Source organism: Phoenix dactylifera, chromosome 12 (genome assembly GCF_051530095.1).
Source record: "Phoenix dactylifera cultivar Ajwa chromosome 12, Ajwa_hap1_PhDact_Kaust_v1.1, whole genome shotgun sequence".
Taxonomy (NCBI): domain Eukaryota; kingdom Viridiplantae; phylum Streptophyta; class Magnoliopsida; order Arecales; family Arecaceae; genus Phoenix; species Phoenix dactylifera.
Genome location: NC_143201.1, coordinates 28,206,867 through 28,320,498, shown reverse-complemented (window position 1 = coordinate 28,320,498; position 113,632 = coordinate 28,206,867). Strand labels below are relative to the sequence as shown.

The 113,632-nt window shown below is 41.9% G+C and overlaps 7 protein-coding genes and 1 long non-coding RNA gene across 19 annotated transcripts in view; 2 read left to right on the top strand and 6 right to left on the bottom strand.

Annotated features, from left to right (window-relative positions):
- LOC103709546 (homeobox protein ATH1-like) overlaps window positions 1-5,787 on the top strand; it is a 5,828-nt gene extending 41 nt beyond the window's left edge. Inside the window, exons 1-5 of one of the 3 annotated variants that reach the window (XM_017843431.5) lie at window positions 1-269; window positions 1,862-3,746; window positions 4,467-4,819; window positions 4,918-4,978; window positions 5,166-5,787. The exon at window positions 1-269 is cut by the window's left edge and continues 41 nt beyond it. In XM_017843431.5, coding sequence (XP_017698920.4) covers window positions 2,454-3,746; window positions 4,467-4,819; window positions 4,918-4,978; window positions 5,166-5,315 — 1,857 coding nt within the window. In that variant the 5' untranslated portion in view covers window positions 1-269; window positions 1,862-2,453 and the 3' untranslated portion in view covers window positions 5,316-5,787. Of the gene's footprint in view, window positions 270-1,861; window positions 3,747-4,466; window positions 4,820-4,917; window positions 4,979-5,165 lie in introns of those variants that run through there. The other 2 variants (XM_008794953.6, XM_088707946.2) reach the window with 2 other exon arrangements.
- Window positions 5,788-9,811: 4,024 nt separating this feature from the next.
- LOC103709545 (abscisic acid receptor PYL2) lies at window positions 9,812-10,623 on the bottom strand. The gene has a single exon (XM_008794952.5). It carries the CDS (start codon window positions 10,516-10,518, stop codon window positions 9,958-9,960), a length of 561 nt encoding a protein of 186 aa, XP_008793174.1. The 5' UTR covers window positions 10,519-10,623; the 3' UTR covers window positions 9,812-9,957.
- Window positions 10,624-18,329: 7,706 nt separating this feature from the next.
- On the bottom strand, window positions 18,330-28,287 carry LOC103709543 (RGG repeats nuclear RNA binding protein A-like). Its single transcript, XM_008794950.6, has 6 exons — window positions 27,861-28,287; window positions 27,256-27,658; window positions 27,001-27,148; window positions 18,939-19,094; window positions 18,753-18,815; window positions 18,330-18,660 (listed from the first exon to the last, which is right to left on the bottom strand). The coding sequence occupies exons 1-6, from the start codon at window positions 28,027-28,029 to the stop codon at window positions 18,463-18,465; spliced, it is 1,137 nt and encodes a 378-aa protein (XP_008793172.1). The 5' UTR covers window positions 28,030-28,287; the 3' UTR covers window positions 18,330-18,462.
- A 3,244-nt stretch (window positions 28,288-31,531) lies between these two features.
- LOC149751581 (uncharacterized) lies at window positions 31,532-32,195 on the bottom strand. Its single transcript, XR_016398016.1, has 2 exons — window positions 32,027-32,195; window positions 31,532-31,938 (listed from the first exon to the last, which is right to left on the bottom strand). It is a non-coding gene; the product is annotated as an uncharacterized LOC149751581 (long non-coding RNA).
- A 6,346-nt stretch (window positions 32,196-38,541) lies between these two features.
- On the bottom strand, window positions 38,542-71,638 carry LOC103710274 (K(+) efflux antiporter 6-like). Of its 9 annotated transcripts, none has more exons than XR_015971628.2 (21): window positions 70,817-71,217; window positions 69,885-69,928; window positions 68,629-68,687; window positions 68,410-68,488; window positions 68,188-68,249; window positions 68,034-68,109; window positions 67,774-67,848; window positions 67,145-67,216; window positions 66,964-67,047; window positions 52,745-52,813; window positions 50,971-51,048; window positions 50,698-50,786; window positions 48,005-48,107; window positions 47,821-47,874; window positions 46,272-46,367; window positions 41,416-41,579; window positions 40,292-40,497; window positions 40,128-40,205; window positions 39,496-39,540; window positions 39,134-39,231; window positions 38,542-38,950 (listed from the first exon to the last, which is right to left on the bottom strand). XR_015971628.2 is itself a non-coding variant. In XM_088707941.2 (20 exons), the coding sequence occupies exons 1-20, from the start codon at window positions 71,031-71,033 to the stop codon at window positions 38,845-38,847; spliced, it is 1,773 nt and encodes a 590-aa protein (XP_088564067.2). In that variant the 5' UTR covers window positions 71,034-71,638; the 3' UTR covers window positions 38,542-38,844. The 9 variants fall into 9 exon arrangements, 5 of the variants coding, with proteins under 5 accessions (XP_088564067.2, XP_088564069.2, XP_038986309.3 ...); XR_015971629.2 differs by lacking the exon at window positions 41,416-41,579 and adding an exon at window positions 39,037-39,049 and having other exon boundaries at window positions 38,811-38,950; window positions 39,139-39,231; XR_015971630.2 differs by lacking the exon at window positions 41,416-41,579 and having other exon boundaries at window positions 38,542-39,049; window positions 39,139-39,231; window positions 70,817-71,222.
- A 5,623-nt stretch (window positions 71,639-77,261) lies between these two features.
- Window positions 77,262-88,942, bottom strand: LOC103710212 (RNA-binding (RRM/RBD/RNP motifs) family protein). The gene is made up of 10 exons (XM_008795857.6): window positions 88,538-88,942; window positions 88,018-88,080; window positions 86,997-87,075; window positions 86,752-86,826; window positions 86,403-86,481; window positions 86,198-86,243; window positions 85,295-85,401; window positions 85,058-85,127; window positions 77,885-77,967; window positions 77,262-77,547 (listed from the first exon to the last, which is right to left on the bottom strand). Exons 1-10 carry the CDS (start codon window positions 88,901-88,903, stop codon window positions 77,517-77,519), a joined length of 999 nt encoding a protein of 332 aa, XP_008794079.1. The 5' UTR covers window positions 88,904-88,942; the 3' UTR covers window positions 77,262-77,516.
- Window positions 88,943-92,035: 3,093 nt separating this feature from the next.
- On the bottom strand, window positions 92,036-95,207 carry LOC103710276 (putative inositol oxygenase). 2 transcript variants are annotated; one of them, XM_088708457.1, is made up of 11 exons: window positions 94,941-95,207; window positions 94,762-94,840; window positions 94,471-94,552; window positions 94,179-94,383; window positions 93,817-93,876; window positions 93,684-93,736; window positions 93,451-93,582; window positions 93,295-93,364; window positions 93,106-93,184; window positions 92,873-92,954; window positions 92,036-92,062 (listed from the first exon to the last, which is right to left on the bottom strand). In XM_088708457.1, the coding sequence occupies exons 1-11, from the start codon at window positions 94,966-94,968 to the stop codon at window positions 92,036-92,038; spliced, it is 897 nt and encodes a 298-aa protein (XP_088564583.1). In that variant the 5' UTR covers window positions 94,969-95,207. The 2 variants fall into 2 exon arrangements, with proteins under 2 accessions (XP_088564583.1, XP_088564582.1); XM_088708456.1 differs by having other exon boundaries at window positions 93,451-93,579; window positions 94,762-95,207.
- An 8,239-nt stretch (window positions 95,208-103,446) lies between these two features.
- On the top strand, window positions 103,447-105,606 carry LOC103710213 (zinc finger CCCH domain-containing protein 2-like). The gene has a single exon (XM_008795858.6). The coding sequence runs from the start codon at window positions 103,890-103,892 to the stop codon at window positions 105,102-105,104; it is 1,215 nt and encodes a 404-aa protein (XP_008794080.1). The 5' UTR covers window positions 103,447-103,889; the 3' UTR covers window positions 105,105-105,606.
- Window positions 105,607-113,632: the final 8,026 nt, after the last annotated feature.

The following is a 113,632-nucleotide window of genomic DNA, read 5'->3' as shown; positions in this document are numbered from 1 at the left end:
TGTGCCCCGTTGTTTTCTTGCTTGCTCTGGGATGATGAGAAATCCTTCTCTTGTAGGCAGTTTATAAGGAAAGGAACCTCTTTCCCTTTTTGGCCGTAAAAGAGGAGACCTCTCTCTGAAATTTGGAGAAAGAAGTTGGGGAGATGTCGATCCTTTATTCTGGTTCTGAGCTCCATCGTTCTGGTTTTGCTTCAGCTTCTGTGGACGAGGCGACCTGTGCCTATTTATTTGGTGCCTAACGGTTTCAGCACTTCCATGCACACTTGGAGGTTGGTTTCTGGGAAGCTCTATCTGTTTACTTGTGAATGCATTCTTATCCCTTTTTGTAGTCTGTTAGTATTCTTGAGAAGAAGCTTTTACTCTAGTCTCTGATAGTTTACTGTAAATGAAGCTTTTCTTCTTCAATGTCACCTTCTTAACATCTGTAGGAAGTTCGAGCCAACCAGCTCAAAAGCTAGTGATTCTGTTTATAGATCTAGTTGTGGCCTTCCATTGCCCTTTGATTTCCTCCACCCTCTTCGAAATAAACTTGGAGTTGCATGACAAGGCTTTATTCATGATCAAATACTCAGCACTGCCAATCTGGGAATGTGATCAAATTGGGATGATTCTTTCACCCCCTTTGATCTCAGCTTTGATTCATAATTTGCTTATGAACATTGCGCTTCTTCATTCTTATTTCATGTTATCTCAAAAATGTCAAACTTAATGTCTGAAACTGATGCGAAGTCTTCTTTGTTTTCCTTCTTATGGAACTTTGATTGTATCTGTTTCATTGCGCTACCTTATGCACATAACATTTGATCTTAATAATGAAAACATTTCAGCATGACACTTTTTCCTGCATGTTTCAACTAGTTGACAGCATGTTCAACGCAGTTCAAAAGCTACTGTTGCTAAAGCAGATGGATCTTATGTTATTGTATATAAGTTCATGACCCTTAAATCACTACCAATTTGGTGCTCAAAAAAATCATGCCATAAATGGATTCTAGTGCATGTATGTCCCATGCTTTCAACTTGGACTGAATAAATGATATCCAGGATGTACATATTGGAAAATGTATTGTACAAGATAGTCGGCCTTGGTCCTAATGTAATTTATGGGCTTATTCCTGTGCTGAACCACAGGTCCCTGCATGAATGTGAAGGTGGTAAGTATAAGATTGGTAAAAAATAATTGGAGAAGAATGATTCCTAAAGGTGACTCTGGGCAGTTGGTATTCAGTTCGATTGCAATCATAATGTTGACAGTTCCCTTTTTGGCCAATCAATATAGGCTAATTTTCTTTTCCATGCATTTTCTCATCAAATAAGCTTATCTGAGTCCTATTTTGTTTTAAACAATCTCTGATCTTGACGCATTTTTTAGCACCCATGCCAGCTCAAATATTGCCACTGCAGCACTAAGTTAACCTTAATTAACCTGTTTTGCTGCTGTACATATGAGGTCAGCTTTATTGTTGGCGTAAGACCATCCTCTGCAAACTCTATATCTGCGAGAAAACAAAACATCGTGGAGGCCATTAGTTCTATTAATTTCTGGGAGTTGACAAACATCAATATATTGTGGAGAGACTCTCATTGCAATAGCATTGTACTAAACCACATCTGGGAAGCCAATTTAACAAATATTTTAACCATATAAATAACCTCCATCTAGAAAATTACATTTATTTTAAATTAGTTTTGCTTTGCTTAAAAAAATATGCGTTCTAGGTTATTTTACCTGTTCTGGAGCATTTGTCCTGAATTTTTTCATTATCGAGTTTGTTGATGATAACACATATTTATATTTCTTGTACTTCTAAATATTTCTTGGTATTATTGTTTTGAATGACTCTAGCCTTTGATATCTCAGGTCTGTCTGTCTACATGTTAATGGAATTTCGAAGGATAAGAATAAAGACTAAGTCAGAATTTTCATATTGTTGGTAAAATCCATAATGTTCTAGCAAACTCTCAATTACCTCCGAGTGCATATGCTGATACAACTCATTAGGACCAAGATGAGGATGTGAATGGAGATTGTGCATGCATCACATGACTTTCTTGAATCATTGCTCTTTAGCTTATTGAACAATATGATCAAACACATTGGAAAAGTTTATGGCTCCTACCAGTCTTTTATGTAAGAAGCAGATGCCATATCTTATCTCTTTTATTCGAAGTTAGGCTCCCTGCTTTCCTGCTTCTGGCTCCTTTTGGAAGACTGCAGGAAAGTAACATTACTCTGCTGCTAGTTTCTTTCAGATGCGTCTATAAATTGGATACTAGTAGTGAACGGCCTAAAATGGCCGATAGGTAATACTGTTAAAGTTGATTTGGATATTGGCAATTTTATGAACTATTAGAACTGGTTGTCGATTTGTTAAATCTTTGCCAGAGATGAAGAGATGTCTGAACAGTCTTCTAGTAGTTTTATGACTCACTCGAATTTTTGACACCCTGCTATGATGGAGAATGATGCATTTAATGCCTCGCTATCAATACCAAATCATAATGAAATGGTCATTGAATCAGCTTTCCTCCATATGTTTTCAGATCCGTTCATCCAGTCGAGCTTTCCAGGCCGCAACAACCATAGACAAATAATGGCTGGTGATCCACTGCTGTCCACATTTCAAGAAGCGCAAGAAGAAGCGCTGAGCATTCCCTATTTAGCAAATAATGTTGATATGGTCAATGGCAATGTGTCATATTCTAGACATATGCCTCATGTTGGAAATATTTCATATGATGGTTCCAGTGGAAATGCTGACTTGAGGGAACATTTCATGGGGACTTCCCTACCTGCCACTTCACTTGTCAACCTTTTTTCTGACACCAAATGTTTACAGGAAAATATTATCAGTGTTAATGCTGCTTCAACTTCCTCATTACCATCTAAAGAGATGAGAACCTCTATTTCTAGTGATTGCTGCAAGACTATAAATTCATCCGTGACGGTTTCAGTAAACTGTGAATTTGAGTCACAAGATGATGCAGGCCTTCTGACATCTGAAAAGGATGCTTGTTTGAATGGGCAACTAAATTGTTCATGGTGCTATGATGAAGTTCTAGGTCATGAGGTGCCTTCCGGTAGAACATTGACCTCAATTCGTCCATCTTATCATGAATTAGAAAGCTCAGAGCCTGGCTGGAAGTCTAGTTTAAATTTTCCCTATTTATTCGATAACCGTGTGCCAACTAATCAGCCGTCTCTGAGTCTTGGCTCCGACCAGCCCTCTATTATCAGCATGTCTAATGTCCCGGAGAAGTGCTTGGAAGCAAGCAGCCCTGGCATGACTCAAGTTACATCAAACAATAGTGGATGTCCAGTTTCTGCTGAATTGCCAGCCTGCTCTCATTCTTTGCGCAATTCTTCCCATGATGTCGGCTTGGGGCTGATGACCTTTCCTAACAATGAGAAGTTCTCTCTGTACCATAGATCTTCTAGGCCAGTTCATTTTTCCTATGTGCTTTTAGGATCAAGATATCTCCATATGACCCAACAAATACTTGCTGAAATTGCAACCTATGCAGTTGCAGATTCGAACGAGATGAACGGTGACTTCTCTCTTGGTGGAATTGAGGGTGAGCAAAAGCTGTCTTTTTCTTCAGGTTGCTCTAATTTACGAGAACTTTCAATGTCTGATGAATTTCCTTTTTCTTCTGGAGAAATTAAATCTCAAGGCCATGTTGATGGCCAACAATGTCAGGAAGTTTCTGCAAAGAAAACCGAGCTAGTAACAATGCTTCATCTGGTACGTGGAATTTCTTTACAATGCTTTCCATGGTCATACTCGATGTCGCTTGAGGTTTTTTACTTTGTAAGTTGTGCAAGGTCCTCAGCGACCACAGATATCTTGTGAGTATTTTGCGAACTCCATCAGTAGATTCTTGTTCCTATATATTTAGATCATGCGCTGAATTTGTTATCATGCTAACTCAATATCATAAAGTACGATTCATTTGTTTCTTATGTCGGTGAAATTCTTGCCTCGAAATTACTGTTGATTTATATCATAAAGTACATTTTGCATCTTATTTTCTTAGGTTCAATTTAGTCAAGTTTGGGGGTTTCTGATTCTGTAAAAATAGTGCAGTCGTGATTTTTCACTAGCCAAAATCAGTTTTTCTCTAGACTATCTGGAAAATTATCAAATAGAAAAACTTATAACCAGAAAAAGACTACATGGTTTGATGTGGGTAACTGCTTTCATCTTTGGGTCATGAAACGTCAAAAAGCCAAAGTAAGTACAATCCTGGCTTTCTAACATTGCATGTGCAACTGAGAAATAGCAAGAAGCAATGAAGAAACATTAAACTTGTAAAATTTTCATTTTCCAGTAGCACAGAATCATGTCATCTGTGTATTACTTATTCCACCGTGCAACTTATTTCTCACTATTTCAATGTAGTTCTCTTATTAAAATTTTCTTTCCCTTTATTAATTTTTTCATGATTTGCATCTTGAATTATAGGTTGACCAAAGATATAACCAATGCATAGACCAGATCCATAATGTCATATCCGCATTCTGTGCAACTGAGTCTGGCACTTCTCACATGCATGCGCAGTTTGCTCTTCATAAAATTTCTTCCGTTTATAAAAACTTGAGGGAGAGAATTACCAGTCAGATTCTTTTGATTGCCCAACAATGTAGCACCTTATGGTTGGGAGAGGAGAAAAGCTTTGAATCTTCTTTGATCCAGAAACAATGGGGATTGCAGCAGCTGAGTAGGAGCCATCAGCAATCTTGGAGGCCTCAAAGGGGCTTGCCAGAAAAATCTGTCTCGGTTCTACGGGCATGGATGTTTCAGAACTTCCTGCACCCGTGAGTTGCTTGTCACTTGGTAATCTTGAATAGAAGGCATTTCATGACAAAAGACAGTATATTTGATTACTGCATGTCTTTTACAATAATGATTTCAGGTACCCAAAAGACAATGAGAAGCATTTGCTCGCGATCAAAAGTGGTTTGACAAGAAGCCAGGTACTTGAAATCTTCTGTTTATATCTTCACTTTAGAGGTTTGATCATTTTGTTCCTATACTTGCATGGCACACTGGAAGATGGATTTCATCAACTCTGATGGGCAATCCAGCAGAGTGGGTGGCTAAGAATGTATCCTGTGATGTATTTTCCTTTGCTCATTATATTATTCCATGTTGCAATATCAGGTGTCCAACTGGTTTATAAATGCACGAGTTCGTCTGTGGAAGCCGATGATAGACGAAATGTACTCCGAACTTAAAAAGAAGAATCAAACTGAAGGATCAGATGGTGAAACCAGAGTCCATGGAAACATTGGCAGTCAATGGTTCAAATGAATCGAGGTGTCTAAATCTTGTTTGTAATTTAGTGTCAGCACGCTAATCAGGCAGATGTTCTATGGCAGTTCATCTGATCTCGAAGGTAAGTTTATCGTGAATTCATCTTTATTTTGCTTGTTTGATTGGATCAATGCGGTTGCTTGAGACCGGTGTGGATTACGGTCCTTGAAAATTAGGTGATTTAGTTGACCATCTGAATTTGGAACAATTCAGAACTTGTATAATGAGTTCAGGGCCGAACAAGTGTGTTCCTTGGTGCAGCCTGAATGTTATCCCAGGAAGGCAGCTGTAATTTGAAGAATCCCACTAAAAATGGGGTATTGATGATTCACAGGTTTATGCAATGTTTTCTCGAGAACTAAAGAAAAGCAAAAAGGCTCATTAAGCAATGCACAACCTTTGGTTTGGTATCAAGGCCAGACATCTTTAAAGTAGCTTTTGGTTTGGGCCGACTTGGGGCAGTTTTGTTAAGATTCATTGCCAATTCTAGTTCTATTAATATTTTTGTTTAGTTGGTCATGGTTTTATTTATAATTTTATTCTACTTAATTATTTTTTTTCAGAATATTTTAGTGGTTATCAAGTTTTATCTTTTAATTGGTGTTGATTTTTAAATTTAGGTGAAAATCAAACATTCTGTCTATACGATGCTCTAGGGAACTTGGCTGTCTTCTTTAACGCGGGGGGGGGGGGGGAAAGGAGAGAGTGAGAATTGTCTATTTCATTGTGTGGCTCAATTTTTTTTAATAAAATATTTTTTTAATTATTTTTTTTATTTTTTTATTTTTTGTTTGGTGTTTGTTTTAAATTTTGGGCCGGCACAGTTTGTACATGTATATTTTCATCATATATTTATTGTGTTTTTGGAAAAGAAAAGAAAAGAGATAAGTTAATGAAAGGTGTGGAGATAGTCTATTGTCATCAAACTTTGCCCTGTTTTGGCTGCCGAGATAGGATGGAGGAGAAAGAAGAGGAAGATGGAGGAGCCCTAGTAAATAAGATCACAACCTTTTGCTTTGTGGTGACTAAAAATAAAAACTTATGCCTGTGTTGAGGACACTTGGGCCCTTTATTTCTTTTCTTATCTTTCTCTTCGTAATATTTTTATTGCCAGGCTTTGGAAGAGAAGAATTTTCTTTCCACTTTAAGTTTCCGTCACCTTTAAAGCTGAACCATATGCGGTTGAGCCAATCTTCATTGGATGTTATTTCAAGGGAGCCTCGTTGAAGTCTTTTATCCTACTCTTTCCCTTGAAAACAATGATTTCAGTTGATATTTTGATTCGTGAGATAGCAGACCTCTAATTTAGGTGTCATGCGATTTTAGTAGCTATTGAATAATCATCATCATCCTAACTCCCTTCCCTCTTGTTAACCTACCTTGGCTTGGCTTTTGGTGTATTCTCGTGATAGGTGGCTTGTGAGTTGATTAAACTCGGTCTTAGCCGTTACCCAGCTGTGATGGTGCGTTTTGAACAGTGGTAGAAGTTTGGCAATTTGACTATTTATTTAATTAAAACAATAATTTTTAATTCAAATTACCATGTCTCTTAAATTCTTGTGATTCATATATGAGGTTACAGAATGGGAACTTGTGGATATTTGAGGCTTGTTTAAGTAATCTAGCAGATCTAATTACTAGATATTAGATTGGGCAGCCAATTTGGACTGGCTCATATCAATTCGACATTGGGCTAGCTCGAATCTTTTTCTTTTTTTTTCTCTTCATGCTGTCCTGAGATGCGGGCTTGTATTAGGATGCAGTTAGATGGAATTAATTATCGAATCAGAATAACAAAAATAGCGACATATATAAATTTTTTAAACTAAAAAAAGGGTAAAATGTGATGTGTTTATGCAACAATCGGTCAAAAAGCATCTTATATGGCTTAAATGGTGACTACTTTTCAAAACTAAGAGACGATGGAATACATCATAGTTGTAGCTGAATGGGATTCACTTACTTCATAATAATACTTACTTTAATAATTTATGATGATCTTTTTAAGTAGGCACAAAGTTATCGCCAAATATCTCGGACTTTGGTGGACTATAGGCTCGGGCTTGGATGGACTAACGTGCCTAATTTTTGTAGGAGTACCCCAGCGAGCCTTTAATGCTTTTGTGGATTTAAGATTTTTTTCCGACAAATACGGTATTGACCGAGAACTATTTGCGGTCCCTACATAGCTTACAACTTGTTGGGAGCCTTTGAATATTTTGTATATTGCTTAGAGATTTAAGTGTAATCTTCCCTCCAATGGATTATTAGATTCAATAAAAATATTGCATAATTGTGAGTTCAACGAGGGGTCTAGAGAAAAATATTCGCTAGGTGTCGTGCTCTTTGCATTCTTCTCTCATCTTTACCCTTGGAATTCTCGCCGCCCACGCGGCCTCAGTAGATGCTACACACTCCCACCACCTGTCCCTATCCACGAGCTTTCCGCCAATAACGCAAACCCTAACCAATGGATTCATCGGAGCACCTTAGAACCGACGACTGGGTGGTCATTGATTGTCCACCACCCGTCGCGCCGTCGGTCTAGGCGGTCGTTGTAAGCAAGCCAAGGTCAGAGAGGCCGCCGATTCTCCAACCTTCTCTCCGAAGGAAATCCAAGTATTTTTGGCGGCAAAATGGCTAAACGAAGAAGGTATCTATGATTTTAGTTCCAATAGACGGTGAGGTATTTGAGCCAATGAGAGAATGCAGGCTGTTATCCAATATCCTGAGAGAGCCGAGCCTGTCAAAGGATCCATGTATAAACCCATGAGGTCTTGTGGGCCTTTTGAAATTAATTATGAACCTTGCTATAAGGGAAAAAAATAGTATTGGAGTATTTAGATTTCTAATAAGAAAATACTATTTGGATTTCTATAAATATCACAGGTCTATCCAATATTGATATGTAACTAAATACATATTTGTACGGATGTTTCCCATACTATTTGCTTGACCTCGCGGGGTTTACTCACGGAAGGACGCTTTTCCCGGCATCGCCCAAGAGCGTCCACCTTCGTGGAGCTCTAGTGCCCGCGGGCATGGGAACCTTTGGGGTCCCATGCCGTCTTCATTGCAACTTCTTCTTTCCACGCACGGATGGGCTTTCGCCACGCAAATGAGATGAAAAGGAGGTCCTCCCTCTACCCGCCACAAGTCGCGGCTCTGCCTTCATCCTGGACTAGGACCGTGACCCTCCTTGCATCGCTCCAGCCTATTTTTTCAGTCTTTTAGCTAAAAACTAAACCTTCTTCCCTTAATACTTGGGGATTAATTTTTCTGACTAATATACTCAGCCATTTAATATACAGACAATTCAGTATCGTTTGTGGTACAGAGCTTGGTGGGTGAAGCATCGTGATCTGAACATGAACTTTCTACACTTCTAACTCTTTTACCTTCTATAACTTTTTGATCTTAAGTTTGAATAACACAACGATTTTACTTTTTGTTTTTTTTTGTTTTTAAGAAAAGGTGGCAGCCCGCCTTGTTTCTATTTACAAATTGTGCAAGGGAAACAGAAACAAGCGTTAGATCTTCTACAGGGAGCAAAAAAAAGGAGCTAATATGGCCAGCCACAAACCCATCCAAGGAAAACCAAAACAAGAGCACAAATGCATGCTACGAATCGAACCCCACGAAAAAAAAAGAAGAAAAAAAGAAAAAACCATGCAGACTGGGCATCATTCTAGGCTGTTCAGATGAAATTTTAGCCATCCTAAGAGGGGGCCCTTCCGTGGGTTATGATTCCAACGCTCTTTGTCGTGGAACAGCAATTCCGAGGCTGGAAGGAGGGCGAGTTCAGGAGAGAGTAGTAGGGTGGTCCCTTTCGAGTTTGTTAGCTGTTGCCAGGAGGAGAGCTTGGTAAGTGGAGGGGCACACAACCAAAGAAGGAGATTCTGGGGCTGGTGTCACATGTCTCCCAAGGTCCCTTCACATGTCTCCCAGGCCCAAGCCTCACCTTTGTGCCTGTCCGTCGATATCAGCGCTTTTTTTACGTCCAAAGAAGCCTCGTTCTTCTCTTACTGCAGGCTCCTCCACCCACGCCTCTCTCTAGCTTCCTTTCCAATTCGCCAACCAAACTTTTCTCGGCTTCCCTCACTCTGACCCCCTCATTCATCTCAAGCCTCTCAAAGGCCACCGTCCCTGTCTACCTAGCCCACCAACCGCTTCACCTCCAATATTGCATAGGCTCTTGACCGTCCAATAAATGGTTTACTCTCTCGTGGCCCAACCTAAGATATAACGGAGTAGGTTTCTAGGTGGAAAGCTGATGGTGCATCATGGAGGATCGACGGCCTTCAATTGGGCTTCATATCCTAAGAGCTTTCACGGTTTACACTCAATTTAGAAAGAGAGATGGAGAGAGTCTGAAGCAAAGATCCACTCTTCCCTTAACATTTTGCTACACCAAATTAAAACAAGAACCCACCAAACTAGGAATATACACAGCAAACCTGCATTGGAAGACCAACCCACTTGCTTCCCCCTCCTCAAACACTAGACATTCGAATTCAGAATAAAACTTTTAGGTTAAAAAAAAAAAAAATTATACAAGAAAAAGGGAAAAGAAGAAACCCATCATGACCTCTATCATGTTGCCATCATCATCAACATCACCACCGTCAAGTATTCCTTCTTACACGGAAGCCATCGCCACCGCTGAAAGCTTCTGCAAGTTGAGCCTCACGACAGTGTCGACAAACATCTTGGTATCCTCCTCCGTGTTTCCCTCCGGTATGTCGACGACGTACGACTCCAGAACGATCGTATATGGCTTCCCGTCGTCCCTTATGAACTCGGTCACCGACGTGACCGAGCGGTAGTTCTTGAGGCGGTGCTCTCCGCCCATGACGCTGAAGCTAAGTATATGCCGCTCATCGTCCAAAATCTCCAGCCTCTCGGTGCTCGTCGATGCAGGGAGGCCGGAGATCACAGTCACTTCCCGTACGCTCCCCACGCCACCATCCCCCGAGGTGAGGTTGCAGCTCTTGATGAAGTGCTTGTACCGCTGCGGGCGGTCGAATCTCCGGACGATGGGCCACACCGCCCGGAGCGGTGCATCGATGCGCTGCGTGATGAGAGACGTGCACGTCCCGGGAGCCCGAGGGAACGAGTGGTGCGCCCGGATGACCTCCTCCAGCCCGGCAAACTCCTCCCGTGTCAGCCCTTGTGGAGGAGTGATGTTGTGAGGCTCCATGGGCAAGCTCTTCTTCTTCTCTTGGGACTTTGAGAGGTGAGGGGGAAGAGATAGTTAACTTCTTTATGTAGAGGCTTGTTTGTTTTCCTTTCTTTTTCTTTTTTTCTGGAGAGACTGATATGCCCTTGCGTATGTACGAATATACGATGCAATAACTAGAATTTCTTTATTGTATGTAAGTTGCAAGACTCTTTTTTGGCTTGAAGTGGTAAGGTGGGGAATGCCCCTTACCAAAGTTTAAAAACTAGGGGCGGGCTGGGGGATTAGAAAAAGGCAAAGAAGTAGTACGTGGTTGGAAAGGAACGAGTCCTCAACTAAATTGAGATGAAGGCCTAGTGGCGAGTAGCAAAAGGGTTCGGGCCAATCGGGCTCTATCGGTCAAGAGGACGAGCATGCAAATCTGAGAGCAAATCTACGGTGATTTCGAGACAAAGGGGGCTAAATTGGGAGCATTGTCGCTTTCGCCGGAACCGGAAGGGCAGAGCTGTAGGTTCGTGGATCATGTGAGCGGAGGAGGGAGGGGGTGGAAGGTGGGGAGTAGAACCTTACGAGTACACGTGCATGGATAGGGTGTTGTGCCGCCGTCGATGGCTGCCATAAAAAAAGTACATTGTTTTATGACCGTCCATCTTCTGATGATAGCTGTCCAAGAATACATAATACTCTACTAGGATGTGCGGAGGAACTAGTTCAGAAGCCCAAATATTCTCTTGACCACACACGTACTCTCTCCCTCTCTTTCTGATGCTCAATCTTTATGTATTCTTATTTCTCTTCGCGCTGAGGATAGAACTCACACCAGAGTCAGCCTCCCCCAAAGTTCTGCGAATATCGTGGAGCAGTGACCGGTCCTCAACTGAGCACCTCTCTTTCCGGATCCACTTGATCACCATGGTCGAGTCTCCCTCGAGAAGGATGCGATCCGTACCTAGTACCCGCTTCATATAGGAGACACCCTCCTAAGCCGCCTGAAGCTCCGCGGTCACCATTGATGAATCAAAAATCCTTCGCCCACCTGCCGCCACAAGTCTGGCGTCATGATCCCTGATAATAAATCCCACACCTCCGCAACTTCCGTCCGTTGCTACGCTGCCATCGAAGTTCACCTTAAGAAAGTCAGGAGGTGGGGGCACCTAGGATATATACCAATATCGTCATGGACGCTGCAAGAGCAGAATGGGGGCCCCAGATGTCCCTGACCAACCCAGTAGATGAAGCCTCAATAGTACCGATGATCTCCGCCGCATGCCGTAGAGCTCGGTCCGCCACCACCCTCGAATGGAGGCTCTCGCCGTCGAAAACCCGTGCATCTCTCTCCAGCCCACAGTGATAGGCCAGATAGGCATCACGAGTCCCCCTCTCCTCTTGTACAGACCCCCAGATCGAGACCTCCAAATGTCGTAGGAACTCCTTAGTGGACGCCTACATCTGCCTCTGGTCAGGCTGAGCTGAAGCACATCTCCATATCTGACTGGCTCTCGGGCACCCAAAAAGAACATGGTAGATGGTCTTCTCCATCGCCTGACAAGCTCCATATCCGGCAGGAACCCTCACTCCCCGCCTGCCTTTGTTGTTCTAGTTTAAACTAAAAATTCCTTAGGCTCCACATTTCTTGTCACCTTGTAGTAAAAAAAAAAAAAGAAATTCAAAAAACATAGCAAATGAATGGATTAGCAGCAAGATTACACGAGTTGAAGCTTGCTAATTTGCAATAGGTTTTGAATTCAAGTATGACGATGGAAACATATGGAATGAAGTAGAAATTATAAGGGTTTGCATGGATATTCATAAGAAAAAGGCAAGCCCGTCATGCAGCCTTGCTGCCATAAAAATATCAAAAGAAAAAAAAAACAAACGCAATTATTTGATATTATATTCCAAGGCATCTATGTTATAAATTGGTCAAATTGAATCATAGAATAAGTTATCCTAGAGAGAGAGTCCATACGGATGTGGAGTAAGGGACAAGTGTGGTATAGTTGAATTGCAAGCAAGCATGAGAGTTTCTACCTGGCAAGCTGAGGCGAACTTGGGCGTCTTCTTCCTGGAAGGATAAGCGGGCCGCTGTGTTCTCCTGAATTTTGACTTACTTGTGCAGTGTTTCTGGGACTCTGCTCTTGGACTTTTTATACATCTCTCGTACAATAATTTACATAGGTCAATAGCTGGATGTATGTGTTCTTTGGCTGGATGTATGTGTCCAATAATTTATGCCCCAAAGTAAGTAAAAAGATCTAAAAAGTTAACGTAAAGGCTTCCGTACGTTTTGGTTCCTTGGATTCAGCTACAATCATGGGTAGAACTTTTTCTTTTTTTTATTTTATTTTTCTGTGGACGCTCCACCCATCCTTTGTGCCGCCGAGAGAAATCACGAGAGGGTAGCCTGGTCCTACTGCAGGTCACTGCATGCCCGGTCTTATTGTAGTTGGAACGGAGCTACAGGCAATCTTTTTTGCGAGACAGATACTTAGTACTAAGTGCATTTGCCTTGAGGAGAATTCTTCAGTTGTGATTGATTGGGTGCAGGGAGTGAACAGATATGGTCATGGTTATCCTCTTATTCGTGATATCCGTAAACTGATTCAGGAGCTGAGCTCTTTTCAGACAGTACATGTATTCCGAAAGGCGAACAGTGCCGCAGACTGGATCGCCTTCTTTGTTATCCGACACTTTCAGAAGATCATCTGAACATTCATGGGAATATTCCCCCTCGTTTGTAGTCTTTACTTGTTTTTGATTTGGCAGGATGTACTCAATACCATTTAAAAAAAAAAAAAAAAATCTCAGTATCCATCCGTGCATTGCCTTTCCTCTTTTTTTTTCTCCAAATTAAAAGAAAGACTGTTTTAATTCGCTGGTGTCCTCAAGAGGCGACGCAAGCGTCAGAACAAGGCACGAAAAATCAGAGTCAAGCATGTTAAAAAAACTAAATAAGGGTCAAATAGTTATCTTGGTTAAATTTGTCAGTGTTTAGAAACTCCTAATTTGCACATCGGCAAAGTTTCATGAACCTATCAGACACCGATGCAGTGGTGTAGCTTGAGTTGGACTCAACCCGGACCCATGTTTTTTAACCTGCTCATTAGATTAGATTAGATTATGATTTATAAATTTAAGTTGGCTCAGACTCGAAAATTCCAACTCCACCTCAATTATGGTTGGGATAGGATGGACCTTCAACCCAACCCAAACTTGACCTTATCCAAGCTAAATACAATCTAAACCAACATAACTTGTCTTAACTCGATTTGCCCCACTATGTAAATAAATAATTTATATCTATATTTTATATGGATTATTTATATTTATGTAATATATATTTAAATTTATTAAATTGTGTATAACTTTACCATTAAAATTCACGAATGATTGAGAATTCGAATTAACAATATTAAAGCAACAAAAAATCCAAAACTTTTTCTTATCTTAAAATTTCTATGAAAACCGGTTAACTCAAATTACATGGCACAATCTAACTCAACCTTACCTAGCTAACCCTATGCAACTGGAATTTAGCTTAAAATAGCTTTTGATTGAGTTGGGTTAAAAAAAAAATCTCAACTTGAGACTAGGTTGGGTTGGGTTGGGTTGTGTTAGAGCTGAGAGATTAGTGGGTGGGTTAGATCAGGTTTCGCCCCTGAGCAGACCCAGCCAACCTAAGTCGCAACCCTACTAATGTAGGGAAACAATTGTACTGATTGGCTTGCTATATATGCAGTAGATCATCTGACTGCTAGGATTTGGAATGATGCTTGGCCATGGAGTTTCGAGGACTGACTTATGCTTGCCGATAGGAGTGACTGTACTTACTTGAGAACTCTGTAATCCTATTTTCTACCAAAATAAAGAGTTCGAATAGTCCTAGAGTAAGACCCTCTTTTAATCCCACATCTTTTGTTTCTTCATAAACAAAAGCACTTTGATCAATCAAGAGTTATTTCGGAATATTTAGCCAAACAAAAATAACTAGTGGAATAAATATTTCAAAAGGAATAACTATTTTTATTCCAATTTTTGTTCCTGAATCAAAAGCAGCCAAAGATTTCTCTTCATAGCTGGACTTCATATCAAACATTGTTAAATTATCTTATTTAATTTGCAAACTGCTTGATGATTTTTTTTTTTTTTTTGAATAACGGTGATCAGTGAGAGAGCCGCCTCATTGAGTTGAACTCCTAAGTTTCTTCCTAATCCAAGCAGTGAGGGAAGGTATAGACCATTAGAACAAAATCACTTCTGATATCCTGCTCCAAGACAGCTCCTATCTTGTTTGTGATGGCTATCAAATTTCTTTATATATATATATATATATATATATATATAATGGATTGTGATGCTTTATAATTTATAGATAAATTTTGAAAGCTAGTCTCATGGTATATAAAAAAAGCTGGAATTAGGGATGTAAAGCGGTGCAGCAAAGAATGGAAAAGGTAGATGTCAAGCTTAAAAGTTGTATAATGTGACAGTTTAATGATTCTTGTTCTTCATTGTAATTGTTCCTGCTTTATTATTATGATTCCTATTTGAACTTTTGAGATTTTTCTTTCGTTTTTTTTTCTGACTAACTATAAATGCCGTGACAACCAATATAATGATTGTAAGTTATAGTTTCTAACCATGTGTGCTATGCCTCCTTCATTGGGTCAAAGATTTAAATCATGAGAAAATGTTGAATGAATGGAGGAACCAATCACAATTGGCTAAATTACTTCTAACAGATAGTGGTTTATTGGTACCACTTGCCATGATGGCGTAGAGAACTTGCAAGAAAGTGGCCAATTGATAACTTTAGAACACTTGCATAACAAATCTCAGCTTTTTCCAATGTATTATGAAGCGCGGAGCAAGCAACACTAATCATGTCCAAGAGAATCTCCAACCCTGCTCTGTGCGGCAAAATTTTTTTATTTACTAAAGTTTGGTATCTACGAGCACTCGATTGCATTTTCTTAATCTGATCATAGGTTCATGGATTAATCATTTCTCAAAAACTGAAAAAAAAAACATGAGCTAATCTAATAATGTTTAGATTATAAAGTTTTCATTATTAGTTGTTGTCTCACGATTCATACCGTTGCCTTCTTCTGTGACGGGCGGATCCTCGAAGAATTTTATATTGTTTGTTATACACATTATTAAGTTTGAAAAGAAAGGCAAATACTCAATATATAGATGGCCATTGAGGCCGACCTTCACCTTCCTCTACCTTCATTACAGAGCCTTAATATTTCAAGCTGCTTGTCATAGACCCATGTCGATGAGATAGGAGGTGCTGTATGAGTTCAAAGGTCTGAACAGTTCTATACCTAATAGCTTAAGCTTTTGGACTGCAAATTCATGCTCAGTGCGTGAGTCATATAAATCCCTTACTAGGGATTCCAGGGCCAAGAGAATCCGGTAGGGTGGAGTAGGACAATGAGCCATTGAAGGGTCCACCCAGCGATTTTTCTGTGTTTACTCCGAAACTTATAGCATTCAGCGTAGGAATAAGCTCCCAACAAAAAACCCCGCCCTATGCTTTAACACTAACAAGTTTGGAGCACGATTGGGAGGTCGGCGGTGCGTGCCCGGAGCATATCTGAGATAGTTGAGCGGCCTCTGACACGATAGATTGATGGAGGATGGATTTGAAGCATGCACGTTCACCCCTGCATTGCCTTGTTCCTCTGGAAGGTGACCTGGAGATGCTTGCTGACCAGAGAAGTGATGGTGCAGTGGAGGGTGAGGATTCGAACAGCTTGTGTGGTGTGCCTGGAGACAGAGGAGTCCATTTACTATGCTCTTATTGAGTGCTCGCGGGCCGGGCAAATTTGGGAGTGTACCACGGCCAACCAGTGGAGGGGGTGGACGACCATTGAGGAGTTCCTATGCTTCTTGGATGCGTCAGTGCGGAGACCCAAGCTTGAGGAGAGGGAGACATGTGCTGTCTACCTAGCTTACCATTGTTGGTTGGACTGGAATGCCTGGGTATTTGAGGATGGCCGCTCTTATCCGAGGGTGGCGGCGGCCAGAGCACTATTTCACGCGACAGAGGTCAATGACTACTGAGCCTTCACCTGTTGGATTGACCAGGGACATCTAGGGCTCCCATTCTACTCTTGCAGTGTTCAGGATTGTACGCGTTTTCTAAGTGCCCTTACCCTCTGGCTTCCTCAAGATGAACTTCGATGGCAATGTGGGCGAAGATGGGAGTTGCGGAGATGCGGGATTCATCATCAAAGACCACGCTGCTAGACTTGTGGTGACAGGAGGAAGGCAGATCTACGACACGTCTGTTGCGTGCGCAGAGCTTAGAGTTGCCTAGGAGGGGTTGTCCTATGCCCGACAGGTATTGGGGGCGGTTCGCATCCTACTTGAGAGAGACTTGGCTTCGGTGATCGCATGGATCCGGCGACGGAGACGTGCCACTGAGGAGAGACTGATGGTCCGTGATATCTGCAGACTTTTGGGAGAGTGCAGCTCCCACCAGGCCATACATGTATACAGAAAGGCGAACGGTGCTGCCGACTGGGTTGCCTTCTTTATGGCTCATCGGCTTTGTCTAAGTAGACCACGAATCGCTACCAGAAGTTTTATATAGTCTTATGTTTTTTTGATTTTGTTGACCGTATTCACGCTCGTCGAATATGTAAGCCGATTGTCCCCCCCCCCCCCCCCCCCCCCCCCCCCCAAAAAAAAAAAAAAAAACATAACTGAAAGGACTTCGGGCGCCATTCTCACTGGCCGTGCCATAACATGGATGCAAGGCTGCAATAACTGTGAAAGTAGGTACGAGCATTCAAAGGAGCGGTTTTGGAGGACATACAACACAAAGCAGTTCTGCATGACTTCTTAATCTAGGTTGCTGTCAACCAATTGAACTCCACATCCCTTGGTGACTCCATCATTTTCCTCAACTCCTCCCATGATTGCAATTTGTTCAAGACTTGGGATGTGGCTTCCAGTCCCACCTGAACTTTGTCTGCCAACCCTGCAACATCTTCTCAAAGGGGATTATTGAGGATAGCACAGATGGTTAGAGGAACTGGGCCTGGAAGAGGAGTGGCATTCTCCATATCATGCGAAAACATCAAGGAAAAATCCAAAAGCCTACATGCATCAACTGCAATTTAACAAACAATTTCCCCAGTAGGATGCTTTCTTCTTGCCAGGCTAGATAACCATTTCTAAAAGACAACTGCTGTAAGAGCTGGCTGCATCTTCATCCCAAATCTCGAACAAAAAAACCAATGCCTGTGACGGAAATACAAACTAGATGCCAATCAGCTCCCTCTCTGGATCCAATTCGGAAGAGGAAAAAAGTACCTTCTCCTTGCTTTATTCCAATCCCTTGAATAAAATACTAAATAATAAGACTAAAATCAGAGCTATAAAAATCCCTTGTTTTCATTAATTTTTTATGATACACAAACTGTGGTAGATGACTAAAGCTGAAACGGAAGATTTGCACCAACCCAGCAAACTGAATTTACTACAACATTGAAAATGGATGCTCAAGTAGCCCAATGTTGGCCCATAACCAAGAATTGAAGTCACAGTAAGATATCGAGACAAAGCACGATTCCACATATCAAGATGGGACCATCCCAGCATCCAGTATAACAGATACAAGGACATCACCCGTCTGCAAGTGCCAGGATACGGCAAGATAGCAGCACAAGGCATTTCGGAAAAAAAAAAAAAAAAACAACACACTTCAGTCCTATAGGTTTTGAATTATGGAACATAAGCACGAAAATTTCTAACCAAAGTTAAGCACTTGCTGCAGGAAACGTAATAATGCTAAGGAGTACATTAGGCAACTGAGATTTAAAAAAGCGTTCTTTTTGATACTCAAAAGATTATTCATACTGAATCCAGACATCAACTCTCTAAATTTGAAAAAAGATTAAATTAAAACAGTGGCAGATAAAAACCGAGTGCAAGTGGATTGCAAGCACACTATATCCCGCCAAGTGTGGGGAATTGTCCAGGATCCTCAATTGAAAGGGCAGCAGCAGTGACTGTGCCTCCCCTGCCAAAACCATCCCCAAATGTTCTGCGATCACCTCGTCCCCTGCCGCGACCGCGACCACGGCCAGCAGGACTGTAATATCTTTCTCCTTCAGCAGGCTTCAAAAACTCATTGATGCTGAAAAACTAACATAGACAAGGAACCCCGACAATCATAATTATACACAGTCAGGAAATTATTCCAAGCAAAGGACAACTACAATAGTCAAACATATTACCTTTCTGGCTCGTTCTCCTCGATCAGCATTCTCCCTCTTTTTACTTGAATCCTTGTCAGTACCCTATCTCGATCATATTTTATGTTAGAACACCTAGTTATAACTATGAGAAACTGGACACATCAATAGGATGGAATATGCAAGGGCAAAATGACTACAATTTAATAAAAGCATCAGCTTTCTTACCAATTTAATAAAGACATCCTCTCCTTTCTTCAAAGAAAGCTGCTGCATGGACTCAAAGGCCTTGTCAAGCTCAACCTTCCTCTCTTCAGGCTTCAATGCAAGCAGTGCTTTTCGTTTCTCCTCCTTTATCTTCTCATACTCCTCTAGGGTCATCTCCTATCCAACCAGTTCAGCCAGTGAATATAGCATGTGCAGACGAACCAATGTTGGAAACAAATGGGAAAAAAAAGTCCCCAAGAGAACTACATACGTGCAAAATGGTAAGATGTAAGTGAAATTGAATGAATTTAAACTAAACATATACAATAAGTGCAAAATGATTTCAATGAGCAACAATTGAATTCATTTGCTTCTCGTGGTTTTCTGAGGGGTATTTCAACAGTCTGTTCCAGTCATGCAATAAACATAAACGCAATGTTTCATGGAGACCAGAGTGCTACAAAAAAAAAAAGGGTGAAACCTGATTTCAATAATACTCATTTTTCAGATTTTAAGACCAATTAGATTTTCCAATACAAGAACTAGATAATTTCCTTCCATAATTCATTTATTTTAGGTCTTGAGTAAACCTATTAAGTAAGCCTGCCAAGCAAACAATTTCCAAGTGTCATAATTTCATTCTGGAATGTACATGTGATTTTCATATATGCAAAAGGTTCTATCAGTTTTCCTACCAACTTCTCTACACAGAATAAAAAATAAAGGATACCTTGTTTCTGGACTATGGTCGAGAAAGCATTGTGAATGAAAGAAGAGGTCAAGACTGGAACCTGCTGCCACTTTTCTAGCAGCACAAAGGAGCATCTACTTGTCGTAATAAAAGGTAGCGGAAGTAGGCCAAAAATCATTTTTGGTTCATCCCCATAAATGACTCCTAGCCACGGAAGTAAACTGTCTAGAGCACAACTTAAATGGACTGGACATAATTAATATCATAACATCATAATTCTGCAGTGGGGTCATATATATGAAACTTACGAATGCATGCACATATGATAAAAAATACACAAAAGCAGGGAAAAATGGAATTTACATGCGCTACCTAATTCAATTAAAGATAAGTTGAGAAAAAGAAATCTAAACTGTTGAATAGAATCTAGAAGAACTAAAATGCCTTAAAAATATATATACTTGAAAAAAAAATCTTGAATAGGATCTAGAAGTACAGAAATGTAACAACTAAGTCAAGAAATGAACAGAAAAATTCAATGACAAGGCTAAACAAGAGCTACCAATGCATGTTTGATCACCAGATCTGAAACTACATCAGCATATTATATACATAATATAAAATTGATAATGTATGGCAGCTTGTTGTATTGCACAAAACATGAAAAACATGCCAATTCTTTGATGCTACCACAAGTATATTTAGGCCGGGTGAAATGGAGCGCTTGCATATGCTGTTGGCTCATGCCATGCAAGCCCCTTTGGATCGGCCGCAAAGTAATAGAAGATATGGATTGCACCCAAGGCACAAAAATTCACTTATGCTTTCAGTAGGACCTGTTGATTCCATTTTCATGACTTCAGCATTTTCATGGTCTTGATTTGGTTTTTGCATACGCTAGAGGTTCCAATATGTGTTTGATCACCAGATCTGAAAGCTACATCATAAGATATTCTACATATGATACATGACACCGAGATGTATGGCAGTTTTCTGAATTGTGCGTGATATGAAGAGCGTGCCAATTCCTTGATGTTGCCACAACAAAAAGTATATGTAGGCCAGGTGAAATGGAGTGCCTGCAATTGCACTTGACTCAGCACTATGCAAGACCCTTTGGATTGGCCATAACATAGCTACTATTAAGTGTATGCCAACAGATAGAAACGTGATTCTATATCATCTGGGTCCATCCATTTTTGGTCTTGACAGTCGAGGCAGTATTGACAGTTTTACTTTGAGTTCTAAAGTTTTGAACAAAATATCAATGAATATTAGGACAATGATAGAAAAATTAAAGCATGCCACGAAACATACACTAAAACATTTTGCGTATGTTGTTTGGATTTACTGGATGTACCATTCAGTTTTTTCGGCTAAAAAGGCTGTACTTTTTAAAAATATATATTAAAAGCTAATGAATATGGTGAAGAATTGAAGTATGACTGCACTATCCAATCGCTTGATAGCTAACTAGTTATCTAACACACGTGTAACAATCCAGAGTAAAAAGATTTTTCTTTAAAAAAGGTTATGAACTTTTTATGATTACCATCAAATGAATTACATTCAAAGAAAGTCTAAATATGACTGCATTTATATATAGCTCATCTAACTCAATGATCCAAGCTTAAAACTTAATTCGAGCTCAATTTTTTTGACACACCCAATTTCTTTTAATGTTCCCAAAGTTTCCAAACGAGTCTATATGCTTAATCTTAAGAAAAAACTTCATGGGTACTAGAAAGCATAGGGGCCCTGTTAACAATAAAATGTCCAAATCTTGAATAGAAACAATTCATTTCCATTCCACACCATCTATTGTAGAAAAGCAATTATATGTAGAATCAAGGTTTACTTTTCTTCTATTTTGGATTTTTAATTTACTTGCAATTGCTATTAAAATAGGTTTCTTCCTCCATTAACTTGTATCTTTCTGAATTTAGGATGATAAATACAGGTTATTTAGATTACTCATAATAATTAGCAAATTATTGCCAAGACTTGGTGAGTCCAAAAATTTACTACGAATGTGTAGCTTGCATTGACGAGGAATGCCACTACATGCATCAAAATTCATAAAGAAACAAATATAACCCAAAATATACACTAATTTTTCACATGTACTTAGAAAATGACAAAATGATCCCAAGATGACACAAAAGCCATATATAGAATAGCAATGGCAAATATGATCAGTCTCAGTCAATTTTTGCTGAAACCACCACAACGGGATTAAAATGGCCAGTTACAATCCAATGAGAACCCAAAATAAGGGGTTAGCGGTTGCTCAATCAGGGCCCATTGGACTGTTTAAAATCAACTGCATGCATGCACCTCCGGTTTCACATCATAAAAGACTAGATTGGCTATATACGGTACAGATAAAAACCCAGCCCCTAAAGAAATAAAAAGTTATTTGGAAAAACAAAATGCTAGATGCAATATTCAAGGCCCTTCTCACCAGCAACAAGTATAGAGAGCTTTAGAAAGTTTTTAATATATGCTTGCAATGGAACCAAAGCAGCACGTCCAAGCTTATGAACCAGCTGGCCAATTGATTCTCTCAAAGGCAAGATGGCAAATCATGGTGGTACATTTACTTATAATGAAACAGTTAAGAATAGTTGTTGCTTATGGCAGAAGGACATAGTAAGTATAGCATTCACTCAACAAAAACTTAATCAATGATGATATATCAAATATTCAAAGAAGCACTATTTTGTTACAGTGTCGCATCCACTTCAGAAAACACTCACTCTCAACCCCACTTCCCAGGTGTTTGCTTACCCAAAAAAACTTTCAAGAGTTTCAGTTCTCCACTTTGAACCTAATGAATCTCCTCCCACGTGACCTCCCGATACAAGATACTAAGCATTGAATAAAGGGGAAAAGAAAAGGCATAATGTTTTCTCTCCTAAGACATAATGAGAAGTTATACCAAAAGAATAATTTAATACAATTCCTAAGGTCCTTCTTGCAAACAACAATAGTATAGAGGGAAATACTTTTGTTCAAGGTGACAAAGACAATAGTAAAAATTTTCTCACATTTGGTACAACATAAAACTAGTTTTCTGAAAACTAGAACAAGAGGACCTGACCAAAATCAAGGTGAGGGCAGGACTCAATGACTGGTCCCCAATCTCTGGTGATTTCACCAACTAAACTAGTTGGCACCCTCACAACATAAAGTTAGTTGATCTGCAAAAACCAACCCCCCATCCCAATAAACTACTGATTCTAAAAAGCCGGCTACATACCCATTCACTCATTTCAAGAGGAGTTTTTTTGCACAAAGTGATATTATAACAAGATGAAGGGATTCCCACATTGTTGATTTGTATATTGAAGCCATTAATTTACATGAGCGGACAAGGAGAAGAGGATATGAAGAGCATTCATTTCCTAAAGAATTGCATTGCACACTTGGAACCTTGGAAAGCTTGCTTAAAGAGTTGGGATTCCGTACACAAGTCCTAAAGAGAAATTTAAAATAATTATAAGAAAACTTAGACAAACCATTGCCTCAAGACAAGCTTAAAAAAAGTTTTAGATTAATGTAAAGTATTAAACTAGCACATCTCAAGTTACATGGAAGTAGTTTTTATATGAAGTAATGAGTATACATCAATGCACCAGGTAATCCCATTACCTATCAAACTTAACAACCATAAGCAAACATGGACTTTGTTCTATGAACAATAGGTGTGTAACAAGTGAAAAGTTGATATAAGCGCTGCTTAAGAAGTTGAAGCGTCAAGATAAATGAAGTATTCAATAAGACGAAGGCAATCTTATGAGACAAGAATGAAAAAGATACCTCAATCAAACTGCACAACCTTAAGCAAAATAAAGAGTATGGATTTAGTTCTATGAACAATGGGTGTGTAACAAGTGAAAAGTTGATATAACCCTTGCATAAGGATTTGAAGTAACAAGATAAATGAAGCATGAAATAGGATGAACGAAATCTCATGAGACAAGATCTAAAAAGATACCCATAAGCAAAATAAAGAGTATGGACTTAGTTCTATGAACAATGGGTGCGTGACAAGTGAAAAGTTGGTATGAGTCTTGCATAAGAAGTTGAAGTGCCAAAATAGATGAGGTACAAAATAAGATGAAAGCAATCTCATGAGATAAGCTCAAACAGATACTTCCCATAAGAACAATCCACACATGAGAAGTAGTTGTCCAGTTGATCCATTGACATGTTTCCAAATTTATTAAGAAGCAGCGATCCTCCGCGTGAAAGAGCCAGAAGAAAAATATGGGAGGCAGTGGCTTGCACTATGATCACTGGAAAAATTTAGAAACAGCTCAGATCCACAACCCCTTCGTATGCCATGAGTTTAATCTTTTGATTTATTCTATGTTCCAAACCTGATGGACAAATCTGGAGCCTCTCTAGGACAGGAGTTGAAAGTAGGCTTTGTAGTGAAAAACTAGGACATCATTTTAGAGGGATTTAGAGTAAACTAGTCAGGTTTTTTCAAAGAAAATGTACCGGAACTAAAGTGGCTATGAGGCACAAGTACTATAATAATTAGAACCAAATGATGCATTTCACTAGGAGTTCTTTTAGAAATGCAAAATTCAAAATTATGCAAGTAATAGAATTACCCAGTTAAAAATTGGTCTAGTAATGATGATGGCTAAAATCAAGGGAGCACATGAGCGTAACAATTAATAGAGAATATATGATCTTAGAAAAGAATAGGTCACCCTATTCTTGAAGGACTCAATGGACAAGAAAGTTTCATCAGAGATGAAATTTGGGTTGCTTTAAGTAACACTGTTTTCAGAGATTGTTCATCTGAGAGTTGATGGATGGGCAACAGTGGAAGCCAAAGGAGCAAGAAAAAGCAGGTAAAATGTAAAAGTAGAGCAATCAATAGGGTCAAATGCATGTTAGCATAGAGCTGCATAACAGAAATTAATCAAAGCACCCTCCATTATTGCAACAAAAGACTACCTTATGTCATATAAGTCTTGTTGCTATGCCACAATAAATATTCCTCAACCCTTTTTTTGTTGATGATACAAAACTGATATCTAATAAGGATCATGCTATTAGCCACCTATAAAAATTTTGGCAAATAACAAACAAGATAATTTAAATTTTCTTTTAAAAAGTACAAAAAATGGCTAAGTACAAAAGAAAACAAAGATCTTTCACCTCTAACCAATATAAACATCCGAATCATCTAAATGATTATCTAGTTACTCTTTATTAATATAATTCCATCTTACTAACTGCATTTCCAAGAACACTTGTTCTGTGGAACCCTCTCCAACATAGTGTAGGTGATGACTGACCCAAAGTTTTAATATACATTCCTTCCTATGTCATATCATATCCCTAACTACGAGAACCAACATTTCCAAAGCGATCCAAATCTAGGTAGTTTGTCTTGTACCACACCAAATCTACACGACATCAGGATAGTTCGGCTATTTGGGTTGGTTTAGCTTATAAAAACTTCTTCGTCCTTTCTTCGGCCGCTTTGACTGCACTTGCTCTCGTCCCCTTCTTCGATGCTAACACAATAGTCCTTCAGCAATGCTGAAGATGGCATCATCATTCTGAATTGATGCCATAGAAACCCTCACACAGGGTGCAATCAAGTCGAGTTAAGTAGCTAGAGGCTTGACTCAATTCAAAATATTCAGTCTCAAAACTCGACTTGAGATTGATCAAGTTTTAATATCCAAACTCGAACTCGATTCAGTCAAAAAAACGTAATACTCGAGATCGACTTGACTCGACTCGACTCGAATATCAACTGAGCTATACTCGAGCTTGAGTTCGAGCTCAAATTTGAGCCTTAATCATAATTACAAAATATGATTAAAATTTAGATATTCGGTCAAATTAAAAAAAACAAATATGGTATTTTTAAAATATTAAAATAATAATATATATTATAAATATAATATAATATTATTAAATATATATATATATACACTTGACTAGGTTTGCAAACCTTCAAGCCAAGTATTTTGCTACTCGAGCTCAACTTGAGCTCAGTAATAGCCGAGTCAAGTCAAGTTGAGCTTGGATAGCTCGCAAGCTACTTGGCTCATTTGAACCCCTAGCCCACACCATCATCTCCACCTCCAATCGATGGTTGGGGCTAGAAATTGAGACCTTTGATTGATACCACTGGCAAGGTAAGCCCCTCTTTAGCTCTCTTCCCCTCTTTATAGCCCTCCTCTTTTTTTTCTCTCTATCTCCCTCCCTCACCGCCCCTCTCTCTTGTCCTCCCACACCTCCTCTTCCCACTCGCCATAAGCCCCTCTCCCTCCCTCTCCTTCTCTCCCTCCCTCTCCTCCCCCCTCCCCCATGGTTCGGTGCACCTAGGATTGGTATGGTACGTATCGATACCGCATCGAACCGGTCGCTAGCTAATACGACCTCTAGTACTGCTTTGGTGAATCTTAATAAAAACTATCTAGTTACTATAGTTAGGAGAACATGTCAAAAAGCAAAAAATAGTCTTCTCTTATATATCTGAAATAAGAGAGGTAAAAAGAGGTGAAGTTTGCAGTGATGCACTTAGTCAATGGCATGCTGCCTGGGTAGAAATACAAGTGTAAATTACCTGAATTCTTTAATATATAAAATGATTCATGAGAAAACATAATCAAAGTTGCTATGGAGATTTATGTGCCAGCTCATTGTTTTCAATTTAATGCTATTGTATCTTCCTCCTATTTTCCTCTTTTCTTTACCTTCACTTTTAGCTTGTGAGGCTAGTTTTAGTTGGAAGGATGATCATAAATTATGTAGCGCATACTCAAATCCTACTTAAGTTATGATTGGACCAATGCATGATTCTTCAAGTATGATCTCCAAATAATACATAAAAATTGGAGACCATTGAGACCATTGAAACAAGATCAATTTCAACCATGGTACGCCAAACCAGCCCAAACAAGAAAGTACGGAGCATACCATACCGTATCGATTTGATACCGATACTCATATCGTACCGTACCGACACTATGCTAGTGTGGCACTGGTAGAGGATTCAGTTCCAAGACGGTGAACCTTGATTTCGACAATGCAAAATGCATTTTGTTGAACAACAAGAACACTAACTTCATTTTAACTTCTTTTTTTGTTGTTGTTACAACTTTGAGATGACTCTCAAAGTTGATGTTCTAGCATATTTGCAGCTAGGTACAAACTCGAGTCAGAAAAATACCATACACCGACAAAGAAACAAACTAGACTAATGACATTACTGGGCATGTGAATGCTTCCATAGGATGTAAAGAAAGAAATGCTTTGCTGCATTGCCAAAGGAGTTTTTGGGGCCCAATCATCCAACATATAATCCACTAGTAAATAAAGAAACGGATATAAAAGTGGTGACAGGCATACCTCCTCTTCTGGCTCTTTTTCATCTGCCTCGTTTACTTCACCCTCCTTGTTATCCTTATTTGCCTCAGAGGATGGTGCATCTTCCTGCTCTGGCTGCTTCTCAGGGCTTACAACCTTCTCATCAGTGTTCACACTACCCTCTGTCACCCTATTCCGTCAAACATTTATAGCAGTGAGTGTAACTCCATAAAGAAAAAGGCATATCTAAATAAAACCCATAAAAACAACATTATCCCATGAAAGATGCATCTTAACTGTGCAAGCGCATCATCAGTCGAAGTTCCCCAATTCGCACGCCCTGCACCTTCCCGTTTCATCTCATAACCGCGGCCAGTTCCGCTGCGTCGCTCATAAACCCTCCGTAGAGGTCGTCCAGAGTCAACCCCAGCCTCTTCGTTGCCATATCCGCCGCGCCGACCACCACGGTATGGCTGCCTTTGTGAGGCATGACCTCCACGCTCCCTCTCAAAAGCTTTGCCAGCATCCCCCCCCTCGCCAATGCTGCCGCTGCCATAAGTCCCAGTAAATCCATCGGCATTCCCATCACCAAATTCTCTATTTGGTCCAACCCTACCTCCACGCCCACCCCTACCACGCCCGGGTCCACCTCGACCGGCACCACCTCGTGCTGGTGGTGCATTGCTCCTCGCCTCCCTCACTGTAAATCCAAACACGCCAAAAGGAAAACAGAAAGTAACCGTGAATATAAAACTCGGCAAGGTTTAACAAAAAAATCCAGAATAAAAATCCCAGATTTAATTTAAAAAATAGCTCCGAGCGACAAAAACTAGGAAACTGTCACAGAAGAACCCATTGACAAAGAATGACACAGAAACGTTCGAACGACATATAGAACCCACCGGCTTGGACAGGAGGAATCGGCTTGGACGGAAGCTTGGCGGCCGCCGGAGGGGCAGCGGCGGGGGCGGGCTTCTTGGTGGCGATCTTCTGCAGCTGGACGGCGATCAGCTGAGAAGGATCGTCGTTGTCGTCGTCTCCTAGGAGATCGAAAGGGTTCGCGGAGGCCATGTCCGAAGGTTGGGAGGGGGGGGGGGGGTTACAGGCGGGATCGGAGGGGATCGCAGAAACCCAACGCAGGGATCAACGGAGGGAGAAGATGATGATTCTGGATGAATCGATCGCCATCAAATCCTAGGATCGACGCGAAGAAGCTCCCTTCGGATTGGATTGGACAGAGCTAGGGTTTTTGGGGCGGCGGGCAGGAGCGTGCGAGAGCACGAGAAGAAGTGAAGAACCCTAGCCGATACCGACGGCCTAATATCGGGCAGGCACCTGCCTCGAACTTATAGTTCTAAATACACCCCCCCGATTGCTCAGGACACCCCCCAAAAATTAAAAAAAAATTAAATACTCTCTACACCCCCCCATTTGCTAAGGACACCCCTAAAAAATTGAAAAATCCTAAATTACCCTTCACCCTCCCCACCCCCTCACCTAAATTGCTCTCTACACCCCCCAAACCCCCCCCAACCCCGCTCTTCCCCTCCAAAACTCCACTCCAGCCGGCTTCTCCCTTCCCCCCAAAAAACTTCGCCTCAAGAACCTCAAGCACCTCGCCGGCGGCCAAACCCCCTCCGTCTCCCCCTTCTCCCTCGCCCAAAACCCCCCCGTTCCCCCTTCTCCCTCTCGTCGCCGGCATTCTCCCCTTCTCCCTCTCGTCGCCGGCATTCTCCCGGAACCACCTCCCCAGCCATCTCCCGAGCAACGAGCACCTCGCCGGCGCCTCCACGACCACGTCGAGGTAGCTCCCCGCCCCCCCGCCTCCAGTGCTCCGTTCGGCACTGGATCGCCGAACAGAAGGGTTCTGTTCGGCTGAACAGTGCCGAACAGAAGCCCTCTGTTCGGCAACACTCAACCGAACAGAAGCCTTCTGTTCGGCTGCACGGTGCCGAACAGAAGCCTTCTGTTCGGCTGCACGGTGCCGAACAGAATGGTTCTGTCCGGCTCTGTGAAGCCGAACAGAAGCCTTCTGTTCGGCACTGTGCAGCCGAACAGAAGGGTTCTGGTGCGTGCCGTGCTGAATTTTGTGCCGAACATTTATGTATGCAATTGAATTATTTTCTTTGATATAGCCTAACATTGAATTTCTATATTTTCAGACATGGATCCCCGTCCCGCCGGAGTTAGACCTACGGCGTCAGCTAGGAGACGTCGTGCTAGGATTGCTTCTCCCGAGCCTGCTCATATGCCATCGGACTCTCCTGAGTCAGAGCATGATGATATGCCCGCTAGGGGCGAAGACGATGAGTCCGTTGGACCATGTCCAGGAGGTCCAGAGGATGAGTCCGTCCTGATCAGTTTCAGGACGCATATAGCAGCTTCCATCTGGAGGCAACAGGTATTGTTTATTTGTTATAGCATTATATTTTGTTTATTGATGTTTTATAAAGTAGTAGTAATTATACATTTATATTACAGGAACGAGCTCCACTAAAGTGCATGAACCATACTGCCAAGGTTGGTGAATGGAAGTGGTGGTCTTCAAACCAACCAAATACCAGGTTCAGAGCACTATTGAGGCAGTCGGGCCTCGTAGAGTTAGTACAGTGCTCTTATCGATTCATCGATAAGATTCTGATTTCGGGCTTCGTAGAGAGATGGCAGCCCGAGACGAACACCTTCCATATACCATTTGGCGAGATCACTATCACGTTGGATGATGTATCCGCCATTTTAGGGATTCCTGTCGCAGGTTCCTCAGTATCAGTTTCTCCTGAGAGGATGAGTGATCGGGATGCTGAGGAGCTACTTGTGGAGTTGTTGGGGGTGTCAGCTGGAGACGCGCGTCAGGAGGTACTGTCATCGCGCGGTCAGTCTGTGAGGATGGAGTGGCTGAGGACTCAGTTTCACTCTGTATCTGATAGAGACAGGCAGCAGAGGATAGAGTGTGCAGCACGAGCCTATTTGTTATTTTTGTTAGGCTGCACACTCTTTGCTGATAAGAGTGGGACCAGGGTGCCTATAGCGTATCTGTGTTTACTGCGGGATCTGGATAGGGTGAGCACATATGCCTGGGGTACAACTGCCTTAGCATATTTGTATCGGCAGTTGGGGATTGCGTCGAGGTCATCAGTGAGACAGATCAGTGGTTATATGACGCTTCTGCAGGCATGGATTTATGAGCATTTTCCAGCACTCAGTCCTCACCCGTCGCTCGAGTATACTGATGCCAGTCCCCGCGTGCACCGCTGGATGCCCGGTACTCCATCCCGTACCACGATGGACCATTTAGTGGTTCTACGTGAGTCATTGGACCTTTTGAGCATCGATGAGGTACGTATCATATTACCATTTGCTTGTGTTTGTCAGTACATTTAATATGCGATATAGTATAAAACTGAAATGGACCTTTTGTTTTACAGGTTATTTGGGATCCCCATCATCGGCTTCGGGGAGATCGCCCATATATACCCGTCGCATTTTTTAGTGGCTCCATCAAGTGCCTTGATATCGTAGAACCCTATCATCCAGAAAGGGTTCTTAGACAGTTTGGTCGTATTCAGACCATCCCTCGAGCGCCACTAGCCCCTACGCGAGCCAACAGAGGTTCCACAGCAGGCTCGTACCGGATACATTACTCCTATATGGATCAGCTTTGGGAGCGGTGGGAGGACCACGTGCTGAGCCAGGCGAGCAGGAGCCACCCAGTTACCCGGCCATCAGACAGCGTACCGGGATACATGGAGTGGTATCTCCGTATCACGCACGTTGCAGTTCAGCCTCCTCATCTGCGCTCGAGTACTCATTCTGGAGCTAGGGGAGGTCATGATGATGCTGACATGCACCGGCGGCGTAATGCAGCTGCACTCGGTATCAGTACCGACATTGTACGGATGGGTCCCTCAGAGGCTACGTCACTAGGTGCCGGGCACCTATATGATGCTATTTCTCAGATGCATCAGGTACTTCTGGGTGATGAGCCTGGCCCGAGTACAGCACCCTCTCATTTGGATCCAGGACCCTCTCATTCGGACGTACAGCAGTACACGCGTCGACGATGGCGTCATAGGGATTGATGATGGAGCCTTTGTAATCTTTGTAAAGCCTTTGATATTAATGAAAAATATATATTTTTGGTACATTTACGTGTAATCTTTGTAAAGCCTGGCCCGTTCTATTTTACATAAATATAACAGTGCACATAACAATCAATCTAACAATGCGAAGACAGATATTTTTTGATTTATATTGATGATGGAGTTTCAAAAATTGTACATATATAAACAATCAATCTAACTCTACTGTCTTGCCTCCACCTCCCCCTAAGGAGATGGAGTCCCGTGGGGGGTTTGACCCTGAATCTGATACGACTGATGTTCTGCCTCCACCTCCCCCTGAGGTACCTCCAAATGTTGTTCCAATCAAAGCTGACCCTGGACAAAGTTCCCCTCCAAAAAAGGCAGCAAAGCCTAAGAGGGTGCCAGTGGCAAGACCTGGCCTTGCAAGGAGAGGGCAGCCGATTAACCTCTTAACCAAGAACATCACAGAGCCCTCTTTTCCAACAAATGTGTTAATCATCTGCTCAAGCTTGTCACCGTTAAGTTCTTGTACATCAGAAAGGTCTATTAGTTCCCCTGTTTGATTTGTTTGCTCCCACCAGCTCTTAAGTATGTTTCTGTTTACATCTGAAATCTCAACGGAAACAACAGTCGTCATATGTATTCCCAGCTGATGATGGAGTTTCACAGTACATGACTCTAAGAGCCCCAAAAAATTTACAACTTTCAAAAATTGTACATATATAAATAATCAATCTAACTCTACTGTCTCGCTAATTATAACATTAGGTGAGATGCTCTCTTTGAACTGTTGAATCCGTGCTTCATATGAATTTTCCCATCCGGTAGCACAAGGAAGATGATATTTTCGCCAGTTGGTCGCTACTGGCGGAACGGGATGTCCCGGCAACAAGAACACCTTCAAAATTAGAAATAAGAAAATATTAATAGCTACAAAATTATAAATAAGCAAAATTAAATATTCGCAAGTGTTGTGAACGTAGTACCTCAACAAAATGATTTCCATTTACGAATCCGATAGCGATATCTTTGCGGGATAGAAGAGGTACTGGCACAGAACGGAGAGGTAGGAAGGTCAGACATTGTTGCAACGAGAGATGGTATAGGACAACATTATAGCAGGATGCTATAAGATGACCCATGTCCGGCATAGTCATCCATCTGTTATATGGTGGACAATCATCATAATATGATAATGCATGAGTGATCTCAGCAATCGTCCCTTCCACACCATATAATGTGCGATAGTGGTCCGAATGACATTGCAACTCTTGCAATAAATCCTTCCTAACACGCACCCAGTCATCTTCTCCAAATCCCAGTAAGTCAGCTATTGCCCTAAATCCGCAATTCCCATCAGCTTTTACATCCTTGATATGCTGGATGTATGGTCTCAAGGCAGAAGGAATAGCATCAATATAGATAATGGGCGTATGTGACTGGGCTCTAGTACGAAAAATCTGCAAATAATATCAAATGATAGAAAATATGTAACAATGGCAGAACATGTCCCGTATCGGCACATCTCGGCACGGCACATCCCGTGTCGGCACATCTCGGCACGGCACATCCCGTATCGGCACATCTCGGCACGGCACGTCCCGACATGTCCCGTATCGGCACATCTCGGCACGGCACGTCCCGACATGTCCCACAGGCAGTATCCAATTTCTTTCCTCTTAATGCAAAAGGGCATCCACACTTCTTTGTCCCACAGGCAGTCTTTATTCGCTTTTCTTTTGTGGTTCGGTACGTCCCACCCCTCTCACAACCTAACGTAATTCTGGGTTTCTTAGAAATGGTACCTGCATCGGATGATTTGATTACAACAACAAAACCATTTCGCCTCCCAGCTTCACGACACCAATTACACAAGTCCTCTCTACTCTTGAAGATCTATACATTAAACAATTTATGTAAGTACACAGTTGTAAAAATAGCTCGCTAAACTAATACAAAATTGCACAATATATTATAATACCTCGTAAGTTGTAAATTCGCTTGTGTAATCCAGTACAAATTCTGATCCAATTATACTAGATTCGGTTGTAGCATAGCCCTACATATAAAATAATTTATCATCAAGAATTAATGAATCAGAGGATCTGTTCGGCACAAAATTCAGCACGGCACGCGATTTGGCACGAGAAGGCTTCTGTTCGGCTGCAGAGTGCCGAACAGAAGCCTTCTGTTCGGCTGCAGTGTGCCGGACAGAAGCCTTATGTTCGGCACTGTGCAGCCGAACAGAAGCCTTCTGTTCGGTAGAGCGTTGCCGAACAGAAGGCTTCTGTTCGGCACTATGCAGCCGAACAGAAGCCTTTTGTTCGGCGATCCAGTGCCGAACGGAGCACGAACCGTGAAAAAAAAAAACTTTCGAAACAAGGTGGAACATGTACCTTTGCGGCCGATTCTTCGTCCCAAATCACTAGTTGCTTGTCCATGCTTCGAATGGGGCTTAAATCTCCTTCAAAGATCGCCTAAACGATGTAAATGGATCGAGGGGTTTAAGGGGGGTTTGAGGGGTGGTTTTTTTTTTCCTTTTCAAAACGAAACGGAGGAGGAGATGGAGGAGGAGGAAGGGGGGTGTACTGAGAAAATTTCAAGGGCAATATGGTAATTACACTAAAGGTTAGTTTGGGTATTTTTTTTTTGGTTTTTGGGGGGTGTCCTGAGCAATCGGGGGGGTGTATTTAGAACTACCCATTAGTTTAATATACTTTAATGTGAAATGACCTATTGTATGCTTTACAAGAGATAATTTACGAGAATGCCATGCCAAATTAGCCGTTTGATTGGTGATGAGGGGAGGCGGAAGGATGGGTTTCCTCGTCAATCGTCGGGCTTGTCCCTTACTGACCGCACGGTCGAAATCGTGCGGTTGAGATTCTTCCGAATTATTAGTTTTAGCTGACCTTTTAACATCAGAAGCTGGAATTTGGCATTGTTCGAAGACGAATCTGCAGCGGGAGGTCAAATTTGGGCCGAGTTGGTTCAACTCATGTGGGATCCGTAGAGATCCTTTTCCCAGCCCAATAACATGAATTTCTTTCTTTCTTTTTTTTTTTTTTTTTGGGATAAAAACGGCAATTCATATGGCTCTAACGTGAGTACATCCTGCCAAGTCAAAAGAAAACAAAAAATACAAATAGGAAGCGGAACTCCCTGGAATGTTGTGCAACATAAGAGGCGACCCAGTCTGCTGCTCTGTTCGCCTCTCGAAAAATGTGTAATGCATGAAACTTATCCATCTCCATAGCCAACCTGTGGGTCTCCCAAATAATTAGGTAACTATCTACGTACTTATCCGCACCCCGGATCCAAACTATAACAATAAAATAGTCCCCCTCAAGGTGCACCCGCTCGGCCCCGAGCACCTACCTCACATAGAATATGCCGGCCCAGGCTGCCCACAGCTCTGCTCCAGCAACAGTGAGACCTGTCGTGCCCCGGCCACCCGTTGTAATCAAACTCCCAAAATGGTCTCTGATAACAAATCCAACCCCTTCTGACTTCTCATCCTTCGCCACACTGCCATCAAAATTCATCTTGAGATAACCAAGGGGTGGGGGCACCCAAGAAACAATGGCAAATCTGGGCGCTGAAACAGCACTGCGGGTACCCCAGATATCCCTAGTCATCCCAGGTGAAGGCAAGAATACGGTTATTAGGAAAAACCTAGTTCTTATGGAGACAACCTGATCTAAAGGGATGATTTATCCGGTGATAGGCCTCAGATCGAAACCAGTTCCTCTCGGTACGTAACATCTCCTGGGCCCCTCCCTAAACCTAGGGAGGCGAGTGCTGATGCCGCAGAGAATGCAACTGACTCCACCTCTCCAACACCTCCTGCACCTATCTCTCTGCATCACCGGAGATCTTCAACTGTTTTTGTTGCTGTTTCAGGCTCGGCGGAGCTCACCACCTTCAGAGGGCTAGGGGATTGGCACTGGCTGTATCTGGCCCGTCGGATTCTATCGTCAGTAAGGAATGAGTGGAATCGTCACTTCTATCGGTGGCTCTCATGTCTCAGCAAGTTTAACACGGAGCTGGTGAACCCAAGCCAAACGCCATTAATGTCCTGCCCTGTCTCTGTACAATCGGAGGTGAGGGCCTCTTCGCTCGCAGTTCGACGGTTATCCCCCCTGATCGACCTCTTCAACAGTGATCTGATGTTTTTGACCTCAAATCACCATCGTGCCTTTCTCGCAATGATGGGTTCTTTTCAAACCCCTAGTGCTTCTCCTAGACCTATTCGCCCGAGCAAGAGGTCCTCCTCTCACGCCCGAGCAACAGTGATTTGTTGTGTGGCCCACTGCATTCCCCCTTGGTCCATCTGCCTGTAGATCTGCTGGACTCTTCTGCAAAGCTGGCCTGCAGGCCCAACCCCGAGGTCGTGGAGCATTATAGCGGAAGTGGGCCTTTGGATCCGCTGAGCCCTTCTATAGAGCTGGCCTGCAGGCCCAACCCCAAGGTCGTCAGCGCTTCCTGCAGCCTCGTGGAGCATTATAGCGGACGCGCTTGGAGGAGCTAAATGGCCCTGTTGTCTCCCCTGTGAGTTGTGAGAGTTAGGCTGACCCAGGATTATGTGAACTAGGGCTGGGCTGAAAAGATCCCTGATACTTCTTCTCGTGTTCAGCCTAAAAATATTGGTGACTTGATGCCAGATTGCACGAGACATGGACTCTTCTACGGCCTTACCGTCCCTCGGGTGATCATTGGGTTCTAGAAGGAAGCTGAGAGAGAAGGCTCTTCGCTCCGTCAAACTAGCAACTTCCAAATTAATGTCAGCTTAGGAGAAAGAATATGGTTTTGTCAGATTCTGATTGTGAGTGCCATTGCTGCTACCCCAGCTGAGTCTAATGTAGAAATAGAAAATGGATCAAAAGACCGAGGCTTGATTCTCCACTCTCTCCCTCTTGAATGCATTGTGGATTGGGCCCGCAAGTGTGGTGTGCTGATTTTTGAAAATGAGGTCAGATAGGTTTGCAAAACTCTTACTATCTCTGGAGAAAGAGAGTGCTTCTTCTGTAGCTTGATGAGTTTGATACAAGGCAGTCCCGGAGTAATTATGTTCTCCTCTCTTTTGATACAAGGCAATCCCGGAGTGATTTTGTTCTCTTCTATGCTTGTTAGGATCGCTTCTGTTGTGCTTCCCCTGTTGTTGTCCAATGTTCTATTACCTGGTTTTTATTTGTGCCTCTCCGTCTCCCTTGTATTCCGCGTATGCACCTACTGTTGAATGCACAAAAATTAGATTGGCTCTTCTTGTGCTTTGGCTTTTCCTGTGTTGATGCAGAACACCTTCCTGTGTCTCATCTGGTGTTCTTATATGTTGATGGCTGCTTAATTTTTCTTATGTCGCTGATATGCTGGAACATGCGTGGTCTTGGAGACCTTGCCAGGAGAATGTTGGTCAAGGATTTTGTTGGTCGTTATGCTGTAGGTTTGCAAGAATCCAAATCGAGTAGCACTACCCCTGCTATCTTGAGATCGCTCTCCAGGGGTAAAGAAATATGAAATGAATTTGGTTAAGTGACAAGCAGACCATCGCATCCTACTTATTTGAATGTTTTGACTTATCATCGGCAGAGAGGATAAAAGATATGAAGGAGAGAGTTCCGGGCCACTCATGTTTATCGAAAGATAAATAGTGCTGCCGACTGGGTTGCCTCTTTTGCTGCGCACTATTCAGAAGAGTTCTGTTGGAAAAGTTCTAAATTTGCTTTCCCCTAAGTCGAGTTGACTTCTTCTTTCTGATTCTTATGGATGTACTCATACATGGATGGTGTGAGCTACCATTGTATAAAATTAAATGTACTCATACGTGGATGATGTGAGCTATCATTGTATAAAATTTTAGAAAAATAATTAAAAAAAAAGATGAGGGCGGGGGAAATTTAAAAAAAAAAAGAAGATGAGGGCTTTTTTTTTTTTGGGGGGGGGGGGGGGCGATCAACACAGTTTTTAGCGTGGGCTCCCATGTCCACTGAATCGTTGGGCATGCGTAACCTTGGGACCACTAATTTTGATTGACCTCTAACGGACAAACCAAGACACTTCCGTGTTTCTTCCGTTATCTCATTTAAAACATAGATAATTCTATACCAAATTAATTTAATAAGATTTGAAGGATTCGGACATGCCAACCACTGTCCTTTATGAAATGTACCTGTCAACTGTCAAGATGAGGTGTCCGCGCACGGATCTAGCCATAATGGTCGATACTACCAACCTTGTGGATTCCAAATCCACGTCTCCAACGTCGCAAGGGACCACCTATAATTGCATGGAGAAATCAACATATTGATACGCCCATACCATTCTGGAAATATAATCATCAATCTCCGGCGCCCTCCCTGATGTTCTCTCTTCTTTCCGATGTGATGTTCGAGGATGGAGTCTGCAACGTAGCCGCTAGTTAGCGTTTGAACTACCCACACTAAGAGGCGATGAGAACATATTACCACGTTTGGTGGCAAAACAAGTACATTCTGAAAGAAAAGCTGACGTTAAAATTATCACAGGGATGATGTAACCATAAGCACGATAACAATAAGTCATTCAATGAGAATACAGAGGTAGCACTTTATCATTAGATAATCACGAGGTCTCCTTACCTAACAAAAAAATATCCGTGCAAACCACTTTCCTCCAAATAATCACGAGGTCTCCAAATGGATGTCTCTTTTATAGCATCTGGTTCAAGCATTAAGCAAAAAATCCTTGATGTAATACACCTACGCTACTACGCATTCAATTATTCAAAAACCATCTATCTGGATGTATTCAGCTATATTCTCTGGTAGAGAAGTAGATAATCCTCCCACCGAATCTTGTATAGAAGAAATAAGGATTCACAAATACACATGCCAGTGGCCGGAGGCAGGAGGCTGGCGGTGTTGAGTCACCTGCATCGCCATGATCTTTTTCCAGAGGGTGTCACAACGCTCAACTCCTAACCTCCCAGAGTCATGAATCTCCTGATTACAACTCATTGAAATTGAAAGGAGCTGGACTCGAAAGCAAGAAAAATATGAACAGCCTCGTCATCAACTAAATTCTGGTAGCTCCTCGGTTATGTTGATGTACCATACAAATTCCCAATAATACCTGTCCCACGACCATTCCAAGGTCGAGGCATCCCCGGGTTAAGTATCACTGTCAAAGGCTGAAGTTGTGGCCAAAATAGAAATGCCAAGAGGTGAACGAAAGCTGATAAAAACTTGCCTCACAAGCATTCCAAGGTCTCATCATTTTAAAACTTTCCCTGGATTTATTGTCACTGCCAAAGGCGAAGGAGGTGCCAAAAAAATATGCTAATAGTCGAAAGAAAAATTCGCAACTTCTTCAGGTGATTGCACCCGATCTGAAAGACTGGTTCACGGGGCTCTTCAAGGATGCTGTTTCACCAGCTGCTACCAATCAAGAGAACAGAGAGAACCTCCACAAGTTGCTGAAGTAACTGATTTTATGGAAAGCATGATCAGCAAAGCCAGATGAATGAGCCACCCACAAATAACCTTGATCAATTGACATTCTACAATTTGTTCAGAGACTACAATGGGAATTCCAAGTTCGAACAGTCAATCAATCAAGATACATCACAAAGTACTTCACACAAAATCTGCATGTGAGTTGAAGCAATGCAACGTGATCAAGGACCAAGCTTCAAAGAAATCATGTGCCAAAATTCCATGGAATCAATCTTTTCCTTGGCCTCTAATTCCCCCTTTCAGCAACTCCTGCTTGTCTGGATCATGGAACAAAGACAAAATGTAATTCTTTTTCCCTTTTAAAACTTTTTTTAACAAAACATGGTTTCAGTCAGATCTCCTTTGGTTGCCTGAATCGTGTAAGTAACAAGAAGCTTGTAGCTGTATCTGCTATTTCTAATTCGCATCATGTACTTCCTGAAATTTTCATTTTCATGAATCATGAGAGCCTTGGACCATCATGTTAACGCGTTTATTAGCACTCTCTGCACGAAGGAGCTCACCTTTATATGCCATCTGGAAATATAACTAATTAATACACTACGCACGATCAATTTGCATAAGCATGCACCACAACTAGTGATTTCAAGAACATGAAACATTACCTCCATTTGACTGCTGTCAGGTGAGAACCATCGCATCAGAACACCAAGATGGATGACTGCAGGGATTAATTTGAACAGCAATGGAGTGGTTACCTGCAAAATTATCTCATAGTGAAGAACACGAGGATCTGAAATATCCTGTGTCAAAAAAGAAGAAGATAGTTGTTCTACTTCAGACATATTCACCTCATACAAGATGAACAGTCTCAAGTGATGGTTAAAAAAAAAAGAAGAAGAAGAAGAAGAAAGCCTTCACTAGACCATCAAACATGCTACTAGCAGTAGTCACTACACCTACTCAAAGTTTAACCATGTAACATGTTTCAAATAGGTTAAATAAAGGGCAACAAGCGTTACCAAACTAAGAGCAGTTGTCCCCAGCAGTAACAGGTATAGTTTACCCTGTGAAAAGCAATCAAACTTCTGGTTAGATGGTCTAGTTGAACAAGACACTTGAGCCATGAGATTAGCAGCAGTTGCAGTTTACCCCGTAAAAATCAATCAATTTCATATATACATGGACCAGTTGAACAAGACACTAGAAACATAAGCACTAATTTTACCAGAAAACAAGCACTATTCTGTATCTGATCCATGAATATCATACAAGATTCAACAGAGAAATTATTGCAGAATATAAACAAGTTCATGAAGTTGAATGGACTCAATCGACCGGCATAACATATTGCAGCAACTAGCTCCATTATACTAATTTGCCACAACACGTGAATGCTTGAAGCTTGATCAGTGGGACCCATAAGAGAGTGCTGGGCTCTAAGCCCCATAGCAAAAGGGGGCCATAACTGATTAGGAAATGTGGGGACTGGGGAATGTGTTGATTCATTTATTCTGCATGGACTGTCCAGATAACATTCCTTGTAATGAGTGGCAGCATTGGTGAATCACAGTATAGTCTAGTCTCTTTTACAGTAATATAGGTACAGACACATTAGCTTTACTAAGAAAGAATTAAAAATTGATGTAATAACCTCAACTAGATGAAGATTTGAAGCACGACTTAGAAGAACAAAAGAAAATTCTCCTATCTGTGCCAGAGACATGCCAACCTACAAAAGTGACAGTGAGATAAGGTTAAAAATAAATATTGAACAAGTCATAGTGTAAATATAACAACCAGGACAGGCAGTCTTACAAGAACTGATATCTTGTTACTGTAGCCAAATCCCCTGACAACCGCTGTAACCACTATGGTCTTTATAATGATCACCAAAATTACAGCTGCCAATAAAATATCCACATGGTTCCAGAGGAAATGGACATGAATAAGCATTCCAATGCTAGCAAGAAAAAGAGCAGCAAAGAAGTTACGAATGGGTTCGATCTGCAGAAAGAACAAACCTGAAATAAGAGAACATATAATGAATTATTATATATGAAGGTCTTTTGCTTCATTAATATAAATAAGATATGTTAAGAAACAAATGTAATGAGAAAAAAGCAAATGAAAACATCATATAAAATGAGCTTTAGTAATGAACTATTCTTAATAGCCCTGAAAGAGTCAAATTGCAGCACATCATTTTTTTTTATTGCATTTGCTCTACAACATAAAAGAGGCTAATGTGTATACTTAACCAATAAAGTCCAGCAGTCATGAGAAGTCAAAATTGTGATCAAAGATGTCTGCTTTTTAACCAAACAAGGACAGCATCATAGGAACATGGAGCCAGTGGTGCATCACTTAAACCTATTTACAGTTGGCAAAGAAGTCGACAAGTAATCCACAAGTTCTCCCTTCTTACCATGCCATCAACATGTGGAGAGGTTCTTTAGCAGAAGATATTTGATCCTTTTATGCTTTATCAAGCTCAGGCAGATGTATGACAACTATGTTTTCACTATTATCTGAGAAATGTAGTCATGATACAACACTACCATGATAAAACCAGACGTGGCAGCCAAACTTCAGGGTGATGTGACCATTATTTGTCAGCACAGAACTGACACACAAAGTAAGGTGCAAAATAATGTGCCCCAGAAAATGCCTTTTATGCATGTGCTTGTGCATCGACATTCTATTTTATATTTCTTGGTCAAGCCATATCTAAATATTTCCAATTTTTATCCCTTTCTAGACTACCTAATACAACAACAAAAAAAAAAAGAAGCAAACCCACCCTTTTGAAAACTTCCTTCCAATGTCTAGCAGGCGTAGATATCAGCAACACATTGAAAACATGATACACCATGCTACAGGATTGATATGGTGCATGCAATATTTTTTTCTCAATTAACCTGCAAACATAGAAATATTACCTTTCACAGATAGTTGAATTTCACAAATGGGACAGATCTCTTAGTTCAAGTCCCGAGGATGCTAAGGCTGAACCTCCAATCCTATAGTCAGGCAGGTAGAGGCACTCAAGGTAGTGGTCCAGTTGAGCCACCCAACAAAGCCAAGTAGAGGCATCTAGTGTAAGCTGCTCCTCAAATCAGAGAAAGAAAGGGTATTACAATTCCACTGTAGGGAGGGCATGAGGAGTCTGCACATTTTGATTCCGAGACCAACAAGCTCTCAAATGATTGGTTGCCCAATGATGATGAAAATGATAGCTCGAGCGATGATGCATTTGATGGCCAGAAAGGTGGCAACAAACATGGCATGCATGAATATGACAACCTCGTGGTATTCAATTCACCAATAAGAAGTGGTTCAATCATGCCACACAGGCAAAGTGCATGATTTGGTAGAACTCGCAAGAATACAATTGCATATAGAAGATGTACTCCTCGAGATCATTCAAGACATGGCCCTACTACTGCAAATGACCTTACATGAAGTAGGGTCCCTAGATGTATCGATATCCAAATTGTGTTTCACATAGCCAGGCTATGACCTGCATGAATATTCTTCATTTGAGGCATCATATTTGAGTGGCTACTACCTTCCACAGCCCCAGACAGCTTATAGGACAGATTTTGCTCTATTGCGAAATTTGGATGGCCTATTCCATATCAGATAGAGGATCAATATCAAGGTGACTAACCAGCAAGCGCAGATTAGGGGGATGCAGGGATATGTGGTAGATTGCCTAAAAAGTTGGAGTAATATCCTAGGTCTGGACTCTGATCACGATCCCAGCATCTGCAATAGACAGACACTCCACAAAATCCTTGAAGCCTGTACATATTTTGTACTTTAAGTCCATTTGTTATATTGTAGGTATATTCAACTATATGCACTCATGCATTCAATTATATATAGGTCTGAAAGGCATATTTGTGAACACTGTGGATATCATTTGAAAATGAATAGTTCAGATAAAATCAAACTTTTGATTGATCCAAGAACTTGGGATCCTATGGATGAAGATATGGTCTCTATGGACCCATTAAATTTCATTTAGAGGAGTAACCCCATAGAGATCATACTAATTCTTATCAAAGAAAGACAAGCTTAACTGAAGCTATTCAAACAGGCATAGATCAATTAAATAGTGTTCCCATAGCAATTGGAGTTATGGATTTTCAGTTCTTAGGAGGCAGCATGGGATCCGTAATAGGTGAGAAAATCACCCATTTGATTGATTATACTACTAATCAATCTCTACCTATCATTATCGTGTGAGCTTCTAGAGGAGCGCACATGCAAAAAGTTTGAGTTTGATGCAAATGGCTAAAATATCTTCTGCTTCATATAATCAGCATTCAAATAAAAAGTTATTCTATGCATCAATCCTTACATCTCCTACAATTGATGGAGTAACAGCCAATTTTGGTATGTCGGGAGATGCCATTGTTGCCAAACCTAATGCCTAAATTGTATTTGCCGGTAAAAGAGTAATTAAACAAACACTAAATAAGATAGTAGCCAATGGTTCACAAGTGGCTGCATTAATTGTATTTCAATATCAAAATCTTGAGTTTAAACAACCACATTTATTAAAATAGTAACTAAAAACAAAAAAAATAAAAAAATAAAAAAGAAAATGGTGTGCCGGTTAGATGACCGGTTCACTATGTCGTATCGTATTGGTCACCGACGGGTATGGCCACATGCCCTTCTTGTTGCCTCCTTAATACCCCATTGTCCCGATAGCCAGTTCCCCACTTTAAACTTTTTAAGTGGCATTGCTATTTCACATTGCTCTCACTACATCCTAAACTTCCATACATGTACAGACACCTTAATTTATCCATCATGTCTTTCAATTCAGGTACCCATCTTTCTTCATTGCTTACTCTCCACCTACATCTTCCTACTCCCTGCTATTCACATTACCCTACCTGCATCCAATATACGTCTAAGAGGAAATTTTTTCTTGTTGCCAGCCTCATCCTTGGCTCCCTCCAATATCAGTATCTGACAGAACCATCTATTCCTACAGAATTCATCTCCTTCCCACATTCCAATTGGAACACCAACTTAAAGGTGCCATATGCCCTCCCCGTCGCCTCCATAACTTTGGCATCACAATCATCTCAACCTTCTACTCATCCACAACTTTTCCAATGATTGTTACCCATACATTTCTGACCACATTATTGTTGCAACCTAAACAACCATATCCATCGTAGGAGGTTGTCGCCAACTCTTCACTTCAATTTTCATCACTGTAGAAATTCTCACCTCCACACCAACACCCCTCCTCCCCCCTTCCCCCCCCCCCCCCCCCCCCCCCCCCCCAACCAAAAAAAAAAAAACCAAAAGACTCCACAAAACTCCCCAAAAAAAGAAAAAAAGAAGAAGAAGAAAAAAAATTTCCCAACCTACTCATCCAAATTCACCTCCCCTAATACTCCACCCCCTCCCCCAGTGCACACATAAGTGTTGTTGGAAAAAAGATTCTACACTCTCCTCCTCTGCCTCCTTTCCTGCCCTTTGTCCTTCCACGCCACACCTTTGCTCCTTCCACACCACACCTTTGCCAACAAAGCTTGCAGCCATCAAAATCTTCACCACTGTCACCTAAACTACAATTGACAATTGGGTCCAAACTCTTGCTTCTCTCTCTCTCTTTTCTACCCCAAGGTTCGCAATCTCGGTATTGTACCCCATACTAATAATATGCTGGTATAATGTCAATGCACCCAGTATGGGGGTCAGTCAGTTTGGCATATTGAGACTCAGTATGCTCCCCACACTGAGTTTTGGTTCAGTACCACTATGGTATGCTATGTACAGTATATACACCAATACAACAAACCTTGCTCCCCACCCCCTCTCCCTCCTAGATACATTCCTTTCTGAACAGGCAAAACCCTATGCTTTGTCTTTTTTTCCTTTTGCCTTCCAATTTCCTATCCTAGTTTTCCTAGCAAGATCGTTCTAACATTCACCTAATGTTGGGCCTTGAATAAAGGATAATGTTATTTCATAGATGTTTGCACAGAAACTTTTATGCAAGTGTAACATCAGTAATCCCAACTGTACATGTTCACTATTCACCTTTCCTTATGCATAATGTTATAGATAAGTAAATAAGGTGGCCTCGCAGGCTACGCTTATGAAATCTTAAGCCCCCAAATTTTTTCAATGCAAGCATTAAGAAGATACCATCTTATTTTCTTTGTTTTTGCTTGGATTCTTTTTTGACTTCTAAAAATCTCGTCTTTTTCTATTGGATTTTTTTTTTGTAAATGTTAACTTATGATGACTATAGCTTTTAACTGAAGAATCGATAGTTTGATAATATGTTACATTGTTGCCAATTTTTTTTTCTTTTATTTTTCTTCCCTTGAATAGTGAAAAGTAAGCAAAGCCATTTGCTTTTGCCCTGCTAATTTGCTAATTATGTTGCACAATAAGTTGGATGTGATAACACAAAATTGATGCATTTTGGAAGTACAAAAAAAACGAAAGTAACATTCTAGACAACGACACACGGACATCAAAATACAGTCTTTTCAAAGTAATATTGCCAAGTATCCTAGACAGAGAAGTTTACAATACAGTACTTCATACATTATAGATTTGTAGAAGCTGTATAAGATAATCAGAAATACTAGAATATATTAATCACTAGAATGAAGTTTGAAAACGAATTTTAAAGAATTATTAATTTTCATGAAGTCATTAATATTTTCTTTGAAACATGTATCTATTGGTTTCATTTTTGAAACAGGCGCTTCTACTTTATCACGTCTTCATCCTGCTCAAGTAAAAACTAGAGCCGTAAGATCATGAGATCTAGATTGGACAAATGGTTTTCACCAGAGAAAATGGATCCAAACAAAGTTTGAGCCCAATCATCATAAATAAAACCGAGGTATTAGATGACTTTTGAGATATTTGACCAATATAAGAGGCAATATCACTCTTTGTTTCCAAGATCCAGCTTATGTTCAAAACCAAATGTTTGCACTGATCAATGTTGAGAAACCATGGAGGAAAATCAACAGAAACTGACAGTGCTAACTGAAAGTGCTGGAGATGTGAGCGTTATTAAAGGATTCAGCTGACAAGCCAGAAGCTGAAGCTTCTAGAATAAATGGAAGTGGCTTTAGAACATCAGAGGGAAGAACATTCTGCACGCCCAACATCTAAGGAGCCTGTGCAGATAGATGCAGGTGCAAACAATTATATATCAAAAATATAAGACAGAAGATCAAGCAAGAACAATACAATATGTCGCTTGGTAGACATACTTAGTGGGCATTCGTTTCACTACTGCCTATAAAGCTTCCGTCTAATGTTTTATTTTCAAGTGGATCCTAGTTCAGATATATCAAGAGAAAGTATCAAGCAGTTAATGTTCCTGTTGATAAGTTGCCGTGACAAATTTCAAAGACAAGGTTTTAAAAACCAGTATCAGTCCTCGTATCGATTTTTTGTCAAAACAGTACAATACTGGGTACCGACACATGGTACTAGCCTGCATCTTGTACCGACACTGTATACTGGTGCCATTTTCTGCCAGAACAGTATGGTAACATTGGTACTGCTCGTACCATCCTACTCTGGCAGTTTGGTCAAAGATGTAACTAACAGCAAAACAAAGTCTCAGTTCAAGCATACCAATACCTAAATATCTTGTTTTTTCCTGGTAATTATGCCTATTAACAGCTAACCTACACAAGGTTCAGATGAACAAAATGTACAACAATATAAGAAATAAATCAGTATTATCATCAGGAATATCAACGATGTTTATAATAGAAAACAGTCTAACTTGTTCAAGGGTATGATGTGAAAGATCAGTTGTTGATATCATCACACCAGCAGCGAATGAACCCAATTCAAGACTCAGGCCCAACTTGTCACTACACTGAGAAGAAAGATTCCAGATAAAAGTTATTATGGTAAGAGCATTATGAATTTGTTTAGCTGGATGCTATACAGATTACATAAGAAATATTCCCAGTATGTAAAAAAATTGCCTAATCAAGTTCAAAAATCAAAAACTACAAGAGTTTAAAGTTCATATCTAATTTGATACCTGAGGGAAAAAAAAGAAAACAGATATCCTGATGAGTAAGGCTGAGAAATATATGCTCATATCATCAAAAAAAAAAAGAGAGAGACATACGGTCATAAATTCTAATCATATAATTTGTTTACCATACATAATATATCAATCCTTTGTCACCCTTGCAGATGGAGAGAAACTTTTCTATAAAATCATTTTAAGGTTCTTATTCAAACCACACTCTAGAGTGATAATCCATTTCGTTCTCAAGTATATAAGAGTTTTAAGGACATTTTGGTCCTGCTTCAAAAGTGCTTTTGTGCGAAAAAGTAGTTCCTTAAAAAAAAGTGTCTAGTAATATCATCTGAAAAGGGCTTATACAAGAAGAAAAACTCAAAAGGTGCTTTTAGGAGAAGTTAGAAAACCTAAATCAGCTAAATGTTTTATTGCGAGATCACCGTATATCCTAGTTCACAAACATGTTAGAATAGCCAAATCAGTTCTTTAAGTCTTTCACTCTAATGATATGACACAATAAAGATGTTGGCTCCCAATATATTTTAAAGTCCAAGTCCAGCCACATCATTTACTCAACCATAGATAGCATATTGCTCCAACTGCCACCCAGCAGGTAAAGAGAACTTTCAAGGCATTCAACAACTTTATTTCATATACAGACAAAACTATTTGCTCAAATTCAAGGTCTGTCCTCAAGAATCACAAATATTATGGACGATAAAAAAGATAAACGACTATTAGTGTAAGACCCCAGAAAATATTGGTTTAGAAGGGTGTATCAACATTTCCAGATAGAGCCAGTGCTTGAAGTTTTTGGCTCTGTATTCAAATTTTTTTAAAAAAATTACAGAAACAAGAAAAAAGAAAAAGCAAAGGAAAGAAATTTCGTTTTGAAGATTGTAGAACACAACAAGGCAGCAGGGAATATGTAGAAAGATATGATGGGTTACGGAACCTGAAAGTGCCATAACTGATTCTTGAAAAGCAAACTCTGGTATCATGTCCTGAGCCACACTACCTTTAAAGCAAAGTTGGGGAAAAACCAAAAAATAACACAACTAAATTCTAAATTACAAAAGCTACAATCAATTAATTAGGTTTTGGCACTATGAAATGTATTAGATTTTAGAAGAAAACTATAATTTTATTGAGAAACATCTTAATTTTAAGTACTAATTCTCTATAAAACTATTGACAATGTAACATGAAATGTATACAATACAACTTAAACTATTCAAGGTACAGGCAGAAAGGTATAGAGGAAGCCAAATACTGGAAGTCACCAGATACAAACCCATGCTACAAGTAAACAGAATGCAACAGATGCCAACTGATAGAGTTCCTTGGTCTGCACAAATAACATGCTAGTCAGAACATTAAATGCAACATGAAACTCGTGTGCAAAAGAAGACATATTTAACAAGATTACTGCACAGAAAAATTTGCGTATCATAAAAACTGCCCAGCAGTCAATATACCTGGGACTGAGATGAAAGACTAATCATCAGATTGAGAAACCAAGGCACACAAGTTCGTGATAGTATGGATAGAACAGCCAGGAACGTTAATAGCAAAATCAACCTGGGGAAAGGTTTCCACAGTTGTAGCTATCAACACAAATCTCTAGCTAAAGCACTTGCAGAATCTAGCGAAACAGAAAGAGATTGACCAATTAAATATCTATTTAGCTCCATAAAAAATTTGAAGATGCATTTCTAGTGAAACCATGTTGTGCATTTCTAACCTACAACACTGACTATAAATACTTTGAAGTTGTATTAGATACCTCGATTACTAAAAAAAAGTTCACCAGACATGCCCAATGGGCAGTGGCAGCTTTCAATTTACTTGTTCGAATCTACCATTTTAGAAGTTCTTGACATGCCATCCTTTCACATGAGTTGAAGTTCCTAATGGACCTACAAAGTGCAAAATCTTACTAGTTCTTGCATTTATTGTGGTAAAAAATATGTGCCACTAGTACAGACCATAACTATAACCCACTTCTATCAAGCACAATAGATATGTCCCTGAATCCGATTGGATAAATAAGAGTCCACACTTATCATTTAAGATACAGTTAAGAGTTCCTACAATTGTCAAATTTAACAGCAACAGCTCGAATTCACACAAGGGTTCCAACAGTAAAAAGGTTAGCGAGCAAAATTGAGTGAATAATATGGCATGAGCACCCCAAGAATACCTTTTCAAGGTTGCTAGGATATCGGTACTAAATTTCAGAAGCAATCTTCATCATCACTCAAATATGGAAAGATAGCAAAGAAGTAATTAGAACTGCAGGCAGAAGAGTTTTAGGAGGACTCTCTGCTCCAAGCCACATGTTATCCGAACAGGTTAGCGATTGCAGATGATTTTTAGGAAGAAATCTATTGAATATCCTTGCATTACTCCCAATTCCATGCCCTGATAAAAAGGGTGGAGGGGAGACATTAGGTTGACAACCAGTTATCAGAAAGAATGGCAAATTATGAACAAGAATCTGTATTTGATGTTGTCTAAGCTAGGGTTATTTAAGAGAGAACATCAATGGTAGCGTAAATAGTAATGCTTGCCAAATGAGGATTTATACGTCCCATAATAAACCACTTCTTTTGCGTGGAGAACAGGCATATCATCCTCGTTGTAGGATTTGGTACTTCGTTTTCAACCTCTTCTTTTGGCTGCTCGGTTTGCTGTAGATAAAGAATTGTTTTGTCTTGATTGGCCATAAACTAGGCATTTCAAGAAGTAAAGCAACTTTTTGCACTTAAACTGGAATGAGCCTACATGGTAGAGTAATTTATTCCAGAGTAAAGAAGGATCAGAGTAAATTAATCCATTTACACAATTACCTTATTCCAAAACCAAACACAGCTTTAGATACTAATTGTCGCTTGAGCATGTAATGTCCCTAAGAAGCTTTAAGTGCTTTAAATCACTTAGTAGAAAAATTAATAAGCAACACCGAGTACTTGAATCAAAGATTTCATCATTACACTGCTTAAATAGTTAGCAACTTTACTATATACTAATATGACATTCTTTGGTGTGCTTTTTAATAAGAATACATGACTACATATGCAAATGTACAATTTTGTTAATTTACAGGAATTCTAAAATTTAGTACTTACCTCTCTGCATAGGCACTTTGCCTAGGCCTTCAAAGAGGTGAATGCCCAGAACGACCAAGGAGATTTGATAACCATGTTTAATTCTATTGAAACTAGCGGTGGTGATGATACAAAAGAAATTATTTTCAAAGCTTCGTTACAAGCCTAGCAAGATGAGATCACCGGTTTCAAAGTATCCATATATATTTATGGGCACAAAAGGGGCAGAATACCAATAGGTTTGTAAGCAAGGTTTGAAAAACCAACTGTACTGCACTACGATACAACCCGCACCAAGTCGTATTAAGGGCATACCCTAGCATACCGCACCGTGATATTTCAAACCTTGGATAAACTGTACTGCAGTAACATACCAACATGGGACCAGCAGGATCCTATATTGCAGTACTTCAAACCTTGTTTGTAACTAAATGAGGATCCATGTCAACTCTGCGATATTTCTACAGCCAGCTGCAAGTATGACATTGGGGTTTCTTCTTCTATTAGAAACTGGGAATGGATACACATTCAAAATAATTCATGAAAAAGTAACAATGATGAATCATGCCATTGTTATTATAAACCTACTGAACTTTTGAATTCTTAAGAAATTGATAAGTTTTAATCTTAAACAAAATTATTTGTCTCGCAAGAAATAATAAGCTTTGGATAAAGAATCTCATCAAAGAAATTAACAAATAAACAAGTTTATCCCATGAAAGTACATAAAGCTCCCAACAACCACAAACCTATGTAATAAGGCTACCATTTCTGCTATAATTAAATGCGAAGTAATCATCATAACAAGGACAATGCAAAATAGATAGTAATGGCTGACTATACCACACACATTTTAAGATGAATTAAGATGAATCTCACCCAACCATTCAAGCTCTAAAAATCAATATAATAAGATTAAGAGATGTCAACTTCAGGATTCAGAAAGATGAATGTGCTGGTGAAGGTGCTCAGTATATTATAGACAATAGTATCATAAAGAATCTTCTAAAAGAATCACTTAAGCAATTAAAAAAAGATGTAAACAAGGATGCTTCACTCACAACTTGGTCATTGAAATAACTCCTTGAAGAACACCAGATGTGCCACCCAAAACTGGAAGTAGTGCAAAGAGCAAGCCAACAGCACAATCCTACAGTGTAGAAATTTCATTCAAAGACAAGATATATAGTTCTAATGTGTCAACAATTTCAAAGAGATATCTATCCCATGACCGTTTGAATTTAATTTGTAACAGTGTATCCATAACTTAAAATATCATGGGCCTTGCACCTAAGTGTGAAACACAAAGGACTCAGTTGTGGAAAACATATTACCTGGAGTATGAGGGTGCCAACTGTGACTTGACCATGAAGGGCAATAATACCATTTCTCTCCATTAAGAACTTCAAAACCTGTTCATCAATCACACATATACGTTCCATTAGAGTTTCTGAATGACGGGTGCTTCAGGACTGAGAGGTAGTCCCTAACAAATGATCAACCAAACAAAAATCCATGTTACACATATACGAGACAACTCTGTGGATTCAAGGTATGATCCATCATATTGAGTAAAATGTATGGTCAAAGCATGGTGTTAACCCTCTAAACAGGTGCGAGACTTTTTGAAAAGGCATCTCTAACAAGAAAGGAGCCTACAATCAAGCCTAGAAAGTTAATTGGAATGAAGGGAGCTTACCTCCTTAATTAGATAGCTTAGGCTCACGAAACAGGAAGCAACCCTCCAAGGTTCCGCGAAGAAGAGATATATTAGCGTAGAAGACTATCGAACATCTCCAAGTCCTATATCATAAGAAAGCCCACCCTAAACCAAGTAACCAAGCTGAAACAGGCTGAAGCCTACATAAAGGTAAAGCCCAGGCAAGAAATCAAGGGGCGTAGTCTCTAGAGCAAAGTACACCAAACTGGGCAGTCCAAAACCCAAAGACTTGGGGTGGTCAGGACAGTTCGATCCCTTAAAACTCTCTCAAGCTCTCCCCCCCCCCCTTCTCTTCTGCCATGATCGGAGCTTCGAAGCTCCACAGTGTGCATCGTCGCTACTCAGTCGCTCATCTCGCTCCTCTTCAATGTCGATCGATGCGTGATAAGCCCCTCCCCTCCCTCTCTCACCCTCTCTTCCCCTCCCTTTCTCCCCCTCCGTCTCTCTCTTCCTCCCTCTCCTTCTCCCTCTTCCCTCTCTCTCAATGTTTCAGTACGCCCTGCAGCATATTACAGGATAGACCCATACCGTACCAAACTAGTTGCCAGCCAAACAAACCTCAATATCGGTTTGACAGACTCTTTGAGATTTCCACATACATACTGTTGGATAAGATTCGGTTGCACAAAAGATTCATGTCGACAACTTTGTTTGTACCTGTGCACATAAGCCTGCAAGAAACTTTAGGACTTCCATACTCATATTTTGGAAATTGAGTAGGGCTACAGTTGCATTTTTTCATCATAACCTTCTCGTATTTAGAAGTTTCAAGGGCATGCAAAGCCCACCTACCACAAGGCACAAATCCGACCCTCAACAAAAGTGTAAGTGTGCCTCTACCATAAAAGCAACTAAAAAATTGGTTAACTCTTGTTGGCCATGATCATAGTTTCTTCAGGAATGTTGATCCAGCAAAGTATGGGAAGAATCATCATTATATACGCATATATATATATATATATATATATATATATATATATATATATATATATATATATATATATATATATATATAATTTACATAAATGTGCATATGCACAACCATCATACTACATTTATTCATCATAATGAGGGCTCCAACTAGTTCAGTTGATGAAGTCACTAGGGTTTGGGTACCATTGACCTAGGTTCGAGTCCCACCTTCACCTTGATTTAAGTCGAACTTCCCCCCATCTTACTTCTTAAAAAAGAAAATCCATATTATTATTTAAATATTGACTATGTTCATATATCAAAGAAAGAAATGTTTGATTCATCTTCATAATAGTGCACACGCACACAACCAAAATTCATGTTCTCTCTTAAATAATGATTATGGTGATAAATCAATGCAAATAAATGCCCAACTCATCTTTATCATGAAATTCTAACCAAATTTAGAAAAATACCACAGCTGTTGAAGACATAGACAAGAACACGCCAACAAACACCCCCTCAGAAGTCTTGCCCCCACATAACTGCAATAGAGGAAAACATGCTTAATTTGTCATTATTCGCACATTTTGAGTAATAGTGAATGCTCGTAAGAAAAATAAAGGGGATAACAATGGGTGAGCATGTTTTCAATGCATATATACACAACATGTATAACAAGATGCATGTGCAACGAGCTGGAATGCTGCATATTCCAAAGATTTGAAAAGATGCGCTAAATTTAACTCATAAAGCCTATGGTACTAATTTTTATATCCTAGGCAAGAGATGTCAACAATACTAAGCGGACAACGTGAACAAGCCCTTATTTCTATTGATAGTAATCATTGTTAGTTTACAAATAGATGTGTTAAATTTAACTCACAAAGCCTATGGTACTAATCTTTATATCCTAGGCATGAGATGTCAACAATACTAAGGCCCCATTTGGCAAAGCTGCTGGCAGTAGAGTTTTTGAAAATAGAGCTTTTTGAAGTAGAGCTTCTATAAAAAGCTATTTGCTATTTGGTAACTACATTTCTAAAGTGCTGTGGAACTTTAATATATGTTTGGTAAACAAACTGAGAAAGTACTTTTGGTATGACAAAATGACCATAAAGGACATTGTATAGTATTATACAACAGAGTATAATAAAATATAATATGTATTAATACATAAATATATGATATAGTATAAAATTACTGTAATGTAATATAATATTATTATAATATATTAATATAATATTGTATATTATAGTTGTTGGGGAATGCGGTTTTCCCCCCAGAACATAGTAACCTCGCCGCTAGAAGACCGCATGGCTGCCGACCTTGGACGACCAAGGTCGGCGCCCGACCTCGGAACGCCCGACCTCGGAACGTCCGACCTGGAGAGTTTCCGACCTCGGAGGTCCGTCCTTGTCGCCCACCTACCACAGCCGTACCCTTCCGAGGTCCGGCCGAGGGCCATATCCTGCCACTGCCCCAGCATTTATTACGCATGATCTCCGCAAACCCACGGTTCACTCAACAATTAATGCGCATCTCCGGCTCACTCAACAATTAATGCGCATGGCTCCTATTATCTACGGATCCTCAGCTCTCCACGACAAACCAGCTTAGCAGGGTCCTGTCGGCCGTGACAAGTCTCTGACCCCGGCCTCACCTCCGACATCAATGCAATGATTCACCCGATCGCGTGCCAGCTCAAGTCGTACGACGGCCTCACCTCCGACATCAATGCAATGATTTACCTGATCGTGTGCCAGTCCAAGCAACATGCCGAGTCGTACGACGGTCTCGTCCTATCACATCACAGGTAATCCGACCTCCCTATAAAAGAGGGCCCTCGCTTCTCAAGGGGGGAGGGGATAGACGAAACTCTGAAAAACTTCTCTCCTTTCTCTTTTAAACACAGTTTCTCCCTCTGACTTAAGCATCGGAGGGCCGGCGCCGGAAAACCCGGCCACCGGCTTTTCTGCAGGCATCCCGACGGAGGACGCCGCTCGCTGACGGACCGCCACTCTCCTATGTCCACCGACCGCTCCCCCTCCTCAATCGACGACCGCCCCCGGGTTCAATTTCCAGCAACAGTTGGCGCTAGAGGAAGGGCCCGAGTCGCGATCATGAAGTTGAGAAGTAAGGGAGCCTCTAACATTTTCCGGCGTCCCCCACAGAGTCCTGGACACTCCGTTCAGAATTCGCCTACTCCGGCTGACCCGGTTCCTCAAGTCCAGCCGGAGCAATTCAATGCCCTGGTGCAGCAAGTCCAGGCCCTGACCGCTGCCGTCCAAGGTCTGCGGCGCGAGGAGGCCTTACCAACGCTCCCCCCACAGGCCCAGATCTTGCCGGAGTTTCCTCCCAACGGCCCGATTCTCCAAAGCCAGAATCTTCATGGCTCCTCCAGGGCCAACAACGAAGGGCGGGCCTCCCCCCAGAGAGAGCTGCCGGGGGAAGGTCTCAACAGAAGACCCCAACCCTCTGAAGCCGAGTCAGCCCCAGACCGCCGTGAGCCGGAGCAAACCACGGTGACGATTCCTCGGGTTGGGGAGCTCGACAGAAAAGTCGAGCACTTGGAGCGCCAGATCGAAGCGCTCCACAGCAAGAAGGCAAGACAGGAGGGAGATTTTGAATTTACCACCAAGTCCCCCTTCTCCCGCCAGATCGAGGATGAGCCGGTCCCCACGAGGTTCAAGATGCCTCAAGTGGAGCCCTACAGCGGAGTCACCGACCCCCTCGACCATTTGGAGAGCTACCGAGCTCTCATGGCCCTGCAAGGATCCTCAGAGGCCGTACTTTGTAAGGCCTTCCCGGCGACTCTTCGAGGGACAGCTCGGCTTTGGTTTTCTGGGCTAAAGCCGAGCACGGTATCTTCCTTTGAGCAACTCGGCAGGCAGTTTGCTACCAATTTTGCTGCCAGCCGAAGCCAGCGACGGACGTCGGACTCCCTCCTGGATATCAAGCAGAAGGAGGGGGAATCCCTCAAGGAGTATCTGAACCGCTTTACCGCCGCCACGTGGGAAGTCCGCGAGCTGGACCAGTCAATAGCCATGTCGGCTCTAAAGACTGGGGCTCGCTCTTATCGATTCCTCTTCTCTATCGAAAAGAGCTTCCCGGCCAACTTCACCGAGATGCTGGCCCGAGCTCGGAAGTACGCTAAGGCCGAGGAGGCTATCGCCTCCAGGCGGGGTGTGATTGAACCAGCCTCAAGGAAGCAGAAGAAACGCCGCGAGGAGCGCGGCCGCCAAAGAAACCGATCCCCCGCCGAGAGAAGAACCTCCCCCGACTAAGAAGCCCGCCTCGACAGCGAGGACAGCCTCAACGGAGGACCCCGCCTCAGCCAAGGTCCCCACCGCGGCCTCGGACATACCCGGGGAGGTACGAGAATTACACCCCTATCAATGCTCCCCGGGCCGAAATTCTGATGGAAATCGAAGGTCGGGACTTCTTCCGACCTCCGCCTCCTATGCGGGATACAGGAGTTCCCCGCAATCCCAGGAAGTACTGCCGCTTCCACCGAGACCGCGGGCACGACACGGAGAATTGCTTTCAGCTCCGGGATGAGATAGAGGCGCTTATTCGCCGCGGAGTACTCAATCGGTTCGTAAGGAACCGACGTGAGGAAAGAAGGCCAGTAGAAAATGCCCCACCGTCCGAAAATCCGGATGACAACAGGCCTATCGCCGGCACCATCAATGTAATCGGAGGAGCCTCAGCAGGAAGATCAGCCCAAGAAGGAACCTCCCTGAAGCGCCCGCGTACCGCTGAAGTCATTTCGTTCTCGGACGTAGACTTGAAAGGGGTTGAGACCCCCCACGATGACGCTGTGGTCATCTCCATGATTGTAAATAAATTTGATGTAAAACGTGTCCTAGTTGACAATGAAAGTTCAGCCAACGTTTTGTACTACCATGCCTACCAAAAAATGGGGTTACCAGAAGGACAGCTCCGGAAAATTAATACCCCACTGGTCGGGTTTACCGGAGACTCGGTCCCAGTCGAGGGCGAGGTCAGCTTTCTTGTTACAGTCGGCCTCGCTCCCCAGGAAAGCACTGTGAGGACGGACTTTCTTGTGGTCCGTCTACCCTCAGCCTACAACGCTATCCTTGGGCGGCCAAGGCTAAATGCTTTCCGAGCCGTGGTCTCAACCCGCCACCTACTCATGCGATTCCCCACCGGCCAAGGAGTAGGCTAGGTCCGCGGGGATCAGCTGGTTGCCAAGCAATGCTACATGGCGACCCGCAGAGTGAAGCAACCAACTGAGGCGCCAACTCATGCAACGGGCCCCTCGCTACCCGTAGAAACCCTGGATGCAAGGGACGACCTCTGGAAGAAGCAAGTAGAGCCCGGTGAGCTTCTCGTTCAAGTTTCTTTACGAGAAAATTTTTCCGAGCTAACTGTGCAGGTCGGCTCCGGCCTTGGCATCCGCGAGAGGGATCACCTCATCAGCTTCCTGCGAGAAAATGCTGATGACTTTGCCTGGTCGCCCGCCGACGTACCAGGAATTGACCCTGAGGTCATGGTCCACCGACTCCAGGTGAAGCCGACCAGCAGACCTGTAAAACAGAAAAAGAGGGGCTCTGTCCCGGAACGACAACGAGCCGCAGCCGAGGAAGTGGATAAACTCCTTGAGGCTGGTTTCATTCGGGAGGTTTCCTACCCAGACTGGCTCGCCAACATAGTCCTCGTAAAGAAGGCCAACGGAAAATGGCGCATGTGCGTGGACTACACTGACCTGAACAAGGCCTGCCCGAAGGATAGTTTCCCCCTTCCAAGCATCGACCAGCTCGTCGATTCCACCTCAGGACATCAATTGCTGACCTTCATGGACGCCTTCTCGGGATACAATCAAATCCGAATGGCGCCAGAAGACGAGGAGAAGACGGCCTTCATCACCGACAAGGGCACCTATTGTTACAAGGTGATGCCTTTTGGGCTGAAGAACGCTGGAGCCACATATCAGAGGCTGGTCAGCCAAATTTTTGAGGACCAGATCGGCCGAAATATGGAAGTCTATGTGGATGACATGCTGGTGAAGAGCCGAGCGGCGGAGCACCATGTAGCTGACCTCAACGAAACATTCTCCAAGCTCAGGAGGTACCAAATGAAGCTCAACCCAGCAAAGTGCGCGTTCGGAGTTACCTCAGGCAAATTCCTGGGTTTCATAGTGACCCAGCGTGGACTTGAAGCCAACCCCGAGAAAATCCGAGCGCTGCAAGAGATGACGCCTCCAAGGACAGTCAAAGAAGTGCAGCGGCTTACCGGACGGGTTGCCGCCTTGGGGAGATTTGTCTCCCGATCGGCTGAGCGCTGCCTCCCATTCTTCAAGATCCTTAAGCGGCCAAAGGACTTCCTGTGGTCGGAAGAATGCCAGCAGGCCTTTGAAGAGCTCAGGCGCCTTCTGGCCTCTCCCCCGCTACTCACCAAGTCTCAGCGAGACGAAGTTCTTTACTTATACCTGGCCGTCTCCCCGATCGCAGTAAGCTCAGTCCTGGTCCGGGAAGAGGACAAGCTCCAAAAGCCGGTCTACTACATCAGCCGGGTCCTCAGAGATGCTGAGACCCGATATTCTAAACTTGAGAAGACAATTTTTGCCCTTATCATCTCTGCTCGGAGACTCCGGCCTTATTTTCAAGCACATACAATAGTCATACTGACCGACCAGCCTATGAAGCAGATATTGCAGAGGTCAGGTCGTGCGGGGAGGATTGCCAAGTGGGCGGTCGAACTCGGGGAGTTCGACCTCGAATATCGGCCCAGGCCGGCCATTAAAGCTCAAATACTCGCCGACTTCCTCGTGGAATGTACCTTGCCAGACGACCCCGAGCTACCGTCTGCATCTATGGAGGGAACCCCGAGGCTGCCATGGGTCCTATATTCAGACGGGTCCTCGACTTCAGGGGGTAGCGGAGCTGGACTCATCCTCACCAGCCCGGATGGAGTGGTGGCCGAGCAAGCCCTACGCCTCGAGTTCCCGGCCTCAAACAACGAGGCAGAGTATGAGGCGCTCATTGCTGGGCTCAAATTGGCGAAGGAACTGAAGGTGGAAGATCTGAAGGCCTTCAGTGACTCCCAGCTGATAGTAAGCCAGGTCCAGAGAGACTTTGAAGCAAAAGAGCCATCGATGCGGAAATATCTCCAAAAAGTGCGGGAACTCACGTCCGCCTTAGGCTCTTTCAGCATCCAGCACATTCCCAGAGTGGAGAATCTGAGGGTGGACCAATTGTCTAAACTGGCGACCTCCCGCATGAGCGAGCTTTCCAAGGAGACAACGCTCGAGTATCTTCGGACACCCAGCACGGAGGAACCTGAACCAACCATGTGCATCGACTTCGAGTTAAGCTGGATCGACGGGTTCGTCCGCTATCTCCAGGACGGAACCCTCCCTCGTGACGAGATAGAGGTCCGCCGGATCAGGCGTCAAGCTTCCCGGTATGTCCTATATGAAAACAGGCTCTATCGTCGATCGTTCACCTCCCCTCTCCTCAGATGTCTCCGCTCCTCGGAGGCGGACTATGCCCTCCAAGAGGTCCATGAAGGAATTTGCGGAAATCACCTGGGAGGTCGGGCGCTAGCCCATAAGATCCTGCGGCAAGGATATTTCTGGCCCACGCTCCAGAAGGATGCGACGGACTTTGTGCGGAAGTGTGACCGGTGCCAACGGAACGCCAACATCCAACGCCGACCTTCGGCCCCGCTAACTTTAATTATCGCCCCCTGGCCGTTTGCCCAGTGGGGGATCGATATTTTGGGGCCCTTTCCTCTGGCCACCGGGCAAAGAAAACTTTTGGTCGTTTCCATCGACTACTTCACCAAATGGGTTGAAGCTGAACCTGTGGCCCGGATTACCGAGCAAAAGATGCGGGACTTTATATGGAAGTCCATAATCTGCAGATTCGGACTTCCCCGTATATTTATATCCGACAATGGCTGGCAGTTCGACAACGTCCACTTCAGAGAATTTTGCTCCGAGCTCGGCATCGACCACCGCTTCACTTCGGTCGCCCATCCCCAGACAAACGGGAAAACTGAGGTAACTAACCGTACCATTTTGCAGGGACTCAAGGCTAGGCTTGATCGATCCAAAAGACAGTGGGTCGAGGACTTGTACAACGTCCTCTGGGCATACCGGACTACGTTCCGATTATCCACAGGAGAGACCCCCTTCAACCTGGCATATGGCACAGAGGCTGTCATCCCGCTGGAAATCGGACTCCCTTCTCCAAGGGTGGAGCATTACGACCCCGACTTTAACTCTTCTCGACTCAGGAATAATCTAGATCTCGTTGAAGAGATACGAGAGGTCGCCCGGGTCCGCATGGCAAGGTACCAGCAAAAAATGGCCCAATACTACAACTCCAGAGTCAAGCCCAAACTCTTCAAAGTGGGGGACCTCGTCCTCAGGAGAGCCGAGGCTTCTCAGCCAACCGAGCAGGAAAAGCTCGCCCCAAACTGGAAAGGGCCATATCAGATCGCCCGAGTACAACAACCCGGAGCATACAAGTTGAAATCTCTCGAAGGGACTCCGATTCCGCAAAGCTGAAACTCCGAGAATCTACGGATGTATTACCAATGAAACCCCAAGGGGTTCTAGGCAATCAGGAACATGGACTCAGTCTCCTCTTTATAATGATTCGTCTCTTTTCAATGATTATGATTATCTCTTCTAATGTCGGGTCGTTTGTGATCCTCAGATTCCTCGACTAAGGTCGGGATGCCCCGAGGTTCGACCGTAGAGTCCCAAACTCCCTCGACCTCGGAAAGCATCGCAGGTCGATAGAGCGTTTTCAGACCCATCGACCTGGCGCACGATTCCTCGACTAAGGTCGGGATGCCCCGAGGTTCGACCGTAGAGTCCCAAACTCCCTCGACCTCGGGAAGCGTCGCAGGTCGATAGAGCGTTCCCAGACCCATCGACCTGGCGCACGATTCCTCGACTAAGGTCGGGATGCCCCGAGGTTCGACCGTAGAGTCCCAAACTCCCTCGACCTCGAAAAGCGTCACAGGTCGATAGAGCGTTCCCAGACCCATCGACCTGGCGCAAGATTCCTCGACTAAGGTCGGAACGCCCCAAGGTTCGACCGTAGAGTCCCAAACTCCCTCGACCTCGGAAAGCGTTGCGGGTCGATAGAGCGTCCCCAGACACGTCGACCTGGCACACGATTCCTCGACTAAGGTCGGGATGCCCCGAGGGTCGACCGTAGAGTCCCAAACTCTCTCGACCTCGGGAAGTGTCGCAGATTGATGGAGCATCCCCAAACCCCCTCAACCTCGGCGGGCGCCATCGGGTTCATAAGAAGCCCAAGCTCTCCGAAAGTCAAAAAATGACTCCGAAAGTCGGCGAGGAAACAAGGCAACCCACTCCGCTACAAGGTGCGCAATTTCGGAAATGCAAAAGGTACATCCCACTTGATGCTCGCCTTGTTATATTTATCTACGTATTGCCAGCGAAATTCCGATCGAAATTGGGACCTTATTCCGGCCGAAGTCGGATTGCTCCTACAAGTCGGTCTAAGACTAATCTTCCACTGACCTCATGCATGCTCTGTCTACCAATAACCTCCACGACAACTCATGTAAACCCTCATGCATAAGGGCCTAATTCGGCCCCCATACACAGAGACTCCAACGTCGACCTATGAAGATGACCTCGACCGCGGGCGTACTGATCGAGCTCAAAAAGGCCGAGGTATTCTCTACAGGTTCCGACTCCGCTCGCCGAAACCTCGGCAGGGTCCGAGGGCGATAACTATGAAAGCCCTGGCGACGATTTGATTATTGGCTCATGCTCCCCTTCGGGGGACAGCACTAACCTCTTTATAGACCTACGCTCCAAAACCCGAGCTCGAAAGCTTGGCTAAATCCCCAGATAGTGGCCTATGCAAGTCTAACACGGCCCCGCTCGGAGGTCTGAGGCCTGAGCCCGGTGCCTCAAAAATCTAAGAACCAAACACGGCGACCTCTGCGATCTTCAAGTCCGAGCTACAGGACTTAGAAAAGTTTCCTAGAATCTAAGCTCGGAGCTCCCCCTAGTTAGCGTAATCAAAACTCAGAAAAGCAAAACATAGCCAAAAGACACGCCTCTATCAAGCAGCCCGAAAGCTAGGATACAAAGTTGAGGGTCGATAAAACAACAAGTACCGGCCTCGTTTACAACTAAAGAAGATAAAGAGAAAAGTAAACGCGGAATGGCGAAAAGAATCTTTTCATTAATGAAGTGCCAAGAGCCTAAGTACAGAGTTGGAGGTCGACCATTCAAAAATTTGAAGGCCGACCTCGATTACAATAAAAAGAAGAAATAAATCTAAGTCCTAAGGGGCGGCGGTCGCGTCGGCGTTACCCTCGAGGTCATCTATGGCGATGACCTGAGGGTCTTCGGCGGACGCGGGCTCGGGGTCTGCGGCAGGGGCCTCGGCAGGCACCACGGAAACGCCCTCGTTGATTTCATGAGGGAGGGGCTCCGCCACCGCCAGCCCGGCTGCATCTAGCTCGGCCGAATCCCCCTCGGACACCAGGGCGGCGGGAACGTCGTCGGAGTCGGAGTCATAGCCCAACCTCAACCTCGGACGAACCGTTGAAAGATCGAGCTGGGGGCAGAACCGGGCCATCTGCCTCCGGAAGTTCTCGAAGCCCCGGAGGAACCCATCAACGGTTTCCTCCTCCAGCATGTCGCGAAATTCCTCCGATTCCTTGAAGGAGTCCACGGCATGTTCGGCTCGCTCGAGCGCCCTCCTTTCCCGTGCCTCTAGTTGCTCGATCTTGAGGCGCAAGACCCCGCCCTCGTACTTGAGGCCCGCGACCTCGGACTGAGCCTCCCCCAGGCGCGCCTCCGAAGCGCGCAGGGCTGACTTGGCCAGGAAATGGGCAGCCCTTTCTTCCTCGACCATTGCCAGTCGCCCGGCCTCTGTCGCCTCCCTCCGCGCCTCGGCCTCGGCCAGCGCCGCCTCCAACTCGGCAATTCTCTTCTTAGCCGGCTCTAATTGCCGGCTGAGCTGCCGAGTCTCTTCTTGACACCCTTGGGCAATGAATACCAGGGTGTCGACTTCGTGGATGTGCTGCAAGAGAAAAAGGGTAAAACGATTACGAGTTGAAAAACATATAACATGTTCGCCAGTAGCCTAAGGAAAATTGGGAAAGTAGCTTACCCGAGCGGTATTGCGGTAGGTACCGTCGACAATTTCTTCCAGCAGCAAGTTCCGGAACTCGGCCCGGTCCGCTGGAAGCATCGCACGCCGAAACACGGCACGTGCGACATCGGCATCATGGATGGCCGAGCTCCCCTCGAGGAGTGGGGACCCCGGCTCGGCCGACTCCTCCCTCTGGACCCTTGAAGAGCTCGGCTCGTCCGAGCTAGGGACCTCGGGGCCTCTGACTTCGGGGCCTCTGCTCGGCTCAGGCCCCGAACGCCGCAAGCGGATCACAGTCGGCCCCCCCCGCTGGGCGACGGGGGCAGGACAGAGTGGGGCCGCCCAGCCTGCGTCACCGGCGGCCCGTGTCCGCCCCTGGTCAGCTGCGGAGGCCCCCGCCTCCGGGCCTCCCATCCTGGCCGACGTAGAAGCGCCGGCCGACTTCGACTTCTTCCGAGGCTGGGGAACAGCCCCCCCGGCCTCGGCCTCCCGCCTCTTCAACCGGGAGAAGAGGGATGTGTTGCTGGTCGGCATGTGAGGATTGTCTGAAACAAAAAATTTTCCAAAGTGTCAGACCAACATTGGAAAGAAAAGAAAACAGGTAAAGCAAAGACAAAACAATGCGACTACTCTTACCCTCGGGGCGCGCCGAACTCAAGCCAACGCTCGCCAAGGCGTCCTCTCTTAGGAACTCGGTCAGGTTGAACCCCTTCCCGAGGCCCCGCAGGGCGTCCAAGGCCCTCAGCTCTCTCTCCGAGGGCTCGGAGAGCCTGTTGAGAGCTTTCAGCCGAGGGTGCCCCCACCTCGGGTTAAACCCCCACGGCACCTCGGACGCAAGAAAGAAAAATTTCCCCTTCCACTCATGAATAGAGGAAGGGGCACCCTGGAAGAGTGACATACCGCCCCGAAAGGCGAAGTATAGCCACCCCGCATCCGCCGGATTTTTCTTTAACAGAAAACACCGGCGGAAAACACTCACCAACGTCGGAATCCCATGTGCGAGACACAGGGATAAGAATCCGACTATGGTCCTCCACGAGTTCGGAGCAAGCTGTGCTGGGACGAGTTGATACTCCACCAGCAAGTTGTTCACGAACTCGTGTAGGGGGAACCGCAGACCGGCCCAGAGCGTCTCGCGGTGAATCGCGATCCGACCTGGGGGCGGCCGCGTCGCCCTATCTTCCGGCCCCGCAGTTTCGAGACGAAACCCGGGCTGGAAGAAGAACCGGGAGCGGATTAACTCCAACTCCTCCCCCGACAAACTCGACCCCACTTCATCTGGACCGAGACCCATTTTGCAGAAAAATGAAGCAAACCAAAGATAAAAGAAGCAAGAAAAAGGAGGAAGAGGAACCCCCTAGCTAACACAGGGTGGAAACCTACGAAGGAGTCGCCGAAAATCGCTCCGGGTACCGTCGGCGAGGTTTTGTTGAGAAGTAGAATGAAGGTGGAAGCGGCGAAAATGAAAGGCAACCAAATAAGACTCCTCTTAGGGCGGATTTGTGGGGTTTATATAGACCCCCCTGACGGCCCAGATCGGCGGGTTCGGTTTCTACCCCCCGTTTAGATTGCGCCACGTGTCGGCCTCGGAAGCCGAAGCACCGCATTCATTCCAGATCAATATGTCGGGTACAAAATCGAAGCGCCGTCCCATCGGATCTCACGGCCTCATCATGGGTTCGCAAAACCGGACCGCCTCAAAAGACGAGCGAACGTCACCCCCGCTCCCTTCATTTAATAAGCCCCAGGGACGCGTGGAGCGCCGATATAACCACGGCCTCCCCAGATCGCTATTCCGCCAATACGAGATCAAAAGCGTCCGACCTCGGATCATACCACGTGTCCACTTCGAAGCGCGAAACGACGTACCTATTTAAGAAGGGGGCCTCAACCACGAGATCGAGACGCCGCCCCATCGGGCCCAGGGACCCCATCATGAGTTCGCCGTACGAAGTGATCTCGGAGATCCAAAGGGCGCAATCTCCGTCGTAGCTGCTTCGGGATGCGTAAGGACGCAGACCCCGTCATAAGTTCGCCATGTAAAGCGACCTCGAAGGGCCAAAGGGCGCAGTCTCTGTTATAAAAGCTTCAAGACACGTAAAGATGCAGACGTGATCCCCCTCGGCCTCAATAACCATAATAACAACTTCTATTTCCCGCGTCCGAGCTCGCAAGCAGCTCGAACTCGGAAGTCGAGGGGTAGTGTTGGAAAATGCGGTTTTCCCCCCAGAACATAGTAACCTCGCCGCTAGAAGACCGCATGGCTGCCGACCTTGGACGACCAAGGTCGGCGCCCGACCTCGGAACGTCCGACCTCAGAACGTCCGACCTGGAGAGTTCCCGACCTCGGAGGTCCGTCCTTGTCGCCCACCTACCACAGCCGTACCCTTCCGAGGTCCGGCCGAGGGCCATATCCTGCCACTGCCCCAGCATTTATTACGCATGATCTCCGCAAACCCACGGTTCACTCAACAATTAATGCGCATCTCCGGCTCACTCAACAATTAATGCGCATGGCTCCTATTATCTATGGATCCTCAGCTCTCCATGACAAACCAGCTTAGCAGGGTCCTGTCGGCCGTGACAAGTCTCTGACCCCGGCCTCACCTCCGACATCAATGCAATGATTCACCCGATCGCGCGCCAGCTCAAGTCGTACGACGGCCTCACCTCCGACATCAATGCAATGATTTACCTGATCGTGTGCCAGTCCAAGCAACGTGCCGAGTCGTACGACGGTCTCGTCCTATCACATCACAGGTAATCCGACCTCCCTATAAAAGGGGGCCCTCACTTCTCAAGGGGGGAGGGGACAGACGAAACTCTGAAAAACTTCTCTCCTTTCTCTTTTAAACACAGTTTCTCCCTCTGACTTAAGCATCGGAGGGCCGGCGCCGGAAAACCCGGCCACCGGCTTTTCTGCAGGCATCCCGACGGAGGACGCCGCTCGCCGACGGACCGCCACTCTCCTGTGTCCACCGACCGCTCCCCCTCCTCAATCGACGACCGCCCCCGGGTCCAATTTCCAGCAACAATAGTATAACAATACAACATAATTTGATATTATATAACATAACATATCAATGTATTATGATATAATGTAATATAATATTATATTTATAGAATAATACAATAATAAAGATATAAAATATTATCATTATTATCATTATATATTAATATTTTATTAATATAATATTTTTAGGAACTAATTTTTGGAAAAAGGAATACCTTGATCACAGAAAAGCCAAGGTCGTTCCTTGTTTTGTTTGTTGGAACTCCTGCAGATTTCTCTAATATATAGGAACATTTTCTGTAATTATAATATTTCATCATGGGTGTTTTGGTCCAAAGAGAAAAAATTATAAATCAATATAACTTTCCGACGAATGCTAAAAGTACTTTTCCGAAAAAGCTCTATTTTGGATCTTCTCCCAAGAAGCTGTTTTACCTTTCTGGCAAAGCTAAAATAGCTTTTCAATTTTTTTACCAAACACCCCTATTCCATCCAAAAGTACTTTTGAAGGGTCAAAAAATGCTTTCTGGCCCACCAAAAGCTATGCCAAATGGGGCCTAAACAGACAAAAGTGAACAAGCCCTCATTTCTATTGACAGAAATCATTATTAGTTTATGAATATATGGATCCACTATTGTAATGGAAATGATAAAACTGTGCTCAGCCACACATGGTTACATCGGTTCATCATGAGTGCTTCAAAGATGATCTGGGTCATGCAATAACCTAATAAGCTACTAGTACTTGACCAAGGCTCAAACTTATGGAACCATTAAAAGCTAAGCATGAAATATTCACATGTAGTGCACTAAATGGCAAGTTACTGAACTACAAGGTGGGACATCTGCATGAAACACTCGAAATGTGCTTAAAAGCTAAATAAATCAAATCTCTAAAAGAAGTGCAAATGTACATGCTAAATTTCAACCCAACTCCATTATAAACCAAGGACTAACAAAATAGTTGTCTGAGACAAGGTTCTGGAGATGCCAAAATGGACCCTTTTTTTCTGGAGAGATGATAGTCAAAATAATAGCGGATAGGTCGCAACTCATACTCCCTTAAGCACTACCCCAAGAACCCCAACCGCCTGCTGAGATTACAGACCTTTGCAATGCTGCCCAGCAGCCTTATCACAAATTCAAGCAATAATTCAATGGGTTACTTTTGGGGAGAACAAAAGTTGTCATTATGTCCTAATTCAATCTTAAAAATTGGTAAGGCCAATGGAGGAGCCAGCGTTACCCTAAAGCCTCCACTAAGGTCAACTTTGGTGGTGGTGCCATGAAAACTTGGGAGCAAGGGAGAAACTACTGGAGTAAATTGTCTTTTTGTAACAGCATAATGCCATTATGGATAACCATAAGGTTCACCCCTAAGCAAAACACACATGCATGTATCTGACTGTATAAGGTAACACAGACACATTATTTAAAAAAAAAAGAGAAAAAGAGCACAAATAACAAATTTACATGTTACCGCATGTGCCCAATGTTGAGTTTAGCAAATCATATCAAACATACACAAAAAACTATATATAAGACACCAGAAACATACTGATGCAGCTACACCGCACAAACACATAAACAGTACAATTTGAAGCAAGCCTCCAAGAACAGCAACAGCTCGAACAACCCGAAGCTGTAAATGCAATGACATCTACCATTAGAATCTAGTTGTGCAAACTGCCAAACTATCTGCATGGAGAAGGAGAATGAAGATCTTTCCTGCAGGATACCTTTGTTGTAGAGAACTCAAGCCCCAATGCAAAAAGAAGAAAAATAACACCGAACTGAGCTACTGTTTCAACCTACAAGCAAGAGTATCAGTGAAAGAAAAACAATGCAGTGAGTTGTAAATAGTGTGCACCTGGAAAAAAATAATAATACATCACATGCAACTCATTAATACAACAAAAATGAACAATTTACAGATAAATAAAAACATATAAAAAAAGCAGCTCTTCCACCATTTATATGAGACATTATAAACATCATCTACTACAGCAAGTTTTTTTCTCTCTTCACACTTAAAAACACATCTACCACTAGGAAATAACAATGTAACAGACCACTTGAGAGAGGTATACATGAAAATGCATAATCAAACTTGTTTTAATGCTTTTGTTGCCAGCAATCACCGCCAAGCTTACTTCAGCAAGACAATCACCAAGACATGTATTTCAAAAACTAAAACATTCTAGCTTGTTTTGTTGTTTCTATACATGCTTTAAGGTACTACTCAAGACAAGACTATAAAGGATAAAAACAGTAAACAAGAGGGCGCTTAAACAATTTGCATGAATAACAAAAATGACGCAAAGATAATAGCAACAGTTACAATTTCGTAAAAGCACAAGCACCTTACTTGCACCATTTCACTGATGAAGCTTAAACCTCCAGGTCCGATGACAGATCCTGCAAGTAAGTATCCAGTAATCACCTGCAATGATTCTTGAATTTGTTAATAATGACTTATCAACAGTAAGATTGATCTTATTGAACATATAAATTTTGAAGTACACAAACATAATGAAATGCCCAGGAAATATATGTACCATTTTTTGTTTCAAAAATCAATGTGTAAAGCTATTTAAAGAAAGATAAACTATCTTTTTCCAAACCTACCGGTTGTCCAGCACAGGCAAAGGCAATACCACCACAAGTAGCAGATACAATGACCACCACAAGATCAGATATCAACCTGCAAAAGTTTTCCATTAACATCAGAAAAACAAGTTGTAGTGATCTTGATTATTATCTCACGAGTTAGCAGGCATACCTCAGATCTAACTGTAGAACAGGATACTTTGACTTGGGGTTTGATATAATGAAAACATTATCCTGGAAAGACCAAAGTTAGTTTTTTGTGTGGCAAATAAGAGCATTCTACAAGACAGTAGTCAAAATAAACAAATTCGAATTGATAGTGCAGCGACACATATTCATTTTTAACATCTAAGACAAGCCTTATAAGTTCAACACAAAATTATAAAAACCATACCCTGCGATCTATTAAGGTAGGAATATCCTCTGCTCGGTTCTCATTATCCAGATTAAAAACATCATGAAACTGAAAAGATCTGGAAAGGAAATATAAAGAACTGAGAACTTGAGATTTTGTTGACTACCGTATCCCTAAGTATCCAACCAATAGATTACAACATATAAAAGAGTTCCACAAGAAGTATCAAAGTAAATTTCACATGATAGAAGCATATACTTTTCCTCTTTGGTTTCATTTTTCTTAGTTGTAACTCTAGCTACCGTTTCCAGAACTGCCTGGTAAATAAAAAGTAACAACAGAAAGAAAAATAAGCTCATTAATTTGTCATTAGAATACAATCATAATTTTAAATGATCAATACTCACAGAAATTGAGTTTACTTTCAAGGAAAATAATGAACAACCTAGGAAGACTAGCATGATTTATGATACATTAATGTTCTACAGCATTCTTCTTGGCAATATTAGTGACCAAAATAGGAAGACATGTGTACCAAAATAGGAAGACTAGTGCTTCAAATAAGCAGCATTATGCAGGAAAAGAAATTTACAAGGCATACAGTTTAAAGTTATTTCAGGAAAGACATCAGAAAAGGTAAGTTATAGGCCCTCAGAAGAAACAATTGACCCATTGGTATTAATGCAACTTACTTATGAATGAACATCACACGCAGCAACATGGAAAATTTAAAATTATAAGGACAGCAACAAGAACTAGGAATCGAATGAATAGGAACAAGTTTGATTAAATGGAAAATGGTACGCAAGCTAAGGTATAATCAATTTAAAGCTATAAAGCAGTTTATACAACAATGATTTATTAAAAAGATTTCAATGCTAAAAAGGCCATTATATAGAACATTTATAATGGCTGTAAAGCATATACAATACGAACAACTTACACATGGTTATATATACTTACAACATAAAAAAGGCTAACTATACTGCTTCAACAGCATCATTATTGTCTACTGTCCATTATTTAAAACCACAGTACAGATTGCTTTATTCCCTAACCAATCCTCTTCCAATATGAGCACATAATAGGTTCCATATCTGTTAAGTCATGTATTTAAATAAAGGCCAAAAGATATAAATTCCAATACCACCGTCATGAGAGATTATCAACAAACTACAATATCCTACTAGTAATTGCATGACCCAGCTAGATTCAGCACCTGCATCAACCCTCAAGTCATTTCTTAGACTGCCGTTCACAAATTAGTAACAAAGATTGGAAATAAAAAGACAGGTTCAATGGAAATGATGAAATGCAACATCTACAACGAGTGGAAGCGGACAAACAAATAAAAAACAAGTTAATCCGTGGATTTCATACCTGAGACATCTTCAGATAGAAGACTGGATACTAAACATTGCAGGAAACATCATCATTACATCCAACTAATATATGATAACTAAATATTTAAAGTTTTCCAAAAAAAAGAAAATCCATTGTGCATTAAAAGAAACCTGTTTCTCAGCAACACTGTTGTTAAAGCCACCCGCATCGGTTTCTGCAAAATAGAGCACAAACATAATATCGATCCAGCTTTATAAAGACTCAAAAAAATCTTTCTTGGATGTTTAATCAGAAGAAATTCCTGACTGTCCAGTGCATAAGAGAACATCCATGTAGAATGATCTGCTTATTTAAGAGCAGAAACAATTACGGGTAAGAAAGAGCGTTACTAAGCAAGATTAAAACGAGAACCATAAGACCAAGCAGCTAGACATACTCAAGTTGTATTTGACGATTTATGTGCCATCTGAATAACTCCCAAGACTAAGATGTCAATAACCATGTCGGCATCAAAAAAAAAGAAGCAAAACCAAAACCAAAAGCAAATTAACACAATTTCTTAAAAAAGATCTCCATATTTCTCCGGAAAAATTTCAAATGTTGATAATCAGTTCCAAGAAATCGTCGCAGGAAACAAGGAGGAGATACAGAAATACCGTAGTCCAAGATCGGTCACCGGATCAGTTCGCCAGTTCAACCCTAATTCAAGATCCAGAAACCTCAAAGCTAATTCAAGAAACAGCAACCTAGAACCTAATTCAAGAAACACCAACCTCGAGCCTAATTCAAGAAACAGCAACCTCGAATCTAATTCAAGAAACAGCAACCTAGAATCTAATTCAAGAAACAGAAACCTCGAATCTAATTAGAGAAACAGCAAGCTCATCTAATTCAAGAAACAGCGACCTCGACACTAATTCAAGAAGCAGCAACCTCGACACTCACTTAACAAACAAGAGCTCTCGCTTCTAAACCCTAATCCTCTTCCTCCCGCATCACATTTGAGTATTCAAGAAGTCGTAGAATGGGGAGCATAAGACCAGCGCGCGCGGGGGGGGGGGGCGGGGGGGAAGCAAGGGGAAGGAAGCCTGGATCTACGAACCTCCACCGCTCTGCTCGCTCTCCGAGAACTCCTTCTGGAGAGCCCGATCGATGATGTCCGCGAAGCTGCCATCGTTCCCCGATCCTCTACTCGAGACCTCCGTCGCATTGCTCGCCTCTGCGCCGCCCTCGAGGACCGGAGAGGAGAGGACAGCAAAGACGAAGACAGACACCAAGAAGAGAAGCCCGCTGGCGTGAGGAGAAGCGCCGCTCCTCATCGCCGGAAAGAGGCCGAGATCCGCGGACGCACGGGCGGTGGAGAACCAAGGGAAAAAGAAGTCTCAAGGAGCAGCGGGAGAGGGGAAGGAATTTATAATGCCGGGGAAGGGGAGTAGAGTCAGGCAGTCAGCGGGGTCTGGTAACCACCCCGGCTACTTGATGAGACCGTAGATGAGATCAAGCGAACTGCCACATAGGAGGGCCTTCTAATTTTGACGGAAGGTCCACGAGCCGAGACGGATGGGAGCCGAGGCGTGGGAAGGATCGGACGATCCCTATTTGCCGACGCTTGAGATCGGACAGTTGGACGACGTCGCCATCGGCGAGATGCCACCGGAGAGGTGACAGATGGGCGGCATTCGCCCGCGAGGGTGGTTTTTTTGGCAAGTGCCCGCGAGGGTGGGTTCGATTTAACCGGTTCCCAGAAAAATCAACCGTCCGATGAGAATCGGATGCCAGGGATTGCAGCAGTGAGATGGGATATTAAAAATTGCGCTCCCTGACGCGAGGGATACTAAAAGGAAGGGTATTTTTGTCCAAGATGAGATACTTCTTGTGGGTGGTTGGTACTCCCGGACGACGACAGAAACCGGCCCATCGTTTTGGGAGTTCGTGCGGCAGAGATGCCGTCTTGGAGTTGAGAATAGCTCAATACAAGTAAAGAGCACGCAGAAGCCATTCGATGTTATGCCCTTTTCTTCGTTTGCAGCTTTAAATTGTTTGAGGCTCAGTCTGTATTACTCGAAAATTAATTAACAAAAGATTTCTTATTGTTTACTTCCGAGAAAATGTTATCTAGAAGATTAATGCTATGCAGCACAAGTAAAGGTTTCTTGACCACTGAACCAAATGATTAAAAGGGACTGGTGTAACTTGAAAAATTAATTCATGTGCATAAATAGATATTTCAGAAGTATTTTTATCTACCATTACATATTTAATGAAGGACAAAGAATCGTGTTTCCATCCTTAGCTGAGAACAAGAGTAGAAGGATAATTTAGGATTCACGAAGAAGCTTGCTAAAATTCATGGAACTGATGGGGTTAAATGGAAAGGAGTTCCACTAAATTTGAAGTATAATTAATAATTAGCAGCAATCATTCTGCGAGCAATGCTTTGTACTGCTAAATTTTAAGATTAATTAATTCTAAGTAATCATTGTCCGTCTAAGTCTCCCTTTATCCTTCAAGGTACGGAGAAGTGTAGTTCCACAAGGTCGCCTCAAGAATAAAGAGAGAAGAAACTATATTGCTTCACTTGCGGATGAGAGCGTAGAGCTAACTTGTCAAAAGGATATTTTCAGCAAATTGCACGATTCTACGAGGACCTCTTTGGCTTCTCATCTTCTTCTTCCATTGCAGTGAATTGGAGGAAACCATATGGTACAAACTCACGTAATCTCAGCATGCTTGGAGAGGATTTCAGAGCGGTGTTCCCCTTAGGCGGCTCTAAGGCACCTGGACGGATGGTTTTGCCTTCTCTTTCTTTCAAAAATACTTGAATTTCCTTCATGATGATTTGCTGGCTCTTTTGGAAAAGTTCTACAGTGGGGATTTAGACATGGAGAGACTCAACTATGCCTTTATCACCCTTGTTCCAAAGGACGGCACACTCGCAGCTAGAGATTTGAGACCTGATAAGCCTTCTAAATAGCCTCCACAAAATCATCTCGAAAGTTCTGAAAAATAGACTGGCTTGTTTTCTTCCCCACTTAGTGGATGAGGCCCAATCGGCCTTCATCAAAGGTCGTTCTATCATCGAGAATTTCTTATTTGCTCATGAAATATTAGCTTATTGCAAGAGATCGAGGCATAAAGGGCATATTTTGTAAGCTTGATTTTGAGAAGACTTGTGACAAAGTCAACTGGGAGTTTTTTTTTTTTTTTTGAATTGTTGAAAGCAAGACACTTCCCGGCCAGATAGATCTCATAGATTTGCTCTCTTTTTTCTTTTGCCTCGGTTGCTATTTTGGTGAATGGACATACAAGAAAGTGGATCAAATGCAAACAAGGGCTACGACAAGGTGACCCACTTTCTCCTTCTCTTTTCATGCTGGTAGCTGATATGTTGTGCAGAATTTAAATTCAAGCATGCAAGTTTCTTAAGCCTTATTGAAGGTATTGGAAGCAATCCTATTTTCAACGGTATCAAGAGCCTTTACTTTGCAGATGATACATTACTCTTTTGTGGTGGGATGCGAGACAGCTTATTGACTGCAAAGGCGATTCTTCTGGCTTTTGAGAAAGCATCGATCGGGGCTTAAAATTAATTTCCACAAGATCATGATTCTTTGTATTAACATGACAAATGATGAAATATCTTTCTCTGCCGCCATGTTGAATTGTAAGTCTGGCTCTCTGCCATGATCACTTATCTTGGCCTACCACTCCATGATAGAAAACTGTTGAAGCATTGTTGGTTACCACTGCTTGTAAAGATGAGAGCTAGACTTGCTACTTGGAAAGGAAAGCTCCTCTCATGGGGTGGTAGAGTTACTATTATCAATGTCGTCCTCACAGCCCTACCATCTTTATCTCATGTCCATCTACAAGCTACCAATGGGTTGCCAATAGAATTGACTAGATGAGGAGAGCATTTCTTTGGAAAGGGAAAGGAAAGTGTGAATGGATTTAACTGCCTTATGAGCTGGGATAGAGTCTACAGATCCAAACAGGAGGGGGGACTTGGCATAAAGAACATCAGAAACACGAACCAAGCTTTGTTAGCTAAATGGGCATGAAAATTAATGGCAGGTACAGGAACTACTTGGAGGAACCAGATCAGTAGTTGTTATTATTCTAGAAGAAAGTTTGGCGTGAGGGTCCGTAAAAGTCTCGTTAATCTATCTCCTATTTGGAAGGATATCTGCAAGGATCTCTCAACCTTCTGGAATTGCACGTCCTTCAGATTGGGAGATGACAGCCATATATCAGATTTCTGGGTTGGTACCACTTCTCTTACCTATCTTTTTGATGATCTATATTCCTGTGCAGTGAAAGAGAACATGTCCGTTACTTCACAGTGGTGTTGGAGAATGCTTCGGTAGAAAATCTCTTCTCGTGGCCCATTGTCCCAGGTTCAAATATCTCAATTGCAGACTATATTAGATCTCCTTTCCACAATCAAACCATCAAGAATTGCTGATGCTCCTGTCTGGAAGCTCACACAACATGGCTCTTTCATGGTTGACTCTTGCTATAGATTTCTCAACAACGGTGGGCTTGTTTGCCCTTATTATAAGGTCATTTGGAAGGCAGTATGCCATAGAAGGTAAAGGTATTTCTTTGGCTTACTTGGAAGAGCAAACTTCATACAGGCTGTGAGTATAGGTTGTCCTCTTTGTGGTTGCAATATAGAATCTATTTCTCATCTTTTCATTAGTTGCCTATTCACCAGGATTATCTGGACTACTTTGAATTCTTGTCTAAATGTTAGAGGATGGCCACCTAATCGTCGCTCTTTATGGACATCTTGGAGAAAAAGGTATATTCAACCAACCTTAAAAAGAGCATGGGATTAGTTGCTAATATCTATGTTTTGGCATGTTTGGCCCGAGCGGAACAAAAGAATCTTCCTTCACCAACAGGCATCTATTTTTTCTGTCCTCCAAAAGATACTCCGCTCTTTTCATCTTTGGGAACACTTGGGCCGGAGCAAATAATTGAAGGACACCGTCAAATTTGGAGTTGCATCTCCTCTAAAGCTTCACCTTAATTTCCTTTTTTTCTTCCCTTGTATCTCTTCAAATCTTCTTTCCTTTTGTACATATACTTACTTCAAATTAATTAAATTGAGCTGGGGAAATACCTTACTTCCTCCACATTCCATCAAAAAATTAGATGCCTGACTTAATGTGAAGCATGAGCAAATGTTAACTCATATAATTGGTAAAGCCATTGTACTATAGTGTCTAACTAGCATGTAAGCCAAGCAATGTGCATGGTATAGTTTTTTCTCCTTTTTTTCCAACTATTCTTAAAATATAATGTAGCAATATAATAAATTATAAGAAATAAAATGTTTCAATAGCTAAATTTTTAATGCATAGCAACCAATGAACTATAATGATGGTCAAGCAAAACTACCTACCAAGATTGGTATCATAAATAAAGGACCCTAAATAAAGTAGAACCTTCCATTATTAATATTAGTGTCGTTAATATGACCCCACGTGGAGCATCGAATGATATTACGAAGAAATGAAGTACTTACAATAAATAAGGACCACCTCTAGTCAATGAGCACGAATCATAAGAGATAAAAATGTGAATCGCTAAGAACCATTTTATGGCCACCAAGGTGGTAGCCTAGTGGTACTGGGCAGCAATTCAAGTTCGAATCGCTGCGGCGATGATTAAATTGTGGACCGGAGCTTACTACTTTGGCCACTGCTTGGACTTGGGGTGTAGGACCGCTCTTGAACCGCTAGTAGCCGGGGTGGTGCCGGGTGTGACGTACTCACACGTGGGGCTCGAGCCAGAGCTCAGAGGAGTAGCTGAGCCGGGCCCACGGGTGGGGAGGGTATGAATAAAACCAGTCGGGGTGCCCAACACACGGCCATTTCTGCCCGCATCGAACATTCTCCTGGCGGGGCGGGGGCCCAGTTGGGGGCTGCTACGCGGGGGTGGGCTTGTCCCTTCCTCCCCCCTACCCCTTTTCTTTAGCAAAAAAAAAAGAAAAAAAGAACCATTTTATGTGATCAATGGCTGGCATGTGGGTTTCACAATTCGCAAAACATGGGACACATGTACTGTCTATTTCATATATTGTACGAGTGAATCTTGTGTTAACGTGCTGATCCCTAGATTAACGCTTGACCAATGCCAAGTCGGTCCAATAAATAAACTCCAGTGATAATAAAAATTCATATTAATGAATAAACTCCAATGTAATGGGTGACCTATGTTCCAATCCCACTTACATTGAATGGGTTAACCCCCTTACCTTTTCTTTAAAAAAATCAAATACTAATTAGAATCCCAATTGATAACTATTTGTGCTATTGATAACGCACATCCCCACTCTGATACTCATCCACAAGATACAAAAGTAAGATGTTTTAATAAACCTAACCTGTTTGATATTTACAGGCCACCGGTCATTTTTCTAGTGTTCTTTCTCCCACTGTTCTCTATTTGGTAAACCTACGCTTTCTCACGTCGGTGGCATCGACATAACTAGTAAATCTAAGAAGCAATAAGGAGCGGAAGCATTTCGGCAAAGGACAAAAAAACACTAGAATAAGCATATTCCTAAGGGATATCCCCATGGTTCTCAAGTACACATTGAACAGGAACGAGTAACTGGTCCATGGTGGCATGACCTTACAGATAAAGCATATATGTAGGGAGGTTAATGGGGCCGCAGAGAGATCGGCCTGATGAATTTTGAGACTTGTTATCTTTTAATATTTTTTGACTGTATTTATATTTATAATGTATGATACATTTGTCTTAACAAAAAAAAAAAAAAAAAACCAAAAATGAGTAACTAAAGGATATTCCCCATGGTTGTCAAGTACACATTTCTCTTAGCACATCAAAGATAAAAAAAGTGCCCTGACAAGCAGTCTAATACTAACTAAAACTGAAGTGTTGATGGTAAGTTCGCCGAACATCATCCTGATGATGACGACCAAGAAGATGCCTGAACACCGAGTGATAAATAGTGTGAATTTTGCGAGAACATGGCCGGCATTTCACCAAAAGTCCTGCGCAGTCCCTGGCAAGGCACTGATTTGTACACTGGTGGCTGCAACGGAGTAGGTAAGCTGGACCATTGACAGCCAGCACATCCTCATTTTGGGGTGCAAGTGGATAATTGAGATGATGACAGATTGCCACCGCTTGAAAAAGAGCATTAAAAAATGTTATAAACCAATCAAACCTTTTTTTTTTTAAGTTGGATACATCGTACCGGCTTAAAATACATCCACAAAAAAGTCTAAAAAGTTACAAAGAGGATAGGACTCATAGCTATATTACAAATTCAAGCACTAAAATATTGTACAATACATGAGACAACCCAATCAAGAGCCTCATTTGCCTTTGGGTAAACATAGATAACCTCAAAAGCTACACAGTCCCCCAACAGGTTGCCAATATAAGCAATAAGCCAATTCCAAGAAACCTAGTTCCGCCCATACCACTTAAAATCTATAAAATAATAAATTTGGAAACGTAGGCGGACGTTCAAAAGTTGATACCTGACAAGCGGACAATCACAGTTGAATAATAAACCATAATGACCGTTGAATAATTACTGAAAACTGCTTATTTTACACAAAGAAGCGTAGCAAAGTATTGAATGGTTACGACAGATAAGCAAAATCAGACAGGATGATCTCTCAATGTAGCAAGCCAATGTTAAGCATAAAATATATCCATGAGAATAATCCACGTCCACACTTTAAGGATCACTTGATCTAAACTAATGTCCAAATTTGGGAATGCAGGATTTGTAGCATGGCCCTTTGGCAAAGCTAGCTTTTCCTCATTTTGGACCTCGCGTATCTGATAAAAATGGAGTCAAGAAAAATGTTTGACAAATTAAAAAAATAGAAATAACGTGCTCTAATATGCAAAATTATTCAACTGATCAGGAAACGAGCAGCTACTGAAAGCCAATGCTCGTTCAGATGCCATCCAATGGGTTCACACAAAACTGTTGGATGACTGAAGAAGGCTCAACTGGTGCATGCAACCACATGGATTGCAGTGAATATTATTCCAGCCACTCACTAATCTAAAGATATGCAAATAAAGGAGATCAGCAAGCCTGTAGGCCAATATGATTTTTTTTTCCTTTTGAACAACAAAAAGAACTTGTTTTGCATATATGGTAGGATACTCCACATGCGTGCCACCACGATCAGAAGATGCCAGCAAAGAGTCTTGAAGACTATTCATGGCTGCAGTTGAGGATTCCACATCCTGCACAAACTCAGGTTCTCACTCAGTCAAAAGAGTATCATGAAGTGGAAATGCTGACACAAGTAGCAAGCAGCAAGAGTAGCAAATATTACAAAATCAGTTTCTCAAGGGCCCAAAGCTTCAAGTAATTCATACATCATACTTGACTTTCTATACCCTGGTGTGAACTTGTCTTGCAAAGCAATACTAATATTATTATACTCAAAGGTGATAGACTTCATCCATGAAAGTTATCTGACATTTAACAGGTATTTCTGCATTACTGAACACCCAATAGTGCAGGGTTATTAGCTATCCAGCAGAAAAGAATTATGCTGGTGAATAGCATAATTATCCATATGTAAGTGGTCAAATGTACATGATAATCGTTCTTTATTGGTTGGTTGTCTAAAAGGAAGTCTAAAAGTTGTCTCCAAGCCGTAAAGAAGCTAATCACCATGGAAGCAAGCATGTCCAAGTACGTGTAATATGACATGATAAATGCATTCAAAACTTCATGATTTTTCAGAAAAAAAAATAATAGCATGAAGGAACATTTTCCATGATAAAAAGTAATATGCTGCATACAAGGTCAATGTAAGGCTTTGGAGGAGCAATTTCTAAGATCAGCATAGACCAACATTTCTCCCAGAATCTTACTTCCAGATGAGTTTTTCCTAAAAAAGGAACAACCCAGATATAAGCTACACGAGGACAAGACTATTAAGTACCAAAAAATGCAGGCAAGTTTCCATGCACACCCAAATGCCAATCAAGATATTATAAAAGACTTATAAGGACTGGCAGCTGATCAGAAGATCATCTAGAATCCCACATGCACAGCAGTTGCTCACATAGAAGGAAATATCACAAAGTGCAACAGGCTAGGAGAAGGAATATATGAGGAGAAAACAGGATTGCCGCTCAAGTGATGGGTCATTTGTAAGTTGATGTACTCAACTGATAGGGATGGACTGACACTCAGATAACCTCTATCTCCCAAAACCTTTGGTGTCATAAATTACATAATAGTGATGCTTATCCAAAGAGCAGCAACAAAAAAGGTTCTAAATATGAGGCCCTAAAGTACACTGACATTAAGGACTTACTATGTTTACATCTCTATGAAATCAACCATCTCACCAGAAATGTGATAACTTTTTTAATCATTCCTAATGCCAATAATGGTATAGACTCCTGATTGCATAGTCATTATTTGACCTTTTAGTGTCATTACCAGACACTTCCTTTTATTTCCTTAAGTGTAAACAGTTAACTTGCATAATTTTGTTATAATTTGTAAAGTTCTGGGTTAAGAGGAGTTCCGACTCACATAGAAGCATTTTTCATTTATGTGAAGTACTCAAGTAATTTTAACCTTCCAAATTTTGCCAATTATCTACCATGTGATACCGATTAGCGTATCTACATAAGCATTCCTAACTATCTAAATGTATAAGCAGATTAGGAAAAGATCCCTAAGAAAAGAGAGAAACTTAGAAAAAAAGCAAAAAGAGTGATCATAATTTGTACATACATTTGGTTGTTATTCGGAAGTATATGATTAAAAAATCAGTTTTTTTGTAATTAATTGGTGATTATTGCTACTATACCTAATCGCGAGTGATAAATCAAACCTTCAAGAAGCATTTTCTTAAGATCAAACACAGTTATTTTACTATTTATGGGGAACATCAGAAGCAATCAGCAGAACAGTTGCAGGATTCCTTTTCAAGCAGCAAGAAAGCTGCAGACCTTTTTGAAAGATTTTTTTGAGGGGAAAGAAGAAACCCAAGAGTATATTCATAATATTTAGGACAAAGTTGTGCTATTTGAACTCAAATCTCATTAATAGTTAGACAAGAGATAAATTATGATCTTATTTTTTAAATTTTATATTACTATAAATTATGATTAGGACTTAGTGCTTGATATGATCACAATTATCATGCCATCCTCATATTTGTATCTAGAGTTATATTTGCACATTTTACTGTCATATAATTATATAATTATGTATTATAACTAGCTTGAACAGTATATCACACTCTAAATTGATGTGCAAAATGATTTTTTTTTTCTTTTTTCATGGTTTTTTAGTTGGGAGGGGGGTGTCCCAGTGCATGAGACTCCTGCCACTAGGAGGTCTGGGGAGGATTTGATGTATGCAGATTTACTCCGATGTGTGGAGAAGCCATTTCTATTATTCAAACCTATGACATCCAGGTCATAATGGAGCAACCTTAGCATTGTGGACCTTCTCTTGGTATTTTTAGTTCTTTTTAATAATTTTAAACTTTAGAAAATACTAAGACATCGAGCAAATGTCCCCCAATCTACCTTTTCCTCTTATGGGATTTCATGAGAGGTACGTTAAATTTGTTGTGGAGTTCTATTTTATTGAAACTTTCTCTAATCACCCCACTTCTCTTTCCTCATGTGCCATCACATGAGACCATTAAAACACACGACTAACTAACAGTGGATGCACAAAGAGTTTCCATTATATATAGTAAGAGAATTTTACAAATCTTTTGTTTTTGTGTGTTTTTATCTTCATAATCCCTTCTTGTTTTTGTTAGCATTCCCGCTATACCTTCTCTATATATAAATGCTTTACATTTGAAACTTTCTTCTTCTGATCTTGTTCGTCATTGTGAAGTTGACAATTAATACCCAAGAAGTAATGCAACTGAACCTATAGATGTTGTGTTAGTCAATCTATGTTTAAAAATTTTGATGTATAGTTTTTGCTGAAAAAAATGATATTTATTATACATATATGACTAAGTACTAATAAAAAAAACCTATTTATAGAAATAGAATATATATCCATATATATGCATACATATACATATATAGATACACACACACACACACACACACACCCATATATGGTTCCCTCCTCAAGCCAAACCCTCTCTCTGCCATTGCCCAAAGATATTAAAATACTTCAAAAATTTGTAACATGTTCTTGGCTTCCTTTATTTTTTTTATTATTTCTTTACTTTAATTTTTCATTCTTCCTGATTTTGACCGAATTCAAGGACTCATACCGAAACCATCAACATTGTCGTAATTGAAACTTGATTTGGGTTTACCTGAAAACAAGTTTTCAAATAGGATTTTTTGCATGAATACCCTTCTAAAAATTCAAATTTGCATGAATACACTCTTAAAATTTATATTTATTTCTATACCCTCATAAAACACTATTTTTGCACAAATGCCCCTAATATATCGGTTCTCCTAACACCGTTAATAAAAACCATATTTATTTTAATTAAAAATAAAATAAAATTTTGAAATTACTTTTTTATCCCCCATCGCAATCGTCTTATATTTCATTTCTTTTTGCACATCTACCCATTAAGGGTATTTTAGTCATTTTAATTTGAAACCGTTAATTTTTTAATGGCGTGGGTACATATGCAAAAACAAGGATAAAAAGGATAAAATAGCAAAACAAGTGTTTTACGAGAGTATACATATAAATATCAATTTTGGAAGGGTATTCATGCAAAATTCGATATTTAGGAGGGTGTTTATGCAAAAAAAAATCCAACAAATAATGCAATCACTCACATTCAAGGAAAAAAAACATCTCTTTTTTTTTTAATTTCTTTGAGAGTACATACTACCTATAGCAATGAACATGGCCTCTTTTACATAAGTCCACATGACTAAAAAAAAAATCAACATAGTCCTTGAATATTCAAATTAGATTCTTAAACTTCACAATTTACCATAGAAAAATAACTTAAAACAAAAAACTATAATAACTGGAGTTCACAAGCATATCAAGGAGGCTAGATAAACTGTCTGCAATACACCAACACCATTCTCCTCTACAAGACTGAGCACTCATAAAAGCTGGCTCCCAAGATCATCTTTAATGTTTTCTTTCTCTGTTCCGACCTTAAACTAAAATTCTACGAGTCTGAGCTAATACCTCTGGACATCAGACTGGAAAAAGCCTTTGAATTGGCAGACAGGTTGTAAGATCAGCCAATTCCCCATTCATTACCTTGAAATCTCTATCAGCTTTTGCCCCCTCAAGGAATGATTGGCATCCAATTATAAAGAGATGTAAGTTATCAAGGTGTAAAGGTAAGTTTTTGTCACTGGGAGGAAAACTAACTCTTCTCAAAATGCAATCCTCCCTTCCTAATTATTGGATGAACTTCTGTTGGTTGCCATGGTGGGTGGCGGACAAGATGGAATACATTCAGAGGCCTTCTTCTCAAGGGGTGGAATTGCAAAAGAGGCCCTACTTAATCAACTAGAAGACGATATCTAAAAGCAGGGTTTTAACATGTTATGCCATTATAATGGACCCCCACCGAATCGTTCTAACAGTAATAACAGCTGTTATCCTCCCCCAACCCCCCACCCCGCACTCCTTTTTCTTTTTATTGTAATGTAACGGGGCCACCGAAACTGTTATAATGGCTTATAATAGCTGATGGTTATAAAATCATTTTTTAAAACCTTGTCTAGAAAGTAGAGAAGATGGTAACCTTGGAGTTATTGATATTAGAAACCTAAACCACGCTTTCCTTTCTAAATGGTAGTGGAAGATCGGGTCCAATCAAGGTGGTTTGTGGAAGGAGCTTCTTATTTCCATGTACATGCAAGATCAGACGGATTTGAATCTTCTATTTGTACATGTTACAAGAGGGTATCAGTTCTGGATAAGCATAAGCAAAGTCAGGAATATCTTCTTCTTTAGCTGAAGTTTCAAAATTGGAAGAGGAAAGGATATTCAGATCTTGGCCTGATATAAGGGCCAGTGAGTGCACTCTTGCTTCCCTTTTCCCCCTCCCTCCAGTACTCTTATCAAGAAGCCTGGGTGAATGAATGTCACAGGTTTGATTGCAATGCCCTCCTTTGGGGAATACGGTTGCCAATGCTTGTCAATTATGTGGCCTTGTAGGAGATGCTTAGGTAGGAGGACAAACTGACCAACTTACTTGGAGATGGAGTAGAGACGTCCTCTTCTCCTCCAAGTCTTCCTATGTCATAATCAGGCATGGTGGTGTATCATGACGCACAGAGGTTCCCCGAATGAACAGAAATTTCTTGTGCACATCTCGGACGAGCAGGGATATGGTCCTTAGGAGGAACATCCCCATTGATCGCTTATATATTCTTTGTGGCATCTGGGATGAGTGGATCATCTATCTTCCAAATACCATTTCACCAACCATATCTGGAAAGACCTGTTCGGGTAATGGGACATCCAGAAGTGGGACCTTGAGAATCACGGCTGCTGGAATATTTGGAGAGAACAAATTGTCAAACAAAAAGATAGGTTGGTCCAGGATATTGTCGGGGCTGCTCTGCTATGGAATGTATGGATGGAAAGTAACTCAAGAATATTCAATGCCAACGAGAGAACAGTATTGGTGGTATGACGCTCAACCTGGTCATTTGTCTTGATGTGGATCTATGTTCTCAAGCATAAGGGCAGGGAGAATGCCAATCATTTCCTTGCCCCCCTCCCCCCCTCCCCCCTCTCTTCTCTTCTCCCTAATCTGTTATCTCTCTCTACCCATTGACTTAGGTCAGTCTTGTCCTGACCTGTTGTTGGTTCAATCATATATCTTTTTCTGATTCATTTACATAAATGAATTCTGAAGGCTCTTTCCCTTTCCAAAAAGGAGGCTAGCAAAGTAATCTTTAAATTAGAACAAATTTCAGCTGTTGCAACATTGGGATGATGGGAAACATGACTTCCAACCTTTCTGATAAGATCTTCATTGTAGACAGTGTCACCATATTACTGAGTTGATCCAACATTGCCTGTCATTTTTGCAGCCTACCATTTGAGATGATCTACCTACTGTGATTAGATTAATCAAATAGTTACATCAAGCTATTTAAGTGCTTTAATATTACAGAAGATTTTTGAGGGTGCCAACTAGCGTAGTAAAGTGACCAGGTTGGGATTTGGGTTCAAGTCCTGCCCTCACCCCAGTTTCGACCGGGTTTCCTCTGATCTCAGTTCTAAAAAAGAAGAAAGGGGAGTCCTTATCTCCGCTTTTTAGCAAGTTATGAGGTTAATAACCTAGAAGTTAATCGAGTGGACTGCTGAATAATTTGGTATGTGTTAGACGAATAAAAAAACATTCACACACATAATCAAAGTTAAATAGGATGGGGACCGATTACATAAATAAATAAGTCAAAGGGAAAAATTATTCAAGCTAGTTAAAGAGATACCTAGCATGCTTATAATGAAATAATGAAAGCGGGCTAAGGATTTGGTGATTAAGGAACTTGATGGCATAAAGCATCTTGTTGGTGAACTTCTCCACTGCAATGAAGAGAGCATATAAAATGCTCCTTACATGTTTTCCCCATTAAGTTTGGATACTATATCATGCTTTCAATTAAGGTACAGAACAGGGTCTACATCAGGAATACTAAATTCAGATTTCACAACTCCACAAAATGCAAAGGAAAAGCAAGACCATTATAGTTCTCTCTCTAGGAATACGAAGTTCTTGAATTCAGAATGTGCTCCCTCGAACCCAAAAGAGGAACAACTATCAATAAGAGAATAAGATCTTCAATGATATTTAAGCCTCTATAGCATGCCATATTATAATGTTGGAGCTTTCATCAATCAAAAAGCTAGTCCTAATTAAACAATTAATTTTCCTTCCTTATGTCTCCCATTATGATTAGAACAGAATTTACCAAACTTGGACACAATCACCTATGCTAAGTTTGAAACCACCTCTCCCTCCCTCCAAAAAAAAGAGGAAAAAAAGAGTAAATAAAACCTAGTAAGAAGAATAGGCAAATCTAACCTATTGCTTAGCATCATGCGATTCCACGTCATCTGTGATCTTGCTCAGCAATTCTTATGTATACAAGATGGAGACAATGTACTTGCTTCTCTACAGTGTAACTGCAATACTTGTCCACTTGCAACCCAGTGTCCTATTCTAGCCTTAATTTTTAGCTGTCCTAAATTTTAGAAGAAAAGCTTGTAGATATGTAAACCGCAAGACATAGCTCATTCTGACAAAAAATCACTGAGTTTCAAAAGAACAGTACATTTCACAAGTTAAAGAAAGTGATTAGCATGAACAGTGCATACCGCAAAATCAGCAAAAGCAACAGGCATTCCACCTCTCCCTCGCATCTTAAGTGTAAGAAAGCCAGGGTATCTAGATACAATAACCAAAATTTGTTAAGTTCCAATCCAAATGGCCAATGAAGATTGTGTCCGCAAAGCAAACTAAAACTTTGGCCAATGAAGCAAAATTAAGTCATAATCAGGGAACCAAACTTTGGCCAGCATTTATCAAAGTCAAGAGAAAAATGCCAATCTTACTCAGACAGAACTTGCTTTAGTTCTTCTTCAGTGCAAGTAGGACCCAAATTTGCAATAAATAATGTAGAACAAGGTGGAATATCCCCTGGTGTTTGCTTTTCTGGCTCCTGTAACAGAGTGGGATACATAAATATCAAGTTATACATGCAGAATTAGATACATACATATCATCAAGTGACAGGAAAGAAGCATTGATAGGATGGCCAGAACAACACAAAAAATTACTTCCACACTTATATACTGAAAGGGTCATACCAAATGTGTTTTTAGCTTCATATTCCAATTTTCAGTGTTTAAAATCGGAAATTCAGAAATGGAACTGATACCAAACAGCACCTTAAGTTGGTTTGAGTCAAGAAGAACTCACATTAACTTAACAAACCAATCAATATTAAAGGTCATAATATTTTATAAAGCTCAATTTAAAAATGATAATTGCCATGAGAATTTTTTAGCTCTTGTTCTAGTTAAAATAGCATTCATAAAACTATTCTAAGACACTACTGGTAAAGCAATCAAAAAATTAGTGCACTCCTTCCGGGGCTTGATATCGGAATAAAGACTTTAAAAACAAGAGAGATATAGAGGACAGAAAAAACAAAATAGAAATATGTACGGACTATTAACACAAAGATGAATGGATATTAGCACAAAAATTACTAAAAGACACTTTCTTAACTCTTAAGGACTAGATAGTTAAGCAGTCTACTAGGAATCAAACCCAATAACCTTCAACTAAAGGCCTTATCCTCTCATTATTATCTTTCAGATTCACACTCCGAATGAAATTTGAAAAGAAGATCATTAATGAATAATGAATTATGTATATCCTACAATATTCATGCCAGTTCCAATTTACAAGGTTCCTAGAGAAAGATTAAAAATCACTTGATCACAACTTACATTTGAAGCAGCTTGATCATTATCCGGCTTGCCCGCGATCCCACCACTGATTACAACAAGACACATAAGAAATTGAACTAATAAGAGAAAATAAACATCTAAAACACAAGCTTCTGATATTTGACATGATATTATTAGAAAACCAGGATGTCAAGTAACAGTATTCTAATTAAATAATTCTGTGCATGATGAAGTGCATTTGAACCTCTGTGCAGCAGTTAAAGCACCCTTGTTGCTGGAATTATCATTTTCTGTGCCCAATGGTTCATCAGATCCACCGTCACCTGAGTGTGCAAATGTACCAAGAAAATGTGCAGGTGAGCTGTAGAAGCAAATCCTGGTGATGGTGCCCTTTTAGTGAAATCCAGACTGCAATTCTCAGTTAAAGTCATGCGAGTGCAGCCGAATGGATATGAACTAAGTTAACAATCATAGGCGGGAAAGGACAGAGAATTATTCATATGAAAGAGAGTTTTCCCCGGAAAAATTAAATATAACCATTAAATCAAAGTAATTATTTTCTGCATGATGCCTTATGCTGGATGCTTTATTACCATCGTTACTCCATAAATCTTGGTCATCATCTGTTACTTTAACTCGTTTATCGATCACTGCATAGGCTCCACCCCCTGTATGGACAAAAGAACACATTATCTGACTCACATTCATGATATCGTATTTTCCAAAAGCTATCTTATCTAGCTGAATAAAGAGGTATGCATATATTATAGAAATCAAAAACCAAAAACAAGAATTAAATTTCAAGTTCAACCATTATGCATAAAATATGCTACCATACCCCGTGGACGCTTCCGAGAATTTGATCTTGCCAGCTCTATATGCAGAGTAGCTCCCGTCTCAGGATCAAAAACCACTCCCTGATTGGGAATAACATAAAGAATCAACATGTGGAACTGGGAAGATGCAGTTATGTAAAAGGTAAATTTGAAGTTTATTCACAGGCGTGAAGATATTACAATTTTATATTTTTAAACATTGTGATGAACAACTTTTCAGTAAATGCCTTCAGTTTGGTAGTATTAGCAAGCATACACCACTAATATTGCTTCAATATAATTGATTATGCAACAGCAGTATAATGAAAGAGGAAGATGTACAGTATACAAACTAAATGCTAGAGGCCACATGTTCTGATAACTTCCAGTAAGGGTAACAATCAAATAGAATTTTAGCTCAGAATAAGAAATGCAGTTCAACCACCCAGAATCCCTGTCATTAAAGCTCAGTTTATCTACAATTTTACTTTTGTACTGAGTACATGCAATGTTTCTTTTGAGAACTAGGCCAGGAAGAAGCCTGGCCTAGGTTACCCAACCCCAATGACTTTACCAACTGCACTAGTTGGCACTCTCCTGGATACATGCAATATACATCAAAGAAAATAGTAAATAGGGGAAAAAAACTTTTATCTACACCATGTCATGCATTTATAGTATCAATGATAACAACAAATCACAAAATATTTATAGAACAGAACTTCATAAAACAGCGGTTAGGGATAAAACTTATTAACAATTAATAATAGCTGGGCTTCCTTTTTGCCGAAACTGATAATTATGGCATGTTATCTATGATAAATAAAACCAAACAAATTGTGCCGAACAATTCATATGTTACTCATATGGTGATAATTATAATGAGACAACATGATTAACAAAATCCTCACTGCCAATGCTACCAATATCACAAAACAGGTGTAGCAGTCGAAATAAAATGAACGCATATAACAAAGAAAGTTTCAAAAGAACTATAAATCATAGACGATAAAAAGCAAACATCATCGTCGTGCTGTGTCTCACGTTTAATGCGCCCATTGCTGACATTGCTGATTGATGATTAAAAAACGTGGCGAAGGCAACAACCTGCAATGAAGGAACGATCAAAAAATGGTAACAGATCATATGATAACATAAACACGTGCATGAGATGTCTTCTGTTTCCTTTATCAACAACATCAAGCGATTTTTCACCAAATCCCAAAAACGCAAGGCAGTCCCGACCATCAACAGCCAACCAGCTATCAAATGGATCTAGTCGAAACAATAAAATGGACAGCTAAGAAACACAAGACCAAGAAATCAAACAAAAGTTCAAGCATAACAACTCCCACAATTCCCATCAACATCAACTCCATGAAAGAATCAAATTTTCAGTCTCCCACAACTATCCGAACCATTCAACTGATAGACCATTCAGAGCGATTTATCCCTAACCCTAAAATAACGTCCAACTGATAATGGCAGGCAAAGAAAATTACGATCAAGAAATCAAGAACCCTAGAAACACCAAAACAAGAACCCTAGCAGGAAGAGAGGAAACCTGGTCACCGCGGCCGGTGTACTTGAGCTGGCAAGAATCGAAGCCGTGGCGGCGGCGGAAGAGGTTGTGGATCTCTCGAGGCTTGACATCGTCGGGGAGACCGGAGACGAAGAGAGTGTTGATCTTCTGCTGCTCGGGGTTGGGGTGGATCACAGGCACGGCCGGCGGCGGGGCAGGGGGGTGGTGGGGGTGGAGGTAGTAGGGCTGGGGGAAGGCGGTGGACTCGATGACGACGGTGGCCGGAGGTGGGTGCATCGCAGCGGCCGCCGGCGAGGGGGAGAAGGGATTGGGCTGGGGCGGCGGGAGGGAGGGCTTGGTGTCGTAGTAGGGCCGCGGGGGGTAGGGCTGGGCTGCCGCGTGGATCATGGACTTCGCGTGGCCGCTTTCTTTGCCGACAAAGAACGCACGGGCACTCCTTTCCGAGCCGTTTGAATTTATAGTGGAATTTGTGGAGAAAATATTACCTACGCGTCCCTCATGGGATAAACAAATTATCCGCGAATCGGGCGGGCTTCACTGTATATTGAAAATTATATATGAGTCCTTAATTCAATCGTAATTCCAGGTTGGGAGCTCTCTATAAAGAAGGTTTTAATTTTTCGTCTGTGATAAAATAGATAGTTTTGGGTGGAGGAACGGCCTCGTAGCTATTTCAGAGAAAGCCGTTGGAATGCCGCGCAATAAAAGATGCAACCCAATCAGGTGCTCTATTTATCTTTCTTTACATATGAGCTGCTCGGAATGTTGTGCAATCTCTCATCAATCTGAGTATGTTCTGCAGCAATGGATGCCCACATCCTTCTCAAGCTTGACCCAGGATTTATCCAATAACTATAGTAGAGTCTCCTTCTAAGGGCTCGTTTGGTTCGCGGGAAAAGAAGGGGGAAAAGTGTGGTTAACGGAAAAGTAATGAGATGCCTCTTGTTTGGTTGGAGTTTTCAAAAGAGAGAGAAGGAAAAGTTGAATTTTCATGAGAATATGATTCCCACATTTCATGGGAAAGTCTTTCCCATGAAAAACATGGGAAGGTTACTTTCCCATGAGGCAGAAATTACTCCATTTTTACTTTTTCCCAAAAAGTCCCTTCAGCATTAAAGAAGCATTAAAGAGACATTAAAAACCTAATTTTTATTAAGGGTATAATAGGAATTATACATAACTTTCCTAGAAAAGTGGATGGCCAACCAAACATAAGCACTTTGGAAATTTGCCATTTTCCCATAGTCAACCAAACATGCCAAAAGTACTTTCCTAGGCATTCTTTTCCTAAGAATTTGTTTCTCAGGAATCATATTCCTAGGAGGAAAAATTCTTCCCGCGAACCAAACGAGCCCTAAATGAATATGCTCCACTCCCAAGGTAAGTTTTGCATAAGTAATGTCTTCCCATGCAGCCCTCAGCTCTGCATCGGGCGCAAAAAATATCAAAAATGCAAGAATCCCCAGCCATCACCAGTTTAGAGTTAAGGCCTTTGATCACAAAGTCGATTCCACTCCACTTCCGCCATATGGACCAGTATGGAGCTCAAGACAACTCTTACCAAAGTAACTGCCCATCATAAATTATTAACTATAACATGTTTCACATGCATTAAAAGAAGTTTTTTTCCTCACAATAAAATAATTGATCTTTCCTTTGAGTTAGAAACGAATACAGCCAAACGGGAAGCTTTGAAGGACCAGACTCCTACCTAAACCTGAAAGCAGGACTGGTAAGGTAATATACATGCCTTTATCCATCTGATGACCGTGATGCCTGACTTCTGTCTCCGAGCTACTTCCTTGCTCTAGCACGAATCTAATCTGTTCTTCGTCCGACTTGGCTTTGTAGTTTGCATTTCAGGCTAATGACTATTTCTATGTAAGAAGAATAAAGAAGCTCGCTCTCTGCTAACTTCATTGTACAATTTTAATACATCAAATAAATTTGTAACTCAATACTACCCGTTGACGAAGCAAAACAAGTTTGTACCATTTGAAATGGACTGCCCATAATGGTTGATACCTCAAATCAACTTCTTGATCTATTTATTCATATTCCGATAGGTTTACACTGAACTTGGATGTATGGGAAGGAGCTGCTCAAAGTTTCTTAGTTTTATCTGGTAGTGAATGGTTTCTGGTAGTGGATGCCACGTCATGTTTTTTTTTTGACTCGGTTGCACTCATGTTGATGTAAGAAAAAAAAAAAGGGGGCTCCTTGGAAGTTTACTCGAAAGCGAAGTCAATAGGTTAGGATATGCTTTCCGGGGGTTTGTTGCAAGAAAGATCTCCTCTGACTTGGTATTTGGATCAAAGGAGAGTACGGCTGTCAAGCTGTCACAAATATGTCATTATTTTTGACCTCGAGGAAAAAAGAAATGTCATCATTCATCAACGCTGGTTGAGTTCTCTTAAATGTTCAAGCTCCATGGTCATTATCATCTAATGTTATTGTTGCTGGAAATTGGACCCAGGGGCGGCCGTCGGCTGAGGAGGAGGAGCTCTGGCGAACACTGGCGAGTGGCGATCCGTCGGCGAGCGGCGTCCTCCGTGGAGGGCCTGCAAAAAAAAACCGGTGGTCGGAGTTTCCGGCGCCGGCCCTCCGATACTTAAGTCAGAGAGGGGCTTAATTTTGGAGAAGGGGAGAGGAGGAAGATATATTATGCTGGGCCTTTTTCTGAGTCCCACCCCCTCTGAAAAGGAGGGGTCCCATTCTTATAGGGGGGTTGGATTACCTGTGATGTGATGGGGCGAGGTCGCTGTACGACTTAGCACGTTGCTTGAGTTGGTGCGCGATCAGGTGAATTAATGCCTTGATGTCGGAGGTAAGGCCACGTGCATTAATTGCCGAGCTGATTTGCCGTGGAGGGCTAACGATCCGTAGATAACCGGAGCCACGTGCATTAATTGTCATCTAATGTTATGATGCCAACAAAAATCTCCCTTATTGATGCTGATTGGTAGAGTTGCAGAATTTTGAATGATGATTTGAAGCTGACTTCAAATGATCCCCTTCAATACTCCTAGAACTACAATTCTAATATTATTTCAACACCCAGCTGCCTTCTTCCATGCTACTTATCATATCCTTCAATCTCGAGCTCAACATGTTTCATATGTGCTCTGCTATGACAGTATGTTTCTACATATGCCTCGATTAAATTTGGTTCGTTGTGTTGAGACCAATGATGATCTGAGCATGATATAAAATCTTCCATAATTTTTCACTCAGTGCTATCAAAAGAATGTGAATTTAGTGGAAGCAATCGAGCATGAGGCAAACTCAATGATAAACTCTTTTTTGTTATAACATAAATGGATTGCATCGATTCATTTTGGAAGGAACAAATGGGTTGCATTATTGAACAAGATAACTTTACAATATAGATGAAAGCAATACAATATTAGATTTGATAGTCAACATGGCCACTTCTCACATCAGCTGCTTGAAGATTGACCATGTAATGAATCCTTCGCCTGAGAGAGGACCATTGGAATAAATCATCGTTCAAATACCTCACCATCTCAACTTCGCAGGGAAGTACTGCAGCAAACATCCAATCGCTTTATTAGAGGAGAGAAAATAGGACTTGAAAGAAAGCATCCACCTTTTTTTGATAAAAGAGGGAAATAAGAGCCTCGGTCAAGGCTTCTGCTCCGAATTTTTATCTTGGTTGATGTATCCTTTATTTTTTACCGTCTTGGAGTGGCTATGTAGATGAACATGGGAGGTGTTCGACTCGCCATGAGACCTACAAATCCTCTCCCCTTCTCTCTTTCATTCTTTCTTTTTTTTCCTGTTATTTGTCCTCTAATTTAATGGATCAATGAAATTTGAGGCAGTAATCCCCTCAAAAAAATAAAAAAGGCCTCAGCCGAGGTTGAGTGCAACAACCTAGGACATCACCTAAAATGACTAGTCGGAAGCTATTATTTGGATTGCTTGATCCTTTATAAGTACCCAAGATCTATCCAGCGAATAACTGATATGGGACTAAATATACGTCCGCACGAGTCCTCATATACTTTCTCCATTCAAGCCCTGATGTGCTCGTCAGGCTAAGGGTTCAAATCTATTCAAATCTAATTATAAACACTACGATCAGCTCGTGGTCTGCTCCAATGGATCCGTGCTGCAGTGTTTCCTAGTCCACATAGGCTATGGGTCTGATTCGCTCCGATACCATTTGTAACAATATAGGATCTTATCCAAAATGGCCAGATGGAAGGTATTATTTGGGTTCTTTAATTATGTATAAGTACCCAAGATCTATCCAGCGAATAATTGATGTGGAACTAAATACATGCCTGCAAGGGTCCTCATATTGAGGGAGTCTAGGATGGAGATGCCAACCTTTTTAATGAGTGATAAGTAGTAGGGCTTCACTTTCTCTGCATCTACTCTAACTCTACTCTTGCTGTAAAGGTCATATTTGCTGCACATAGTGGGAAAGAACAGGTTGTCAGTGCTCTACTCGCATCTGAATTTTCACGGACATGGTTATTATCTGAAACTTAATGCAGCATCATTCCAGCAGTAGATTTTTCGCCTTAAAAATAAAAAAGATGGATCTTAGGAGATCTTACTTAAATATATGTAGCCACTTCAGATTTTCTTTGTCCTCATCGTTCATGAGGTACTGATAGGCTCCATGCGTGTGCAACGCTGAAACAAACATGAAGCATGGCGTTTTGAGTTCGAATAGTAGGAGAGACATACTCCAAGTATAATAAGAGGAAATTTGATGCAAAGAAGTCATCAGTTCATGAACTCACGATAGAAGGAATGGTAGCGGATGATGAACAAGGCAGCTGAAGGCAAAGTGGTTTTATTCTCTTTGGCCACCTGAGTTCAAAAGAGAATCAAACTAACATCCCTTGATAAACAGAGCATTTTGAATCATTCGATGATTTTTACAATGACATATATACCAAGTACATATAGTCATCATGTCCCCAAGACATCAATACGTTGTCAAGTCCGCAACATTCAGTGTAAACTCCAACTCCAAGTTTGGTGTTGTATTTAGGATTGTTGCAGTCTGGGTTTTCTTTGAAAAACTGCTACGATTAATCATGGCAGACTTTTAGAATGACATAAGCTAGATAATATCTTCGAATCACATCTGAGAATCATGGTGTAATTAGTTTACTATGAACGATACCTTGTGGTGAACATTACATTCATCAAAAGCGCAGCCCACAGGGAACGTGTCACCTAAAAGACGCATCTTCGTAATTAGAAGCGAGAAAGCATGCAACTGAGAAACAGAACGGAGACGGGAAGGTGATGCTTACCCACAACAGCCCACTGGGGAAGTTGTCCAAAGCTAGGATGGAGAAGAACCTTTCCGAGATCTGCAATCCGGCAAGAGAAGCATTTAATCAGATGTAATTCCCGTTATAAACTTCAGAAGCCAAGGTGCACTAAATAAATCAAAGGCATCCATTCATCCTCTGATTTCAGGAGGACATTCTGAAATTGTCTACCAACTAGTATAATGATGTTGTGAATGGATGAAACTTGCTAACAAGAACGAACTGCTTTGGATAAAAATACTTTGGATGGTCAAGCGAGCAACAATTCATCGAACCCAAAAGTTTTAGCTGGTTTTTTAAAATTTTGTTACAGGCTTGGGCATATGTTTTTGTGATCATACCATGAATTAAGCCAGTTAAGTGCAGCCAATCCTCATCAGGATAGTCCTTCCTGATTGCTTCTGCAGTCTGCAGCAAGTGTTCGATCTGGGGCTCACCGAGGTCAGGATCACTGTCATCAATAAACTCATCGAGCAGTTCTATGCATTCCCAGATGCTCATCTCCACCCTATTCACCTTGTCGTACTCTTCCCTCATCCTCTTCACCTGCACCGCAACGTCACGCTTTCATTAGCTCTCAAGCCAAACCACACTCCCCGGTCTTCGCTGAACAAATTACAACGGTGCACGTACGAAATCGTAGGTTTGATGAATGTGGTTCGTGCGATAGAACTCCTGGACAGTCTTCTTCCTCTCAGATTCCACATCATAGTCCCTGCATTATTTTTTATTCATTTTAGATATGTTCGAAAGGGCTCCGAGACTTCAAGTCCTAGACGCATGGAGGCAAAAATTTGGCCCTTTCAGGTTGGCGAGTGTTCGAAAAAAAATGTCTAATAAAAGCCAAGTAATCACAGCCGTGTCGAGCAGTGGGCCAGGCAAATCTTCAACCAGAAGTCCTTACGGAATGCATGCAGGATGTACCTGAAAGTGTGGCCAAAGGAATTGGTCTCGGGCACCATGAAACTATCAGCAGCAACCTTCTTCTCTTCCACTTCCACCTCTGAGCCAAAGAGTATGAACACCAAAAGCATCAAACTATGCGGACTTTACATGCAATAAAGAACATATCAATAACCAAATTTATCAAAAATGGAGCTTACTAATCTGAGGCTGCTCAATGGAAATCATCTTCTCCTGTTGGAACTTTTGAAGACTAGGGAAAAGAACGGGGAACAAGAAACGCGGAGAAAATCCAACAACAAAGAGGTGGTCTTGGCCTGTGTTTTGGGAGTGCACGAGAAGAGGGTATTTATAGCGGAATAGATGGTTATTTACAGTAATTTAATCGGCGCACAAATTAGGGGCCAGCTAGAATAGAAAACAGAGGAATAGATGGAGTTGGTGTAGGGATGTTAACGAATTGAAACGAGCAGAGAATGGGCTAAATTTTGGAGTCGCTGGCGCAAGTGGGGGATTGATTAGGATTAAGAAATCTCAGGATGATTGGTCGGGCGTGGATATTCCATCGGGTTCGAGGTGGGCCCCGCGTGATGCGGTTCGAGTCAAGTAGGGCGGTTCGAGTCACTGGTTAGCCCATAGTAATATATTTCGATGATTGATGGTGCACACTAGAATGGCCACAGCATGCGGTGCATACAATAATTTTTCCGAAAAAAGACGTAAAATTTTGAAAGGAGGCTGCATGGAGAAAATATCTCTAATTTAAGTGGAGGTTAAAGCAAGCCAGGTTGATTGGTCAGGCTTGATCATTGCGGAACCATCCAACCTTCTAGGAGCACTATTTTATTTATTTATTTATGATTGGGAGGGGCCATTTCACTTTCCTATTTTATATCCATCTCATTTTTTTGAAGCCGGCTCCAACCATAATCTAATCTCCATCCCTTTTATTCAAGTAGTAGTGATTGAAACTATACAAATGCTTGTGGACAAAAAAATTTAGGGCATATTCTATTGAAAGAAGTTGGGCTTTGGAATGAAAATGAAAATAAATGACTCATAATGCAACCATTTAGCTAGGAGAAGTTTCATTTTCATTTCGATTTCGAAGAGAATGAAAATGCCTCGATTCCCCAAAATCCAATCCTGACTCTCTTTGGAATCTTCTTTGGTTGGAAACGTTCTTGGTTTTTAGGGGAAAAAAATTATATGAGTATTGCTACTAAGCACTCGCTGTATCGCAGCATAGCAGCTAATGGTGTGTTAGATTTTACAAGGGAAAAGGATGGAAAGAGATGAGGAGATACAGAGGCATCCAATTTAGGTCTCTATAAAGTAGAAACTTAGTTCGTATCCTGCCTCCTTGCAGGATACATGGTGGGCTTTGAAATTCTAAATTTCGGAAGGAAGATACCATCATCCAATTAGATTTTAATAGAAAGGTCTATACTCTCCTAGTGACAACTCCATATTTTAGAATTTTCTTCCATATTCTAGTAAATTATTAAATTAGATTTTGAGATGATGACAGAGAGTATGATCAAAGAAAGAAAGAAATTTGAGATATCATTATATCAACCAAATATTTATTAGAAAGATTGCAATTATTTAACAACCATATAGTAAATTATAATAAAACGCAAGATTTTTTAGATATTAGACGTCCAAATTGATGACTGCGGTATGATTTTTCCAAAATAAAAATATATATTAAACGAATTAAAAAGCAATATTTATCTGGTTCGATGTTGAACCTACCTTCAAGTGGGGAGATTTAGGAGTAAATAAAATTTCATGTGACACAGACCTAAAAGCATCCCCAGATGAAGATCTTCAAAAGCCCATGTCCAAGAATTCGGGTTTGCCGTTATATTCGTTAGCGATGATCGAGAATATTCTGATCAATGAGCCACTAAAATCACGTCTACAAGCTTATTATAAATCGTGAGTGCATCCTGCTAACTAAAGTTGGTGACCTCAAAGTTCATGCATCTAATCCTCTTGAATCCCAAAGATACTAGAAACCTACCACTGACCTGGTCATTAGAGAGATTCACAGAATTTGCCAAAGATAATTCCAAAATCAGGACCTCATCAAAAAAGTTCGCTGAAAGATAATTTTTTAATTTCTTAGTTTTTTAATCTTACATAAGTATCCAAATATTTTTCAATAAATAATTGATATAGAACTAAATACACGCCTGTATACCGTTCGGATCCTCACAGCCGAAGATAAATTCCAAAACCAGTGAGGCAGGGTATACGCGTTGGATGGATCCAAATAGGAGAAGTTTCCCTGCCCTAGAAACTATGCCGGAAATAGAGGTACTCATCGTCTGTTCGAGGGAGCTTCGAATTAATGTGCCACCCTCTAAGCAATTAGAAGGAAGATCCAAATAAGTCAAGCTCGAAAGCTTTCCATGTCCTGTTGTTATGACTTATGACACCCTTGAAGGAAAACTTCCAAATTCTTGCTGGTAGGAGACCACTGAGTGAGTTCTCATGAACATCAAGAGTAGTTAGACTCATCACCTTATCAAGCAAGCTGGACAAATTTCCTCTAAACTCCTCACCCAACTTTTTTTGATAAAAAAAAGAATGAGAAGGGGTCAAGCAAGACCTAAGCTTTTGGTATTAGTGAATCAAACGTTGTTCACCTTAAGCTTCTTTGGCCGTTGCTGGTAAACCGTGTTAATTAAGGATTTAATGGAAACGTTGCTCTTGCTTGGATCATCCTTCTAATTCCCTAGCGCATGTCATATTCGAAACTCGCTTTGCACATCTAACCACACTGGAAGACTTATCCCTATCATCCAACTCCTTGAACATGTCCACGGACAACGTATCCGTGGACATACTAGCTCAAAAATTTAGGCTTTCCCAACCAAAAACATACATGAAGTTTCACACAAAATTTCCTTCATGTGAATTTAGAAAAGATCAATTCTTTGAAAAAAGTAATTTTGCTAATGCCAATGATATCATTAGATGGCCAATGAAATCAACATTTCCATCATATCTTAAAAATTTAGATAATTTGTCTAGTAACAGACATCACATATGAAAATTATTCCCCTGGCTATGCTTGTTTTTCTATGCAATATTTGCTTGAAAAATACAAAGGTTCAGAATGATAGACTAATTGAACAAGCTCTCCTGATGGTGGTCTATAGCCTGGAGAATCGCGGCGAGGATTTGAAGAGGGAAAGACCCGGCCATTCTTTTCCTTTCTCCCTGTCTATGTTTTATTTTTCTTCTTTTCTTTCCTTTTTTTTTAAAAAAAAAACCTTGTTTGCTTTGGGTATGCATGAGAAATGGAACGAGGCAAACGTTGGAAAACTCTCGAGGCGCTCTCGTACGGCTAGCTCACTACAGGATTTTGTCGGCATTGTGGAAATTTCTCAAAGATAAGACTTTCAATTGATTATGAACTAATTTAAGTTGATTTATTAGGTAATGCTGACTAAATTAACATCTAAACTAAAATTTAAAAAGCCTATAATTAATTTATGATCGTATAATTATTTTGGGCTCTATTGTTTTAACCATTTATTATAGCGAGTATTTGTGTAGTTAGGGAGCTCTATAATGAGTTGACCCATTAATATTATTAACTCGAGCATACTAGCATCAGGAAGAGAAAAAAGAAGAAAAAAAAAACCTATTTCATTTATATATATATATATTTTTGTAGGATATTGCTGCAGCGACCATCAATACCATCGATAGCTGCCCAGAGCTTTTTAAAGTATGTTTTATTTTTTTTATATTTTAATTTTAGGCTCGTAGTTTATAAAATCTGACTGATTTTGGTGATACTACATGACTCATACATGGATAGCTCCGAGGTCACCATCCTCAAAACAGATCAAGAACTATCTGCTCCTATTTCCAAGTCGGATCGGCACATTTTGATCACGATGGCTGGAAATCGACAAACCGAGAGAAGGACCGTTCCATTATTGCTCTTTCGCCTCCTGTTCTGGTTTACGGAGACGTAGTCCATACCACATTGTAGTCGATCCAATCACCTTTGAGCCTACCGTACCACCCAAACAGCGTAGGGCGGAGACGGCGCTGCTTTTAATGTGAAGCCAAGCCCTTCCGGCTTTGCTTCCCACGCTAAAGTGGTTTGCCGGGGGATGGCAATACTTTAACACGTTCAACCGCTGTAGATCGAGTTAAATTATATATTTAATAAAATGATCCGAATCATATTTGAATTTAAATTTTTGATTCATTTAATAGAAAATTAAGTTTAGATTTACTAAATTTTTTGATCTATTGTGTTTTCTTTAAAAATAGATAAGGGGCTAGGAATTATGGCAGTATTCGTACCCGCCAAAAACTATTATATCGACGAGATTTTTTTTCAAGATATTTTATACATCAGAATACATTTAATAAAACTAAAAAATAATAAATTTTGAAGTAGTCTGGGCAATTCTGCTCTCTAGCCCATAAGGTGCCTCCAGAGTAGCAGGCCACATAAGAAGCCACCTAATTCGTGATCTCATTAGCCTCTCTAGACATATGCTTAACTTGAAAGATCACTCTATTTCTTATCATTACTCAAATATTCTAAAGCAGAAGATGTCCCTTTCTCACATTGCTGGAGCCACCTTGAATTCAGTTGATCACGGTGGCCTAATCACCTTCGAGTATAATCGAGCTACCATGTAGCCCTCGTCGCACATGGCTCAGGCCGACCTAAGTCACTTGCAGCTCTACTTTAGAACTGAGATATCGAAGCTCTGGCAACCACTACCAGCAAACCTGTTTAAGCAAAATTGGTTTCAATTATTTCGAATGGGAGATACCTAATTAATAAACTAATTCGATAAAAATCCTTAACCAATTTGTTCGATAGGGTCGCTATTTAGTTTGCCGGATACTTAGGTGGTGCTGATGTGACGTACTCACACGTAGGATACTTCCACGGATGAAGAAGATATGAATAAAATTTATCTGTCCGTATCAAATATTCTCCAACAGAGAGGCCAGTGGATGTTGCTATGCGGATGGGGTTTTTCTCACCTTCTTTTTTTTTTTTCTTTTTCACATTAAAAAAATAAACTATTTCAAGAACTATAGCGGTGGAAAGTAACGCATTCGGTAGCAGAAGACTCTAGAAGGCATTTATTGAAGCCAGCAGCTGCTACACTATGCTCGAAAGTAACACTGCTCATGCCTCCCCGGCAAGCAGCTAAGCCGACGGGGTCCTCCGGATGACGTGCCGTTCGGGTGCGGTCACCCCTGTCATCCTAACCAGCCTCTCACCCCTTCTTTTGAGTTTTCGCCGGGCCCAACCCACGGACCCCCATCTCTGTAACCCCATTTATTTCTAACCAGCCGATCGGATGGACCGTCGGATTTGACCGGTTCCTACGGATGGGAACAAGCTGACAGCATTTGGCCTCAGCTTAGGCGAAACAATGGAAACAATTCACGGTATTTACTTCTTTGATTTATATATTTTTTTATGTATGCGTATATGAATTGTCCGTTGCAGCAGAAAAAAAAAAAGAAAAAAAGCAAGGAAAACAGCAAAGAAGACTTACTTTGACTAGCTAAAATGTTCCTCCCATAGCCTATTTTTTGTCTCTTGGAGCTCTAATCTGTAGTTTTTTTTCAGATTAACTTTGATGGCAGCATTGATGAGAGAGAGAACAGTAGTAGTATACGGTTTGTCATTAGAAACTAGAAGACCAGAGGCTGCTGAAAGTCAGCAAATTTTTGATTCGTCTGTCGTTAGTGCCAAACTTAAAGCTACATAAAAGAGTATTAACTATGCGAGATATATTTTGGGTGCAGATCGTATTTTTTTTTTGAGAAAGATTCAGTTATGGTAATTGGTTGAATTAAAAATCAGATGTGCATATTTTTTGGATGAGTATATTTTTTATTAGATTATATATATCTATAGAAAGAACTGAATGGCATTCTATTTAGCTCGCTGCTTCCAAGAATTTATTTGGAGGAGCCGTGTCATTTTTATATTTTTACAGGCGATTCGCACGGTCACCGGTGTAAAAACAAAAAAAAAAACAACAGCTGCCTCCTGAAAGCGAGAAATATTTATAGTAATATATAATATAATGGGTATAATAAAACCTGCGTCAGGTTCACGGGAATCCAGAGGTACGAGCGCATGGCTTTCAAACACGTGGTGGCATCTGCGGGCCTGAGGTGTCACGTATCTGCGGGCGTGTCATTGAGAGGCGACAAGATTGCGGGCCACGTGTACCGCCAGAACTGAGCCCGCTGCGGATCTCGTGATACGAGCGCCACGTGTAATTAGTCCGTACGTCCTGCATTCATAGCTTGGGGCCGGGGACGGCGAACAAAAGTCATATCGGCCGAGCACAAGATAACAAAACGACAACAAAAAATAAAAAACAAAAGATGATTTTTTTTTCCGTGTCTTCTTTTGCGCCCATTTTAAATAAAATAAAAACAAAAAATTTCTTCATCATCAGGAGTCTTATAATTAAAAAAAATCATATATAGTATTTTTTTAATTTTTAAATTATATATTTTGTCATCACAATAATAAATGGCAAGCATATTAATTGTTTAATAAATTAATATATATCTAAATAAATTGATACATAATTTTTAAAATATAAAATTTATACAAACGATAAGATATATTTAATAAATTAGTAATCTAATAATTCAATATATATTTCTAAATAAATTAATATACAATTTTTAACACCTCATATTTACTAATACACACTGTATGTCCGATCAGCTTTCTGATACATGTTGAAAGCTTATTTGATATAGACCAATAAATATCTAATACACATTTTTAGACAAATTAATACATAATTTTCAGAACATATTTTCTATCATTACACAGTAAATTACCAAATGATATACACTAGACAAATTAATTATCTAGCAAGTTAATATATATTTTTAGATAAATCAATATATAATTTTTAGAATATAATATTTATCAGTATGGATAATTTTTTTTAACTTCGTAAAATATAAAAAGTTATACAAATATCATTTTTTAAATTTTATTAACTCTTAGGAGGAAGATCGTTAAAAAAGAGAGGAATTTTGACCCTACATAAAGGAATTTTGATAAAAAAATATTAACAATTTTTTTTGGTATTTATAATTTTGTTATAATTTTGTTTATTTTTTTGTACGACGTAGGAGCCACACCCCACCCACATGATATTCTAGGTGCCCATCCCATTAGATTTTTGTTGGCGGGCAGGATTGATGATTTTTATTCTCTTTTATATAATATATATATATATATATATATATTTTGTTTTCTCGTTATATGTGCGGAAGCGGTTGGGCAAGGGGTATGGCACCCCATGTGCTATGGGGATGCTCCTGTGCTCCCTTCACGTGGTCCTCGTTTGCTCTCGCTACGGCTTGGCTACTACCGGGGGCATGGCCTCGCGTCCTTTTGTCCCTGACGAGTTTATCAAATTGTCCTTCATCTCACCATGCTGGATGATCGCCGTTTGATCGACTAATTTCGTTGTCCCCTTGATTCGAGCCGTTGGAACGAGAGGTAAGCCACACATTTACTGGTCTTTGGGCGCCTCTACCGGCTCGACTTTTAACGACAGATCTCGAAAGTTCTTCCAAACCAAGTCCCGGGACCAACAGGAAAAGTTAGTCACGCATGTCGTTCAGTCTAACAAAGAAAAAGTCGATGAGGAAGATATTAGACATGCAAGTCTTTGTATCGATTTGTTTACTTATCGATTAACATCTCATATGAAGAACGAACACTAGGATGGAGTCGGAGGCAATTGAATCCTGATTTGATGGCACCATCGATACCCCCCACAGTACTGATGAAACAGCCGGTCCAGAGTGGAGGTCGTTTATCACCGTAATTTGGCAGGGTGGATTCCGGGTTCCAAATTTCCATCAATCGTCACCCAAATTCGTGGCGTGATCCGCCAAAAGCTGCCGCGTCTTACCTTAAATTGAATGGCACTCAATGTCGTGGGACTCACCACTGACTACGACGTGGCATCCTCCGAAAGGAACGGCCACCGATGTGTCTCCCCGCCACTTGAAAGTCTGTGGGACTTCAACGCGACGGTCCAGATGGAGCAATATCTGGCCTCAAATCCCTTTACGTCCCATTGAGTTCGCGTCACTCGTCGCATTTTTATGTGCCTACTCATTGCTTTTCATAAGCATCATCGTGAAATAAGATTAATAGATAAGTCAAGCTTCGAGCCAATAACAAATGTTCCAGCGGTCATCCTCGGTTTTGTTACTTATTAAGCTACGGGCCTAGGCGAAGTGGCGTCAGTGTGTAGGGCCACCAAAAGCTTCGACGGGTCAGTCCACAGTCCGTATCACATCAGTAATTATCGAATTCCAGATCTCCTAACCTGCCGGATCAGGTTAAATAAAGGGGCAAGTCACGTGTGATTGGCTAGAGTTCATCATAACTGCTCCAAAAATCCTTTAAGCCGGCAAACCAAATGCCACCACATAGACATATTTGGTCCCTCTTCGCACTGCGGCGTGCCGCGACACCGCCGACAAGCGCACTAAAATCGAACATGTCCATCCCTGGACGGGGCATAATGGTCAAATCCTACAGGCCAGTGGCCAACCAGGACGAACCCAAGCGTACCGCCGACTCGGTTCGGGTTCGAGCCCGTTTAGATATAAATGGGTTTATAGTTTTAGCAGACCCGGGCTCCCACCCGCCAAAGCTGGCGGCCAAAGGGAGAACGTGTCCTCGAACTGGCGCTCCCACGGACCACCTCGCCATGCGGATATCTGACACCGCGCTCTGCGTCTTCCACGTGTCCCACCACCTCATGCCCCTTCAAAACTGCCTCCGTCCGTTATCTCGTGCCGTCCCGCCTCCCTTCCTCCCACCCGATGCCCCCGGAACGGTACGCCTCCACTTCTCCACCGCCTTGCCAATCCAAACGCCGCCACTTTTTTTTATCCGCATATCTACTAACCCCAGTTAATCTAACCCTTCATCCTAACCTAACCATGGTTATTCCACTAGCTTATATTCTCCCTTCCATCCCCTGCCCCTCCAATGTCCGAACCAGAGTGTAGAACTGAAGAGAGAGAGAGAAAGAGAGGGAGAGAGAGGGAAAGAAAGAGGGAAGGGACGGGGAAGGGGAATGATGATGATGATGATGGGAGAAAGGAGCCATCACAATCCCACGGTCCACGTCCCGCCGTGGACCCCTTTCGACGATCCGGCAGCGGGTGTGGCGTACAACCTGCCGATGAGCGGCGTCGCCGGGGCCGGCGGCGGGGACTGCTCCCCGTACACGCTGGCTGAACCATCGCTGGCCGCGCTGCAGCGATTCCTTCCCTGCAATGAGATCTATGCGGCAGGGGAGGATACCGACGAGTCGGAGCCAGCGGACGCGCCGGTGGATGCCTACTCGTGCGACGAGTTCCGGATGTACGAGTTCAAGGTACGGCGGTGCGCTCGGGGGCGGTCCCACGACTGGACGGAGTGCCCCTATGCCCACCCGGGCGAGAAGGCTCGCCGGAGAGACCCCCGGAAGTTTCATTACTCCGGCACCGCCTGTCCAGACTTCCGGAAGGGCAACTGCAAGCGTGGCGACGCCTGCGAGTACGCCCACGGGGTGTTCGAGTGCTGGCTCCACCCTGCCAGGTATCGCACCCAGCCTTGCAAGGATGGCACCGCCTGCCGTCGTCGCGTCTGCTTTTTCGCCCACACGCCGGAGCAGCTCCGTGTGCTTCCCCAGCAGCAGCAGCAGCACCAGCAGCTGCAGCAAACTCCGAGGACTCTGTCGGCCACGGACTCCTACGATGGGTCCCCGCTCCGCCAGCAGCATACCGTGGAGTGTTACTTCTCAAAAAATCTGGTATCGTCCTCGCCTTCCTCGACGCTGGTCTCGTCCTCGCCGTCCTCAACGCTGATCTCTCCGCCGATGTCCCCGCCGTCGGAGTCGCCCCCGATGTCTCCAAGAGGTGTGCAGGCGGTGCGGCGGGCGTCCTGGCCTATGAACGAGCTGCTGGCGTCGCTGAGGCAGTTCCAGCTGAGCAAGGTGAAGTCCGCTCCGAGTTCTTGGGGTTATGGAATGGGTGGCGGCGCGGGGTTCGGGTCGCCGAGGGGCGGGGCGGGGTTCGGCGCGGGGTTCTGTAGCTTACCTTCGACGCCGACGAGGACGGCGGCTGTGGGCGGGGGGTCTGGGTGGCTGGAGGAAGAGGAGCCGGTTGAGAGGGTGGAGTCTGGGAGGGCGCTGAGGGCCCGGATGTTCGAGAGGCTTAGTAAGGATAGCATTCTGGTGCAGGGGGAATCCACCCCTATGGCCGCGCCGGCGCCGGATGTCGGTTGGGTGTCTGAGTTGGTGAAGTAACGGGAAGTTCATGATGGGCGATGAAAAAAAAAACGGGGAAAAAAAATCGTGAAGGAAAGAACAAGGAGTTTTTTTGGATTCGGTTGCTCTTATTTCTTTATGGATCATTGTCAGTATTTAAGTAAAAAAAAAAAGTAGTACATATTAAGTAACGATTCTGTAAATATATGTGGGGTTGGAAGCGGGAAGAGAGGGTGGTTCTGTTTTGGGGCTCATGGGTGGTGAAGCAAGGGGGTTGGCAAAGATTGAAGTTTCGGATCAAGATGGCTTTCTTTTGTACAGAGAAGCTGCCGAAGATGGATACGGCAACGCCGTTTTTCCGATTTATTCCAACAATATCCGTGTTATTGTCTCCTTAAATCGCCATTTTGGTTGTGTTGTGCATCTATTAGATGTGTCTGATTCTACTTTGAATTTGTAATTATGTTCATATCCTATGTCAATCTGGGTATCATTGTAATATATATCTTTGTGCTATCTATTCGAACTTCAGTAGTCTTCACTTGGATGCTTGTTGGTAGTATGGTAGCACTAATTTAGCTGTAATATGCTTTGCTTGCGAGTTTAATGCGGTTGGTTTGTCACTGAAGTGAAATGATGCATCCATGGCCAAGTGGGCTATCTCAAACGTCATGATCAGGACGTCGGATGATAGCTACTGCTTTTAAATGGATATATATCGTTCGAAGATCTTGCCCGTGGTTGATGGGGAGAGGTCGGCCTGCAACTCGGATGCATCGCACCCAAACGCCGGTCTATTTTGGGTAGAAGGGCAGGACCATGTCCTTTTCCTTATGCTGATGCATGACGATTAAACTACTATATTAGTCGTAAGATATGGTTCGGATAATTAATCAAATATACAGTCTGGAATGGGCTGAGACTGAGGTAGGCTTGCGAAAGGGAAACTCGCGACCTTTTCTTGGGAGAGACGAGGTGCCATTGTTTGTGTTAAGCAACGTTAGAACTTGCACCCAAGCTTTATAATATATCGAGACATGTTTGGGTTCCGTGGGACAGCGTGCCTTCATCGGGAACGGGTCGGGTCTTTCGCGTGGAGGGAGGTGATCTTTCACTGGTCGTTCTGAGATGCGTGCTGATGGTGGAGGAAGGTGAATGCTTTTTTTCGCGCGAAAGATACGACCCGTATCCGTCTTTATCTACTTTATCCGTGATATGAGACCTATCTTTGTTCGAGCGTCCAGATCCCCTGTGCCTATTGTAACGTGCCCATCACGCGTGATGTTAACCCAATGTGGGCCTCAAGAACGCTAACCCAATTGGTCAACGTCAGTTGTAAAAGATTTAAAATAGAAAAATCCACATCTCTCTTTCTCTCTCTCTTCAATGTGGGCCCACCCACTTCCTCACGGTGCCTCCATCTGTCCTTCGGTTTTTATCTTTTCCGGTGCCGGTCTCTGCCTTCCTCATCTCCGGCCGGACCCTTTCCGCCCTTGTCTTCGTTCAAAATTGACATTTTTTCTGGTGCTAGGGATGCCTTGACATCTCCCACGGCTGCGCCGTGTAAGATTTTCTTTTTTGATTTTTTTCTTCTAAGCCATTATACTGATTGGGGTCCACGGGATTCTGTGGACCAATGAACTCGAGGGCAGATGGAAGCACACATTTCAATGGGCGCAGAAGTTGCGGACTCTAAATTGGAATTAAGAGGAAAACGACAGCTCCGGGAGGCCCAATTTAACCAGACACAGAAGAAGACCTTGACATGCCGAGCTCTCTCCCCCGCTTCGCTGCTTTTCTGACATATTTCAGATAAATAATGAGATGAAGCGACGCTTCCGTACGAGTACAGTTCCGGAAGAGAGAGAAGAGGAGGAGGAGGAGGAGGAGGAGGAGGGGGAGGTGCTTTGGTCGCGTCTTTTCTTGTGGTTGGAGCGCAGGGCACCGTTCCAGCTTTTGGGAAGGGGAAGGCTTTTCAGGCTTTTCTAAAAGGCGCAGGAGACGATGGTTTTAATTAACGATATCATCACTATTATAGTAACTATCATTATAACAATTCCAACCCTCTATTGAAGTAAATAATATAAAAAATATAACATTATTATTATTATTATTATTATTATTCTTACTTGTAAATAAAATAATCTGTAACTTTCATTTTCTTTAAATTCTCATGGTGTGAAAATATATTATTTTACTTAATAAAAATAAAAAGAGATAATATTTTAGTAATTATTTTAAAATTAAAAATTTGAAAACAAAAACTTTTTGAGATAAATAACGGTCGTTATAACTGCTGTAACGATTTTTGTGGGCATTGTGACGACGGACGACGAGTTATTTAGATGTCGCATAGAAGAAGAAGAAGAGCGAACGAGATCTCCCCGGGAATTAAAAAAAAAGCGATGGGGATATCTTTGTTTTATGTTGAATTATTATGTGCAATATTGTCGTCCATGATGTTGGTGTTATCCACTCCACACAAGGAAGTCGCCGGCACGTGATTAGAAAAATACGACTCTTATAAAATGGCCAAAAAGAATAAAGAAATCATACGTGCGACCAGCCGCAGTAGGCGGTGTCATCATACCAACAGGCCATATATATATATATAGAGAGAGAGAGAGAGAGCTTCTTTCTTGGTCTCCCAAATCTAGTCCATGAAGCTTAGACTAGAAAAATAAAAATGATTTCGGGACACAGGGAGCTTCCTAAGTTCATGCATTGCAGCCATGGCGAATTAGAATTTATGCTGAGAACTTTTCTGGTGCATCATAAAATAGGAAACCTCATAGCATTTCTTATCCCTAAATAGTATAACCAGAACATGGGTTGTGGATTACCACTGCAACAAACAATAAAAATTAAATGCAAAGCCTAGGATGCTGTTGAAAGGCGTGTCATGTAGTGTGGTCTCCCGGCATTCGTAGGGACACCGCCAAGAATGGAAGATATTATTAACAGCCTACGACCTTGGGTTTTGTATTGTCTTATGTCCCTATTACCCTCGTAAGTTGACCTTAATGAAATCAAAGAAAGACCTAAGCTAAATAATAAAAGCGGCCTGGGTTCTGAGGTTCTGTTCTGTTCCTTCTTAGGTACTTACCCGCCCTTTAATATCTCCCGGACCGTAGGTGTTCATGGAAAGGCTACAGCCCAAAATCCAATGTATGATAACTTAGTTAGGTGCATGCAATCATATCACCAAACTTCCGTAGCACAAACTATTTCACAAAGCTCCTCTCTCTCTCTCTCTCTCTCTCTCTCTCTCTCTCCCTCTCTCATCTTCGAAAGATACTTTATTTCGGTCCTTCGGTCCTCTCGGAAATGGAGGTGCAAGAGTGGCAAGAACAAGGAGGGGGCTATCAAGACTTCTATTTCCCAGTCATCACCACATCGCTAATCCTGTCGCCGTGCATGTGCCTTGAGTCCTTTCTTTTTCTGCAACAATGGCGACGAACAGTGCTGACCAAAATGGTTGTTGGATGCGAACTGTACACCCATGAGAGGTCCCCCTCAACAACCGTGAATTCATGAACCCGGACGACCTTCTGGAGCCGTCCATTAGATCGACGACATGACGAGTGCAGCAATCTTGGCACAGCCCATGATCTTAAGTTGCTTGACGTCAGCTAACCGATATAATACTTCGATACAGCCATCAATTCAGCCGACCGGAAGGAGAGGGCAGGCACATGAACCTGAAAAAGAAATAGACCAGATACAGCACCTGGTTGGTGACCAAATCTATGATGAACACAAACGAATACGACTTGAAAGACGCAACGCTTTTCGGATTAGCACTGTACTGGTTTGCACAGCTGTGCAAGCTATGCTTTGCTAGTTATGTACAAGATCGCATGGGAAGTCACACAGAGAGAGATGTTTAGTCCTCATCCTGGAACTGCCAAAGGAGTAGAGAGGATTGTTTCCTAATTTTCTTGGTTCATTAATTCTAGAATTTTTTGTATGGATACCTTTCTAAATATCGAATTTTGCATAAATATTCTTTCAAAATTGATATTTATATGTATACTATCATAAAATTCTATTATTGGACAAATGTCCGTAATACAACGATTATTCTAACGGTATTAAGAAAAATCATATTATATTAATTAAAAATAAAATAAAAGTTTAAAATTGCGCTATTATTTATGTCTTCTTCTCCAGCTATTGGAATCACGATCTATTTGCATGTCTGCCCATTAAGAATATTTTAGTCATTTTAATTTGAAACCTTTATTTTTTTAGCGTTGTTAAATAGTATAGGTACATATGCAAAAATAAAAAGAAAAAAAAAGGTGGAATGACAAAACAAGTGTTTTACAAGGGTATACATGTAAATATAAATTTTGAAAGGATATTCATGCAAAATTCAATATTTAGGAGGATATTTATGAAAAAAATCTTTAATTTTATGACTTTCTCTCTCCTTGGGGGTTAAACAGATGTCGAGATTTCCTTCTGGAACTCCAGATTCAGAATAATTCAGCAAAATAAAAAACAAACTCCATATCCAGCGTTCTCTATTAATTGACAATTAGCTGTTCTTGACCTTGCACTTCAGCATTGCAAGGATTATACAGTAAAAGAGATGGCTTGGTATAATCGTTTAAGCCACCCGCTTGCAATAGTCTTCTGTCTATTAGTGCAGAACTAGCGTTGATGAGAGAATAATCTAATGATTTAAGAATGTTATCATCCTACATTAAATATATATATATACTTCATGTCCCGATCACTATTAGAATAATCAAACGATTCAAAAAACATTATCATCCCTAAGTAAGTACTTACATGGACCAAATCAATGTTATAATAATATTATTTCCTAGGAAAAAAATATATATATTACAATCGCAGTGTAAGGGCTTCCCCATGTCCGTAGCAATCGCTTTCCAACCGACTAAACAACATATAAATAAATACAATTCGTGCAATCAGAAATACAGTTAGGCCTGGATCATCCTAAAATTGAAACATCACCATCATGTCAATATCGCCACTACCAAAATATGCACGGCCACCACCGCCACCGCCATCATCCTCTTCCCACCTAACATCAGGCCTAATGCATCAGTTAGGATTTTTTTGTTTTGATAAGCCGGATGAGTCACATTAGTCCAATACAAATACATCCAATAAAATTAAAAAATAAGATGCTCCAAAAAGATGGCAACATATTTGTAGCCCATATCACATCACTAGAATACTCCACTATAAAAGAAGAAATCTAGTTCGCAGCCTTGTTACCGTCATAATAGACATGACTAGCCCGAAAGATGGTATGCTCCCTCGCAATTCGCCAAATTTTTTAAAGTATAGGGTGTCCGTCTCTTACCCCAACTTGCCTCTAAATCCAACCAACTGCAGTAGCTGAGTTACCCTCCAGGCGGATAGAGTCAACCTGCAAAATGAGTCTTGCATAGCTAATGCATCAGGTAGGATTGTTCAAAAGACCTTAAGGTTTTGTATTCGCAGGCATCTGCTACTAGCACAAAGCAACGGAAAGGACCCAATGATCAAAGTTAGAACTTTTAAAAGACCAGCAGATAATATCGCCTACCACCCAATAATGTTAATGACAAGAAAACATGCGTGATGGGGGGAATATAGAACACTTCGACCTCTGGCCAGACCGAGCCTCTGACCTCGAACATGAACCGAGGTGAACAACTTTAGCTCCAACTGAGGAGTTGCCAGCAGAGGAAAACTATTAGCACGCGTTGACCAGGGCTGACAGCCAAAACAACCAACAACCCTGGTAGTCCATAGTCGTGACAACCCCACATTCCACGTCAGGTCTACGTCGCACTCTGCCCACAAGGATTGACACTATGCCATAGCTGTACCACTGATTATTGTCTGGCATTATTGCACGTCACAACAGCCCAAGTAACGATAAGACGGGCTATCCTATATAAAGGGGCAACCCGGGGGACTTAAGGTATATGCATAATAAGCACTCACTATCACTCATAGAGACCATCCTCTACCGAGATCTCTTTCTTCCACACTGTTGTCTCGTTATTCTGACTTAGGCATCAGAGGATCCTCCACCGGAAACTTACTGGCAAATGGACTTCTTGCAGGCCATCCAGCGGAGGAGACAAGTGCTTGATGCCTCAACCAGCTTGCTTAGCTCACCTCCAGCCGACCTTAGGATCTTCCGAGCCGCACTCGCACCTCGGTCTGGATTCGACAGCAACAGATTGGCGCTAGAGGAAGGGTCTAGCCTCTAGCTACATCAACTTCAATCGGAGGGAGGGACAACAACATGAGGTCGCGTACTCTTCGAAGCCCTTCCCAAAGGCGTCAACACAGTTTCCAAGTTTTCTTAAAACTCCTCCAAAGCGCAGTACTCTTCGACCGCTTCCGTACAAAGGCCAGCTCGCTGGCCTCGGAAACTCGCCGGTCCAACTGCTAGAGCAAATCGAGCCACGTGTCACCAATGTGTGACGGGGGCGATTCGACAGATCACCGCATTCATGACGTCTCGAGATGGCATGGATCCGAGGATACATCGAGAAAATCGATCCGCGCACTTAACGCCCCTGACGAAGGTCTTTCCGCAATCGAGGTAACTGCTTGACTTCTATCATCTGAACCGAAATATAGTTCGACCTCAAAAGTGAAGGGCAAGTGATGGAGAAAATATAAGATACATCGACCTCAGGCCAAATCGACCCCTTGACCTTGGATATGAACCGAGGTGAACAACTTTAGCTTCCACCGAGGAGTCGCCAGCCGAGGAGAACCATCAGCACGCGTCGACCAGGGTTGACAGCCCGAACAACTGACAACCATGATAGGCAGCCCCACATCCCGCATCAGGCCTGCGTCGCACTGCCCACGTGGACTGACCCCCACACCGCACCCCTACCACCAACCGCTGCCTAACATTATTGCACGTCACGTCGATCTAGATAACGACAAGACTGGCTCTCCTATATTAAGGGGACAACCTGAGGGACTTGAGGTACGCGTATACTAAGCATTCACTATTATACACAGAAAGCCCTCTCTGCTGAGATCTCCCCTTTCCACATCGTTGCTTCGTTATTCTGATTTAGGCATCGGAGGATCTCCCACCAGAAAACTCACCGGCAAGTGGACTTCTTACTAGCCACCCAGCGGAGGAGACTAGCGCCCGACGTCTCAACTAGCCTACTCAACTCATCTCCAACTGGCCTTAGGGTCGTTTGAGCTATGCTCGCATCTCAGCCGGATTTGGCAGCAACTTTGCCCAAGAAACCACATCTGTTCTCCTATTTTCTGATTAAAGGAGTAACAAGATCGCAAAAATCTACTCACCCTCAATCATTAGTTAGTATGGCTATCCATTCCGTTGATCACTCTTACAGGTCCAATGACTGTTCCAACGAAAAGAAAGCAGTCCAGCTGTCTCGACGAGCAAAATTATCACTACAAACATTTCCTAGTGGAAGCCTTTGTCCTCCAATGCCTTTTTATGCCTTAAACTAGATCTACTCAAATGCAATGATGCAAGTTTACTTTTGCTTTCTCTCTCTTTCCACAGAAAATCATAGTTGTGAAGGCTTTGGCCATGTTAGAGTTGGAACAAGCACATGGATTTCTCCATACCATGATCCGTCGGCATGTGTTATGTCTAATATGTTAATTTCTAGAAGTTCCTCAGGCATGAATAAGTCTAAATAAGGAAGCAAGTGCGAAAAATGGTGTTTTTTTTTTCAAGCAAAAATCCCACTTCTAGTTTGGTTGACACTACTAGGAAAGTGGAAACTTGTCTAAAATTTTAGGTTGGGTTATGATATGGGCATGGCATAATATCTATTACAGAAACTTGCCCAGGGACACTGAGAATAGATAAATTATTTTGGATTTAATGGACATCTAGTTTTGATTAACTAATTATCATGTACAGATGCAATATTGCCACACTTGAAAATAGTATATTTCACGATCCCGGGTGATCATGCAAAGACCATTGTCTGAAAGTTGTCTACAAAATAGGATTATCAATTTATAACTTACAATGGTGCATGGCTGGGATTTTTTTTCCCCTGAGGGGAAGGGACTGGCTTAGCTTGCAATCTGTGCCTCAAAGATGAATGTGGTTTCTTGCAGCAAATCTTGTATTCTTTCTTAAAAATATAGACTTTTTTCATGTTCAAATGAACCATCTTCCTGATTCCTCTAGCTTAATCTATGTGACCAAGAAGGTAGATTCCCCTACTTCCCAAATGACAAATGGCTTTTAAGATTTGTAGTAAGTCCTTACATCGTCTAAAGATGCCTTTTAAGAAGATTCTGCCACCAACTCAGAGGGTTGGTCAGGTTGCGAACGAGTTGCAAAATTTCCGTAAACTTTGATGTTTTATGCCTTGATCTTAGCCAACCCATACAGATAGGTATAAGCTTAGTGCTTCTGGTTGTTGATGATGCCAAGACGAAGAGACTAAACTGCATATTGAAAGGAGAGATGCTTAACCTATAACAGCTTAATTGTTTCCAGTTACGCTTAAAGTTACTCATTCGACAAAACTCATGACAAGTATTCAAAGTAGCCCAGCTCACCCTCC

What these genes read in the sequence shown, in the direction of transcription:
- LOC103709545 (XM_008794952.5), bottom strand. Translation starts at nt 10,518, where the DNA reads ATGGAGCCTCACAACATCACTCCTCCACAAGGGCTGACACGGGAGGAG.
- LOC103709543 (XM_008794950.6), bottom strand. Translation starts at nt 28,029, where the DNA reads ATGGCCTCCGCGAACCCTTTCGATCTCCTAGGAGACGACGACAACGAC. An exon ending in ACTGATGATGCGCTTGCACA is followed by an intron (nt 27,149 to 27,255) that starts GTTAAGATGCAT and finishes TTGACGGAATAG; the next exon opens with GGTGACAGAGGGTAGTGTGA. An exon ending in AAAAAGAGCCAGAAGAGGAG is followed by an intron (nt 19,095 to 27,000) that starts GTATGCCTGTCA and finishes CTGGTTGGATAG; the next exon opens with GAGATGACCCTAGAGGAGTA.
- LOC103710274 (XM_088707941.2), bottom strand. Translation starts at nt 71,033, where the DNA reads ATGAGGAGCGGCGCTTCTCCTCACGCCAGCGGGCTTCTCTTCTTGGTG. An exon ending in TTGAGTTCTCTACAACAAAG is followed by an intron (nt 67,048 to 67,144) that starts GTATCCTGCAGG and finishes TTGCATTTACAG; the next exon opens with CTTCGGGTTGTTCGAGCTGT. An exon ending in GGACAACTGCTCTTAGTTTG is followed by an intron (nt 39,232 to 39,495) that starts GTAACGCTTGTT and finishes ATAATTTTGCAG; the next exon opens with GTAACCACTCCATTGCTGTT.
- LOC103710212 (XM_008795857.6), bottom strand. Translation starts at nt 88,903, where the DNA reads ATGATCCACGCGGCAGCCCAGCCCTACCCCCCGCGGCCCTACTACGAC. An exon ending in GCTTTAACTGCTGCACAGAG is followed by an intron (nt 86,244 to 86,402) that starts GTTCAAATGCAC and finishes TGTTGTAATCAG; the next exon opens with TGGTGGGATCGCGGGCAAGC. An exon ending in CTAAAGCAAGTTCTGTCTGA is followed by an intron (nt 85,128 to 85,294) that starts GTAAGATTGGCA and finishes TATTGTATCTAG; the next exon opens with ATACCCTGGCTTTCTTACAC.
- LOC103710276 (XM_088708456.1), bottom strand. Translation starts at nt 94,871, where the DNA reads ATGCTTTTGGTGTTCATACTCTTTGGCTCAGAGGTGGAAGTGGAAGAG. An exon ending in TTCATCAAACCTACGATTTC is followed by an intron (nt 94,384 to 94,470) that starts GTACGTGCACCG and finishes GTTGCGGTGCAG; the next exon opens with GTGAAGAGGATGAGGGAAGA. An exon ending in CCGCTACCATTCCTTCTATC is followed by an intron (nt 93,185 to 93,294) that starts GTGAGTTCATGA and finishes TGTTTGTTTCAG; the next exon opens with CGTTGCACACGCATGGAGCC.
- LOC103710213 (XM_008795858.6), top strand. Translation starts at nt 103,890, where the DNA reads ATGATGATGATGATGATGGGAGAAAGGAGCCATCACAATCCCACGGTC.